This window comes from Cyrtonyx montezumae, unplaced genomic scaffold, assembly GCF_038088225.1.
Source record: "Cyrtonyx montezumae isolate F1298 unplaced genomic scaffold, pur_monq_1.0 scaffold_11, whole genome shotgun sequence".
NCBI classification, from domain to species: domain Eukaryota; kingdom Metazoa; phylum Chordata; class Aves; order Galliformes; family Odontophoridae; genus Cyrtonyx; species Cyrtonyx montezumae.
In genome coordinates this window covers 10716129-10854537 of record NW_027071837.1, presented here as the reverse complement: position 1 = coordinate 10854537, position 138409 = coordinate 10716129, and the positions used below count along the sequence as shown (strand labels likewise).

Below are 138409 nucleotides of genomic sequence, written 5' to 3'. Positions count from 1 at the left end.
GGCTCTTGGAGCAGCTTGTTTTCCTAGGAAGGACAGGAGTGACTGCTCCCTCTCCATCATTTGCTCCCAAAGTATAACAGTAACCCTCCTGATCCCAGTAATAGGTACAGCTGAGCCTGAGAGTCACTGCAATCACCAACAAAGGTTTTTCCTAACAAAGCAACTCGGGTATTTTCATTTGCTACCTATAGCCTTTAACATGTTTAGGATACATGCCTGAAGGATAACAAACCTTTTCTTCCCTTTTCAGGCAGAGGTTTATGCTCCTGATGTTGACCAGATGCATGTGGTAGACCATGTGAAAGGACAGCCAACTCAGGAGAAGCGCAATGTACTCGTTGAAAGTGCCAGAATAGCCAGAGGCAACATCAAGGATCTAACTAAGCTGGATGTCAAGGGGCTGGATGCCTTAATCATACCAGGTAGGTTGGTATGTGGGGTCTGCATGCCATGGTATTGGAGCAGTGTGGGTATATGTATGCCTTGAAAAACAAGCTGAGAGAAATTGGGCAAAGCCACTGGGGAAGAAGATAATTTGGGAGATGGGACTGGAACGATGCACATCCTCCATCAGATGGAGAGATGGAACAGAGGGCAGATAACCACCATAATTGATTTACTCTCTGTACCATCTGCTTAGCTTCTTTCTACTGGATGTAAGACTGTCCCCTCTCTCACCATGCCTACTCTCTTATCAAGAGAAGCAAAAGCTGGGACACAGGGAGGGTGACTTAGAAGTGAAAAGTTCAATCTCTTCTGAAATCAGTCTTCAGTGTAAGTATTTCACTGGGGATGGATTAGACCTGGAGCAAGGATTAAAAGACAAGTGAAAGCTTGTCAGCATGCTCCACCAGCTCATGAGTGAAATGGTAACCAACAGGGCACAACACATCTCCAGTTCTGTTTTCTCTAGAAACAGATGGTGCTTTAGAATCTTATCTCATGGCGTCAGGAGCTGAGAATATTCAGTGGCTTGCAAAGGTTCTGCTTTCTTCTGTCAATGTTGTCTAAATGCTTCTATCCACCAAATCCATGTGAACAGTTCTAACAAGCCATACCTGACAAAAGTCCTGCCCTGGAGCAGTCATCTTCCTGTCTAACCTGTTTCCCTTTTCTCAGGTGGCTTTGGAGTGGCTAAAAACCTGAGTACTTGGGCCACCCAAGGAAAGAACTGCACAGTCTCCAAAGAGGTGGAGGATGTCCTGAAGGCATTCCATGCAGCCAAAAAGCCCATTGGTCTGTGCTGCATTTCCCCAGTGCTGGCAGCCAAAATCTTCCCAGGCTGTGAGCTGACTGTTGGTCATGACACAGAGTGTGAGAAGTAAGTAACCTTAAGATGCTGATACATAATCACACCATAAAAGTCACGGAACCAGCAATCTGTCCCCAGTGTATGTAGTGCCCTGCCTCATGCTGCTTTCAGTTCCAGGGCAGGAAAGGTACCAGACCACTGACTAAAAGTTAATCAGGTCGTAGGTAGGAACAGGATAACTGCATAACACTTTGGTGTTACGAAAGGCAGGGATTAACACTGACGTTATCCATACATGAAAGCTGTGACCAAATTCTCCCAGTGACAGGGATGAAACTGATGAATCTTGTTATTAGTCTAGAAAGCTGGTGAAGAAACCAAAGCAAAAGTCTAGAGTGCATAGGATTAAGTAGCAGAACAACTATGCTGGGACATCAAGGTTTTATGTCAGCTTTACTTCAGCGCTGTAATCTGGAGATTTTCCTGATGCAACAGTTTTAGAAAAATTCTTTTGACAGGAAAAGATTTAGAACCTATTAAACAGGCTTTTTGTGGGGACCATCCATTGCTCCCTACAGCCTGGAAGCTGTTGTTGTGAGGGTGCAAACAAGCTTTTCATTGTAGGCTTTTATCACATGGTCCACATGGGTCCTTCTCTCTTCTTTTAGATGGCCTTATGCAAAGACTGCTGAGACCATGAAGGAACTTGGCTGCAAGCACATAAACAAACACGTCACTGAAGTTCACGTGGACGTGAAGAACAAGTTGGTGACCACCAGTGCCTTCATGTGCAATGCCCCCATTCATGAGATCTACGATGGTATTGGAAAAATGGTCAAAGAAGTGATCAGACTTGCCTAAGAGACACATGACAACAGGCAAGCTGCTACTCAGAGTTCTTCCCCACTTGGTGCTGCTGGGGAGAGAGAACTGGAGGAATATAAGATTGGCCTACACCAGCAATTCCGTGATTCTGTAGTGCCAGTGCACCGTAAGCTGACACACAGATGCCAGATTTCCACAGGGCTCAAATGCCACCACTCTCTCTGGTTCTGAGTAGCTGGGCAGTTGCCTGGGTCTCTTCAATTATGACTTGGCTGACCTGACACATATCACGTGTGAACAGGAATTGTTCTGAGATTTGTTGTAAATCTGTCTTTGCCTGCATTTCACCATCTTACAGAATAGATGAATTAGTGGCAAAAAGGAGTGCAATTTTGATACTGAATAAAATAGAAATACTTTACAACAGCTGAATTCAGCTTTTATTTTTGCCTTTGTCTTGGGATATGCTCTTAATGCTAGTGGTTGGATAGTAAATGAGGAAAACAGCACAGAAAGAAGTCACTAGTAACAAACTCCACTAGTTTTCCTAGGATTTATGAGAACTAAGACTTGGTAAAAGCATAAGCAAACCAACTTTAGCAGGAAGATGTAACAAGAAGTTAAATTCTTCTCTTGTATTAACACAAGACCAGTTATGATAGCATGGAGTATTTTGAAAGCATTTAGGCAGAAAGGGTCAAGGGTGAGATCTAGGCAATCCAGAGAAAGCGCTGCAATTTCCAATCTCTTTCAATCTCTAGAAAAATTCTTAGAAACGTGGAAGCAACAATTCTGCATTGCAACAGGGACAGACGAGATACCCATCTAGCTAAAACCAGAATGTCAGGCTGTGAACCTGCTGGGTGACAGTGAAGTTTAGCAAAGAGAAGACACTAAACATAACTGAGTAGCATACATAGTTGTTCAGATAACAGGCCAGGCACTGATTTTTAAGGCCAGAAGGAACTATTCATCTGCATAATCTGACTGCTCTACAGGAGCTGTGAGGAGCACAGTAACTCCATTTTACTGAAGCAAACCTGCTGAGAGGATTTGTTCTTGGCTTAGAGACACTGCTATATCATTTGATTGCTCATTTTCCACAGTTTAGCAGCTATTTAAGATAAGCCATGCCTTATTTCTCTCTTACAGTTAAACAGCTTACTTTCAGCTCCAGGATTTTGACAGGTTTGTCTCCATTAGATTGAAAAGCATTTTAGATGGTAGCTTGTACATTCTTATATAGGCTCTTATTCTATGTGCAGCATTATATAATCATTACAGACTGAATTGTTAACCTTTTTACGGTATTAAGATGTTTTTTTCTAAGCCAGTGTAGCAGAAATACTGTCAGGGCTTGAAGCAGTGACTAAGCACCTGGTGGGAAGGCAGAGCCAACCCAGGGAAGCTCAGGTGCATGCAATGTACTGAGTGACTGGAAGGAGTGGAGCCAGGATCCACCCTTCCCAGACCTCATTTAAGGGTTGGCAGGGAAGGCAAGGCTATCCTGCTGGAGATCCCTGTCTGCTTGAGGTCTTCTGAAGGTAAGTGGCATTCTTCCTTCTTTTCTGTGGTTGCTGCATTTGGGCTTGTTCTCCTTTGCTGTAGCTAATGACTTTACCACCCTGCTATTATTGTGGTACATGCCATCCTGTTATATCATTACAGCTAATAATTATTTTCTGAGACTCTTCTAAGCAAACTCTTCAGGCTCTTTATGTCCTTTCCAAAACAAGTGAACATTTTTGCATTCTCAGCAACATGGCAAGATCCCTCAAGACTATGACAGCGATCAAAGTAGGAAGGAATGTACCCCCATGCTGCAGTGGAGTTGCAAAGAGGAACTTGAACACTTCTGGCAGGGACAGAACAGCCCAGGGTGACAGCTGTACCCTGTTGTTTGTTTTTGGATTATTTTTAAACAAAAATGGGCTGATCACTCATTTCTGCATTTTTTTCCACACTGCTTCTCCTACCAATCATTTTTAAGCAACTGCCCACCTACCACACTCAACTCAAAATTTAAAAGCCTGCAAGACATAAGGGATAGTCAGTTTGGGGACAGCAGCTGCCAGGACGAGGAGTGATGTATGCTTAGTGTGAGAAGTTCCCCTGGTCCTTCAAAATACCCAAAGGAAATTGTGCTGTGTGTTCCTGAAGAAAATTCAGTCTGAATTTGCATTTTGTTATTATGAAATCATAAATCCATGGGAGACCTGACCTCATTACATCTTCTTATCTCATAGCTGCATAGTTTTTCACCTGTACCCTTAATTTTGAAGGGAAAGCCGAAGTCTAAGATATTCACTACTTAATAGAAAATAACTGCTCCCAATATCTTAAACTTTTGTCTTTCCTAATGCTGGAGAACTAGGAAAGGTACAGAAGTTTTTGCCATAAATACCAATGTTTGAGGTTAATATTCTGAGATTGAGTGTTTTGATAACTTAATTAGGCTGAAAAAAAACATGGGATGCAGTTACAATAGAGATAACTCTGGGGAAGGCTGATGAATCTGAATTAATCTCGACCTTTAGAATTAACCCACACAGATCTAGTAACGAGACTGTTTACTGGGATATAGAATACTGCTTGCAGAGATGGGGCAGAATCGACACCAAAACATGAAGTATATCAGTGTGCTTTCACACCCAAGAAAGGCAGGAAACAAAAAATTTAAAAGCTGGGAAGAAGTGATACTGCAAACAGCTGTTCACAATGGAGTGGGAATAAAGAAGGAAATCACATGGTTACTGGTCAAGGTCAGGATCTGCAAAAACTCTTCTGGATACACTTCTCCATCTCCATCAACATCTGCTTCATCAATCATCTCCTGTCAGAAAATGGAGATTTGGGAGGGATTAGGTGGGATCTGAGAGGATGGAGGCTAGTAGAGTCTAAACACAAATTAAGACTTCAGGCAAGGCTTCATCTTAATGACAAGAGAAATATTGTGTCTGTTGCAAAGAAACAAAGCAAGGATCCCCTTTATGCCCCCTCCATGAGCAAGAGAAATATGCTCGTGCTTTGCAAACCTGCAGCTCCTCATCTGTGATGTCTTCTTCAACCTCTTTAGCCACCAGCTTGAGTTTCTCAAAAGAGATCTTGCCACTGCCATCATAATCAAACAGCTTGAAGCCTTTCAGGATCTCCTGTCTTGAAAATGGCTCTGCCTTTTCAAGGAAATGAAAAACATATTCATGTAAGCACGATGTCATATCATTTTACAGTCCCTACTCAGACATTTCACCCAGCAAACATTTGGAATAAAATCCAAGATATCATTTTGGGTCACAGAAGAGGGTTGCTTGCCACTGCTGTTCCTCCTCCTCCTTTACTTTTCTTTTACTTTTTTCCCCTTCTTTTCCCATTGTTACCAGGTGTTAAAGGAAAAGCTCTGACAGAAGTTGTTTGAGTAGTATGGGACTTGGCCTGAAATATACTGGCCAAGCTTTCTCAGGAAGAGAGAGATTAGCAACACTACTGAAGGAGGAAGCAGCTGCCAAGAATGATCCAATGGCTACAGATATTTTATTTCAAAAGTGAGCCAGACTTGTCCTGGCTGTTGCTGCCTCTATTCACCTCACGCACAGGCAGTGTGTACACAAGTCTGCAATTAGGTGTGGGCTTTGACTGAATTCCAAAGTATTACTAGGGGAAAATGTGGATCTTCACTTTGCTCTCAGTGTAGGTTCAAGGATACACACCCTAGCAACTCTGATGGCATGGACACAGGAATGGCAATGCCGGCTATGACCCAGTCATCTCAAGGGTGCTCTTTGAGAACAGCCTATGTCTATATGCAGCCAGGTACTAGAGGATACAGAGGTGTATGAACTGAAGGGATCCCAGATGTGCATTGCAGGTATCAAACAGCAGATCTGTGGATGCTCCACAAACTTGAGGAATCCATAGGAGGTATTTTCATTTCATGTGTAACACTTACTCCTTGCTGTTTCGGCCTTAAGAAAATCTAGACCTCCATGACTATAAATATGGAACTGAAATTCCACGTGGAAAGGTTTAAAGAAGGAGAGGGGAGACTGCACTCATTGCTGTTATGTCTATCTCTGCTATGATTTGAGGGCTGATGGTTGAGCTCTGTCTTGGAGGTTTCCAAGTCCTTAGGTCTCCAAGGAAAGATCCCAGGCACTTTGCTCAGTGCACTCTGTGACAGGGAGGAATTGTCTGCTGAAATGCAGAACTACCTGAACTAGCCATCCTAAATCTTCATGGAAAAAGGTAGGAGTGGAAAAAGACATCCCACCCAAGAGCAGATACCTAAAATACCTCAGATGAAAGTCCTATTTCTGTCCTGCAGGGAACCTGTAACCCAATCTACTGCAAGTACCTGCATTGTAAAGTTAGGCAAGAGCAATTTCAGTCTTTGTGACCAGCTGGGCACACACACCAGTTCTTGGGTCATGACCTGCAGAAATGACTCGAAGTTTATCTTCCCTGACCCACTCTCATCAACTTCAGAGATAATTCTCTTCATCTCTGCTTTCCTCAGTTCACAGCCCAGAGCTCTCACGGCTATCTGCCAAATGAGAAAACAGGCCAATATCATTGTACAAATCAAACAGAAACAAAGCAGAAAAGACGTTTGAAGCACGTAGATGTATGTAAGTGGGGGGGTGTGATGGAGGAGAATCAACTTTCTGCTGCTGTGGAAAGATAACAGGACAAACAGGCTGTCCACTATGCAGACAAGAGAATGACCTTTTGACTTTGCAGTGAAACTGGGCCTGAGCCAAAAGGCTACACACGTTCATGAAGCCAACTTGGTGCCTGACCTGACTAAGAAATTTCAAATCCCACAGCCCCATTCCAGATGCTCATTTTTGCCCTTACACTGCCAGTTATCAACACAAACATTTATCAGGCTGAACAGAAAAAGGAGTTGCTGAAATCAGAGTACTGAAAATAACCATCCTTGGAGTGTGAAGGTCTTTCAGAGAAGATCTTTTAGAGATCCAGGGTATGATTTTTTTTGAGGCACAGTCTCTGATATACTACCTGCTTGCTGCAAGAACACTACCCACCATTCCTATCAGCTCCTTATTTCTCCCCTGACAGTAAGCACTGTGTTCTTCCACCTCAAGTGCCAGGAAATGACTAATTATTTACATGTGTGTCTATATATATGTAGTATTAAATTTATTTTTTAATCCAGATCACTTTTCCCATGCAATTTTCTGTGATTGTGCAACTAACTAGGATGATTGTGTGTACAGTGGACACAGCATCAAATGGAAGGGCAGGAACTGTGCTAACATGTCTCCCAGCATCTCCACGCAGACAAGCTGAGTCAAATCTCCTCTACGTGTGAGTGGGAAGGAATTATGTGCAAAATATCTGAGCAGCAGGAGAGGAAAGGAGTGTCAAAAGACACAGCAAGCTATTCATCCTCCATTTTGTCCCTAGAGGACAGTGTTCTGTAGATGTCTGATGTCAGCAGTAACAAGGTCATGGAAAACTAGCAGGGAAGATCTGCAGGTAAGTGCCAAGGAGAAGGAAGGCTTCAGTCCCTCCTCAGAAAACCTGGCTGTAACAGTGGCACTACTCTTGCATGACCGCTGGAGTCATAAGCCAGAGCTCTAGCTGCGACGCCTGAGAGCACAGCAAGCGATCCAAAAGCAATAGGTAGCAGACACTAATTGCTCTCTAACAGCTCCACAACAGGCGGAGCTTGTAAATGATTAACCCTACTTGCAACATTTGTTTACTAACTGTCGCCTTTATTTGACTACACGTAATCCTGGCTCTGAGAGCAGCTCCGGTCACAAATCATCGCTGCCGTTTCTCCGGGTCGGGGCGATCCAAGCAAACACGGCCCGGAGCTGCAGCCTGAGTGCCCTTCGGCTGCACGCGGCTCATGCCGTCCCTTGTAAAAGCCGTTATCGACGAGGGGCTGCTGGAGAGCTTTGCTTGCGTCCTGCCCCAACTTGCTGTGCAAGGGAAGAAAGGCAGCGGAGGGGCACGGTCCCCGCAGGGAGAGGCAGCAGCGAGGGACTCTGTGGGGCAGAGAGACACACGGAGGGGCTGCTGCACCTCGCAGCCTTCGCTGCGCTCTCTGTGCCCCCTTTTCACCAGTGATCGCACTGCGGTTTCAGGGCTTCCTGCCTTCAGGTCCTTGACATCCATCAGTCAGGAGCCGTCGGGGTCGAACACGTCAAAGGCTTCTCGCAGCTGCCGCCGCTGCTCAGCGCTGACCGGGAACGTGGGGGCCGCCTGGTTCTCCGGGCCGCCTGCAGCACGGAGCCCCGCGGTTATGGGGGGGGGGCCCCCATCCCTCCCGGGCACCCAGCTCACCATCCTGCCACCGGCCGCGCTCCGCCTCCCGGCGCTATGGCAACCGCGCTGCCGTTGGCCACTGCACCTGCCTGTCAGGGAAAGCGTGAGAGCTGATTGGAGGAAGCGGAGAGTGGGCTGGGGCTGCGGCTCCGTCTCGCCGCCCTGTCCTCGCGTGCCGGTGGCCGCCGCGTGGGGTCACCGAGCTTCGGTCCCGAGGGAGGGAGCGAGACGCTGCTGGGAAGGATGCAGCCGTGCGCTGGAGGAAAGGAGCGTTGCGAGGGTTTGTGTGGTTTGTTCTGAACCGCGGCTCTATCCCAGAGAAAAACACGCAGGGTCCTTTTGCTCTTGGCTGCAGATAACTGGGGTAAGCACACGCTGTCCTGTAATTGAAATGTGGACAGGTGGCTCTCCTGCCTGCACTGCGTAGGTGTGGTGAGCATCATTACTGGCAAAGAATGACCCACGCTGTGTGTTTCTGGAGGAGAACCATCAGGGCGCGACCTCAGCAGGAAACTGCATCGCACTGTGGTTGTTAGGTAATAAAAAATGAGGTTTAATATTAAAAGTCAGGCAGATTTCTGCACGGTGGGATTAAGCAAACCATGGCTCACTGCAGCAGCAATGCGGGTCACTCCGGGACTGAAGTAGACTGGATAAAGGGTTGGAAACTGTACAGAAAGCAACAAACCTGCTCATAAATTGACCTCGTTTGATAAATAATCAGAGCTTTTAATGTACCGTTTATCGCTGCCGCTTTCCTGTGTGTCTTGTCTTTGGCCACACGGGGGCACCAAGAGACTGCAACCATCTGCTCCATCTGTACGCAATGCTGCTATAAATCTTTATTTTTCAAGACAGAAAAAGGTCAAAAAGGAAGTCTACATAACACAGGCCAAGTTGAATTATTGTTTTCTTTCACGTCTAGTTTAGTTTTTGTCTTTTTTCATCTGAGAGTGAGGAGAGAGGATATGAGAGGAATTGCTGGAACAAAGAGAAGTAGCAGAAGGACGTGGGAGCTTGTTTCCTTGCAACACAAAGCAGAAGCCATCCTTCAGTTCTGCTCTCACCTCAGTCAGATGCCACCTCAAAGACAGAATAGCTTTGCCTCTACAGTTGAGTGTTCAGGAACTACAGCCCTCCTGAAGACTTGAAGTTTCAACTTTTAAGTACCCATAAGAATCCCTTCATTATTTGCCCAAAGGTCAGGCAGTGTTGTACCAGTGGAACTGTATTTTTGCACACTTCTTTTCACAACTCTAATGGCTTAAAATAAGACACTTTATTTTAAGTACAATCTTATATTTGAAACCACTGAATATTCCTGCAAACGTATCGCCAGCACTGCTAAATTTCTCCTTCTGCAGAGATTTCTTTAAATATATGAATAGCAGGAAGTTAAGTTGCAGCACACTGCTTACTTTCTCAGTTGTAAGAGCATACAAAAAAATAAAGGGGTAGGAATAATCACCATAAGACAGAGTAAAAAAAGCTGATCCTCACAAATATGTCACAGAAAGAATTCACTGTAACTAGTCTCAAATCAAAGCATTAAATGAGAAAATTCAACTGCTGTGAAATACAACGTTACCATTTCAGATTTTGAGTTCTTTTTTTACCTCACCATAATGGTTTGACATGTGCCTTACAGTCTGGTAAGGATCTGAGTTCTGAATGTAATTTCTGTCTTGAAAACGAACAGCGCAAACGAAGGACCACATTGTGACAAGTAAACAGGTTAGCAGCTGGTAATTGTTCACAAATACAAGTTCAAGATCAACTTTTCTTGTCTCTTCAAAGAAATAAAAAGCTTGAAGTGAGGCACCTACCAGACATACACACGTGTGTGCAAAAAAAACCCAACACATTCAGTTTCAGTAAAGGCTGGTCTTCTTCATGATCCGCAAGAATTCTTGCTCATTCACTTCCCCATCCCCATCTCTATCTGCTTCATCAATCATTTCCTGAAAGATATTCATATTCAGAAATCAGATGCAGGTTAGAGTTGAATCAGAATGATTAGATTAATTCAGAATTAGAACCACTCTTCAGTAAATTGCACTGGACAGGACCATGTTGGCTCAGTGTCACACCTAACATGCTTCAAGGTATTTTTTAAACTAGAAAATATGCTTATATATGTCTAATATAAAAATAAGCATAGAATATGTCCTGAGGAGCTGTCCTGGAAGAAATAAAGGAACAGCTCTGCTCCAAGCACTCTATCACTGTAACTCCACAAAGAGTGAGTTACTGTGACACAATTTAACCATGCATGCTTAACTCATCTTTGGCCTTAGAACCTATTTCCAAATTGACAGCAGCTTTTGCATTTCTTTAGGGAAAGAGCTAAACTAAACATGAAACCAACTACTAAACGTTCTGTGACTGTCTTCAATTCAGTGAACACAGGAAGCACTGGAATAGGCCCCCAGGGAGGTGGCTGAGTCACCATCCATGAACGTGTTTAAAAACCATCTGGATGTGGTGCTCAGGGACATAATTCAGTGGTGGGTTGTTAGGGCAGCAGGTTGAGGTTGGACTCGATGCTCTTTTCCAGCCTGAGCAATTCTATGATTCTATGAACAAAGCATAATCTGGAACTTTAAACATCCATGACCCATAAAGGCTGATAATGAGTGTTTGTGCATTATATGGTGTAGGGGAACTGTTAGTTCACAGCTTGAACTGGTAAATGAGCACCTGCTGAAGGGGTGTGTCTGGCCCAGGGACCACAGGCAAATCGTTTGCACCTGTACTCCCCATGTGACCAGAAGGGATGGACCCGGGGTGGAGCCCCCCTGGGCTCATATAAAAGTCAGCCACAGAAAGGAAGACATCTCTTAGACCTCTATTGCTTTTTGAGGAGGAGTACTGCATAGCTACAGAGCCTCTCCATCACCTGGGTAAGTTCAGCTCTTTTTTCCTGTATGTAACAACTGGCCTACTTACAAATACTTTACCTGTTATCACCGGGAGCCTGTTAGAACCAGTTTTGTTTCTTTGTGAGCAGATTGTATGGTTGTGTTATCAGGTACAAACCTGCAGCTCTTCATCTGTAAGATTTTCACCCAGTTCTTTGGCTACACGTTTGAGGTTTTTGAAGGAGATTTTGCCAGTTTCATCATCATCAAAGAGCTTGAAAGCTTTGAGAATCTCCTCTTTAGAGTCCTTTTCAGCCTTAAAGTGTAAGTTAGGAGAAAAGCATTGATTATACTAAATGTAATACTCAAAATAAGAATTGTAATTATAATGTGCAAGCATTAGAAATACAGAGAAACTCTCTTAACTTAAAATATACCTATGCTGCCATAAGTATGCATACAAACCCTGAAGGTAGGGACACACAGTAAAGCTGCTTGAAAATCAGGAATTTGAGTTCTTTTCTTTCCTATCTTCTTAGATGTCTTTGGAATTTCAGTGTCAGGATCCTCTGTTGTTAATTATTTGTTTTTACTCAATATTTCCTGAACCTTTAAAAGCAGAGATCTCGTGTAAGTATTTTTAATCTGTGTAATACATCAAATACTCCTGACAGAGTTCTGTGGGCCACAGCTGTCATTCATCTATGATAAAAGTCCTGGTTTCAGTTTATCCCCTTCTTACACATGCATAAAACTGACTATTAAAGAACCTTATTAATACTGCTTCAACCTTACTGTTAAATTTGTGTCCAGGTAAGTTTTAACTTATTTGCTTTTTATTAAAAGTGAACTGTAGACAAACACTTAACATCCTGCCATAATTTGACAGAACTTAGCATTAGCATCAATTTGATGAAGCTTTGGGATGGGGGAAAGGGAAGGTGTGTGGTCTGTGCTGTTTTCCCTCTTTTACTAAAACCAAGAGGAAGTGAAAGTGACTCATCCATTTTCAGAATTTCTTCTTATTTAACTCTTAAAATCTACATACCAAAAACTTACATACCATTTTCTGGGTCATCACCACCAAGAAGTCATTGAAACTTATTTTTCCTGTTCCTTCCTTATCAATATCTGATATCATTTTCTTTATCTCTTCTTTCTTTGGTTCAAACCCTAGTGCTCTCATGGCTACCTGTAAAGCCAGAAGAAATTAAGTCATACAAAACTATAAGCAGAAAAATATCTCCTAGTGAAAAATAAAGTTAAACTTCATGCTGTGCTATGTTAGAATGTGTTCTCAAGGAGCACTCTTAATGCAGTGCTTTTCAGTGCAAAAGGGCACATCAGGATGCAGATAACAGGCAACCAGTTGTATTCTAGAGTCACTCCTTCAATTAATTCCAGAATTTCCTAAGCACGTTATAACCATTGTGGTTGCATCCCCTTGTCAGAACTGGCAGGAAGATGGAAATAATCTTGGGAGAAAAGATTTCTCAAATAAAAACCTTCGGATTATTTTGCGGAGTCCTAGCAGAGCCATTTTGGTATGCAATGGTTTTATACTCTGAATCTCCATCATAGTAATTAGTGTCCCATTTTTATTTTAAAGGTAAAAAACAAACAATATGATGGTGTAATCCTGTAGTAACTTCAAATGCTGCTGAAAAGAGTACTGCTGGTTACCTGCCCAGAGGATTTCCACTGATATCTCTTTGTAATGAGAAATATGATACTGCGTAATAATTCAAGAAAACTAATTTCAGACCCCTTTGTAAGCAAGCTCAAACAGTAAGATTTAGAAATGTCTTTGGGGGGGAGGGTTTAAAAAAGAAAAACTAAGTATGCTTTAATACAAATGACTCCAGTGCAAGAAGTTTCTATTGCACTTGCTATTCTATTTAATTCCTGCAGATCTGACAGCACAATGAAGCTCTTAAGCTTGTAGACCACAGGGAACTTCAGGGTTTTTTTTCATTTTTTTGGAAGACTTAGTGTACAGAAACACTGCATAATTCAAGCACCGGTAAGTAGTAAAAGTCATAGCAGAAGGGCAGTGTGCTTATTGACAGCAGCAGCTTTACCTGCAAGTCCCTTCCTGTGTAAGAGCACTTACAACCTGTGCAGGGCTGTGCTTCCAGCCATAGGAAGCCTTACCTTTAGCTCCTTAACATCTATGTTCCCGGTGCCGTCTGTGTCGAACAGGTCAAAGGCCTCCCGGATCTCCTGTTTCTGCTCTTCAGTCAGCTCCGGTTTGGGACTCGATTTCTTCCTCTGGGACGCTGCTCCCAGTGAGGGTTTCTTGAAGCTGGAGGCCTTGGCACAGCAACACAAGAGCAAACGGGCATCAGACCGCCCCGGGAAGAATGGGAAAGGCCCGCAAAACGGCGGCCCCGTAACCCCGTTGTCGGACCAAGCCCGAAGCTGGGCCGGACCGCACTCACCATGCCGGCGGCCGGTGCTCCGCGACGGCTCCGGTCCTGTCAGGGCGGTGCTCAGTATTATCTTTCCCCATTGGCTAACGCCACCACGCCGCTGCTATGGTAACCGTCCCTCTCACTGGTGGAGAGACGAGCGCGGGAGGAGCTCGAAAGGCGCCTATTGGCCGACACCTGGTTGGGGGCTGATCCAAGAGGCGGTGGGACCGCTCTATCTTTCGTCGACACGATTGGCCAAAATGAGAAGGGGCAGCACCCAATCAGAGAGCGGTAACTGTCTGGCGCGATTCTCAGCCCAGGGCAGGCTTTTCCGGTGTGGGCGGGGATTTGCGAAATGATCCGTGCTGATTGGTGGAAGGGAGAGAAGGGGCGGAGTCGGACGATTGCTGTGCACGGAGCTGAGGAGCGGGCGAGGGCATCTCGGTGAGATGAGAGGGAATTGGGGTCCGAGGTGCGGAAAAAGCCGTGGAAGGGGTGGCCGAGGGGAGCGAGGGAGGCTGGGGTCACGGGAAGGTGGGGTAGAGGGGAACCCGTGGGATGGGGATGGAAGAACTGGAGGGAAATCGGAGGCGAAGCAGCACCTCAGTGGCAGTGAGCAGTGGGGCCTGTGTTTGGGGAGGGACGGACAGCTGGAGGTCAGATCACCTCACGCCTGTTTTTCCTATCTCGTTTGAAGTTCCCGGCTGAGCAGGCACCAGCCCTGCTGCCTTGAGCGTTTTCCTTGTCACCTCGAAGGGCTTTTCTGGGAGCAGAAAAGAGCGGTGAGCTTTGTGGCTTCTTAAGTGAGCTAGTTCAACAGAGCTATTCTTGTAGTACTAAAGAAAAGCTTGGGTTGGAAGGAACCCTTTCCATTGACGTGATTCATCTCAGGCTGCCCATGGTCCCATCCAACTCAGCCTTGAGCCCCTCCAGGGATGGGGAACCCACAGCTTTTTTTTCTCTGCTTATACCACACTCACAGATGTGGTACTGTTATAGCAGCATTGATGTAGCTCTTCCTCAGTCCCATTCAATGATGTACACGTGTGTTGGTCAGGTGAGGTGGGTCAAGGAATGCTGAGCATGAGACCATCCCGGGTGGGAAATGATTAACTTGTAGCTGTGTACCCATCACCCACCTGAGAGTGCAGACAGTAGGAGGCAGTGTGAGCCACTGGCTGAGAATCAGGAGGATGGAGTCAGCCTCTGAAGCAGCAGTTACCATGCTGAGTGACTGTAAAAAGCATCAGAAAATTGTGTAGTTCACTTCTATGATGGAAGCAGATCTAGATAAGTATGTTATATTCTACTTTTTTATTACACCCCACGTGGTATGGCCCCAGCCAAGACTAGAGTTTTGTTTGCTATCATGGGGAAGAGAATGTGTTTTAATGAAACTAGTGCCATTAGCAGCCTCTAGGGTAAAAGCTTGGAGAATCTCAGCGCTGTCTCTGCTCTCTTTGCTGGCATTTGTTCCTTAATTTTGTGTGAGCATGGTGCTTCACTTCTGTTTTGTTAATCGTAACATCCTTGAGCAACTCTATATTTGAAGGGGGAACTGCCAGAAAAACAGTTGTTTGTGGTTTTGGAGTATAAATGTTTGGGTTTAAAGGAAGTACTTGAAGCAACATTAGCCAAAATAAAAGGATGCCTTTGATATCAGGTGTATTTTGTTTTTATTGGAGTTTTGCCTTTGAGAAAGCTGTTTGATGTCAGTGTTAGTCTTATTGCTTATCTAGTTCATCAGGGCCAGGAAAACTAACTTTTTAGTGTTTTTGCTTTAGTTTAGTTAATGCCTGATCCTCAATTTTAGTAACTATATATATTTTTAATTGTGCTTGTGTCATGCTTAAGATGACATATTGTGATATAAAATATTATTCTCCCTTTTTCACAAAGGAATTAGGCTGATACTAAAGCATCTGAGAAATGGCCACACGCCTCAGATCGGTGAGTTGATGGCTTCCACCTTGCTGTATGAACATTTGTCTGGTGGGAATGTATTTTCATAGATAAGTCTTCTGTAGCCATGCTCAGGTGAAATGAGGCTGCTTCCACATTAAGGCCTGCTCCAAAACTACTGCTGGTGGAAAAGTGATTTACTGAGGGATGTATTTGCTGCCATTGTAGTTCCAGAGACAGAAGTGATATTCCAAACCCCTAAAAGCCCCAGGGACTTTGTCAGTGCTGCCAAATCAATTGGTGTGGAGATCCTGTTTCACCAGGATCATTCAGATGTACCTTAATGCTGTTCCAAGTTCTCATGCAGATAAAGGCCTGGATGAGGTCTCTGAGATCAACCAAACTGTTGTAACCTCATTATAGTGTTATTGCACTGACTGCAGGAGGTCTTAATATGACAGGAATAATGTTCTGTATAATGTTCTGAGGGCTGTTTGGGCACTGCATCAGAAGACAGTTTGACAAGCTGTTCTGTTATGTTACTTGTGTTTCTTGCTTATAGGAAAATTTCTGCTTTCTGGACTTCTCATTTTTTCTTATGATTCATAAGACCAATGAATCTGAAATATTTGAAAACAAACGAACACACCAAACAACGCAGCACTGTGTTACAGAGCATGAACAACCTGCTGTATCTTTGTAATGCTGCATTAATTAGTTCATTTCCTAAGGTCACTGTAATCATGTAGCCTGACTTTCTGCCAACCTTTTCTGAAGGGGCCAAAGATCAGGAGCAGCACTGTGAACTGCAGGTACACTGATCCTGGACGCTGAGTTTGTTCTCTTACCATTTCCCAAGGGGTGCATGTGTTGCAGGTTATAAATATGCTCTAAAGATTACTGAAATCTCATTGTCAATTAGAATACTGTTCTCCTTGGGCAAATGGGAAAACTATCACATAGGTAAGCCTGGAATGCATCATCTGTGGCAGAAGAAAATTATGCTGTTGCTGCTTAGTCAGACAGAGGGCGTCATTCTGCCACTGTTTAAAAACTTTGGTTTGGTGCTGTGTGCAGTTTTGATGTTTTCATTTTACGAAGAACGTGTTGGAATGAGAAGTGATAGAAGTGAGAAGCGAAGGCAAGTTAAAGATATTGATGAAAAGAAGCGACTGCCTTTTGAGGAGAGACTGAACAAGCTCTGATCCTCAGCAGAGACAAGGGACTGCAGAGGGGAAGGGTATAACTTAGCTCATGAAATCAAGAAGTGGATGAGCAAAGCAAATGCAGACATGTTGTAGTGGGGTGATGCAAGGATCTGGAACTCCTTCAGCATCCTTAGACTCAGTCTTTCTATATCATCTCTTCTCCTGCAGCCATCAAAACCAGAATCCGGGACCAGATATACAGTTGGCTGAACCCAATAGAAACTTGTAATTTGTTTATTTTTTAATGCTGTGTTCTAAGTAATTGGTTACATCTTACTTTAGTTGTTCAGTTTCACTGAACTTCTCTGGTGTCATTTGTGGATAACTGACACTTTTGCAGCTGAACAATGTAGCACTTGAAAACTTCCAAACAATGATTGTCTGTGTTTTTTCACTGGGTTAAAATTTCCTCCAGAAAAACTGCAGAGGTGGGTCTATGCATAGCAACAATTAGGAGCAAATCTATTTGCAGCAAAGACAGAGCAGTCTGTACAAAAACTTCCTCAATCACTGCCTGTGTGTTCTCTGGTGGTAGTGAGTTCTCCAGAGTCATTCTAGTTAGACCAGTGACCAGACAGAATCTGTTAATTAGTGACCTTAGCCATTGAATTAAAAAGCACTTAAAAGAAATGAAGAACTAATGGCTAATTAAGGAGGATAGGCTTTACCTTTACTTGATTGCTTTCTTGGCTTGGAGGAGTCTAAGTTCCTCATGCTCTGAAAATGGCTTTGTCCTTGCTAGCCTGTGGTGATGTTACTGTTTTGTGTCACCTGTGTTGTGTGGCTGAAGTGAGTTCTGCTTGCTTTATGTTAGGGTGCTGCTGATGTACATCTGCCTTCTGTAATGCTTATTTTCTCTGTCTTTGCAGAGTGGTAAGAAATGTACAGTGATTGGTGGCTGCGGATTCTTAGGCCAGCACTTGGTGGAGAAGCTACTGGACAAGGGTTACTTGGTCAATGTGTTTGATATTCAGAAGAGATTTGACAATGACAGAGTGCAGTTTTTCATGGGAGACCTTTGCAACAAAGAGGTACAGACAACTGAAAATTGTGTAGGTGGGAAGGATGCTATTTATACTAATGTCCTTACAAACAGACAAACAAGCCTTATTTGAAACATTGTGAGGCCTGAAGGCATTGCACAGTCTGTGAAAGAGAACATGTGTGTCTCTCAGTGTTTCCTGGTGAAGACAGTAGCCTAAACAGTGATCTGGGGTAGTCTCATCTAGAACACTTCAAGAAATATACTCAGTGTCTGCTTGAAGTGGAAAGGAACTGAACTTGTTTCTGGATTACAGTTTACTATTGTTTCAGATAGACAGCCTAATTACTGTCACTATTGGTAATTGCACATAGGTACTCTCCTTGATAACCTTCACTGCAAGAGGATGGCAGAATGCATTATTCCACACAGTAAAGACACAGTATGATGTTTTGCCTTAAGTCAGTCATGCAAGTGAGCCCTGGAAAAGCATTTGTATGCTATGTGAAGAGAGGTCTCTGCACCAGTATAAAGTATCATGTCTCAGAGCTTTATGACTGTCATCTCAAAGACAGACAGTGCCATGGGGTACTGTTGGCTGTTAAATGTATTGCATGCAGATTTTCCTAACTCCTCTTCCCCAGTAATTTGGAGTCTCCTGCCTGCACTTGAGATTGCTGTATGTGGTTAAGCTTAGATAGCCTCCAGGTCTCAGAAAGTTCCCAGGTTCTTCTCTGGAAAGAAATGATGGTGTTGTGCTTTGTTGTTTTTTTTTTTTCTAATGAGAAAGATAACTGTGGAGACCTGTAAGGATAATTCTATTCAGCTGTTCTCCATTATGGAAAGGATATGACTTGAAATTTAGCAGTTTTGTTTTTATGAGAAAAAGAACTGCTTTTTTTTTCCCTGAGTAATTACTGTTGCTGTTGTTTCATTGTTTTCTTGAGCAATATATCTTCTTCTAGGCCTTAATGCCAGCTTTACAAGATGTTTCAATAGCATTTCATTGTGCATCGCCAGCACCTTCGAGTGACAACAGGGAACTATTTTATAAGGTGAATTTTACAGGAACCAAAGCAGTCATTGAAGCTTGCAAAGAAGCTGGAGTGCAGGTAAGGGTAGAAAAGTTTGTAGAGTATATAAGTTGCTAATGTGAATTTGTGACTTCTGAACCATAGAGCAGTTTCAGTTTGGTTTGTTAGAAAGGCAGAGGACTCTGAGATATTCCATTCCCACTTGTTTTGTCAAAGTTAATTGAAGGAGAGCAAGAGTCTCTCATTAGCATCTAATAAAAACTCAATCTGTATTTGTCCCAGAAAACTTATACGTTGCAATTTCCCTTACTGTGGGAAAAGTATCCATTAAAATATGTTTTACCAGACATTTGGGAATCCCACAAGGGAGAACTGGCAAGTGGATTAATTCATGCCTTAATGAGGGGGACAGCTCTAAAGGTAGGTTTTCCTGCAGTGGAATTATTCACGGCATCTGTTACTTATGTGAATTAATTGACATCTAATGAAAAGGAGCATGCTTGTGGTACGATCTTAGGATAAATTGGTTTAGAATGTCATCTACCCATAGATGAAAGACAGGAGAAACCAGGCTGCTCTTAAGGCAGATTTTTCTCTTGTTGTGTTGTGATATCACATGAGTTTTTAGTCAAATTCTTACCGTGTTGTCAAGCACAATGTCTAAGATCCCTTGCTTACTCTAGGCAGAGATATTGCATCCAAAACAATTTTGTATGTTGTCCATCTACAGATACAGGCCTGATAACATTTAGAATTGAATTTATGCATAGAACTCCTAGCCCACAGAGGTTTGGTGGTGTTTTTAATTTTTGCTCTCCATCTTCAAGTTGAAAGCTATTGTAGGAAAAGGGCTACGCAGTGTTTACCTTCTGGCTTAGTCTAGATTCTGTCAGGGCAAGAAGTCCTGTTGGAACTTGTTGGATCTAGTTATCTTTCTATTAAAATGTAGCTCTTGTTTAAAACCACGTTTCTGATTATCCAAATGTGTCACTGGGTTTCTGTTTTGAAACTGAGGGCCTATTTTTATCCAAGAAAAACATCCTGGAGAAGAATTCTTTTTTATTGTAATTTGCCATGAGATTACTATCATAAAGATGAGCAAATATATCTTAAACACTCACTGCGTGTTAAACGATGAACTCATTGCTTGTTAAATGCCAAGTCAAGTGGGTGCTGTGATTATTTATTTTAGAGATACTTTCCTATTGACTAGTTCCCATTGGAAGCATGAAATATTTTCATTTTCTTTAGAAAGCAGTAAATGTTCGAGTTCAGTAAAGGAGTGAAGAGTTTTCCCACCTGTGGTTTTGGATTTTGTTAGCCCATGTTCTTCTGGACAGTTTGTTATTATTGTCCTTACTCAACTTTCATAAGTTAATTACCTTTTTGTCTTAAGTTTTAAACTGTGGTTTTCTTTCACATGTATTGCAGAAACTGGTGTTAACTAGCAGTGCCAGTGTTGTTTTTGAGGGGACAGACATAAAAAATGGAACAGAAGACCTCCCTTATGCAAAAAAACCTATTGATTATTACACTGAGACGAAGATCCTACAGGAGAAGGTATCCATCAACATTTGGTTATCACTATTATTTTCCATGCTAAAAAGTGCCCTTCTAAAAGTAGGTCATGCCCTGGGGGATGCAGCAGACTCTTCAATCTTGAAGGGATCTTTCTTTCTCCCCAGAATCTTCCTTTTTGTTAAAAAGAAATGTCTCATTCTGAAGAAGATCTATGCACTTGTAGCAATGTCTGCCTGAGGTTTTCAAGAGTGTAACTGGAACAGAGACTTGTTTTCTTTTGGACAAAGTTGCCTGATTTTGGTTGTCTTATTCTCAGCATGGAGACTAGGGAGCTGTGGAAATCATTTCACTCATTCCAGGAAAGTTGAATGAAATAGGACGTTATACTGGGGTGGAGGGAAGGTTCTGGGAAAAGAATAAAAGAACTGACAAGGACATGGCTTTTCAATGAGAAGTAATGTGACAATCCCCCCTTTTTTTTTAACTGATCCAGCTTTGTTTTGAAGGGGGAAGGGTTATGTCCTCTCCTCATTTGGAGGGCTTCCTCAGAGCCACTGTTTACCTGATTTGCCTCTGAAAGTAGTAGTTGTAGTGAATGTACAGCTGAAACTGAATGAGTTACTGGAGAAGGAGGAGATGGGACTGAGTTAAGAAGCATGACAGCCTAGGAACGCTTTAGGCTAATACTATTGATCATGTATTGTTTTTGTTGCTTAAAAATTTCACCTTACATCTTGATATTCACTGCTCTGGAATTCTGCACATCACTAGTATCTGTTCTGTTCCATGTTTTTAATGCTGCAGTATTTATGTCCTAATTGTGGTATGACAGTGTTTTAAATCAAAGCAAACAAGTGATTTACATTTCATTTTTGGAAGGAACTTAGGCCTTTTGTGCAAGAAGAATTTAGAATTGCTTCTAGATTGAAGCTGATAATATTATCTTATGCAGAGTATTAGCCTTCACAATTTTTTCTTCTTTTCCTTGAAAAGAGCTTAGTTAAAAACAGTGCAAAAACATCTGTTCATTCACAAGTGTAACCACTTTGCATTGAAGTGGACTAACAAAGTGGAAGCTTCTGAGTAACAGAGCTAGCCCAGTATTCTTTTAATTACATCTTTGAGTGAATCAGTGAAAGCATTCAGTATTTATCTGCATGTGGTGTTGAATTTTTACTAGAAAGAACAGCTGTTGAAAATTATAACACTTTGTTTGGAAACTCCAACTAGAATTAAATCTATGTAGCACTTGGTGCTGCCAGGAAAAAGGGATCACACTCCTAACTGCAGTCAACAAGGTCCATGATAAATCTTCTATTAATTGACAAGAAAAAAATAGTTTGTTCAGTGCCTTTCTTTTGTAACATGGGAAATTCCTCTGGACTTCATGGGGTTGAATGCGAGTTCCTTCCCTATTCCTGTCAATTCATTAAGTGCTCAGTGATGAAAAAGGATTTGCCTGTTTTTCTTGTTAAAGGAGATGAAAAAGGAGGATCTTTTCTAAAGGTATTGATGGATAGTAATTCTTCCCAGGTTGATGAGGGAATGCTTATCTATCTGCTTTAGTGTTGCTGTTGGGTTATATTAGTATGCTGTATTTTTTCCTAACCTTTTTTTTCCCCTCTTACAGGAAGTGCTGAGTGCAAATGACCCAGACAACAACTTCTTCACTACTGCTATTCGCCCACATGGAATATTTGGTCCTAGAGACCCTCAGCTGGTTCCCATCCTCATCCAAGCAGCTAAGAGTGGCAAAATGAAGTTTATAATTGGGTGAGCAAGGCTTAATCATTTTATAGCTTCTGTTACCCCTTTTTGGGAGGGGGTAGTTCAAAGTCAGGAGTGGTGTTATTACGTGTAGTGATCTTCTGATAAAAGAATAAAATAACTCACGATAATATGCAAGTCAGGACTCTTATCCTGAGGTGTTCAATGTCAGGAGAAGGCAGGGTTTAACCTTCTGCACTGGCAGTCTCTTTTTGGGATCTGCAACATAATTTTTGGGGGGAGAGGGAGGGGAATGTAAGTTTATGTAACTTTTCACTTGTGATCCACGATTCTTCTTTTATCATCCTTTTGTTAGGGACTCATGCACTCAGGTGAGGAAGAATTCTTTGTGCAAGAAGTGTGACAGTGAGGAAAGCAGACAGCTTGCACTTTCTTTGCATGATCTAAAGGCTTTTTTCCTTAATCAGAGTTTTAAGATTTTATTCAGATTGCTTTCTGTTAACTAATATACACTGATAGTGTTTGAAGATCTTGTGTGTACAACAGTGTTCTTTGATGTTAATGTCATGAATATTCGATGTTTGCCTTGTTGTTAAGCCTTGCACAGTTTCCAGTGGACCACTGAAGTGTTAGAGCAAGAAATAGTTCATGCTGCTCCTAAGGAGCTTTTTTTAAGTTGTATTATAATCTTGAAAAAGAAATGTGCTTTTCATTTTATAACAGATTTTTACTACATGCAGGTAGCTGTTCTGTGTACATACCCATGTGAATGAATATGAGCTCAGGATAAGGAAGAATAGAAATGGGGCTGGGTTTTTTGTTCTTCCTGATAGCTCACTTCTAGTCTAATCTTCCAAATTATAAATGGCAAATCTAAATAAACTTGACCTTTCTACTTTGTTTCCACTTTCTTCTAGCTCAAACATGCTTTCCTCATTTGAATTTCTTGCATATCCCTTCCAAGAAAGCAAATAAATAGCCATTCATCCATGAAAGTGGAAAGTATTAATTCTCTGAGTACTGGATTGCAGCAATGTTGTCTTTATTTCCAAATGTGTGGTGATGGTTTTGTAACAAACTATTTGTTTGATTTAGCTGGATTCTTGAAAGTGGTATGCAGATCTATTTTCTGTAGCTATGCAGAAGTGGATTTAATGCAGTGGGTTAAATCTGTTTCAACAGGGACTGAGTTTGGCTTACTGAGTAAGTTAAAATTTCATGAGCCAAGGAATTCATAATTGAAAGCTTGTCCTTGAGTGACTTTCTGTGTGCTACTTACCACTGTGTTCCTATCTGTTCTGCTCACAGTGCTGATTCTGGGATCTGTAGGATCAGTAACAGGCTTAGATAGGGTACTATTGTGGGAATATAAACTTGTGTCTTAACGAGAACTGATATGATATCATTTCCTCTGTGTCAAAGTGAGATGCATTTTGAATCAGAGGGCCTGAAGTTGTGACACAACAGAGGGAAAAGAGGAATCAAATTGGCCTTCCAGTATTCAAAGGGAGATTATTAACAGGAGAGAAATCAACTTTATACACAGGTAGATAGCAATAGGACAAGGGGGAATGGTTTTAAGCAAAAGGAGGGGGAAGATTTCATTTATATGTCAGGGAGAAGTTTTTTTTGCTGAGAGAGTTGTGAGATGCTGGAACAGACTGCTTAGAGAGGTCGTAGAAGCCCTGTCCCTGGAGATGATCAAGGCCAGGTTGGATGAGAGTATCAGGCAGCCTGATCTAGTACTGTATCTAGCAGCTGGCAGCCCTGCTTGCAGCAGCTGTGTTGGTACGTGGTAGTCCTTGACATCCCTGCCAAGCCATTCAATGAAATATATGTCGTGTGAAAGTCCTTCCTTTTTCTACAAGCAAATTTTTCAGCCTAGATCACCTTTGGGCCAACCTCTTTTCATTTAATGTCTGCAGGGATGGAAAGAACTTAGTAGATTTCACCTATGTGGAAAATGTGGTCCATGGACATATCCTAGCTGCAGAACACCTTCAGAAAGGCTCTCCTGTATGTGGGAAGGTAAGGAGGGAACTGGGAAGGGGCAGTGTGTATCCCCTAGCTGAACTTCATCTGCCTGCCTTACTTTGTTGCATGTGTCTGCTCTGGTTCATGTTACCTGTGCTGAACATTGATCTAAGGTGAGTGGAATCAGCTCACACAAATCAGTATTTTTTGTCAGTCTGTGAATATAATGGTTGTTCATCTTGTGACCATTTTATGCAACACTGTGGGACAAGATGCATGACAGTACTCCAACTTTATTTTATAGCACATCTTCTGAAAGAAGTCCAGGTAGAATTGCAGGTATCCAAAATGCATGCATAAGAAACATGGTTACTTAGATTAAAATTTCTGCTACTTTGTACTTCACTAAATATAATAGATTTTTATAGCACCCCTGTGTTCTGGGCTTGCTTTAAAGTGTTTGCATTGTGTTGTCATTCAGTTTGACCATTTGTGAGTAACCCAACCTGTGCAATGTCAGAAGTAGCTGGCTTTCATATCAAAGAAAGGGGTTCATTGTTTTTCAGCTGGTTGGTGAAAAGTTATTTCTTGTGAAAACATGCTTGCAGTCAAGTGAGAAATGTCCGTGTCCTGGGTATGAACATGAGCTGGGCTGTTTGTGCCAACCATGGTTTTTTTGTTCTTGTCTTTCAGGCATTTCATATCACAAATGATGAACCAATTCCTTTCTGGGCTTTCATGTCCCGTATCTTGACTGGCTTGAACTACGATGCACCCAAGTACTACATTCCCTACTGGCTGGCATATTACCTGGCCCTGTTCTTGTCTGTAGTGCTGTGGCTGCTAAGTCCACTGATCACTATCAAGCCCACTTTTACCCCCATGCGGGTGGCATTAGCTGGAACGTTTCACTACTACAGCTGCCAACAGGCCAAAAGAGACATGGGCTACAAGCCAGTGGTGAGCTTGGATGAAGCAATAGACAGGACTCTCCAGAGCTACCCCCACCTACGCCGGGCTAAGGCATGAGAAGTCCTGGATGGATTTTGTTTCTACTCAATTTTCCTAATCATTTTGACATCTTAATGTGAACACTGAAGCAAATTCCACTAATTCTGTGAAACAGTTTTCCCAATGTCATTCCTCCTCATCGTCACTATCAAAACAGATTTCTCTGGGTTGGAAAAACCTTAATGTAGTAGCTGTGCTAACAGTTCTTTCCTTTTATGTGATTTGTTCTGAAGCAGCTGCCTAACCCTAAGGACTATGAATTAACACCCTGCTGTGCCCTCTTCAGTCCCAGCCTTGCACATCAGCACTCCTTCATCTTTCCTCTCCACCCTTGTCCTCTGTTTTGTTGCTCTGGTGATTACAGCCACCTCTTCTCATAGCTGCAGATTAGTTGATGGAAATACTGATTCCTCTCTGTGGTTTGGCTTTTTCAATACAAGAGTGGTGAAATAGAGGCTCACACCAAAAAAGGATTTCTGCCACCTTTCTTTCTTTTCTTTTTACACCTTTGAAATTGACTTTATTCTGGGACTGCTTTTTGATCTTGCTGTGATTGATGGGTTGATTTGGTCTCTTACTGAGGAATCAGGTGGAAACCTGAGTAAAGGCATATTAGGCTTCTTGTAAGGAAGTGTGTGCCTTTACTTGTACAGGAGCCTAGTTCTATTCAAAAAGAATACAAATAAAAGAAGAGAAATTCCTAACTTGGTGTTCCATCTCTGAAAGGGTAGATCCTATTCTGGGCATCTCAGCATAAACAGGGATTTAAATCATTCCCTTTGTGGGGGGCAAGAAGTCTTTGCTGTGGCTGTTGTCAGTCAGCAAATATTTTACCATAGCTTGCTTGCTTCCAGCAGGAACTATATTGCTTAGAAGATATTTTGCACAAGGCTCTCATCTTGTCTGCCATGTTATTGTTGGTAATGGGTATTGTATTGCATCAACCCTTCAGAAAATGGGAAACTCTTCCACAAGAAAATGATTATAATACTAGGTTCACCAAAGTGTTTAGTTTGCCACTTACATTAAGTTTACTTTACTCCATAATCTTGTTAATTGCTGCAGTTGTTTCATTTTGGTTTTGATTGAAGAGGTTAGGTTAGGGTTGGAACTTACCAAATCTCAGAACTGCAGGAAGTGTCTCACTGTATTCCTAACTGTTCTTAGTTCAGTGAGCCTTGACCTCATCTGAGAGCTCAGTGTGCTGCCCAAGTTCTGTAGAAATTAGGTTTTTTTAAGCTTCTGGTTATCTTATGGCTTGTTTATCAACACTTTCCTTGCTTAATCTTGAAGTAAAAGCCCAGTTGCTTTGGTCACTTCACACAGTTCATGTTTGTACAGGTCAAACACCCTGGCTGGTTTTTTTTTCCAGTATGTAGGGTTAAATATTTAAAGCTCTAATGCAATTCTTAAGCAGGTTTTCTCCCACCAACCCACTCCCACCCCAGCAACACCAATAAAAAAGAGAACAATGGAATCTGCTTATCATCCCACATCCACGTTCACTGGGAGACATGCTGCTTTCAAGTATCTGGTTTGAGTTACCCCCTGCGTGATACATCAGTGTGCTGCCACAAATTCAGTGCTAATGTGATGACCCTTTCTTTCCTCACTGTTTTAGTGATTTAACAGTCTATGGGTGCTCCATCTGTATCTTTGCAGTTTATACCCTGTAAGAAGACATAATGGTGAAACTACACCTAGCTGAGAATCGTGACTTTACTACCAAGCTTTGTAAAGGGCCTGGCATCTCTCCTTGAAGGACTGAAGTTTGTTTTTTCATGTTCCTCTGTCTGAAGCTGGGCTTGTTTCCAGGTTTAGTGATGCAGTCAGCTGATTTTAAGCTTTAAATTTCTGCTAGAAGAGTAGCTTTGTGAAAATGGGCAGTTCAGTTGCATCTCTGCTGCATGCAGTAGAAGTAGCTGATGGTTCCAAACCGGTAAGTACAGAAAGCCTTGAGGGCAAAGCACTGTAGTTCAGATGCAGAGCTGGCACGGAAGAGATGGGTGTGTTGTTTTTTGGACTCAAGGTGCAGCACAGCACGGAACTGAAGTTCTCCACTGTGGGGTGGGGATTACCATGCCCAGCCAGAAGTGGGGGGAAAACGGGGGAAAAGAGCCTGCATTGTCTACTTCTCAGAAATAGACTGGTAAGCACAGTTTGGCCTCTAGATGGCAGTTCCCGGCAGCCTTGCTGCTTCAAACAGTGTGAAAAGTGCTGTAACTCAGTCCTTGGATGAAGCACCAGTGCAGTTACTCATCTCCCTGCGCACTGTGAGTGTAAATCCAGAAGGTGCTTTAGAAACAAGAGGCACTGGAAGTTCAGGTCTGCTGGACAAGAAGCAGCATATGGTATTTTCCCTCATGTCTCATTAATCCAGCAAGAGTAAGCTGGATTTTTGCTTGAATGGGGTTGAACAGTTTCCCAGAGCTGGGCATGGAAAGAAGCATTGCATCATGTCGAAGTTGGTTTGTCTTGGTATTCCCTATGTAATTAGGTCAGTTCCCAGCATTTCTTCTGAGAGGCTGACTAGCTTCTGTTCTGCAAAACACAAGTAAACACAAATTATTGCTGTGGTGGAACTTGACATCGCTATGCCTATAGTCCTGGCCACAACAGAGCAGGAAGCTTGCTTTATCCATAGCCTCTTTCTGCCCTGGATCATGCCTCCTCATTTCAACTCTGCTTCTTAACCCAGTAAGCACCCATGCAAGTCCCATCTTTTATTTTCTATGCAAACAAATGAAATCTTTACAGATCTGTATTCTCCTGCCTGTAATTTTTTTTTTGCATGGTTTCTCTTTGCAGCTAGTATCTTACATGAGTCTTGTGTAAGCAAGCAGGAAGCTGCAAAGCAAAAATTGCTGTTGACAAAATTCCAAGTATCTAAGGTCACATCTGCCCCTCTTGATAGTAACGTTCAACAGGAGCTGCTGGAAACTTCAAAGGCTTCCTTAGGGCACCCTTGTCAGACTTGGAATCTCTTTCACTTTGCTTTCCTGGCTTTTGCTGCAGCTCCTAATTTTGCTGACCTGAGCTGGTTTTTGGTTGGACAAGCAATGGAAGAGATAAATGAGATCTTCAGTTTCTTTCCCTATAGAAATATTAGAGGGAGAGGAAGGCAAGTGCTTCTCTAAATGGAGTTGAAGTAACTAAAAACCCCACTTTCCTTATAGAGGGACTGGAAGAAGTGTATGCACTGCAAGAGTGCTTCAGTCTAAGAAATACCTTTCAGTCTTGCCCTTGGAGTGCAGAAGAGGTCTTGTCCAGACACACCTTGGTGCCAGAAAGGAATAGTAATGGCTTGGCTGTAATTTGTCAGAAAGAAGAACAGTTAGTGAAAAGGGGCAGAAATCATTTTGTATGCCCAGAGAGGACTGAAGCAAATTTGTGTCAAGCCTGAGATGGATATGTAGGTGGTTTTAGAGGAGGATAGTGCTTACGTTACGCAGGCATACAGTTACCAGCATGAAAGCTCACTACCTTCAGTGTCTTATGCATACAGGGACTTAGCATCCATCATAGTGCTCAAGTTAACCCTTCTGTGGAAGTGGCACCTTCTGGCTCCTTGCCCATATTATTTGGATCTGCTGGTGGTAGTTATCTCAGAGTATCAGTATGAGTTTCCACAGCTTTTAGCCCTACAAAACCAAACATGATGTGGATGGGCTGTAGTCTGCTCCTGGAGAGAATTGTTTACCAAGTTTCATTAATGCTTGTGCAAACCCTTTGCAAGTGCCAGGTCCACAGATGGATGTGATGGTGCAACTTGGCCCTTATTATTGGAGAAGGAAAGCTACTTGTTTGCCTTAGAGCCGGGGGGAGGCTTGCTGAGCTGGCGATGGGAAATAAATAGGCATCTCCCTGCTTGCAACAGAGCATGTTAGAGGGTGTTTCTGCTAGTAGATCACATGTATTGTTCTACTGTATTAGCAGTACCATCAGGCTGGCTCTTAGCCACGGCTTCTCTTTTGCCCAGTGTTTACTGACAAGACAGTATTATCACAGTTCTGAGAGCTCCTCATCTCCTGTGTAGATATGTTTTCATGACCATGGGTGGTTTCCTGGTAAGATTATTTTATTCTGGCCCTAAAGAGTCAAGTATATGTGATTCTGTTCTGCTACCTTCTATTAGGAAGGTGAGGTCTGGCATTTCAAAAGCACTTTGCAGTGACGCCTCGCGAAAAACCAGTTTGTTTCCCTTGCAACAAATGGGTGTAGCGATTTTACACCCTTCTACTCATCGCAGCTCTGCTCAGTCTCTACTGAGGCTTTGTTTTTCTGTGACTGTGGCAAAGGCCCAAAATATTGATTGTGTTGGGTGCCTTCCTTGTACATTCAGTACAAGATGGTTGCACAGGGGAAATTGTTACCCAAAAGACAGGAGATATTTACTTGGAGTTCAGTGCTCTGGAGTAGCTGTAACTCGTTTCTCATTACAAGACTCAAATTCCAAATATACTGTAACTGCTCACGTACAAGCTGGGATGGTCAGGGAGGCCGTGTGCCTCTAGGCAGGAGTCCACTGCTGTCAGCAGAATGACAAGAATCGCTTTGCTGCTCCATACAACCCCTTTCCTATAAAGCTGACTGCCTAGATTTCAAAAGCTGTGCAAGTCCCTGCCTTGTAGACACTGCTGTTTCTAAAGGTATGCGAGATGAACCTCTGCGAAGGAATGCATTGCACAGTTACACCAACTAGTTTTAGACTGGCTGTCTCTCGAAGTGGTAGGAGTGTGCCTTGGGCAGCAGGGAGCTTGGAACAGGCTGATTTACAAAAGAGAACAGATATAGCCTACATATTAGAGCCTAACCTGCCAGCCAGAGCTTCCTTGTCACTGGTTGTGGCTCTCGTATCTCCTTTGGGACAGCTTCTGGATTTCTTAGAGAAAAACAGGGAGCTCATCTGCTGGAGTTTCAGAGAACTGGCAGTATTCCTCTAAAAGCAAACTCACCTGCAAACTCAAAAAGCTTGAAGTGTCTAGTTGAAGCTAAATCCTCAGTTTTTCTGCTTCCTGGATGAATCACAGTTGCTACGTTCTATCCTTGAAAAGTTCTCCCTATGGTCAAATCACTCCTGGTTTTTGTTTGGTTTTTTTTTTTTTTGGTTGTTTCTTTTTTCCATTTTACCTACTCTGAGTTCTTTAAATCCCTTGCTGTGGCTTTCTCTCCAGTCTATGAATGGTTTCTGTGTCTGCAGCTTCCTTGTGTGATGTAATTCTCATGCCTTGCTGATCCCAAATGATCTGCTCTGCAGTGTACTAAGGAATATAAAGAAGTCAGATAATCAGTGGTGAAATAAGCCTTAAGCAGTCTTAACTGAAACATCTTTGGGAGGTGCTTGTGCTTTTCTTGTAAAGGAGTTGCAGGGAGAATCCCTTTCCTCATAAAAATTAGATAATCTAGGCCAAAATTTACCTGTAGCTGTTACAGAAAATCTATTATTTATCTGGAGATGGAAAAAAGTTCTTCTAACCTGTTGCTTCCTCCCTTCCTTACTGGAGGAACACATGTGCATCTAGAGAAGGTTGTTGAAACGGCAGCACAAGTCTCTCCTGTGTCTTGGCCACACCTTTGGCTCATGGCCTGAAGAGAGAGTCCAAATCTGCAACAAGTGTGGTGTTTCCAAGCTGCACGCTATGGATTTTAACCTTATACAGAGGAAAAAAGCCCTTCTTGGATTCTACGCCTGTGCTGATGAAGATAAGGTACTTCCGTTGACCACAGCACGTTCAGGATTTGCTCTGGAGGTATGCAGGTTAACACTGCTATTTCCAGATGAAGCTGGCCCTGATGGCGACCCTGAGCTTGGTATCTTTGTCCTGAAGTTTCACAAATGTGTCAGTATTTAACCTATAACTGCCAGCCTGGAAAAGCTGCTACTTCTTGCATGGTTAACAGTTATGTTTTTCTTGGCGTCTCAGCATCAGGCTTGTAGTTATTGCTGTATATGTTAGTGAATGAGAGGGGCAAAAAAGGCCTAATTTCACTCCACCTACACACAGGCGTGTGCATACACACTGCATGTTTATATTAGAAACCACACATCAGAACCTCTTCAGTTTGGAGTCTTAATGCTAAAGCTTCTTCTAAAAGCTAGAAAAAAAAAGAGGTTCCTGATCTGCTTGTCTCAGTTAAATACCTGAAGTTAAACACATTGACTTTTTTTCCAGATTTACTGTGTGATCTTTCAGCTTCTGTTCTGGAGCAACCTGCTAGTGCTGCATCTGAGTGGCCCTATAGTGTGCTGCACTTCCAGTGTCGCACAGGCCTGCCCCTAACTGGCAAAAAAAACCTTCTGCCTCTGGCCACTGCTGTAATTTTGAAATGCCATGTCATTAAAAACTGAATTTGCTTCTGTAATTATGAAGAGCACCCATCAGGGATTCTGTGCCTGCTGGTGTGAGTGACATTCACTTATACTTTGGAAAGAGATTTATCTAAGAGATTTATTGGGATAAAACCACAATGATTTGTTTGAGTGACTGTCCTTAAGTGTTCAAGATGCTGCACACCACAGATGTGCTTGTTGAGCTTTGTTTGCAGTATGGGATTAGTATGAACTAGGGTGACATGACAGCCCTGGAAATCTCTAGTCTGAAGTTATCTGTCTGCATGGCTGGTCATGGTTCTTTTGATCTGAACAGAGTATGAACCTGCTCTTCTGTCCCTACTGGGAAATAAAAGACAAAGCAGCAGTTTACGCTAAGGTATCTGTATACTAATATGTATATACCTGTATGCTACATTTCCAGCCATGTCTGTTGCCCTCTGGTGTTATTCTAGTTCAGGTAAGAAAGATAGAAAGACCATCTACGTGGTCTCCTAGTCCTGGAAGGTGACAGTTCATGAGATTTCCCTCTTTTCTGATTTTTAAAAACATAGCATCTCTTTCTTTCTCTGAGCTATTAAATAGAAAGCCTGCTCCCTGAGAGCTCTGTCACATCCATCCTGTGCCTGGAGCATCCACTTTCCTGCTCCTCTAGTAACAGCCATGGCTAGAATTATCCTTGCTTTACTCTTTCTATAGGAAGTGATGTGTGACAGACGTGCTAAATGGTTTCAGGGCCACTGTTTGTGTGGTGGGGTCATGATGTTGCCCCATGTGGAACTCGTATCTTTGAAATGCACAAAACTTGATTCTTCCTGCAGTTGCATTACTGCAGCTGAAAGCAACTGTGCTAGAGGATCATGCTGCACCAAAACTCATGAGGAGAGAGAACTGGAACTGCTGGATGAGTTGCAGATTTAATTGCAACAGTAAGCCAGGACCTTCTGTGCAAGCACTGGGTGAAGAACAGGTACTGCTGGAGTCGGGTTCCTGCTACACTGATGGGGGGGATGCAGTCCCTGGGTTCCCAGTTGCTGTGTTTAATTAGGACTTAACTGCTGATTCTCAGCATGACTGTGAGGCTTGGGCAAATCCTGTCATCAGTGTTGCTATGTCTCTCTATGTAAGTCTCAGATGTGTTCAAAGGACTTGAAGAGATGTATCTCACAACTGAGCACCACATACACTGGGGAGAAGTCATGTGTTACTTTCTCTCCCTACAGCTGCAGTTCATGAGTGAATCACAGATTCCTCCTACTGAAATGGGAAAAAAATGGAAGGGGAAGTAGACAATAGCAGAATAAAGACCCTTTGATTCCAACATAGATTGTCCACGATAGCATTTTTTAGCTTTATCATAGTTCTTCCTTGTCTTTCAAAAACAAGCCTTAAATCTCCTTGCCTTACTCCTCAGCCAGTATGATGAGTAGCAGTGAGTGGGCAAATGCTGTCCCTCATTCATGTGTTGTTCTACAGCAGCCTTATATCTCACAGTTTTGTAAGTGCAGCTGAAATGACATAGCTAGTGTTTGCACTGGAAAACTGTGGCTAAATTAAGTGTATGTCTTCCTTTGTTCCTTCTATGAGGAGCATTGCCACAGGATCAGCCCAGCTTGGAGAGCCCAGAGTAGGGTTGAGTTGCCAGCAATAGTGCTTCTGTGTACTCCTGAAAGAGGAAGGCTATGTGAGGTCAGTACTGAGTCACTGGGGCTTCTAGGTGACATCAGGAGGTGAAACATGGGAGAATGAAACCTAAGGAGCACTCAGAAAATTGACACTGACAGGCTAGAGTGGGAGTAGTTCATGTTGGGTGGAAAGAAGTGTCTTTCTTGTCATTTCTGCATGTCTCACTTGGCTGTATACTGTGCAGGAAGTCTTTTACCAGCAGCTTGAGCACCCAAGTTGTGATAGAGTTGCCAGCTCAGAAATGCATTCTTTTCTACCTTTCCACCACATCTCGAGTATAAGACCTGTCTTTATATCACAGAAGCTTTGTGTGTATGCTTGGACCAGTATTTTCAAGCTAGTAACAAAATATTACTTATCACTATGCCTATCTCCATTAATTAAAAAAGCAATTCTTTGCTGTATTTCTTTCTTCTGAGGAAGAGAGCAGTATTAACAGATGTCATCACAACTGATGTTTTGGCCTGTGTTTGTGCCAGTTCAACAAAGTTTGTCTGCAGGTTGTAAAACTTAGATGTATTGAGACTTTTTTTTTTTTTGTTTGCTGTTTAGGTGCTCATAATAGAAGCTTCTTTTTTTTTCATCATTCATTGCAGAACAGTGTGTTCCTACTAGAAAAAGAACTGTAGTCCTTAGACCCTGGGGTGTCCCTTCTGCTCGTTTGGCACGGGACCTAGTGCACCTAATAAGTTGGCCATGCTGTTAGTCGCTGTTATTTCAGGAAATAACCTGAATGAGCCTTCAGCAAAGGTTGGGATGACTCAGGCTCAAAATAAAGCTGCACTGTCAGCTAGTGCCCTGAATCAGAGGATGCTTTATGGAGGTAAAGACTGGGCTGTATTTTAAACAGGCTGTTTCCTGCATTGGACACCACTCTGTGCATGCTCAAGGTGTGGCCTTGTGAACATGGCCTTCATTCCTGTGCCTATCTTAGCTGAGATCAGCAGCAGCCTTTGGGGAAGAAAGCTCTGCTGAGCCTGCGCAAGTAGATCAGAGGGAAAGATCTGTGGTTGGAATAACAACGTTGGCATCAGGGCTTCTCAGACATTCTCTCTGTTGTGCTGGTGGGAGCCAGGGATGTATTAGTTCTGTTGTAGCACATCCCGGCCCAGCACACTGGTGGTTTGCCCACTGTCCTGCAGCAGATCTGTCACAAAACTGCAAAGATGAGGCAAGAGCTCTTCTCTGTGGCTCGTTTACTAGAGGATTCTTGCTACCTCTGATCATTTTGCAGGTGTTGGTGAGTGCAGAGATGGAGAGAGGTGCATGGTTGGGGCTTTACCACCTTCTGGTCATCTTGTGGCAGTCCTGGGCTGAAGCCCTGGCTTCTCAGAAGTGCTTTAAATTCATGTCTCTAACCACAGGCCTTTAGAACTCACAAAAAGTGTGTCCAAGGGTGCTATGTCCAAGAGACCAGTGGAGCTGGGCCTCAGGGAACTTGTGGCAACTACAGCAATTAATTAGAAGGGAAAATAAATTGAGGAAGGTGATAGTACCCAATAACTTCCTCTATGCTGAATGTTGATAAACACGCTTACGTCCCTCATTTAATTAGTTAAAATGAGCAGATCACTGCTTAGTGCTAATTACACTGCCAGCTCCTTATGCTGCAAAGGTACCATCACTGTAGTCAACTTTCCCAAGTTCAGGGGCTTGCCACTATGTGGGCAGCAAAGGTGTGCCCACTTCCCATTCCTATGGAGTGAGCCTGTCCCTGGAAATCTTTGCTTGGCCTGGGGAGAACTTCAGTGGGCCTAATTTCTTCAGGAGGGGCTGCTCTCTGCTGTCCCATTGCTGCACAGGGCTGGGGAAGGTGACGTTTTCTGGAGAATGCAAAGAATGTAGAAGAGAGCTGGCAGGAGGGGAGACCACGCAGTCTGAATAGAGAAACCTGTTTGATTCCCCTGAAGGGGAAAACACACCCAAGTCTCCTCCTCAAAACAAGGCTTGGCTTCCAGGAGCCAACCCTCTCTGTCCGCCTGGCAGGTAAGCACTCTGCCTCGCCCACAGTTGCCAAGCTGCCAGGGAGGATCGGAGGCACCCGCTGCAAACCCTTGGGGGGCAAAGGCGCTTGGAGACTGATTGCAGACTGCTCCACATCTGTCTTTTGAGGGAAAGCTGCAGCTGAGAAGCCTCTGCAGGTAGGGATGGGCAGGGAGGCTGGTCCTCTGAGCTCTGCAGAGAGTAGCTGGGGTGCTCCTGCAATCCATCCTCCTCCTGTATGAAGAGGAGGACTGTCCTCTGCTAACCTGCTGATACAGGAATCTGTCCAGAGAGGGAAGCTTCAATTGAAGCCTCCTGTCAGAGAAGGAAAGGAAGCTATTGTGTTGGACCCAAGTGCGGATATAAAATGATAGATACTAAAAGAATGGTGTTAGTATAGATCAAAATAAGGCAGAATGGAGGGGTTTGGATTGGAGGTTTTGCTGCTTGCATTTGTCAGGTCACTGAGTTCCTTCCCTGCCCATCTAGTTTTCTAAAATCTGTCCCCTTCTTCATTTGCAATTTATAGTGGGGCTGGCAGCAGGGACAAGTCCGTGCACAGGCAGAAGGGATCAGCTCTGTAGGGCAGGTGTAAAATCTGACTTCTGACAAGTTCAAGAAGCTTGGGGTCAGCTGCTCTGCATGCACCACACCTAACCCCTATTCCCCAGGACCCGTATGCGTCAGAGGGAGATGCAGGTGGAGCTCTTTCTGCTCTTCTGCCTTGTTTTGTTTCTCTCTCAGAATTAGTTTGATATCAGCACCCTGGAAAGGAAAGGATGGGAGTGGTGAAGCTGGCGCAGGGGAGGTGAATACTTCCCTCAGTCCTTGATTCTTCCTACCTGGAAGCCTGGTGAACATCATCTCTGTTTCTCTATCTCCACCCCTCTGCTTGCCCTGTGCTGCTCCAGGACAAACCTCAGCCAGGAGAATGAGCTGGCTGCAGCTGGGCAGGTTGCTCAGAGCAGTGATGTCCTCCTGCATCAGGTTTATCAGGAGCTTGTACTCATGCCGATTTGTTCCAGCCCAGACAAAATACTAGATTTTATTAAATCCCAACATTATTTAATTGGAAATTCTGATCACCAAAAAATGAACTTAATTTGTCTTTTCTAAAACCATTTTTTTCTTCTTTCCTGGTGAAACTTTGTAGCGTCTCTGAGATGTCATGAAGCTTCAAGTGGAGTGTTTTTGTTCTGCTCTGTTTGTGGATCTGTGATGCAAATGCCAAGCTCTGCCTTTGAAAGAAAGAGACTTTTCCTTCCTTTTTGCTTTCATCTTTAGACATTAAGGCATAAGGTCAATGCCATGTGGGTGCAGTAAACGTCCTTTACATCCTTCTTCCTTTTCAAATACAGAAATTAGTTGAGCAATTAAGAATTAATACCTTGTAATTAGAGTAATGAAACTTCATACCAAGTACAGTGAAAAATTATTCAGTCATTTTGGGCAACAAGAGAAGTGAGCTGCTGTGATGGGGGTGGTCATGCTGTGCTCTGAGCACAGAAGGCACCAAAATGATTTCTCAAGAAGGGCAGGGTTGTTACTGCTCCAGTTAAGTTTACACCACGCTTTCCCAACTTCAATAGCTCCTATCTTTGCCAGCTCCATCTGATCAGACTGAAATTTTTCGATGTGGGTATGTGGTTGCAAATGCATTAAAATCAATGATAATTATGCATTTGTGGCTTTACAGCAGTTGTCTCAGACACAGCTGAAACACGTCTGTCCTTCATGTTGGAGTTCTGTGCACGCTTCCCCGTGATGATTGCTGATCTTTGTCTCTCCCCATGACTAGGGGAGAAGAAATCTTTGCTATCCCCAAGTACAGGTGACCAGGATCTGAAGGAATTGAAGTGGTGGTTTGAGGCTCTTCACAGAAATCCTGCACAGCCAGTGGGCTCAGCTCCTGTGATTCATATTCAGGGTCATGGCAGCCACTCTGAGAAAGGTGGGGACACAGTTAATGACTGTGGTGCATTTTAAATTGTTTGACTCACATCGCAGAGGAATTGCAACACAGGCATAAAATGTCACCTGCAGTGGAGTAACTATCCTGGAGCACCCTCTTCTGTGAAGAGCAGCTGAGAGAGTAAGGGTTGTTTAGCCTGGAGAAGAGAAGGCTCTGGGGGAACCTTATTTTAAATATCACCTAGGGTTTAGCATTATGGACCTTTCTTCTCCTAGGCAGTTTTGCATGATTCTTATCTACGTTTGAAAGCCTTCAGCCATCCTGTTCCTTCTAATGCAGGGCCACTGTCATGACATGACAGAAACGCCCTGGACTCCAAGTCCCAGAGTGTGCTTCAGGCTGGTGGCCTGGTCCTTCAGACACAACTGGCAGCCACCATCACAAGCACTCAAGTACCTGTGTGGGTGAGGTGGGATGGGGTCCTAAACTGCAGATTGCATGTTTACAATGTGAAGCCTGAAGTGTCACTTATTTTCAAGGGCAGACAAAAGGATGGAAGCTGTCCATCCTTTCCAGGCATGGCACGTTATTCAAATGAGTTCAGAGGTAAAATAAATGTAGTTTTAGCAATGCTGACTCAAAAAATATCACAGCTACTGGTCACAATTTGCTAACCCAGCGTAAACTTCCTTTGCTGGAACCGACTTGCTGAAAGGATTTCAAAGGGTTAACTTTACTCTGGCAGTATGCTAGATCAGGCACAGTCTGTCCATGCTGCCCTAACTTCATAGCAGATCAGGTAACAGCTGACATAAAAGCATAACACTGGCACAAGGTTTGCATTGTGTGCTCTCGCTAATGCAAGAGAAATGCAAGGATGTGCCCACACCTAATCCAGATCACTGGAGGGTAGTCTGACAGTGCACAGACCTGGATTAGTAATCCTGAAAACTGGATACTGCCTTTCTGGGGCAGGGAGCCTCATGGCTGAGTGTAGGCTATGTGGAAAAGCTTTTTTTTCGCTGCCATTCCTTCCTGCAGTTTTAGAAAAGTTTGCCTTGGTCTGCTGAGTGCTGAGGTGCCGTCTTTCATCAAGTGGGTTGGAGAACAGGGACTGAGGCTGTGATTTAGATCTAGATAACAAAATCCTCAGCAAAGTTTAGGAGGTTTAAATGAAGTTCCAATTCAAGCCTTTTGCAAGCTTTAAATACCTTTTAGTTTGAGGATGGTGATTGTCAGAAGGCCAGAATGTGCATCAATTATCATTAAAACCATGACAACTCTTCCTCATAGCTGCCCTCACTCCAGTTTGCAGCTGAGTCTGCCATGAGTATACAAATTTCTGTCTGGTGAAAAGACTTTTGTGCATTTCTAGCTAGGCATGGGAGGATGTGAGAGATTGCTTTGAAAGAAACAGGACAGCATGGATTGTCTCCTTTTGCGGGCAACACAGGCCGGAGCTCCTGGATGCAGGTTCTGGCAGGCAGGGAAGGATTGTTTTGCAGTTGGACTCACAGGAGATACTTTGTGCTGAGGGAGAACAACACTAGGTTATACAGTTTGTTGTATGTTCATTGCTTTTATTTTGAAACCCCAAGAGTTTGCCTCCCTGTTGCATGAATTTGGGAAACACCACAAGACAGCTGCGGGGTCCCTGCCCAGAAGGTACAGCTGGACTTCTTAGCTTGCAGCATCTAATCACTCTGCTCCTGTGGGGACCAGAGCAGCAAAGTGACATTGTTCTCAGGACAGGATGTCCCTTCAGGGAATCAGAGTGCTGTGACATGAACTCAGTGGTTGGCCTGGGCTGTGTGGACAGGTCAGGATTCTAGAGGCACCCTGTGGTGCTTTCCAGGAAAGCTGTATTTACAGGATCAAAGCAGCTCTGCTTCCTTTCCCAGGGCATTAATTTAGTCCTCAGAACTAGATCCAAAGTCGGATCCAACTCATCACTAAGACAGAGGGCAAGGTGGTTATTAGGTGCAAAGGGGCTATTATTGCAAGTGCCCTACAAACTCCTAACAAAAGCAGGCTGAATATTTGTTATTAACATTTTAAAGTTGAAGTTGAGCCAAAAGAAAGGGGGATGGCTGGTGAGTTTTTCTTCTGTGCGTGTACAGGTAATAGGAGCTGCAATCAGCTGCTGAAGAATAGCAAGTGTTTCATCTCCTGGGGTATAATTATATCTTTTAAAGTGGCTTATGTAGAAAGCAGAATCATTCCCAATTAAGTGATGGGCTGCCAATTTCTGGCACTTGGAGAATTTATTGGCAAGAAGTGCTGTTCTGACTGTACATCAGTTCCTTTGCAGAGGACTACATTAGCAGGTGAAGATCTATCACTGCCTCCTTCCTGCTGCTGCTGAGGGCCAGCTGCAGCCTGGGGACACCAGTAGACATGGGGATAGACAAGAGCACAGGCTGTGACCTGTGGGGAGCACTCCTTGCTGGGGTGAGATTGAAGATTGCGGTGTGATGTGGGAGCAATTTATTAGATCCTCTGCTGGTACCACTGATGGTGCTTGCTGTCATGGTGTGTTACCCAGCCCTGGCAGCCAAACTGAGCTCTGGAGCTTGTTTCACCTGCCAGGCCAAGGATTTTCAACAGGAGCTGCCCTCTGAAACACTGCTGAGAGGAAGAGACCGCTAGTTCCTGTGGCATCCCTTGCAACTGCCTTAAAACTCAAAACACCTCAAATAGCTGAGGCAGGGACCACTCCAGCACCTGGGTGCATGCAGAGAGTGAGCTGAGCTGGCTGGCTGCCTGCAGACAGGCACACCCTGAAGATTAAAATCTAAACAAGGTTTCAGGTCCCCTTTCCTTATTAAGCAGCTTGTAATTACTTTCATTCATGTGATGAGGAGCTGCAGAGGCAGTCTTCGTGCCCTTCTTGCCTATAGTGGCTGCATGGTATCTGTCCATTCAGCTCCATAGCAAAACTACTTTTTGTACCCTGGAGTTTTTGTATCTTCCTTGTGATTTTCAAGACTGTGTTTTTCCAGGGTCTTGGTGGTACTCTCTGTCTTTGAACTCTGTCTCTGTCTTTGTCTTTGTAAAAGCAGTTAGTGTGGATTTATCTAGAAGTTCCATTAGAAACATGCAGTCTCAGGACATGGTGTACTAATAGGGTTTTTATGGAATATTTATTTCTTGTGTTGGAGTGCTCATATTAGATAAATTATCAGCAGGAATTTGAGCATCTTAACACCTGTTTTTATAGGTCAGCTGTTGTCTGGGACATCCCAGTTGCAATCCCCCAGCACAAAGGCTGGGGGACTTTAGCTGACCATATTCTACTAGAAGCTTGAGGCAAAGATGTATTCTAAGTCACAGATTTCATTTAACGGGAACGGTCTCTAGCCTATAGCTGTCATGAATTTGTATTGCCCAGGGATGTCCAGGCAGTTTCCTTTAACTCTACTCTGTTCATAGGGGAGGGCTGGAGAGAAAAACAAGAGGAGATCAATCCGGCATGTGAAGTAATCTGCTACCCCTGGAATCAGCCCTGTGCAGTTGATGGAGAGGGAAACACATCTCATCAGCAAGGTTCCCCAGTTCTCCCAGTGATATCGCTCAGATGATCAACCTTGACTTCTTCAGTATACCTAGCATGCAGCTCCACCTGTGCTGCATACCAGTGACCTGCTATCACACAGAGGGGAGAGGCAATTTGGATTTAATTGCCTGGCAGGTGATCAGGTTCTGACTCATAAAGGGCCCGTGAGAACCTAGGAGAGGAGATTCGTTTAAAATTAGCTCTAACCAGGAATTGGTGTGTCACCTCTAACTGTGTAGGACCATGGCGTTAATTTTCTCTGTCGCTGTGTTCTGTGCTAGAAACATACCTCTTCATCCCATAAAGATGCTAGTCTGTTTGAATCTTGGACATAGGCAAGAGGGAAGGACAGGTCTGAGGACATAGGCAAGAGGGAAGGACAGGTCTGAGGACAAAGGCAAGAGGGAAGGACAGGTCTGAGGACAAAGGCAAGAGGGAAGGACAGGTCTGAGGACATAGGCAAGAGGGAAGGACAGGTCTGAGGGCATAGGCAAGAGGGAAGGACAGGTCTGAGGACATAGGCAAGAGGGAAGGACAGGTCTGAGGACATAGGCAAGAGGGAAGGACAGGTCTGAGGACATAGGCAAGAGGGAAGGACAGGTCTGAGGACATAGGCAAGAGGGAAGGACAGGTCTGAGGACATAGGCAAGAGGGAAGGACAGGTCTGAGGAGAAAGGAGATAGCAGATGAGAGCAGTGGCATCACAGCTAAGCAGCATATTGTGGATGAACAGTCACCTTGCCAAGTAGGCAAGGTGTAAAGTTTTGAAGAGCAGAGTTAAATGGTTCATTGCCTCTCTGCTCACCTGGCATTCAGTCCCCTAGGTGTGAAGCTTGGGAAGGCAGATTGGAAGATCCAGATTTCCACGCTGTCCCAGCCCTGCTCTTGGTGAATTTCACTACAGGGAATAATGAGGGCAGAAGCAAGACAAAGTATTTCTGCAAACCCCTGCCCTGATGCACTGCTCCAGCCAGCTTGTGGGAGGGGAATAAAACTCTTATGACAAGGATGAAGCTTCATCTCTTGCTTAAGAACAGAAGGCAGCAGGGAGGTGCCTTGGAGGATTAGAGCAGAGGCCAGCTGCATTGAATTAGATATGTCCTTAGGTTCACATGGAAAGACAAACCCTGAATTCAAAGCTTGGGCTGTGGGTAGTGCACTTAGGGTATTTTAACAGGAGAAAGTTGCTTCTCGTGGGCTATCAGGTTGTGTTTCTGGCTGAGATCAGGAGAAAGGAGATGTTTGGAGTACTTTCAGGAGGCTGTAGCTGGCAGCTGCTTTGCCTGGAGAACTTGGGCTGGCAGAGGAAAACCTGATACAGCTCTGTAGTTAGACTGTTTCTTTTCTTTTTTTTTTTTTTCACCTCAAAATTAGCAGTGCTGAATCCTTCCAATTATGCATGCAAACTTTGCTAAGTTTTTGTTCTTAAGAAAAAAAGTTTAAATGTAAAACAAAAGGCAATCTTAAGTCCTCTGTAATGAAACTTTTGCTCCTTGTTCTGAAACGCTGAAGCCTTTCCCTCAAAAAAGTAGAGATTACTTTTGTTTAAAATACCTTTAGCAATGTGGCATGAAACTAAACCCTCTGGCTGATTTGCCATGATCTAGTCTGAATTATTCTGCTTGCTGGAAGCTATATTCTCATATCCAACCAGAGCAACCTTTTCCTGTGCTGGAAATGACCAGTGAATAAAAAACCTCCATCTTTTGCATGTTTCTAGTGATGCCTGAAAAGTGAGTAAACCTAAAACCTGCTAATTTTCTGTTCCCCAAACATTACACTGTTGCATTTTAATGGAGAGGAGAAGGAGATGGATTCCCCCTCTCCCTTCACACCAGCAGCAGGGCATGATTCAAGCCCCCTCAAAGGCAGCTTTGTGCAGGACGTGGAGCTGCTCCAGGAGCAGATTTCAGGGTAGGCGTTTCCTTCCCTGGCAGAGCCACTGACTCTCCTTGCTGACGCTGGCCACGTAAGCATCTCTCAACAAAGAGGCAGGTGTTTTCTCTGGGCTGTGTGCATTGCTGAGCACCGTGCTAGGCCTATTCTTTTATCCTGCTTATTAAATAGGCTCAGATGACACCTGGGGACTTGATTTTTCCTCATGGCAAGGCAGCTAGGAGTTAACTCCTATAACAACCATTCACTCACTGAATGGCTCAGGGCTTTTCCATTCTTTAGAGAATGGACTTGTGATTATTTTTCATCATTTTATACTTTGCAGATTGCAATTGCTGTGGATACAGTGTCATCACCTGAGGACTAGACATTCTGGCTGTGGCCTTTGTAGGCTTATTTTCAGTGAAGTCTTGTTCTTGAGACCTCTTCACAGAACCCTGACATTTTGGGGGATCAGAATGTGAAAACAACTATAGGCATCTACCCTAGGAAACTGAATCACTTTGATTTAGTTACTAACCATCAAGCCAGCTGACCATTTTGAAGCTATTTCTTCAGTAGTTCTCTAACTGGTTTGCATCAGACCATGAGTGGTCTTTTACAGGTGCATCCCACATTTAGGCATTATTCCTGGAGGCAGTAATAGTGGAAGGTGTTGTAAAGCAGAGTGATGTTGGCAGGTGTTTACCAATCCTTTTTTTTTCCTCCAATATATTTATTTTTGGATGAAAAACAAACAAACCAGAAGACACTACAAATATTATTCTTAACATTGGCTGAGTGAACACAAGTCCCAGTGTTTTGTACCACTGGAAACACCTGGTTAGGACTGAGTGTGCAGAAATATCAGCATGCAGTGACTGCTGAATCCAAAGAGAAAAGTAGATATATAAATAGACAAAGTGTAATGTATTTATAACTACAGATTAAGCCACAGAAAGGATTCAGCATATATAATCTTGGTCTAAATGTCCGTGCATGCACATACTGCAGTGTTTGTATCCCACAGACATTGCTATGAGCTGTTTTGAAGGTAGGTATTTGAATTTGCACCCAGCTGTGCTCTGCATGGGTCGTATACACTGCTCTGTGAGTCACAAGCCTTGTAAGATAGGTCAGATCTAAATTATTTTAGCTAGAAGCACATAAGATGTGGAAGAATTGAATTCTGGCCCTTGTGCTACCTTTCCTAGGCTGTATTTGACAGGTAGGTCATGGAATGCATGTGTCTGTGCTTAGTCACTGCCTATAGCAATGCCCAGTTGTCCCTGCTGAGGAAGGAGATGTTCCCGTGGACAGGTCTAGGCACAGTATCTAGTCCATTGTGTTTTCTTATTGCTTGTTTGATGCCTCTCTAGTAGGTGAAGCTCTCACTGCTTTTCTTAGATCTCAGGCCAAAGAGATCTAAGACTGAGAACTGCTGTAGGAACACTGTCACAGTGCTGAGCAGTCAGGCTGTGGAGCTCCTGGATGTGCTGCATGGCTGGGACTCACCTCTAAAGATTGTGGTTTCCACGGCTGTGATGTAAGCAGACCTTGATACCAGGCAGGTGATACACCCTGGCTGAAGATTTTCTCACAGAATTCTGCAAGTAGAAGCATTTATATCCCCTTTTTATTTTAAGGTAAAAAGTCTGGTGAAATTGGCGTGTATTTACCAATATGTTTTTTCTCTACTAACATTTACTCTTCTACAACTACTTTTAGAGAAGGGACACCTCTCAGAGCTTTATAATTCACTCATTTATTTTGAGGATCCCAGGGCATTTTGCAAACTTTGAGCTTGAGGCAGCTCTGTGAGGTTGTCTGGGAGAGGCACATTTAAGAAATTCATCTCTCAAAGTGCAGTCATCTTGGAGTAAACCAGGGAGTGCCTAATGGAGCCTGCAATAACTATTTAGATCAGGAATTTAAGAATTGCAGTTCATTTACATAGCAATCTCACCCAAGGGTGCCAGTTAGGGTTGAGGGCCTTTTGCACTGATGTCATGTAGATGTTTAATAGGAAGCTGTGAAGTGCTCCCACTAGGCTTCTACAGGAAAAGCTTCCAGATAAATAGTTTCTTTTTTTTCTTTTTTAGTATATTTTTTTATCTTAATTTTTTTATTTGTAGGGAATGTACAATTGGAAAAGTCTATTCCTGAACAGCTCTGGTGGCTAAAGCAGAGTGACTCAGTGACTTGTTGACTGTCCATTCAGAACAGTCCCGCACAGAAGATTTTTTATGAGGTAATAAATAAACAGAGAAGAAAAAGGTGTGTCCAGCCCTGAGGAATTACTTTTTAATTAGAAGGCATGGGGGAAGTGAAGGATCTAGTCTGAGTCAGAGAGGGAGAATTCTAGGACAGTGAAAGGTTGGTGACTGTGTGGGGACAGGAATTGGAAAGGTTAAGACTCTTTAGCTGTACCTGTGTACCTGTTTGTCTTTAATCCAATGCCTCATAATCTGTGATATGTTTATAGCCAAATGGAGGTTTTCAGAAAATGCCTTCACATGTCAGGAAAAGAAGCTGTGAGTTGCTTGCTGTCATGCTTCTCTGCAGTGCTACATGTGTTTATGTGGGGGTTATGAGTCTGGAAGCTCCTGTGCCTGCAGTGTGGTTTCTGTTAGCAGTAGGGTGCTCTAGACTGTAGGGACTTGACTGCCCAAAATTTAGAGTTCTTGCACTGAGGAAAGGAGAAGTTGTCCTGAAAAGATAGGTGCAGTGATGTATAGCTGGAAATTAATTTCACAGCCAGTCCACAGTTATTCCTCAGTGCTGCCAGGAGGCAGATTTTTGTTTGCTTCCAGATTCATGCTTCTAGCTCCCAGATGACCCTCACAAAGTGGAACAGTGCTTTTGGATCTTAAAACCTCCAGAAATATTACGCACTCTCACACAGCCTGGGACTTAACCCACTGGGAGAACAAGGATCTGTCTTGCCTAACATCCAGAGATGCACAGAGCATTGTCACCTCCTTTCCTCTCACCTGCTGAGTTCAGATCTCTAAGCTTCATTCAGGTGGCAGGTAATGTTCCCATTCTCCACATGGGAAGCAGGGCTGTTGGGATCAGTTGCAATCTATTGTAGAACCAGTCAAATGGATTTGTTTCCATAGCAATAGAAGAAATTGTTGTAGCATGTGGCTGTAGTTGGTGATTGATTCCCAAATAAGATATGCCAACAAAAATATATTTTTTTTCCTTATAACTTAACTATTCTCTGTGGTGGAGTTTCCAATAGCTTAAAAGCATATTTTTGAGAAACTGCATCCCCTAGTGCATTTTGATGAGGAAGATCTTGGAATTGCTTGATGTTGGCTTGTCATTACCTTTCAAGAATATAATGGTAGGCAAATGTGAATATTTGAAGAAACTCCCTCTGAATCCTGATCCAAGGTCTTTGAGATTTACTGCACTACAGACTTGAAAAAAAATGTTCTGAAACATGCTTTGAGGTCTTCCAGTGCATGTGTTAAAGCTTAAATTCAAATTTTGCTAAGAAGGGGAAACCGTTTCAATTTCTAAGCAGTCCCTGGAGCAGTGAGAAGCACTTTTTTCCCAGGAGAGTTGTGTCAGCCCTCTGGAGTCAGACACCCACTTGTTAATCCTCTCTGGCCCCATGAATCCCATACTCCTTTCCACCCAGCTGTGTGGTTTGAGCAGATGCACTGGGCTGTGGTCCCACTGCAGCCCTGTGCAGCTGCTGAAGCTGCATCTCCTGTTTCTTGTTCTAACCATCAGCCACTGAAATAATAAAGCATGGAGAAATAATACTAGCTTGCTTTGGGAAATAATATTCCTGATTCCAGTCTGCTGATCTGCCTTTTTTTATTTTTTGGTTTGGGCTGTTGGACCCTATGTATCTCTCTTGTTCCCATTTCTTCAACACAGCTTCTGTCTGAGCTCCTGTAGACATTAGTTTGTGTGCCAGGTGCCAGTGAGCATTAAAACAAGAAAATGAGTTTTCGTTTCTCATGTAGGAAATGTTGTGTTATTCTAACTGCAGGAGTCATGATATAACCTTTGTTGATTTGTTCTTTTAACATTCTCATTGCTGAGTACACGTCTAAGATCTGCACTGATCATCACAAAGGTTTACAGAGCTCACTGTCACAGCTCCAGCAGGAGCTGACTGCAGGTGGTTAAGACATAGTGTACTTGGGCTGCTCTGTTCTTGCTGCATTCTTTCAGCTACTAGTGATGTTATTTAGTCTGTATTGCCTTGATCCTTGGGTGAAAGGTAAAAAATAGCCACTTAGCTTTGCAGCCTTTGTGGGTGAAAGAGAGAAAACTATTAAAGGATGCAGAAAACTGCCTCCTCCAGCACTCACAGAAGGACCTTTGCACCACCCTGTGCCTGTCACAGAAGCTTTGCTGGAAAACTGACTCTGGTCTCTTTTGATACGGTGTTTGTGAAGAAACTGTGGGGCAGGCAGATAGCCAGGCTCTGAGTCCAAACCTTTCTGTCCATTAACCTGTACAGAGCCTCCTATGGATCACAGTGCTGGGATGGCTGGGCTGCTGCTGCCATCACATGAATCATAGGTAGAAAAAGCAGGCTGGCAGAAAACACTGCCAGTCCCCCAAAGCCAAGCCAGGTGAGCATCACCGACGTGTTCCAACATCTGTTTGTCAAGCTAGAAATATCAGTGGAGTTATGTCAGCATTTGCTGTGATCCCTCCCAAGGTGATGTGAGCCAGGAAGAGGGAACGCAGCGCCAGAGGAAAAGGCTTGGCCAACATGTAGTTTCTGGCACGTGTATTTGTATGCATGCTGAGTGCTTCTCTTTGTGGCTTCCCTTCATTTTGGGGTGTATTTGTTAAGCTATGGGATTTGTGTGAGTAAGAAGTGAAGCTGCTGTTTAAGCAATAAACTGAGATGATGTTTCTTGTAGTGTGGAGTGGAGCTATGCTGTGTGACCAGGAACGCGGTTCAACACCACCACGAGCTCCATCCCTCACTCTGCATCTTCCTGAGAATCTTCCTTGCGTGTTCCTAAGCCTCTGCTTATTCCTCTAAAAGATCTGTACTAGGTGTCTGATTCCCTCTGAGTTATGCTGCTAGACAGGTACCAGCTTCCAAATGCCTCGTTATATTACAACATGTAGCCCGTGCCTACTTCTGCCACTGATTTGCCCTGGATTAGAGCTGTTTCAGGTTCTTGGGGCTGTTCTTTTCCACTGTTTCTCATCTCTTATTTCCTTCAACTATGTCTTGTCCTGAAATAAGGAAGGATTTAATAAGTAGAAGAGAGCACCAAATGCATAGGGACACCTCTGAATTGCAGTTAGCAAGGTAGCTGTGATTGGAATCCATAGTTCTTGGGTTTGGTAGGTAATGAAGTCATGTGGCTTCTCCACTTGCAGGACCAAGATGCTGTGATATTTTTTTTAACCCTGGGTTGCTAGATTACAGGTCCTTTGGCTGTGCTCTTACAGACTGCAGTCAGGCTTTCCTGCCTTTGGTGGAAAGATACCTGAGTATTTAGAGACTTTTCATGAAAACAACAGTGTTGTCCTAGATAATGTTTTTCTTTAAGTAGCAAGGACAATTAAATTTTGCGTGGGAATGGGGATACGGGAAGGATAAGAAAAGAGGTGGGACACCAGCTCATAGTGGAAGCTGAATTAATGTTTGGGAGCGTTTGCAAAAGGGAGAGAGAGCCTAGGGGTAATAGCAGAGGGCTTGTTTTCCATCTGAGCACAAATTGGATGAAGGGTGGGTACGCAGGGAGCCGAGGCAGATCCTCAGCTGAGACAAGAGGACGGAGGAGGCTTTGCCAAGAAGCAACGCTATGAGATCAGCGCTTGGCATTCCTGATGGGTGTGTGGCTTTGCAGTAGTATTGCACAGACAAGCCCACCAGCAGATAATAACAACCTAATTTTAGATTCACAGCCTCCCAAATAGGGTTGGGTATTTCTCTTAATGAGTAGCATAGTCACTTAAAAATCCAGGTTCAGCAGATCGTTTTGGCAAGGAACAAATGGGGGAAAGGAAAGGCTAAAAAGGGTAAAAAAAAAAAAAAAAAAAAAGGAAAGAGATATTTCTGATTTTATTTGTGTATTTATTTGAACATAGTCAGATGCCGAAATAACACGGGTTCTGCTGAAACCCTGTGGGTCCCTTTGTTTGCTTGCTTGTTTGGTTTGCTTTCTTTCATTTGCTTGTTTGTTTGCAAATGTTAAAAAGCATCTCTGAGGTTGTAGGTTGTACATCCAGGAGTTTCTCCTTGCTGTTTTGCTGTGGGCACTTCAAGGAGGCACTCAGCTGCCAATGGAAGCAGGAACTAACTTTATCTTCTGAGGCAGAAAGTAAGACATTCCCCCTGCTATATTTTATGGGAAATACTGGAATGTGTCTGCCAACTGAAAGAGCCCTTTTATCGTACTCCTGCTTGGTGAAAATGCTATGGTTCGCCCAAACATCCTCAGCTTCTCTTGATTATACTGATTCCAGAAGGTCTGTTCCACCTTAATCTCTCTAGGCACCTTTGCTAAAGTTTCTTCTGCTTTCCTTCCAGACCAGAAAGGATGTATCCTATCATTAGCAATATTTCCCTTTACTGGCATGGAGAAAACATCCACTGGATTTTTTTCTTCATCCTTGATGCTGAAGAAGGATAGCATGGGGAGAAACTGCAACTGTAATATATGTACCATGGTTTCTCCACCCTCTAGGCTCTGTGGCTGTGATGCTGCTGTGATGTTCCCCCTTCTGCATGACTCCAAAACTGTTTATATTGGAACTTCTAATCTGCTTTTCCCCTTTTTCATTTCTTCCAGAGGCCTGTTGTCTTCAAACAGTAACTAAAGGGGGAAGGCACTTCTGAGAACCATGATGTCCCTGGGTATCAGCAAAGGTAATTCCTTTTCCAGTCTCAAGCTGTTGGGAATCTGTCCTCTGCTGTATTAGTAATACACTCCTAATAATATCTTATCAAAGAAGCATGAAAAATACTACAAGCTACAAGTTGCTCTGTTTAGTCCCAGGAACACGCCCAGGCCACAGAAATCTGCAGCAGATCTTAAGATTTACTTTTTAAGTGACAGGTACTTACTGGACTTCTAGATGTGAATAGAGAGGGTGACACTTCCAAATCCATAGAGAATCTGAAATAGAATAGAAGAGTAGAAGTGACTTGTTTATTTCCACAGTACTTAGAAATAAAGTAGACCTTGAAATTTCAGTACTAAGAAAAACAGTCCTCCCTTTTCCAGATGTTCTGCAAGAAGTGTGTTACTGCTGATCCCCAGCAGCCTGGATATAGCTCTGTGTATCTGTCTTTGCTTCTGCTAATTCTACATGAGAAAGGATATTGCCTTAATTGGTGTAACTGTTTTCCTTAATAGAACTCTGATGTGACTGCTTCTCCAGGAAAAAAAGAGAAACACTACTACACCCCTGTAACATAACAGTTTTGAAGCACATGTATCAAAGATTAAACAATTTTCTACATGTCGGCTGACCAGTGATAACCATTTCTGTGCAGCCTTTTAGTCTACCATGAGCAGAAGATCCTGAGTTGTAGCTGACCCTCCTTTGGCAAAGATGAAATAATTTAATTTAGCTACCAGGAAAGTATATAGTATATAGGCAAGTAGTGTCCTTGTCTTGGCTGGTACAAATTTAGTTGTAATTCTGCAACAGCTTGCTAGTGTCTCTAAACGCCTGAGCTCTATTGGACCAAGTCCTGTGAGGAAAGCAGGCCTGATGTTTTCAACACTTAGTGACACTTCCAAAATGGCAAAAGATGCAAGATAACCAGAAATACACAAAAAAGGAATTTTCTCATCTGCTCTTCTCCTATAATTTCCCCATGGAAAATCTGCTTTACCTCAGAAGAAAGTACCAGATGGGGAAATTCCCAGTGAAAATGTTTTCCTTGTTGTCATTACTGTTGTGGTATCATTTTTTCTATTTATTTTTTTTTTAATTTAATGAGATATGTCCCTGGCATTCTCTGACAGGACACCAGAGAAAGCTGAGTTTGTGCATTTTATGGCTTGTCCCCCAGCCATTGTCTCAGTTTCATACTCCAGACTTATTATCCTCTCCCACAAACCAAAAAAAGATCTTTGCACTCTGATGGGAAATGCCAGAGGAAATGCACTGCCTTGTAAATATGTGATTAGACCACCCACTGAATGTCTTTGGTTTCCCTGAAAGAAAATAACTCATTAATGTTAAATAGTCTCTAGAAAGAAGGAGAAAAAAAACAAAAAACTGTACGAGTCTATGTAGAAGAGGTGATGCATCAGTGGAGATGGGGTAAATTGATCCTGAATTTTGGATGACAGCTTGCTTTCATCTATCATAAAAAGTAGCAGAAGATGCATAATGTGTTTGCATCTCTGATTGGGACCCATGCTCTCTGCTGTCTTAAGATCTGCCAATTGTTCACCTGCTGACGCTGAGGTTTTGCTCCTTCTCAACAGCCCTTCTCCTCTCTTCTTCCTTTCCCTCTGCCTCTCCTAGATCGTGTGATTACACCTACAGATGAAGACCGCAGAAGGATCATTAAGCAGATGAAGGTTCGCACCACCCTGAAGGGAGATAAGAGCTGGATTCACCACCAGAATTCGGACTCTGAGGATGAAAAGAAGAGCAGCTCACTGTAAGTGCTGCCACTAAGGAATGCTTTCCTTCATCAGCATCCCTTGAGAACTCTAGCTTGTAGGAGAAGCACATGTTGAGCTAGCTTGTTGTGGAGTCCCTGTGATGCCAGGAAGTGGCACTGCCCGAGGAAGCAGTGCTCCTGTTTCATTTTGATACAGACTGGAGAGGAGCACTGAGAAACAGAATTTGCTGGGAGCTGTAAATCCAACAGCACGTGGAGATTCGAAGTCTCAGGGAAGTTTTTGAGGCCAGATTTTGTTTCACCATCTCTGGAGTGACAAGCAAATAGGCAGACCTTGATGGGTGAGGTTTTTAGGGGATGTAAAACAGCCAGGTCTGCATCTCCCCCTGCAGACCGTGGTACATGCAGCCACCCCTGTAACAAAGATGGCAACAATCTGCACCAGTGTCTCTTTAGTTAGAAACAAAACCAAGCTCTGAACAGCTTTCTCTTAGCAGCTCTCTTAGAAAGTGTCGTTACCACATTTGACAAAGTAGTTCAGCAAGAGCAGGAGTTAATTATGTGATTGTTTCTTCTGTACTCAGGGCTGGGCGAACTGGTGGGGGATCTACAGCCTCAGCACCTACTGACAGGTAATTTGAGGGACCTGTCCCATTGCTTCCTTTTTATCTCATTGCATCAGTGCATGTTTTCACTGGTTCTTCTTACTCTTACCAACTCACTTCAATGATTGTGTTGAAAAAATATAGTTCCTGAGGAGTGCCTGCATTGTTCACTATGATATCTCACCAAGCATCACCTTGTATGGAGCATAGCTCAGGTCCTGCAAAGTCTAGATGGAGAGATGTGAGACTTGATGGATCAGTATCTTCACTGCAGGGGAACAGATGTTTTCAGGGCCATGATTCAAGGCTAAACGGTGTACATCTACTTCTGTACTGGTACAACATCTGTATGTTCTAAGCCTGAAGGTTCCTCATAGAAAGAGAAGCTCTGTAATTGAATTCAGTTTGCTTTAGGTCCAGATCTTTTAAGGAACATGGGAGCTTGTAGCAGAAGCTGTGCCAGAAGCTTTCAAAAAAAGCTTAGTGCACCTGAAACCACTAGGCAATGGGGCTGAGATGGGCTGCACACTGCTGGTGCATGCTCTGAGGATAATGCAGAAAGAAGAGCTTGGGGCTATGTTTAGCATTCATCATCCTTTAGCTTCCCCATCCAGAGAGCTCCAGAGCTCACACACAAGCCTGCAGTGAGTTTGCATTTCTGTGTCTGAAGGCAACGGGATAAATTTGAGCTTGGCAGAAACCTTAAGCATGTGGTGATGTGCAGTGTAAACTCGCCTTCCTGCTAAGCTCTGACCTGATGGCTGAACCTGCTTGGATCAGGTTAGACCAGAGACCTACTGAGCTACCTGGCAACTGTACTATCCCAAGGGCACATGGACAGGCGGAGGAGGGGTTGCATTCAGGCAGGGATGGAAGGAGCCTTTCTGTGCCCTGTTTGATGGAACTAGGTCCTTGAAGGTCATCTTGGTTCCCACCTTGATCTCAGGTAGACTTCTGCAAGTCAGCTTGCATCATTTCCTCCTGTCCAGCTGCAAGGGGCCAGATCCCCACCAGTTGGAAGCCCTTTTCTTTTGCTCCCCTGGAAGTCTGCTGCACTTAGCTTCTGAGGGCAAGTAGACAGAAGTTAGTATGAAGCTGATGTTTTTATTGTGATAAAGTGGCCAGAATCTGTACTTTTTCTATTTCTGTGACATAAATTTGAGGACTTCATTTTGAGCCAGAAAGCTGTCAGCATGACTAACTGTTGGCTAATTCTAAAATTCCCTCTTTTACCTCTCCTTCTTAGATCTTGATCTGAAGGTTATTCCTTTAAAAAAAAAAAAATCCTTCCAAGGTCAGTTTGGTGCAGTAGCTAAGCTATCACCCAAAGTCCATTTGGCTAGATTTTGGCTTGACAGCCATGAGGACATTTCTCTTTTAGACTTGTACTGTTTGTCCAGATGTTTCTTAATTCACTGATGTCTGTTCTTTGCACAGGTCTCCTGCCTCCAAGCCTCAATCCGGTTACCTCATCAGGTTGGTATACAGAATTGCAAGAAGCACTTGGGGTGGAGGGGAAGGAGAACTATATCAGGAGCAGCAAACATGAAAAATATTATGATCTCTTGGTCTCTTCTGCCAGTTGGGAACATTGTAATGCTCACAGATGAACATACTGTGATGAAAAGATAGTCCTGAATGTTTTGTTAATTTGATGGTGACGTTAACAAAAAAAAATCAGATCTCTTCTGTATGATATAATGATCACACATGGGAGGATGAACATGCTGCAAAAATTTTCAATAATCCTTATCAGGATCAGAACATCATTATTGATGTGTCTTGTGTGCTTCAGCTTCCTCTGACTGGTAGCTTGTTGCATGCAGAGACCCTGATGTCCCACTTATCCTAAACAGGTTGGCAAGCCCTGTGATGCCATACTCAAGCATGTGTGAAAGCTGATTTTACTGTGTAGTGTAAGACCATAGAGCAGGAAGATGGCACTTTTCTCAGGATGACTCTCCCAGGAAAATATCTTATAATTTTTGGTATCCTGAGCCAACAGGACACATAGATGCTATTAAGCCTAAGACGGGCTGCGTGTCTCCTAATCTTAGCTCCAAACTCTTCCCTGAAAAACAATTGCAGCATGTCTCTTTTCTCATCAGGGGAGTGTTCACAAAGACCATCGATAAGACTCCTTCCGTTTCAAACTCTCCATCTTCTAAGGAGGCACAGAAAAAGTATGTATATTTTCCAGTTCTTCATGAAAATGAACTTTTAAATGCTGTATGTATTTCGAGTGACCCTTTTACTTTGGCTGGTGCTTGTGGGCTTCCATTGAGCTACTTTAAATCACTATATAGTGCTGGAAGACAGGGCTTTTGATTTAGCTGCTCTACTCAGAACATGGAAAAAAAAAGGCAAGATATAAATTCTGTGTTTCTGCCACCAAAGCGAGGAATACCAGTTTACTGTGAATCTACTCATGGATTTGGGTTTAATTTGGCAAATAAGTTTGGGGAGGGGGTATAAATCACAACATGACATTCATTTTGATATTTTTAAGGTTTTTTTTTTTTTAAACCTGTCTCATGAGAGGCACTTACATTTTAGTGTAGAAAGATCTAAGCATGGCTCTAATCTGGACAAATGTTTGTTGTATGTCAGACTAAACTTTTTGAGTTTCCCTTTTTCTTCTGTTTTGTTTCAACTGGGGAGAAGAATGATGCTGCAAGGTGTCTTTCTTCCTTCTCCCTGACTAATCCTAGGATAGAGTAGCATCATCTCACAGAAGAGTATACCCAGTACTGGCTTTGACAACTCAGTGGCCCTGGGAAATCAATAGACTTCAAATCCTAATCCAAGACCATGGAAAGAATTCTCCCCCGAATTCAAAGGGTTGACACTTAAGATCACTCTGTTTTTCTTCATCTTGTGGAGCATGGGGAGAGAGTGAAAGAGGTTGAGAGCTCAGGAAGGTCGTGTTAACCACTGTGACTTGTGCTATCTGCAGCACTGCTGTGAAGGGACCCAGTTCATGGCATTCTTCTGGCTACAGGATGACAACTGAGGATTACAAGAAATTGTGAGTGTGCAAAGAAGAGCAGGGCCTTCTGCTCACGTGCAGGCTCAAAAGCACCTGAGCCTCAGCAACAAAGCCACCTGCACGTGGGTGCTCAGTCAGGCATGCCTTCGTGATGTGAGAGCTGCATAGGGAGCCATCACTGGAAACTTAAGCATTTTCCAGTGTTACCTCCAGGCTTGTGTGGGCTGTAAGGTGTTCCTTGATCTGGTAATAGCCTCTGTATGGAGCAAATTTTTCCACTTGGTAGTAATTAAGGCAGAAACTGGAGCCTGGGGACTAGGTTTGCAGTATTGCTGGCCTTTATGAAACCAGAGGAAAGGAAGAGCCTCATAGAAGAACAGAACTCATGGCATTTCATTCCCAGCATTTCACATCAGAGACTGTGGCTGTACCCTGAAATGCAGCTGAGCATTTATCAAGCCCTATTCTTAAAACCCTCTAGTCTTAAAAACCCTCCACTAGTAAAACAAAATCCTATGAGGACATGTGTACCCTAATACAGCTGAAAAATACAAGTGTCCTCCCACTCATATGCAACATTTCCAGGGCCTGAACCTGTTTCCATATCCCCTGCCCTTGGATTTACCTTGAGGTTTGTTTGGTTTTTTTTCCTCATGCTGCCTATGCAGCATTCTGTGCAGGCAATTTCCTTACTCTGGCTCTCCTCTTCCTTTCCTATTTCAGAGCTCCCTATAATGTCAAACAAAAATCAGTGGACGTGGATGAGAAGGATGTACCTTTTAGTCCAGATGAACATAAAAAGAGGTATGCCTTCCAGGTAACCACCTTTTTCTTGCAAGGGGCAGTGACAAGTGGACTTACTTCAGATTAACTGCCCTTTAATGAGAGGGTCAGTTCAATGATGATTATAGCTAAGTCATTAGGGCTGATTGCAATAAAATAATAAGCAGATATTTCTACAGAGAGCACATCAATGCCCACAGGCAACTGCACTCCCAACAAAATATAATTAAAAGCCTGACATGATTCAACCTGACAGCATACCCCAATTAATTTGGTAGCTGGAAATGGGTTGTGGAATCCATCAGCTCCATGGTGTCTATGTGAAACGATAGAGATGCACAAATAGCCTGGAAGTAAAGGGAGGAGCCCTCCTCCTGCTGCCTACATGTGTAGAGTTGAGACTGGGCCACCTGGGGACTTGTGTCTGAGCCCAGATCTAGATGAATGTCTTGTTCTCACACCAGGAGCAGGATATGTTTTGTTCCTGTGGCAGATCTGTATTTGTTTGTTTTGTCTTGTTTCTTAAGTTGCTTTTTCTCAGATACAAGACTTTTACAGAGAAACTTGGTAATCTGACCAGTGGACATAAACCAGTAGAAATCCTTTCATTTTGAACTTTCCCCATTGATGCATTTGCTGGTGTTTGCATTAACATATGCAGTCTGTGTAGCGTATCAACCACAAAGGCAGTTTCCCATTCTCTCAGTATGCAACATCAAAACTGTCCAGGTCTTAAGAAGGGGAGTGCTCTCATCCTCCTAGAAGAGAAGGAAGCTTTTCAGAGCCGTGGGAACTCTGTCAGGCTAGGACAAGTCTCCACTGGGTTGTTCATCTGTTGCCTCTTCAAAGCTGTACCAACAGCCCATAACAGCACGAGCAGAATGTGACCTTTTCCTTCCCTTCCAGGACAGAGGCAGCCAACAGTGTCCTGAGGCGCACTGCCAGCAGGGAACGTGCTTATGTCCTCTCAGCAGCAAAGAAAAGCAGTGGGTGAGTTTTCCTTGTGCAAGTATGGTGCAAGAGGCAGGGAAATGGCTACAGGCAGTGGTCTGATGAGGGTGGTAGTCTGATCTAAAGACTCACTGAAGATGCTGGGTACTTCTCAAGTAAGTGAAGACAACTTTGCTGCTCTCTTTCTGGAAGTGCCAAGTTTTTTTATGCAAGTTTCTGCAGAACTGGAAAAGTCTTCCAGGAGACTTGAGAAGACTCCCCTACTGACAGGAATAAAATTTCAGCAGGAAAAAAAACTGTGATAATTTCTAATTCTTTGGGACCCACATTTAAGACCCAGATTGTCAGTCACTTTCTAATACTGGTCCCTCTAGTTTTGTTGCAGGAAGTACTTGAAAGGTAGGGGGAGATTAGAGCAAATAGAGCCCAATGGTAGAAACTACATCCAAATTGGATTACCTTTTTGGTACGGTTTGCCTTTATGTTTTGTTTGAGTAATACTTAGATTTACGAGATCCTGATCTTAATTTCAGCTTCAAAACAATTTTTTTTTTGTCAGAAAAAACCCAAAACCTAACTAATATGTGGGCATGTAACAACAGCATGAAGGATGTCTGAGAGATGCTGATGTTTGAAGCTGTATTGCCCACCTCATTTCTGGGAGGAAATGAACAGATTTCTAAGGCCTCTGATAGCTGAGGAACCGTGCTAGTGACTTTTTTTTGCAGCTTGCTTTCACTGTAAATCTTCTTCCTTTGACCTAACTCAGTGTGATGGAATGAGGCACCAGCAGGTCGGTAGTGTGGGAGGAAGCAGGGAGGGGATGTGCCAGGAGCATTTGACTATGCTGAGAATGGGAGGAGCACCTGGGTAGGATTTATAAGGACACTGAGGGAATTTGTACTGGCTGCTGATTTTTCTGATGCATTGAGTATTGTGTGGTGGGGAGAGAGGCAGGCTTGCATGCAGGAAGAAAAGCAGCAAACAAAGGTGTAAAATCATGAAGGTACTTTGGGAAAACTTATTCCCTTTGCCTGTTACAAGTTGCTGCTCTTCTTATTTTTGTTTCCTCTGTTCTGTAATTTGTGCACCCGCTCACTGTCAGCTCTGCCCAATTGGTGCTTAATGCTTTGCACCATATGGATCAGTGACCACCTGGGAGCTGCTCCTGCCTAAGGTGTGTCTTTCCCTCCAAACTTTTGACCATTACCTATATTCTTCCTTTTAGAAGCCCAACACAAGAGTTCCCACCCTTGTTTGCCAAGAGGTAGGTCACTAACCCCCACTCTAATAATACTGCTGGGGCTGTGTGTCTGTTCTGTGCCAGGGCTGCTGTTAATGCTGGGATGGGAGATGCCAATGTGATTCACAGCAGAGGTGGAATAGTTCCTGTAAAAAAGGTGCTTAGGATTGAAACACTCTGGATTTTGAGAGTTCACAATGTCATGAACAATGAGAATATGCGATGATACTTTGGATTATGGGCAACCTGAAATGAGGAGGATGGTATTGACTCATTCACTGCCTTTCTTCTTCCAGAGAAGGCTGGTTCCAGCCAGCAGTGCAATTGGTACCACAAGGAAATGATTTCTTAGCCATTTTCTGGAACTTAAACATTCAGCTGATGCTATTTGTAAAGTGACTGTGACAGAAAAAGATAGCACTGATTTTGGCTTCAGGTCTTACTTCAATCAGCCAGTTGAGATGCTCACCAATAACAGCATGGAGCATAAAGGACAGGAAGAATGTACCTCTGAGAGAAACATGGAAAACATAGCTTAAGGGAAAGTTAAAGTAAACTGCCTGGATTAGCTAGCAGCGGGGAATGGAAAATTATGTGACATATGTAATATTTTTCACTTTCATCTCCCCTCTCTGTCTGGAAGAATTGAGATAGAAGAAGAAGGACAGCAGAGGAGGAATCCAACCGTGTCTGATTCATGCAAGTTTACAGCAGATGACAACAGGTATTGACCTCATTCTGGAGAAGTGTGGTGATTGTCTTTGATTTTAGGGTACATCTTTCTATTTAGATGGAAGTTAGCAGGCTGAACACAACTAGGGATGGAGGTTTTCAGAGAACATTTTTCCAAAAGGAAAAATGAGATTAACTAACTTTGTGAGGTAAATAGGCAAGAACAGCTACAGGATAGTAGAAAGTGTGCAGCTGGCAGCCCTGGAGAGTGACAGACTGCATTTACCTACAAGTCAGCTCTAGTGTGTTGCACAAAATAAACTTGCTGATGAGATCCTCTCCTGATCACACACCACAGCATAATCAGCTCTGTCTTCATGAGGTGTTCATATGCCACAGGAATAATCCTGGCAGCAGTTCTGGAGAGACAAGGCACAGAGAGAGTCAGGGCAAGTTTAGATGGGCTCACCTACCCATCAAAGAGCCATCAGATAGTAATGATTCTCTTGTACTAGCAGACTTGGCTGTGTGGACTGACCCTATCAACTAGACATGAAGTACTCAATATCTCATTATTTCCAGTCCCCTGAGCCAGCTCTCTGCTTTTGTTAGATTTTAAATTTAATTATTCTACGTTGATCGCAACAGATAGGTGCAACCTGGGAGGTTTGAAAAGTTCATTATCTTTAAATTGATCTTTGCTTTCATAGTAAAAGTTAGCCTCATTTTAAGCTTCCAGCCCCTACCACAGGCCACTGTGGAGCTCTGGCAGACAGACTGAAACATTCCTGCAGTGGCATGAAAAACCTGGGAATAAGCTCTCTTTGATGCAAAGAAGCAACAGTGATGTTCTCTCCTAGTCTTTACTAGGAAAACCACTGATGTATGGGGCTGAGACCCATATGTAGGTGGAAACGTTTGTCTAGGAAAAAAAAAATCTGTTTTCGAGCAGGTTCATTTCATTTGGGATTAAGCTTTCTTCTTAATTCATGCTGTGAAGGGTGGCTTGAAGCAAAGCGGCACCATTATTAGCTTCTCTGCCACTCTGGTCCTTAGTGGGTCCAGCAGGAAGTCCAGTAGATGAGGCCTTTCAGCCAGTAGTGTTTTGTTTTCTGGGTGAAGGAGCTGCCTCATAAGTTCATAAGGTTGGAAAGGACCTATAAGATCATCTAGTCCAACCATCCTCCTATCACTATCTCTACCCAACTACTAAATTAAGTCCTTTAGCACCTCATCTAAACGCTTCTTGAACAGCGCTAGGGATGGTGCCTCAACCACCTCCCTAGGCAGGCCATTCCAGTGCCTGACCACTCTTTCAGAAAAGAAATTAATTTTGGTGGCAATTTTGTGCCACTGTGGTTTGAGGCAGGGATACCATGCACTTACCCCACCTTCCTCACATTTATACACATACGGAGAGTAAAAGCAGTTTTGTAAATGCACTGAGCTTTAACCTATACTTTTGTGAAAATTGTTTTTTGGTTCAGGCTCAAATACTGGGGACAGAAATAGCCCCAACTGTGCTTGACAGGAGAAGTCAGATAGATTGAACGTTTCAGCAAAATGGCAAATACGTTTCATGTCAGTGCTCAGGGACAGCTGTGTGTGAGTCCTGGCACAGCAGGGTTTGGCCTTTACCTGGGAGTCAGACACCAGCAAGCAGGATGGCAACTGAAAGATATTCTCTTTTTAATGCTTTGTTACTTGTGGGGTTTATTTGTTTGTTTTTGTTCTGTCAGTACCAATGGGCTAAAAAAACCCACGTCTGGGCCTTCCTGGAATGCACCAAAACCAGCAGCAGTGTCACCCACCAGGTGAGTGTTACAGCACAGCCAGGTGCCTCGGACATCTTTTGGTGCTGTATCAGCACACACGTGGCTTGCAGTCAGTGACGTCTGTTGTCACACCTTTAGAGGTGAAATGAAGCTAATTTGTCCTCCTTGTTCATGGAAGACTTTTAAAACAGCTGTGTGAATATACAAAGGTTTTCTGTCTGAAATCCGTGCTGTGTCTCAAAAGAATCTGACATTTTGATGTAAGTGCTCAAAACCTGAGGAAAAGAACTACCAAACTCTTTCTTGCTCTCATGTGTGGTGGAATAATTTTCAGTTGCCTTCAACTTTGTTTGATTGAATTCATGACTATAGAATAAAACAGATGTTGAAATATTTTTTTAAAGTACTACAAACTGCACTGGTCACTGACCTTGTTGTTTTATCTTTTTTTCCTTGTGTATCATTGGCAGACTGTGGATATTCATGATTGGTGCTTTTAATTTCAACATTGCTTCTGATAAGACTACTTCTGAAGTGAATGTACTGAAAGCAGCGATGTTTGTTTTAAATTTTACTTATTTGTTGAAGGGAACATTTTGGCACAGGATAATTTTGTCCAGCTGCAAGGGGGAGCTGATTTATTTGGGAAAGATACCATTTTCCTTGTTTTCTCTTGCAGCACTGAAATAGGCAGTAAGAGCCAAACAACCACAAACTCAAGGGAAACTTCAGAGAAAATTTCCACATATACTGAAATCAGGTAGGTCTGCTGGTTCTGAATCTTCCTGAAGCTCCACTAATGATAGCAAGGGGCTTGCTGCCCTGGAGAGATTGTTTCTGCTTGGTTTATTTTCCCAGGTGTGTGTGATCTGGACATAGCGCATTCTGAAATCCTGTATCATGGGAACTCTAAGACAGCATGTTACAAAAGCATCAACAACCTGGGAGGAAACATACCCATACAAAAGCTGTCCTTATCACACTTCCAACAAACACTGTGCTGTGAAGTTCCTACGCCTCACTTCCTGTTCCCACATCTCCCTACCTTTTTGTTTTTGCTGTTTTGCTTGCAGAAATGGTGAAAACAGACAAGCTCCTAATGGGAACTCCTCACTGGAAACTGTGCCACAGCATGGGGATGGGTAAGAAGTTGAGAAAGGCTGATCTATGCTACCAAACATAATGCATAACCCTGATTTTTTTGCTTAGAAATGCAATGTACCTGCTAGTGGTCTTAAACAGATGGGATCTCTCCAGTCATGGTCCTGGGCTGCTCTCCAAGAGCATCATCTACTGGCTAGGCTGCAACTTGACAGTTTTTTTTTCTGTTCCTCCTCCACCTCCCCCAAGGGTTTTCCTCTATGGCTCAGTCCCTGAAAAATCTACTTCACACATTTGTTACTGTTCCAGTTGTCCTTGCACTGCCATCCTCTTTGGAGTTTCTTCTACCTGCAAGGGTTGGGTCGTTGTGTCACTGGTGACTTCTAACACTGGTTCTGGTCCTCTGCACCTTGTTGAAAGTATGCAGGGGTGACTGAAGAATGGGAAGATGCAAAAAGCTCTGTAATATTGAGGAGAGTAAAAAAAAAAAAACAACAAACCTGGAAGGCATGGATACAAGTGATGGACATGTTAAGGGGCAGAGCTCTGATACTATGCACATAAATGCACATATTAGGACATTTACTCTGATTATCATAATGGCAACATGGCAGAGAAGTCTGAGAGGACCTCCAAAGGAAAGCAGTGACAGATGAACACAGCCTAGCTCTAGGTGGAAAGTATCACATACAGCAGACACACTACAAACTGGCTGCTGGCTTGGCCTACATTCAGATGTACTTTGAGAAGAAGACAGCATCCTATGTGGTGTCATTTGTTTGCCCCATTTCCTTTGAAAATGAGGTAGTTCCCTTCTGAGGAAGAGCAAGAGGGGTGTTTCTGAGATATATCCCATATTAGCATGGTTCTTCTTGTTCTCAGTGTTGTCACACTAAATTTTTGTCTGTGTTGATTGGCCTGGCCCTTCCCTGTTCTGCTTAAACTGCTGTAGAAAGCTTGGATCTACCAAATGAATTTGCGCAGCATACACAGTTAATTGCTGTTCACTTTCTATTCCTATCAGTGAAGATAAAGCTAGTAATCTTCCCAACTTTATATCTAGGTGAAAAAGAGTGTAGCATGCTCAATAAAAGGTAGAGTCTGGACTTCTGTCTTGATCATTCAGCTGAGACCCATAAATATATCCTGTATGTCATTGCAGGGACAGCCTGATTACAATGCACTCATTGTGCTTAGGGTCATTTGGGTCACATAGCTGCTCCTAATTGTGTGCCAGTCTCCCAGAGAAATTAGAGGATTCCTCATTACTTAAGCCACCTAAAACTGGAGAGAAAATAATTGGCAGAGGGGGAAACATGCACAGCTTGACAGGTCTGGGGAGTGAATGATGGGTGTAGCTGGGGACAAAGAGGTGCAGCTGGTGGACCCTGCAGGAAGACCTCACTGGCCCAAGAACAGAGAGCATCTGTTGTAGGGTACTTTTATCTGAGCAAAGGATTTATCAGTTCCTCACTCCAGAGAGCAGCACCTCTCTCTAAGTAACCCATCAGCTCCAGTCAGGTCCACAGCACATAAAAGGTAGGTTCTCAGTGTCCTGCTGTATTGGGCTAGCCCCATTTTGTGCTTGTCCTAACTAAATGTTAGTAGGCTTTCCTATGGCCGTATAACATGAGGTGCATGTCATACCTCACTGGCATTTTTCTTTTTCTAGTGACAAACATCTTAAGGAAAAGTCTGAGCCATTCTCATGGGATAAACCTAGAGCAACTGAGGTTCCCACCAATGGAAGGTAAAGTTAGTGTGAAATTCCTTTATTGACTTCAGCATTGTGTAGATAATAAACCACTCCACTTCAGCTGTCTGGAAACTCTGAATGGATATTTACTGATGGAAAAGCACAGTTCGGTCTGTGCTTTGCAGAACTGCAGTAGTTTATCTAAAATTTTATTTGAGAAGTGAGTTAAAAATGAGAACGTAATCATTTTACAGACAATTGTTTGGTATTTTTTCAGTTTTTAGTTTAGCTTCTGTTATGCAAGGGAAATATAATTTCTGGGTCATTTCTGCATTTTTCTGGATTTATTCCCAAATGTGAACTAATTCAATATTTTTTTTTACAGTATAGAGAGCTTCACTCTAGGCCTCTACCTATCTACTTACTTTTACAACAAGAGACTCCTTCTAAAAAAGAAAAAGGAAAGAAACTGTCATTTCCTCTAAAGTCATTTCCTCCTAAAACCTGGCAAAAGGTTCAGTGACTAGGAACAATTGTGTCCTGACTCTAAGGTGTTATGAAAACTAGTTGTAAGATCCCATAATTACAGGTACAGTTGTTGTCTCTGAGTGTAGTCCACTGTCACTGCCCTGCTTGCCTTTTGCAAGCATGAAAATAACTTGTTCCTATCCTACTGGGACCCATCCTTGGCAGAATCCTGGCCCCTCCTGTGGGCATCAGGATTTCTGGCATCAAAAGTAGCTGTTATCCAGTGGAGCCCCTTTGCTGAGGTTCTGTGCTGCTGCTGTACACCACAATGTCTTGGACCTGGAAGGTCGTCTTCATCTCTAGGAAACACTGCTTTAATTTGATCCAGAAATCAGTGCAAGTATAAAGGTACTTCTCAGGCATCCACTGTATGTGACTGAAACAACCCAATTCCTTCCTGTTCTATGGCAGAATGAAACAGCTTATTTTACAGCTTTCCTAGAGAGCCTGCACTTCCAGTGGAGGGAGGAAAAATACAAATTTGATTCTCAAATTAAAAAGGTTGCAAATGCAAAGAGCTGTGTTTCTGTCCAGCCTGAGAAAGTGGAATGGAAGGAGGAAAGTGGCTATCACCATGGCTTTCAGAGGAGGAGCTGACTAAGAGCTGTTCACCCATCTGCTTCACCACTGCCCACAAAACAAGAAAACAGAGAGACTCTCTTTAGGATCAGGCACCTTTAGTTCTCTATTTTGTCAGCTCCCTTGAGGGAAGCCAGAGGACATAAGGGCTGTTCCTTCCCTTCTGTGTGTGAAAATAGAAATGCCTGTGTTGCAGCTGTGGCCTGCAGGATATCCCACTGATTTTGGAAGAGTCCTGGCTTGAAATTCTAGATGACTCCATACCACTAGCATCTGTCACGTTGATGATTTTTTATGCTCCTTACACAATTAATTTCCCCTAAGTTTTTGGCCATTTTACCTGCAGAAATACACTTAGCACTATCTCTGGGAAGTCTTAGGGATTTTATTCTCTTTCCTTTTTCAAATGCATAAGAAAATAATTGCAGATTGTTACCCAAATCAAAACAAGGATGCTTTCTAAAGTTGCTTTCTCTCCTTTTCAGTTATTCTGAACATACAGAAGCCAGCAATGGATTTTACCTACCAAAGTAAGTGTAAAGCTGATTAGCAGTGTAAAATGCATGTTTTACTTGGTTTTAAGTGGAAATGGTCTTTTCCTGATGTAATACTTCCCTAAAAAATGTGTTCTAGGTGCTTGTATACACTTTAAAATGGAAGTGAACCTGATCCACCAGCTTAATCTGTGATCTTTCAGATTCTTTCCTTGAACTACACTGAGATGGTTGGATTTCTGTCTCTGCCCTTCAGATCTGCAGCAAGGAAGTTATGGAGCTCAGAAGGAAGTAGAAAGGGAATTATTTGATACTAGCAAACTTCGTGTTTGCTTTCACTTCTTGCTCCATTTTCCAGCCTGCTAAGCTTTAGTCTGTGACCCATGAATCCCCCTTTCTTACCAGGTCCAAATCTGGTTACAGGGACAGATCTGCAGATGCTGTAGACAAGCCGCACCAGCAGTATGAGTCCTCTCCCCACTTGGATGATGCAAAGTCTGAACCTGCAAGGTCAGAGCCTGATTCTGGTACTCACAGTGCTGCTGCTAGTAGCAGGTAGGTTCTGGAGGAAGAAGAAATTGTGTGTCTGCAAGTAGAGTTGGAAGTAGAGTCCAAAATGTGCAACAAAACTAAGAGAGCCAGAAAATCCTTCATAGATAAACAGTGGGAACTGCATTCTGTCTGTTCACTGTTTCACATCAAATTTTTTCCTACCAGGTAAGCTAAGGAGCAGATACGGCAGCATTGTCATTGCTTTTAACATCCATCTCAAAAACACCTCTATTCCACATGCATTTTTAGAGCATGCTTGCTTTTCTGACAGTGTCAGAGGTGCAGAGGCAGACAGAATTACTGCTGTTGACACCAAGTACACTAATCTGCCTGAAGCTGCTTTCCTCTCTTATTCTTACGAAGGCTGGAGCAACACCCTTTTGATGAAAGATCGAGGGACCTGGGAATGTTTAGCTTGGAGAAGAGAAGGATCTTGGGAGCTTAGAAGCAGGAAGATGACTGACTTTTTATGCAGGCAGATAGTGATAGGACAAAGGGAAATGGATTTAAACTGACAGAGAGGGGGTTTAGATTAGATGTTAGGAAGAAATTCTTTATTCAGAGGGTAGTGAGGCACTGGTACAGGCTTCCCAGAATAGTCATGGATGCTTCATTTCTGGAGGAATTCAAGACCAGGTTGGATGGGTTCCTGTGCAGTCTGATCTAGTGGTTGGCAACTCTGCCACAGCAGAGAGGTTGGAATTAGATGTTGTTTGAGGTTCTTTCCAATCCAAGCCATTCTGTGATTCTAATAGGTTGTTCTGGAACTTAACTCCATATACTGGCTTACAAAAGAAACTGAGGCGAGCAAGTGTTGTCCTCCAGCTTCCATGCTTCATGTGAAGAGGATCACAAGGCTCCCAGTAGGATGGTGAAAAATGCAAGACCTAGAGCTGCTGCTAGTAACATAGGAACATCTTTCCCAAAGACATCTGCGTTGTGCTTTGTCCCAGCTGCATGATCCTGTGACAGGACAGAAAACTGATGTATACGGCTAGGGTGTGTGTGAACTGAGGCTGAGTAACTGTATTAGTTCCATTTATAGCTTCTATTCTTCTTTATTAGAGATAGTATTTCTACCTGGAGGAAAAGCAGTTCTTGGAGAAAATTGCTTTCTGTTTTCTGGTGTCACATGAAGTGTGGTGTTACTTCATACAGAGTGCCCCTCCATACAGTATGCCCGAGAGTGCCCCTTGAAGCACTTTAACAGCCTTTGTCAGGCCATCAAGCTGTTGATTTTTTTCTGTTTTTTCTTTTTTATTTCACAGGTCTGTTTTGCAGTCTGGTGTCCCTTCTCCTCCCACTGAGGGAGCCCCTGCACACCTTGAGGACACAGAATATTCATTTAAAAGGTTAGAATGGGATAAATTTAGTGAGTGTATGAATAATAGTGAAGATTAAAGAAATAGAAGCATAGAAAGAGGCTTCTTTTTACAGCTTGTCCCAAGAATAAAGGGGTCTGTGCTGAGGTCTACAGTGCATCATGCAACATTAAAAAAAAAAAGTGTTGCTATCTTCTTAGATACAAAAAAAAGCACTCCACCTTTTTTCTCCTTTTGATGCACCTGTTCTTGGGGGGGTTTAGTCACAGCCTTCTCATTTGCTAATAATGGTGGACTGCTAAGTGATGCTGAAGCAGCAGCAAGGGAGCTGAAAGGCACTGAAATAGGAGAAGTACACTGAAATGCAACTAATTATGGTCCCTAGAGAGAGACCCTGGTGCAAGGCAGTGAATGGTACAGCTTGGCAGGAGCATTGCATTGTGAGTAGATTACACTCACTAGTGTGATTATTTATATGCCAGTTGCTAAAGAAATAATGAACCTTTCTTTGCTTGCCAGATCTTTCCTGAGCTATGAGGAGAGAAGTAGCACTCAGGAGAGCAGATTCATGAACCCCACAGTCCCAGCATACAGCAAGCCTGACTGGAAAGATGCGACGTAAGGACCTGGAGTGCTAAGCCTCTGTTTGCTAATGTTCTTTCTCACTGTTGGAAACCTTGGAAACCCCAGCATAATAAGGGCTATTTGTCCAAGAATTTATAAACTTTTCCTCAGTCTAATATCCATCATAATAACAAATGTCATATCTCAAGTCACAGAGCAAATGCATTTAACGTTTCCCAAGTTCTTCCTGGCAGGATATCTGCCACATCCTAACCCAGACTTGGGATGTGAGTGTACATCACCCACTTCTCCCTTGTTTTCTGCACTGGGAAGCCCTGGGTGCAAAGCCTTATGTGAGCTGAGGTGGCTGGACAGCTGGGGATGAGGTACTTAGAGCAGGTCACAGTGCACACCGTTATCATCATCACTGTGACAGCATTGTATGCCATAAAACCCTAGGGTATCAGCCACAGCTCTCCTCTAGAGGGGTTACTATCCCACTGGACGAGGAAACAGAAATTCAGTGAATTGAAAAGTGTAGTGCCAAAAGACTGACAGTGAGGGAGGAATGGGAAAAGAGAAGTTTTTATTGGAAGCAGTTCTTCAGACTACCTCTGTTGCCACTGGATAGAAAGAAGTTCTGGAAATGTTTAATAATTCTATTTCACCCCTTTCAGACATTTCTGTTGAATGCCTGTTTCAAATGCCAACTGTGTGGAATGGCTGAATTGCATCCTAAATTAGCAGCAGAACTAGGAATGCACCACAGTTCTCCTCAATGTAGTACTCTCTTGGTGGCATGACTGAGGTCAGGCTTCTCCAGTAGGTCCAACTCTTTTCTGAGAGACAGCAGCAGCTATATTCCAAAGATTCCAAAGAAAGTTCTCCATGGATCTTGAGAAAAGGAAGGTTGAACTAGAAAGGCAAGTGGAGATGAAACTATGTTGAGTGATATCGTTAAGGACTCCAAATGAGTGTATCTGGCTACAAGGAAACTTTCGGAATACTGGACAGGGAGGAACATCTCAAACTGATCCTCAGGTATTGTCAGGTATTCCATCAGACGTGATGCCTGCCCTGACATACACAGCCTTGACATGATAGAGTCACCATAAATAATCTGATACCTTGTAGATCTACTTTCATGCTGAAGAGCAGCATGTTTGTCTAGATATAACACAAATAGGACTGGTATCTTAGAGAGCTAATTTCAGGCCATGAAAACGTTGCTGCTTGACCCATCTGTTGAATTTCAAACAGTTAAGCTTGCTGAAGGCAGTGCTTCATTGTACTTGTCACAGCTTAGCTTCCACCAAAGCCTTGTGACTTCTTTTTTTTACTGTCCATTGTGCACTGGACTAAGTAGATGTCTCTGCTTGACAGCCATGAAATTTCCTTTTCTTTGATCAGGTCCTTCCAAGATTTCAAAGAGGGGAACACCCAAACAAACAGGGAACATGAGAGCACGTTGGCCTCGCATGACCATAAACTAGAGATGGTCCAAGGAGGGTAAGTGATTTCTAGAGCTAACCTAAAGTATGTTCACTTCACAGTTCTTTATCTTACTCTGTTCTCAGTGTAGCTTAAGACCACAGAACTCTTCTGCCTTGAAACCAGGAGTAGGGACTTTCTAATGTCACATTACAGCAGGCAGTCTCACCCATGTTTTTGGGAAACACCAACTGAATACTGTGTGTGTGTAAAGCCCAAGAGCTAATTCCTGCACTGACAGTATGTGTCATCTGTCCATTGACATGACACCTTTGGTACTACAGGGGCAGACAGTAGCTTTTGCTGCCCATAAATCTCAGCAAGTACAGTCCAACAATTACGAATGCTACAAAATCATGCATGAGGGTATCAAGGTGTTAGAATGATTTGTCAGTCTGTCAGGAATTCTGATCTGAGTGCTTTCTCCTGGACCAAATGTTTTTCTTTTGTGACAGCCTCAGCTGAAAGGCCTCTAGCTGTGCTTCTGTTAGTTAGAATGGGGTTTGCATACATGATTTCCACCAGATTTGACCTCAGGGCAGTTTGGGATCATGTTGGCCAAGTAAACAGTATCTCCTGTTCCATGCCTTATGTCTCCTGTCTAGAGAATGGATGTCTATCCACCTGAAGCCTGCTTTTTCTCTACTGTGTTAAGCATATCTTTTTATTTTAGGTTTTCTGACTCAAGCCACCGTGCTGAGAAGGGGCAAGAACCTCCTGATGTCCACCCAGAGCCTCCCAGGTCAAACAAACATGCTGACCATGACCTGAATATGGCAGTGTGAGGAATTATTCACCATCCATCTCTCCTTTTCCTGTAGGGCTAGAGTTAGCTCCTTGTGTGTCTTTTCCCACTTACACATAATGATAAAAATCTTATTTCAAGCTCCTATACTGTTCCTGATGCAGTTCTACTGTGGTTTTATATGAAATCCTGGGAGAAATCATCCTGATTAGCAGGAGGTATCACATTGTCCAGCTGGACTCCTAGGACCTGCTACCTAGACCTTAAATTTAGAAGCAGAGACACAGGCCAATAAATTGTCTCTGTGGTAGTGCTGGGATACATTTCCAACCTTATCCAGGCAGTGTCAGAGATCTCAGGCTGTACTCTGGCCACCCTGGAACCATTTTTTTTTTCCACTGATCTGTGGCTTTCCTTGTGCAAAATAGTGTGTAGATAAAAGGCCAAATGGAAGGACTTTGTGGACTGATTACTTCTGTCTGTATTTTGTAAATAAGAAGTGTTGAGGCTCTTGGTAGAATTGTGCTTCTTTGTGTATGTCTCTCAGTGAGCAATCTATCTCCAAATGAACTTGTAAACTAGAGTGCTTTTCTCCCCCAGGTCCACGCCATACTCCAAGGACAGCACCAGAGGTGGCATAGACAATAATACAGGAGTATCATCCTATGTGCAGAATGAAGAATTTGCTTCAAGAAGGCAAGAGAAATGATAGAATTCTTTTTCTGATGAAGAATGTGGGGCATTTCTTTAGTGCAGGTAGTTTTGGAGGAGGGACTGAGGATGCTGCATTTGAGATCAGGAGTCTTCAATCTTGGATTTTCTTCATGAGTGCATGGAGATGCACAGTGAGTGGTGGGACAGCGGAGTGTGGAGGGGGGAGCTTAGGAAGAGCCAGTGGAGGAAAAACAGGCAAGGAGAGAGCAATGATACTGGTGTCTTTCCATCCTGCTGGGTCATTCCAGCAAATGGAGCTATTGTGGATGTTCCACAGATACTCCAAATGGTAGTTCTTCATCATGCAGAGAGAGAAGCAGAAGGAGCAGTCCCCAGTGATGTGAGCAGAAGTTAGACTGCTGAAGAAATGAGATAGGAAAACTTTCTCTCAAGTGCCTCCCAACAAATCAGCCTGAGTGGAAAAAGCTCAGACAATCCCTTACTTGCTGCATGCCTTCCCCAGTCTATGGACTTCCTATGGGCAAGCCCTCAAGCTTACCAAATCCTGGTGCTTCCAGGCACAGTGTGTTTGCATTGGACTCACCAAGGCAGCAGTCATGACTGTCACTGAAAGACTTGGGAGTTGTCTCCTGCTCTTTTCTGTTGCCAGCTGTTGTTTTTGTTAAACATTTAGTCTCAAGCAAGTACAGGACATTTTACCAAGGGGCTGTACACATTCCTGTACATCCCCCTGTATCACCATACCTTTCCCTGTACTTCCTTAGCCTGCAGCAAAGACAAGGTAGTGTGAGTTGGATGAACCCTCTCACTTGTGGGCTAAGTGAAAGCAAACTGCTTTGCATTTGCCACAAGCTGGGACCACGCATGCTGACAGACTTTATGGCTCAGTAAATTGATTTTTATTCTGAGATTCTGGACAAAGTCTTCTCAAAGTACTTACTCAGAACATCCCAGCCTGAAAGGGAATCTAAAGTTCAGTGAGCATGTTTAGCTGGAAGTAAGAATTAAGATATATACTTTTGTTATAAAATGATCAAATGAAATTGATCTTGCTTTCACTTGGGTGACTGATCCTTTTTTTTTTTTTTTTTTTGATCTTTTTATTTTTTGCTTATTGATTTGGTGAAATTGCAGGGATTGAACTGATGCTGGTGAAGGGAAGCCCTCAACCAATAGCAAATACAAGACAAAGTCCGTCTTTTCTTTCATTAGTTGTAATGTTTCAAGATAGGATCTTTTGAAAGCATGTTAAGAATTAATTTTAGTCTAATTAACTGCAGTTTTGATGCAGGAATATGTGCTAGTTTGAGAACTTTCTGCAGTGTATCAATATTCCTAGGGGGGTTAGCATGCCTAAATACACAAAAACAGTCACAAAATGTGAACAAACTTCTCCTGAGATCAGTGTAGATGTGCAAATTCAGGGTTGTTCTGCAATGGATGCGGAAAGGATACTGCATATGATTCTGAAATGGTACCCCAATGCCACAGCTCATGCTTTTAGCAGTATGAAATCCAGCACAGAAGTACTGGATAAGCCATAATGCTCATAGTTATGTGAATTAACTGTCACTTTTGGAAAGACTAAACAAATAACTGATGTTCATCACAAGCTGCATTTTTCTGTCCTTTTTGCCTTACTTCTGAAGAAATGTGTATTTTCCTCCTTTTTTCTTTCCATCATAACTTTATTTGGCATTGAATTATGTGACATCTTTCCATGCAGTGACAGTATACTTTTCTAGAGGCAGGAGATTCACCAGAGATTACAACTACATCCTACAGTAATTATGTGCTCAGTGGCACTTCTGCAAACTGTAATGGTCTTCTGTCTTGGCAGGTCCAGCTCCCTACCTAGAGAAAGCAGCACCATTGCTCCAGAGACCCAAAGTGGAAATGAATCCAACCCATGCTGGGAAAGGTATGCAGCTAGGAAATCAAGCCTGTCTTCACTGCTGCCTTGCACATCTTGTGTTCTCCTAACTCCTTGTTTGAAGGTGTAACAAATGTTTCATTTTTGGCCAGTGAAAATGGGGGGAGCAGAATTTGGAAATCAAAATAATCATGCTAATAGTGTGTTTATTCATAGTGGACAGGTATAGGCTCAAGTGCTTAAACTGCTGACAGGCTTTGTTCCTCTCTAAGCAGATCCACTCCTGATTATGAAGAACAGCCCCTTCCCAGCACAGATAGCCAACATGAGAGCCCAGGAGCCTGGAGACATGACGAGCCCAGCCCAATGGCAGCCAGGTACATTGAGACAATCCCCTTGGGAGCCCATAACTTGCTTTCAAATCCTCATCATCTTCCATTTTGCTTTGTGATGTAGCCTGGCTGAAGTCCCAAACCTATGTAAATTGCTCCTCCAGTGTACACTAATCCAATGATACTGGCAAAGGGAATATTAAGTCTAGGATTTCACCCAAATACGCTTGTTAAATTTTAATTTGGGGTATCAATTTAGCTTAGAGCACTGCTGAATCTTGCAGCTGGAATTCAGCTCATTTAGAGAGGGAAAATAGTACAGACCTCTGCCATTCTCCTAGTCTTAAGAGCTTATCAGCAGTGTATTGTCCCAGGTTTTCCTTATTGCCAGCAGGGAAGCATTTGAGTACTTGTGAGCTGGTCATAGCAAATAATCATTGGCTTTATGGTCAAATTAGCCTTAATTCTTTAGCAGGTCTAACTTCAGCCCAAAAGAGAGTACTCTTGGTGCATATGAGACTCAGCATCCCATGCCACTGCACGTGGACCACCAGCTTTTTCACACCAGTGTGTCAGCAGCCAGCCATAGGATACCATCCTATGTAGACAGCCAAGGATTCAGCACCAGAAGGTAAGGGTTTGGGGCAGGGATGTGGAGACAGTGAAAGCTGCTGACACAATTGTTCGACAGGAGCTCTGACTTAGACTGTATGATTACTGCAATTGCAGAAGTGAGAACAGGATATTGTTCTCAGAGGGACCAACAGTACGGCCATGTCCCACAGCATGTGCAACAAAGCTCATTCTTGGATCTGAAGGGCTGGAGATAAGAGCTGGGCTAATGAGCATTCTGTAACACTGGAGAATTCTTAGCAGATTGTGTTCGGACCACGTTTGTAGTGCCCAGACACCTGATAGATGTTTAGTGATCACATCTGTTTTTCCTCTGTAACTGCAAAGACACAAGAACGATCTGGTTTTGATTTCTCATGGCACTCAATGACACAAGCACATGACAAGCTGTACACTTCAGAACTATCATATAAACGTGTGTGATCTTAAAGTGATCTTTCAGCATTTTTCAGAGAGCTGGTGTAAGAAGGCTTGTTTGCATTTGGAGGCATTTGTGGACTAGGACTAGAACAACTGGGGTAGACTTCTGTTGTACTTTATAGCCAGTCATCACCCTGTGGCACTTCATGATGCTAACATGTCTTTCTGCAGTGTAGTACACACTCACTTTCTTCCTGCCTTGGGGTTTATATCACAGACTGAGTGTGTGTCTTGCCCAGAGCAGGATTTTTCTCATTATAAGCTTAGCTTGTGTCTCTTTTTCTCTTTTATACTGCATTGATTTTTCAGTGGTTTTCAGTATTGTTTAAATTACATGGTTGCCTGAAGCATTAATCAGGATCAGAGTGCTAATACACAATATAAACATAATCTGTACCCTAAAGCACTTGTAAGATAAGAATGACCATAAGCGATAAGCTCACTTTTTGCCATTGAAAGAGTGTAGCTGTTCTGATAATAAGTTCTGTCTTGGAGAAATGAAAATGTGCAGGTCTGATAGCCAGATGGGCCAGCTGGTCAGCAGTTCACATTTGCAGATGGTAGTTTTGGAGAGCATTAGGAGAGGAAAGAATATTCACAGCACATCCATTTATGAACTGCTTCAGCTTTATTCACTATCATTAGATTCTGAATCAGTTTTCCTAGCCTCAGAGCTTTGTATGCACACTGCAGCTACAAAACCAGCATGGCTGAAGCACACAGAGCAAAAGGAGAAACTGCTGAGACAAAATACTAGATAGCCAGCGTCGGGATTCCAGTGGTTCCTGGTATAATGTAATTAGAGCCTTGTGCTTCCTTGCCAGACCTATCTTGGATTTTGAAGGGAGAGTTTATGATGGGAGAAGCAGCCCTAGAAGCAGCAGATATGACAGTGGTAGTGCCAGGGGGCACTGTGAATATAACCTTATAACTACAAGGTAAGGAGTCAAAAGGTGGGATCTAGACTAAAAAACATTCCACTGCTAGATTTATTCCATATCTGGAGCATCCTGACCCATTTCTTCTTAATTCTCTGGGTCTAAGCACTCTCAGCAAGTTGCTGTTTGTGTGGATGGCTGTGCTGTGTGAGTAATTTCACTGCCAAGAGGAGAGACATTCAGCCAAGATTCTTGCCACTTGTAAGAATCGCTCACGTGCTCAAGTTCATTGCTTGAGATTGTATCACTTCCTTTCGTAGCCACCACTCCCTTCCCAGAGATACCACCATGTCCATTTCCCCGAGAAGCCACAGGGTGCCGTTCTACATGGACAGCTTAAACTGTAACAGCACCAGGTAAATGGCTAGTTTTGATGGTTGTGATGGAATCTCCATGAAACTGCTGTGGAACAGGAGCTAGGAAGCAAAGCCAAAGCAAAGAGAGAAGAATCACTTCCAGGGAGTAAATGTGTTGCAGACCTTCCCTTAAACAGCTCCTAGTCAAAAGCTACCCAGCACAGGGTCTGTGTTACGTACGTATCTGGTCTCTTGAGATTTTTCTATGAGAGTTCTAGAACAGAGTGAAAGGAGATTGAATGGCTGGTTCCTGGCTACGCTCCCTTGGCCAGAAATCAGCCTTGGCAGAGATGATTAAAAAAAACCCAAAACACTAAAATCAAAGAGAAATATCAAGAAAGAAGGTAACTATCTCCAGAAAGCCAGTGATTGAATGACTGAACTGGTCAGAGAACAAGGCTGTTGGAATACTGGTATACCATAGTGGAATATTGTACTCAGCTTTCTGCAGTCCTGCATGGCAGCAGCAGTCCATCTGTGTGCAGCCTGACACTATGTGGAGGCACTGGCATGGGTCTCAGTGTTGGATCTGTAAAGGGGAAGTGTGTTCTGCGTGCAAGAGATCCTTTGATAGCTTAGGTCTGGCTCTAGGCAAGACCAGCTTTATCCTTTGAGGCAGAGTTAACAACTCTCATTGCTGAGTGGATAGGCATGGCTTTTTTCTGAACATGTTTTAGTAGCCATTGATCTGCCACCTTCCCTCTGCTATAGCTTTGGACGTGATTAAGCTGGGGACTGTTATATTGGACCTTGGTCAATATGCCCCCTTCTCCTCCTCTCCTGCACTACGCCAAATGCAGTTTCCTTCTACAGTTGCTTCCATTCAAGGTGCCTTGGCCGATATGCCCCCTTCTCCTCCTCTCCTGCAACAAGCCATATGCAGTTTCATTCTATAATCACTTCCTTTCAGGCTGCATTCTGGTCTGTGCTCATTTGAAGATCTTTTGATCTCTTCTCCCATGGCCCTATAAATGAGGCTTCTCCAGATCACTTCTGCCAATATATTGCTGCCGTATATTGCTGATATGTGGCAGGTATATATAAAGGAAGGATCCTCTTTGATTCGCAGTAAAGATAAATGAATCTGGGTGGTCAAGAGATTTTGCCTTTCCAAATTACCTTTCTAACAGCAGTGGTAGGTCTTTTCTTGGCTGCCAGTTTGGATTGTGCTATGACTTGTGTTTCCAGTGCCCACAGACTATTCTCTCTCTTGCCAGGCTTCTTTCGAGCTCAAGTGAGAGGATCTGCACTCCAGTTGCCACCTTACCATACAACAGCCCAGCAGCCTCTGGGTACCAGCCCGATTCCAGCACTGCCGGGTAAAGAGCAAAGAGTGGTCATGATCTTTCAGTAACGCAGGTTTTACATGTAGCCATCCTGTTTGGTGAATGTAAGCCATGCTTTGCTGCTTGTTCTTTGGGCCATGGGATATTTCCCAGCTTCTTCTAGTTAGGAATACAGACACTGGTGGCCAGAGTCACCCAAAAGAAAAAGAGGTGCTGATTGCTTTTCTCCAGGCACTTTTTTATAAACACTAGAATGTAGCCTATAGCTTAAGTTGTACGTCTGGCAAAATCACGAGTCCTCTTACACACAGTGTAAGCTGGAGGGACATGATGGAGCTCCTCATGCCATGTGCTCGTGAAGAAGCAGAGGAAGGCTCTTTACCTTGTCCATAATGAGCCAAGTGCATCAGATCCTGTCGAGCCTTGAACAGCAGGATCTGTCTTTTTTTAAAGAAGATAGCTCAGGATTTTGGGATTTGTAGTTTCCACATGCTCCATCTCAAAGATGGAAACTGCTGCAGTTTAACTCAATTTAGAGAGGGGCTTAAATTGTGACAGGTCAGCATAGGCTTTGATAGGCAACATTTGGGTCCTCCTAGCCTTGCTACAGCATGCTTATCACCGTGCCTGTCTAAATAGTGGAAACGCATATACACATGGAAAATGTCTATGCTGAGTACAAAAAAAAGAAACGCTTTAAAGCTTGTCTTTCTGTAGCTGTGACACGGTTTAGTTTTCTCATATAAGAAGAGAGGATTAATCATAGCTTAAAGGCAGCGATGAAAATGAACCATGGAGAAATAGCGTGATTAGTTCATTTCATGGCTCTGGGAAGAGAGCCGGTGGGCACAGTGTCTCCCCTCAAACTGTGACAGAGCTCTAGACAGACAGACAGATGGGGGCATGCCATTTTGAAATCAGAATTTTAAAGAGGGAGGAATATGCAAGAAAGGTTAGCTTTGTACGAAAAAAACCACCATCCCACAGACAGACCTGTATCAATTTATAATGCATGAGAGCGCCAGAGATATTCCAGGGACAAAACAGTCAGTGTAGGTATTGCTGTGCCAGTAGGGTTTTAATGTTAAAGGACAGAACCATGAACTCTCTAAATACTTATTGTGTGCGTAATCCTGACATGATTTGAAAAGGACTTATCCCTGCAAAACAGAGGATAACTGGATGAAAGTGTTATATTATCCATCCCATTCTTTCTAATTAACTTGATTTGTTTTGGTGGGTTAATTAGAGGGCATATTAGGTGTTATTTAGCAAGAATGCTTGAGATTCAGTATTTATTTGAGAACAACAGCATCTCACTCCTTTTTCATGCACACAGTACGTGTCCAAGTGCACACATGTGGTCCCTTGTGCTGTCTCTCATTAGTTTCAGCCTTTTCTAATGCAAATGCATCTCATTCTGCTTCCATCTATTCCTAGAAAAGGGGTCCTCTTTGTGAAGGAGTACGTGAACAGCAGTGAGTTATCAGCTTCCCCACGCTATGGCAGGTATGAGGAGAGTACACAGTCAGTCATGTGTCTATATGAAAGTGCAAAACAATCAGCATATGACTTTGCCAGCTAACATGCACCAAGCAAGCTCCCAAGCTGGAACCATTAGCACTGTGTCAGCATGGCACTGTGCCTGAGCTAATTAGCTCTGGAGGGATTATTACATTGGGTGGGCAAAGAGTTTTACTAAGACAGCAGTACTGCTCTGGGGACCTGGAGAGATCTCGCTACAGCGCTGCACTGTGCTGCCTTGTCCCATTGCAGTGACGGGGGACCCGTGTCCTGTAAGTCCTTGTGGAGGGGTTAAACTCCTGTGCTTTGTGAGGTCAGCCTGTGTGAGAGATGACAGTAAAAACACTTCGCTGCAGTTCCTCAGGCTGCACATTTGCCACTGTCAGGCCTCATTGCACATTTACACACAGAAACAAAAAGTCTGGAATTGGTGAGGAAATGTGGGGTTTGTGGGAGCTCACTCAGAGTCTTCTATGAGAAGATGCCACTCTGAGGTGAAAATCTTCATTCTTTTATTCTGCTCACAGGTAAAAACATTCCAGATAGACACCAATATGACTGAGAGCAGAATGTGGCTCTGGGTATGCCCTGCTTACACTGACGTGGCAGCCAGTTAATGCCACGTTTGCTGCCTCCCTGCTGGCATTTATCCTCCCCCAGTGCTGTGCTGACATTGCTGTGGGAGCTGATTACAGACTCCATAAATCTCCAGCCTTTTCCCGTAGGTCTGCAAAAGCAGATCTCAGCAGCCAAAGATAAGCATGTTGCTGCACCATCTAAAAACCTCAAGCAAATGGGGGATGGAGAGGGAACACAACTAGGTGAGAGGAAGGATGTGTTTCTTGCCTTTTCCTGGCTGATAAGGAGTAAGTGGGAGGCAGCATGTGGCTGAAAGCAGTCTGGAGGAGGGAGCTTTCCCTCTCCTCTATGCTTCTGCCATCTCCCTCAGGCTCGTGAAGGCCCCATTTCTGAGTACTTCCCCAGTTTCCCAGCCATGCTGCCCACATCCTGCCTCTCTCTGCGTTGTCAGTGGCAGCCAGACACATTTCTCACAGCTCTGACATGGGTGCTGTGGCCCCTAGATCTTTGCTGCCCCTTTGGCCTGCCCTTGAAGGGACCCTTTCTATGCAGATCTGCTTGGACCTCTGGGAGCAGCACTATGGGTCTGGCCCACACATGGCAGTGGTATGGGGCTGGGAGCAAGATATAGCCAACCCTTCACAGAGCGTGCAGTGTGAGTGCAAAGATGGAGATAGCAATGCTGACAGTTTTACCTTGGAAGGACCATCCTTTCCTCCAAGGAGAAAGCAGCTGGAACTGCAGTTAGAACTTAAAGTTTAATCATTAATGACTCCATCTGTGGTGTTCTACCCATGTATAATTGCCAAGTGCTGACATTTTCTTCTGTCTCCTGTGGTAGCCTTGCAGATTTGACCAATTTGGAGAGGGGAACCTTCAGCCACCATAGCTACGTGTCCAGTGCTCCCCTGCAGAGGTAGGAGAGTTTGGGGCTGTGTGTGAGTTTTGGTGGTACACTGTTGAATAGAAATGACTAACACTTTTAGAGTATTGGTATGCGTTTGGTGAAATCACAGCATGAAATTTAAATGATCTTCAGAAAACACAGTGACATTGACTTAAAGCTCTGTACTGCCCTGCTGTTCTTGTCTCTGCATCCCTGGGTTATCACATGTTCCTCCATAGTGTCACCTGGTGCCATCAGATACATGTAGAAGGAGGAATCTGGTGTGGAGCAGTGCTGGTGTCAAGAAACATCATTACCAGTGATGAGAAAAGAAACTGCTTGTGTTACAGAGGCACCATGGTGCAGGAATTCACTTTTCTGTTCCTTCAAAGGTCCAGTGAACCTGCTTGCACTTACTGCAGCCGTGAGATCCGAGACTGCCCTAAGATCATAATAGAGCACCTTAACATCTACTGCCACGAATACTGCTTCAGGGTAAACAAACAAACCAACTTTACTGCTGACTGCCTTCCCTGTGCCACTGTGAAATAGGGTGGTGAGGGGGTGGTGCAAATTCTGAAACACTGTTTAACTTACATAGGCTAACTGCTCGCATCCACGCTGTGACTGCATCATTTTTTGCTCCAGATGTTTGTTGTGTCCCCAGAAGATTTTCATCTCCCAGAAATGCATATAAATTGTCATCTAGTAGATAGCAGCACTCTCTTCCCTCATGTCCCATTGTTAGACTTACTGCTTTGTGGCCTTTTTTTCCCCAGTGTGGGGCTTTCTGAATCTCTCAAACTGTACAGTTTACACGTGGAGCCTGTGGAAATTGTGGGTGTGAGTGAAGGAAGCCTGCAGTGCCAATTGTCTGTTCTAAGGATGTTTAGTCTCAAAGGTCACTGCTTTGGCACCTTCACACTGTAAAAAACAGAACAGAGACCATTTATATGACTTCATTTATCTGCCCCCATCACACTAACAGCAGCACGTGACACACTGCCTACTGTTCAACCACCCTGTTGTCTCCTTGGCAGTGTGGAATTTGCCACAAAGCAATGGGAGATCTTCTGGACAAAATATTCATCCACCGGGATATTGTCCACTGTGACAAGTGCTACGAGAAACTCTTCTAGGTGAGTCCTCCGTTATGGTGTCAGCATACAGAACTGCATGAGAGAGCTCATGTAGTGTTTACTCTCAGTAAAGACAAAGAGCATTTAACCCACACAATCGCTGGATTTTTCAGTGGGTTTTAGTGGGAAGTTGTGAAACTTGTTGCAAAAGTAGCTAGAAATATGTTCCAGCTGGCCCCAGGGGTCTCAGTCAGAACCTGGGGTCATAACATGACACAGACTTCTAGTCTCACTCCCAGAAGCAAGCAGGAGTGTAGTGTGAGAGACAGATGTCCCTCAGAAAGCTGAGAGTCCTCTCTGAGGGTGAAGTTCTCTCTCCTGTCCTGGTCTAACCTGCTTTATGTAAAGCACTGGGAGAACTAAAGAGTTGTACATTCTGTTGACAAAGAAAGAAGGAATCAGACTGGATAGCATTTTGTTTTATTGGATCATCTGGATGGAGTACATATCGACACAATGGCAACTGGAAACCCTGCCAGGGATTGAAATTGTGATAAGGTGCCTCCATTTCTTCCTCTGCCTTTCGATGGAGAGGAGGAGGGAAAGAGGCACCTGTCTCACCATGTACGTGGCTGCTTTGTTCATCTCTTAATGCAATGTGACTAGCTAGTACTCTTCATCCCCTTCCTGCTCATCTGCTCCACTGACCTCTGTAGTGCCATGTTTTGTGTGCTACTCAACTCCTGTGTTCAACTTCCCTTTATTTCCTTGCAGGGTTTTGCAGAGCTGGAGAAGGCAGCCAGTGGAACGTCCTCAGCACCACATATCTGAATACATCCTACCAGCTCCTCACTGGCTAAGAAAGCAGAGTTCCTGCTCCCCTCTTCTGCAAATTACTTTCCCTCTCACTGCCTCATCACAATGAATGAGTTTAACATCTGCTAGCTTATGCTGTCAGCTGCATGCAAGACAAGTGCCAATGTTAACAAGATAAAGCAGTGTCACCTATAAAAGATAGGTGGGCTGATTTTCCAAAGGTGCTGAGCCCCTCCACCTGCCTTTAACTTCATTAGGATTCCAGATAGTGCCTGTGCTGGGAACCATGCACAGCTCCTTACGTCTATTTAATTTAACTGCGAGAAACCTTTCCTGCTTATTTTTTTTCTTTCATTTCTGCAATCAGGTTGCAGCTTAGTGCGTGTCAGCTGGCACAAAGCAACCAGCTGTAAGAGGTGTAAAACACCAGATTTGGATTCTTGGGAGGGTTTGAATTTAGCTCCTAGCAAAGCCTGTTCCTGCTTCTTTCACCCCCCCGATTCTGCCTAGGAAATAGCTCCTGCCTGGTTTCTGCTGGCTTTCCGTGGGCTTCCAAGAGCACTTGCAGACTCACTTCAATCACTTTTTTGGTGTGTCAGCATGAATTTCCCTTTCCTTCCCACTCCCTAGTGGATTCCTTCAGCAGTCTGTGTGTCTGCTGTCTGTCTGGGAAGATAAACTACCAAGTGAAAGAGCGTTAGCTCGGCCTCTGATGGTAGGGGTCCAGTGGCCATCTAACGTGTGCCAGAGCAGCAGTACCTCCCTTGGCTCTCCTGACCAGAGAGGAAATGTGAATTCTGCCCACCTCACCACGGCTTGCTGCACTGCTTCTTTTATTGCTGCAAGTTATTTACATCACAAACGCTCACTCCCTGCACTGACCTTCCAGCAGGTGCTGTGCATACTGAAAGTCAGAGTTGCCTAATTTTAACCCTTAGTTCGGATGCTGAGAGATCGAGAACCTGAACACAGGAGGCTTTGTTGGTCTGTGCCCTCAGTGTCCTGCTCTGAGTGTGCCCACAGTCACCGTTTTCTCTTTCACAGCATTAGGAACGTTTGCAAAGCACCAGTTCTGTAGCAGCTCTTACGTGCCAGCACGGGATGGCAGAAGCTCTAAGCAGACTATTGTTAGATAAATCTTTATGTCCTTAGTGATGGAAGCTGGCATGCGTGCAAAAGCTTAGCAAGTTAAGTGTTTTTACAGCACCAGCACTACATGGCTTTATTGTAGGCCACGGGCATTTACTGAAGCAAACTGTAAGCGTGACCTTAAAAGCACTCCAGCTGAAATCCTGAGAGCTGTGCTAGCAGCAGGCTTCGCAGAGAGACCTGAAAGCCGCGTGTGCACGGTACCCCGGGAGGCCCGAGTTGTTAAGCCGTTAAGAGACGACGCTTTCTGAACAGAAGAGGCCTACGCTTACAGATGTTGATTTGGGATTTAGCAACGCGTGGTGCGGGTGCGCGGCGTTCCGGGGAACAGGTTTACCCGCTGTATGTTACGCACGGTCCCTTCGGCGCTACGCTGCAATTGTGCCCCAGCAGTACACACCTCTAATAAACCCGCGGCTCGAGCGCATCCCAAGTGCCCTTCGTGTCCCCGTGCGGAAGCGCCGGCGAAGGCCGGGAGCGGCACCGCTGGTCGCCACGGAAACAGCGGCTCCTCCGCCAGGGCGAGGGAACCCCGCTGGGGTCGGGAGGGATCCCCGTGGGGACCGCGGCCGCGCGCCCCGCTCGGCTCCGCGCACGCGCAACGGCGCGAGGGAAGGGGGCGTGGCCGAGGCCCGAATGCGCGCGCGGCGGCGGCGGCGGCGCTCCGTCCGTCGCCGGGGGAAAGGAGCGGCGGCGGCGGCCCGCAGGTACGTGCGCGGGGAGGGGCGGCGGGCGGCGCCGGAGCCCCGGGCTCGGTTCAGTTCGGTTCGGCGGCGCCGGCCGTCGCCCCGGCCCGTTTCGGCGGCTCGTCCCCGCGGCGCCGGTTCCCCGCACCCTCTCCGTTACCCCGCGCGGCCCCGCCGCCGGATGCCGTCCGGAGCGGCTCCCGGTGCTCGGGGCCGGGCCGTCGGTCGCGCCGCTCGGCGCGGAGCGGTTTGTCTCCCGCCGCTCCCTTTGTCAGCGGGGCCGCGTGCTGCGGTCCGAGCCTCGGGTCACTGCGGGCGGCCCCGCGTTCGGGGCTCCGTCGGACTCGCCGTGTGCGGGGTCATCCGCGGGAGGGGGCGGCTCTGGGAGGAGCCGCTTCGGAAACGCCTCGAGACCGAGAGCTCGCGTGGATCGCCGGGGGAAGGGGGAGCCGGTGTTCGCTCACTCGCTCGGTAGGTGAAGCTGAACGCGGCGCCTCACGGCTCCCGGAGAGCGGCAGCGCATCTGCGGCTGGTGTCGCCCGTTGTACCGCGCAGCAGAGCGATGGCTTCCCCGCGTGAAGCGCACCGGGATCCCCGAGCCGAGCTGCGGTCCGCTTCCCCGTCGTTCTGTGGCTGTGCCGCCGCCACTTGCCGCTGTCCCTTCGGTTGCGCGCGGTGGAGCGGCGGCCGCGCTCAGCACCGCGCCGGTTCCTCCCGCGCTCATTGCTGAGGGCACTTCGTATCGGCGCGCATCGATGTCTGCGTGCACTGCGTGTGTGTGTGTGTGAGAGAGAGAGCCCTTCTGCGGGGGAAACCTGGCAGCGAACAAAGGCTGTTTTCGCCGCTTTCTTCGCGCTGTCATTGTCTGACGTCAGTACTTTGCTAATTGTGTTCCATTTCTTCGCTCAGGCATTGTCTCACGTCAGTACTTGGCTGACTGTGTTCCCTGACTGAGCTCTCGCCGCTTTCCTCGTGTGAGGTCGTTGCCCTCTTACCCGGCCCCGTGCGCTGCGCAGCGCTTACACATCGCGGCTGTACCGCCTACAGCAATCAGCGCACGTGCTCAGAGGCGTTGCGCTCATTTGTTCTTTTTTACTACGTTTTTCAAGTCAGTCTCCTTTGCGCCTTCAGCGTATCCTGATGAACGTTGGCATTTTTGGTTGCTGAAGTCAGATTTCTTGTCGGTACCGCGCACGTTTCCTCAGGCTTGACGTGTCTTTCCTGTCTCGCAGTGAAGCGGCGCGCTCCGGATGATGGTGGTTCCTGGCAGCGCCCCGCTCATCCAGCAGGACCGAGCTCTGGAGCTGGACGTGGGGCGAGGGCCGACGCAGAGCTCCGCCATGGGCCCCGGCACCGAACCTACGCCCGGAGAGGTGGGCCCGGAGCTGGAGGAGGTGCGGAAGCTGCAGGAGCTGGTGAGGAGGCTGGAGATCCAGAACCAGCACCTGAGGACGAGGAGTCGCAGGAGCATGCTTGGCACGGCTCTGCCCAGCGAGATGCATGCCGGCGTGGATAACCACACCAGCGGGATGGAAATTAACAACAGCATCAACGCCATCGCCGAGAAGCAAGAGCTGCACATCATGGCGGATCTGCACAGCAAACTGAGCAAAATCAGAAAAGAGGAGGGGGAGAACAACTGCTTCAAGAAGGACGTGGATGCCCAGGTGCAGTACGGTTGCCTTGCTGCTGAGGAGTTGTCTTCCGACACGTGTAAGGCGGAGATGGAGACGGATGATAACGTTAGGTGTCCATCGCGCGTGGATAGGAGTCACAGCACAGAGCTGATGGGAAACTTGGTCATGGCAGGCATTGATTCCTCAGTTAAAATAAGCCAACAAAATCCCAACGACAGATGCGGAGTTATAGAAAGCCTTCTGAATAACACAGCCCTGGATGAAGTGAAAGTGCTAGAACTTGAGAACTGCAATGAAGAAGAGGACAGCTGGTATGTACTTTGAAACTTTGGTAATACATAGAGTTTACAGTGGTGAGTTCCTCTGCTTAAACATGCCATTTTTATTTTAAGATACCAAGTGGTTCTTATGCACCACTTTCCTTTCAGCAGCAAGAATGCAACATCCATTATTGATTGCCCTTTTTAAGACCACTGTTCCAGAATGCTTTTTTCCCCTCTATCAGCTGAGCAGCAAGGCTGAACTTTTCCCCCTTAAGCTGCTGCAGCACATGCATCAAGCATCCTTTCCCTGTTGGTTTGTGGATGATACAGTGAGTTTTTACACTTTTTGTACGGAAATGTCAAATGCTGTATTTAAATCAGGATTTGGTAATGCAAACAGAGCTCAGAGCCCCGGGAAGTTGTGGTGTTTGTGGGTATCTAAGGCAGCAACACTTCCATTCCCTGAATCTGGTCTCTGCAGTTAGCTGGTTTCTTTTGTTCCGAGATGTCATCTGAAACAGATCAATGATGTAATCCTGAACTGCCCTTACTCCGTGGGGCTCCACCAGCTGCCTCCCTTAGAGCCTGTTTGATAAACCAGCAGGTGAATTTCCAGCGCCCTGCCAAAACTGGTTAAAGTTTGAGGCTGACTCCTGCTTGTGCAGTAGCGGTGACTTAAGGATTTATCTGGTGTTCTTAAAACTTGGTAGGATAGCCTCAGGGGGCTGCAAACGGTGTCCCAAACTTATTCAGCTGGAGATGAGTCTGGCAGTGAAGATGGCATTCCGGATTGGTTACTAAATACAAAGCGAGTCTGAAAACTCATTAGTTCTTCCGAGAATAAACTTTTGTTTGTAGGGGGAGTAGAGCTCAGTAGTTTAATGATGTCAGCTCAAATCTAAATTGCAAATTTTATTCAAAAGCCAGGGAAAGCGTTTTTCTGATGTCAAGATGAGGGAAGTCTGATTTTCAACATGAGTTTTGGAAAGGAATGTGTAAAGTTAGAAGTGCTCTTCTCAATCGATGTATGTGTCTTTTCTCCTGGGCAGTCAGAACCAGGTTGTCCTGACAAAGAAAGCAGAACAGCCAGGGATCTGCCCGGGCAGTAAGTGCTGAGCAGTGGAGCCGTTGAGTTTGTTGATCTTTGCTTGAGTTGGTGACTTATGATCTTCTTTACCAAGAATGGAGGTGGGAGGTGATAATGTGTGCAGAGTCCGTAGTGAATGCCTGTGCTTCCTGCTGAATATCCAGAACTCTCTTTGTATGAGCAGCTCGTGCACTGTGCAGATCCGTGTGGGGTCCTATCAGCAGCAGGCAGATAGCACAGGGTCTGTGGGTTGTTTTTTTCATTTTAAGAGAACACCCTTAATGCTGTAGGGATTTAGGATCAACTTTAATAAGGTGGCTTTGCTGATTGGAGGGATTTAGCACAGCCTGGACAGCAGTAATAACGAGATATGTCAAGCAGTTAGTCAGAGTGAGCAGCTTACTGTGTTGTTATTTTGGCAGCCAGTTACAATATTTTACACAAGGGAAAATGAGCTGCTATTGAAGCACATCGTGTATACTCAGGGGCAGCATCTGGGAAGCTGATGGTGGCTTTGTGTTCTCCCATCCCTGTACCAGCACACTCCTTCAGGCTGGCCCACCTTCCCATAACCATGGCACACCAGCAGGGCTCACCTTGCATCCTGTACAGACACAGATGGGATGGGTGCGTGTGGTGAAACATGAGGTACAGCGCTGCACGCGGTGACTGTAACTCAGCACTGCTGGCTCTGTGTCCCTTGACTTGTGCCCTCAGGTCACTTTCTCAAATAGCTCTTCAAAATTGTAAATCTCCCCGAAGCTGATCCTGAGCTGTAGGAAGGCGGAGGGGAGCTGAGGCAGGGGGATTCTGCCTCCTTTGTCATCCCTACCAGCTCACCCTGCACAACGACTGCGTTGTGTTTCTTCTGGGGATGCAGCTCGTTGTTCTTCACGCTATGGTTTGTGTTGGGTGTTTTGTTTTGTGTCCCTGTGCTGCCTATTCCATGCTCCAAAAACGATCCCTTGCTTTTCCTGCTCAGAGTCAGGAAGGGAGGGTTTGGATTGGAGCTGTGGTGGGGTGCTTCAAATTCCAGCCACCCCTGAAACACTGTTCCTTATGAGTGTGGCCTTGTGTGAAAGGGAGAGACAAATGGGAGAAGTATTGAAGAGGTCGGACTTCACTCTTTCTACTTTCTGGATTAGCTTATTTCTGCCCCTGCCCCTTTGTGTTTCCATTGCTGGAAGGAGTGCCAACTCCTCCATGCATTGCCTCGTTCAGCCATCAGGATCAAGAACAAGTGTAGCACGGGGCTTTGGGCCCTGGGAATCCCTGTGTGCCTGTTACGTCTGCATCTCGCAGGGTTTCCATCCCCCATGTCCCAAATTTCAGCTGAAAATGGGCTGTGCCGCCTTCCCCTTCTTGCTGCCTCCTGTTTGAATTGGGATGTCACTGTTTTTTGCTTGGTACGTCAGAGAGAGGCTTGGAGCTTCAGAAGTTCCCTCAAATGGAGATGTGATTCTCCTGGGGACAGGGCTGGGGCAGAGCTGCAGTCACTCGGTGTGATCCAGAGGCCAGGCAGTGGTTCTGCTGTGATCTTTCCTTGCCAGCAACTGCATGAGTTAGCAGCAGTAACTTCAAGCTTTTCAGAGCTTTGAAAAGCTGCTGGGGTATTTTAATCTCTGTCAATTGCCTCTGTTGCCTTAATGCACTGACTTGCAAACATTTCCCACTGCCTGGTTTGTTTTAACAGTGCATTATGCCTTTGCTTAGCTGCAGGAAGCCGTTCTGATGGCAGTTGTGATGTCTGCTCACCTGCACTGCCACAGTGCAAGGGACAGATCCTCACAAGTGCAGCAGGAGCTGCTCAGTGCCATGGCAGTGCGTGCAGAGCAGTGCTCACACTGTCCCATGCTGCCTTGTGGTCACCTCGCAGGCTCATGCCAGGACCTTAAGCGAATGCAGCATTCAGAGCTGCTTTGCCTTGGTAACTCGATTTTCAGCACTTGATCCAGCAGGGTTCCTCACCAGGCACACAGAGGAACAGTGTCTCATGTTGTGCTGTACTGCCAAGCCCCTTGCCTCTTAGCAGAGGTCTCTTCACTGCATGCTTCCTATGGGACAGCACAACACATGTGGTAATGAGGAGGAGCCAAGCGTGCCCTGCCCGAGGTTTTCTTTACAGGTGCAGTAGAAAATCTCATTGCTATTTGATGACTTACACAGCAAATCCTGATATATCAAACTTCCTTCTAGCTCGGCGTGTGAGTTTTGTATCAGGCCTTGGAATCTGTGGCCTTTCCCCAAAGCTGCTCAAAAGGAAAAGAGCAAAACTGATGTGAAATCAAGCCAGGATTCCTCTGAAGACATCTCCTATAAATTACCTGGCAGTGCTCTGAAAAATGGAGTTGTCCTTACTTAATTGAGTTTAGTTAATTTATAAGCAACGCCATCTGTGGCTAATAGAGCTGTCAGCTGAGGGATGAGCCCTTGGCTGCCTGCAGGACAGGCTGCTCTGCTCGGCTCTGCTCTGCTCTGCTGCAGGTGCCATCATTTCCAGCTGCGGTGGTCCTGAGGAGCAGCACTGTGAGAAGTAACCTCAGGAGGAGCAGAGCAGCACGAGGACTTCCTGAAGTGCAGCGAGGTTTTCTCCTGTTGTCTAAAATAAGCAGTGACCTGCCCTAAGGAGGCTGCTGGCCTCTTTTTCCTTTGGTGGTTTTATGCTGCTTTGGGTCTGAACTGTGAAATAAACCTGGAGAGAGATCTTCTTTCTCTTTTATTCAGTCAGAGCAGTTGTAGTGCTTGCTTGCCCGGGCAGAAGCAGCAAGGTCTGCTTTTGATGTCTGTCATAAAACTCAGTGTTGTACATACAGGAATCTTTGTGTCAGTGTTTCCCAGCATTTCTTGCATGTGGTTTTATATAAAGTTTGGTATGAACAAACTCCTGGGCGGGAACCATGGCTGCACAGACTGAATTAAGGCTGTTTGGTGAGGTAGGGTGTATGTGAAGGCATGCAGGGAGCTTATCTTGTGGCCTTTCTTGTTCCAGTCATGTTCTTCTGAAATGGTTAAGGTGCTGCTTTGCACGTGATCAGTTGCAGTTCGTCCAAGACTAAGCTGATTAAATGTGGTTATACATGAGGCTTATCCTGTTTGCGTGTGCAAAGTGATGCTGGGTACATTACAACTACCTAAAACTCGGCCTTTGGAAGAAGCTGCATAACATAACAGTGTCAAAGAGCACCGTATGCAGTTGTACTTTCTAATTGTTTGAGGGTTTCTAAAGCTTTTAATTAAATGGTTTTTACCCATACAGAGCCATGCTTTATTTGTGTGTTTAACCAAAGGAAGCATAAAAAGCAGTTAGACTTCTAGAAGAGGAAGATGAAGATGAAATCAGCTCCTCACCCTCAACAGCTTTTGTCATTTTGATCCGTGAGATATTTTATGGGTGGGAGAACTGGAGGAAGAGATGAGAGGTGATGGCCAGTAAGCCACATGGCAATGGGTGTCAGCAGTAAGTTTAGCATGCCAGGCTTGAACCTTGCCTTCATGTATGTATTTCTCTGGGAAGCTGTCTCTAGATGAGTTTAACTGCCGTGCTGATCATTTGAGTTTCGGGGTCGTGGTTTGCAATTTAATCTTCTCCCTCTTCTTAGCTGGGATGACTTTTCCATTGCTTCTGTAAGTGCTGCTCCTGAGGTTGTGTGCGTGAGTTAACGAGCTATGTTTCTGTCCCTTCCCCATCCTCCCCAAGGCTGTACGTGTCCCCCAGGAGAACTGTGAACCAGAAGACGGGCTCTCCCCTGCAGTGGTGCCGGCAGGTGCTGGACAATCCCAGCCCGGAGACAGAAGCTGCCTGCCGAACCCTCATCAGCAGGCTGGACCAAGGTATGTGTGTTTCAGGGTTTTCAAGCTCCCAACTGAGGTCTTCTGATGCTTTAAAGAGCTTGAATATAAGAATACATAGGAAAAAATGTAAAAAATGAGGTTTGGTGGTGAGTGATCGTATTAAATCTATTATTAAAGCTTTTTTTTCCTACGTAAAAATTTCTGGTATGGCTGAGCGTTTCTAATACTGATCATTTTTGCTATCTCTTACTGTAATTCACTGGGTAAAATAATTGTCTGACTTTAAGAACTTACGATAAAGAAATACTAAATTCTGTAACTTGCAGAAACGGTGCGAGTTGGACAAAGTTGGTTCTTTCTTCCAGTTTTGTCATCCCCTAAAATGGGGTGCAGCAGTGTTTCTCAGAGCACAGGAGGATTGGTCCCATATTAACTGGTGGAAAAGCTCTTAGGGTGGATGCATAGTTCACTCCATTACACAAATGAGGAGGTGGTTTTGTTTCTACGTATCCGTAGTACATCACGTGGAAACCATTTTGTGGATAATCCCACCTTTGTCTTTTCAAATATGCTCCTGGTTTGAGTTTAAGGCATGCACCGAGCTGAACTGCAGACAGCCGAGGCACTGATGGGTCTGAAGAGAAGGAAGAATGCCTTTCTGTGTTGTGCATCTTCTGTACTGTACAGCTTTCCTGTGCAGGCAGCTGTTTAGCCTTGAAATTCCTGGTTTAAGATAACTGACTGTGGTTTGTTCTCAGACTTGGTTTCTTTCTGTAAAACATCCACGCTTAACAATTTAAACAAAGACTCATTTGGTGAACTCTTCCCTTCCTCACCAAAATGGGTTGGGTTTTATTGGTACTCCCACACCAAAAGCTGAAGCAGTCAGTATTCATTAGCTCCAGCTTTTTATACAGCGAATCCTCATTAATTTTCCTTGCTACCATTCTCCTCATTGCCAGCATTTGGAGGACAGTTTGGATGCACACAGATCACACAGAGAGTCATTACCTGAACATTGTAGCTGCCTATTTCTGAATTCAGTGAGCATGGATGTGCCAAGCTTTGCTGCCTGCCTTCTTTTGGAGTGTTTCTCTAACTCGCGTGCACATCTGTGTGTTGAGTGGCTGTTTTTCACGCTCATTTGCTCTCCTTTTAACCTGAAGTCACAGTTTTTATGGTCTGATGTCTTTGATTCCATCGTTAGGAATTCAGAACGAAACGTAAAGCTCAGTGATGCTCTCTAAAATGAAGGTGGGGTGTAATGGTGATGGGTATTTATGAAAGCAGCCGTCTTTGAAGACCAGCACTGACACTCACAGCAACGTGGAGCTGCTTCAAAGCACAGTTTGTCAGAAGTTACTCCTGGACTTCTTCGGAAGTGACAAAAGAAGGCCAAGGGGACAGGGGCCCAAGGGGACGGGCACTGCTTTGCTGCCTGCACCTTGTCCCTGCCGCCAGCGGGATGCCTCGCTGCAAGTTCACCTGCTACAACATTTAACTTGTTTGACATTATGCCTTTCTTTATCTTATACTATTTGTTTTGAAACACAGTTTGATAACCTTTGTGGCTTTTCTGTATTTTTCCTTCTAGCCACTAGATGGAAAAACCTGTATTGCAGTCCCCTGGCCTCTCCAAGTGCACATAATTTGAATACAGAGACAGGCTCCTGTAGCAATGCACTAAACTCTCCTGGGCATCTCAAATCGACTAACAAAGCACTACTAACCTGTGGCAGCTCAGGTATGGCATGACAGTAGAGCAGTGCAACCTGTGGTGTTTAAAATGCAAGGAGTGTTACTAATGGACACAGGGAAAAACTGTCAAGAGCTGTAAGTCCACCCGTGGGGTTTTCTCACTTCAATTTGCTCTCTTAGCCAGGTTTCATCTATTATGTGGGAGAAAACCTCCTTGCATGCTAAATGTCTTGTACCTGTTTGATGGTTTTGTTTTTAGAGCATTTTGTGTATTTGTAATCTGATTCACTTTGGTCTCAGATAACATTACTGTGTGTAGGCATTAGTTATATGAAGTAACTTGGATTCTGGGTTTTTTTTTGGTGGTTTCTTTTTTTTTTTTTTTTTTTACCCTAAAATTTGTGAAGCTTCTTTTGAAGACATTGGTTAATGTGGGCAACAGAAAGAAAAGCAGCTTTGTGCTTTGATAGAGAAGGCACAGCTTCCAGGATGTGTCTTTAAATTGGGTGAGTGAACAAAACAACTGAACAGAAACAGCAAAGGCTCTCCATCAGACTTAGTTCTGTTTGGGGGAGGATTTCCTAACTTGGAGGAAACTCCAAGAAAATTCCTCTTGGAAGGCTGTGTTAGGTATAAATAACAAAGCTTCTCCTCAGTGCCTTGGCCTCCAGACAGCATTTATTATTTGTAAGCTGCTGCCTGAAGAGTCCTTGTAGGCTCTGTCAAGGAGCATTTGTCCTGATGCAGTTCACGGTCTGTTTTAAGTCAAAAAGCTCTGCCTCTTGGCTCCTTATCAAAAGAATCTTCCTTGGTCTTTTTTCTTTTTCTTTTTTTTTTCTCTTTCCTTTTGTGGAGATCACTATATCCTAATTTGCATGTCTAAAAACAAAGCATGTTAACAGTTTCTGGCTTGAAACTTGATGTTGAATGAGCCTTTTTGGGAGCAGCCCAGCACCTTGCAGATGTGTGTTTTCCCAGCTGCAGGAGATCTGCTGTAAATAGGAATGAACATCCAGTAAGCAAAAGGATGCACGTGCATTGTATTTGCAAGTTGAATTCTCTGGGGAAAAGAGCCCTAAATCAATTTCTTTTATCTGCAATAAAAGAAAGGTTCCTTGCCTTTCATATGAGGCTGGTTGGTATCAGGGTTTAAAGCCAGATGTGTGACCTCAATGTTCTCATATAAAACAGTTACTGATGTTCCAGGCTGAAGTGTCTGTGCAACTTCTGAGCTTCTTCATCAGCTGTGTAAAGCTGAAGTTGCTGGGAGCACTGTGTAAATGGGAGAACAGAGAACAGGAGAACAGGCTGCTTCCCTGCAGCATTGTGCCTGAGTTCTCCTTCCCACCCCTTTCCTTTCAGCTGAGAACGTGCAACATGCAGACGTGCTAATAGAGTTCATAGTTGGCTTCCAAGCTCATTGACTTGGATCTGATTTTTTTCCTATGGAAATGTTTGCTTTTCTGCCATGTCCACAAATAGCAATCAGGTGTCACCAGCAAATTTGGACAGTGACCAAGGTAGGGAAATTTGCAGGTTATTTTCCGAGCAGCTTATCTGCATACAGAGTGTGTACTCCACTTTCAAGCAGCTCAGTGTTGTGGTATTTCTCCTGCCTTAGTGAGCTGTTCTGATGGACGAGGATGTGACAGGAGGAACTTTTGCTTTATTTCACATCTCTCATGTTGTTACTGAAGTTGTTTTGCCAACCAAATGGAACACTTGAGAGGCAGCTGATGAATGATTCTTAGTCTAAAATATTGTTCCTAATTTCTTTTTTCCCATCTTTTTTACTGAGGTGATTTTCTGTGCTTCTGTTGCCACTGAGCATTTCCAAATAATATCAGGGCCTAAATTTGAACTCTGCCCACTGTTCCAGGCTGTTCCATGCAGAGGAGGGGTATGGAACTGATATAAGTTAAGTCTGTTGTCCTTCTCCTGGCTTGGAAGTGATGTGCAGCACTCGGAGCTCTGTCAATAGCTGTTGCATGCATCAGGGCACTTCAGCCTTCCTCTTTATTTGTTCCTCTTTTTCATGACTTACGGAAACCTTCACTGGGAGAAGAATGCTTCCAGTTTGGTTTTTGTAAAGGTTTCATCACCTGTAATGTCTTACACTGTAAGAAAGAGAACATAGTTAATGATAAGAGGAAAGAAACAGGTAATCCTCTTCAAGAATGAGGAGGAGGGAACCCCCCATAAACTGTGCTTTCCATAAGCAATTTGTGTGACTGATTCTTGAGGTTCCTCAGTGTGAAAGCTGCTTGGATCCTTTTGCTCCTCCAGTTGCCCACTGATACCATGGCAGACACTTCCTGCAACTTGTGCTTCGTTTCTACATAGGTAGCTGCCCCATTTTCAAATTGGGGAGAAAAAATGAATACTGACCTTAGAATATTTCTAAGCTCAGACTCAGCAATAACATCTGTATTGCCTTCTGTCCAGAAGGTGGCAAATTTCTCCCTCCACAATCATCTGCCTCCCTAGGACTGGAGGTTCAGAAGCTGAGCACTGTACCCTCAAGGCACTGCTAACTTCTTCATTATTTCCAGCAGACCATAACTGCACTGGTTATTAGTACAGAGATAAATGCTCTTCTGCTCACTCCTGTTTTGTGTGTGCGTGTCTGAATGATTGTTCTGTTCTTCCTCTTCCCTCTTAAAGGTTACTTAAGCATGCATTCTGCTCTGAGCTCACAGTCATCCGTGGACAGCGAGCTGAGCACATCTGATGACTCCATCTCCATGGGATATAAGCTGCAGGACTTGACTGATGTCCAGGTTATGGCACGCCTTCAGGAAGAAAGTACGTGACAGAGGTTTCCTATGTCGTACAGCTTTAGAACTGTAGAGAAAAGTGGGTACATTTCAACCGTTCTTCTCTTCCCCCAACAACTGAAGGGTTTAATAGATCATTTGAAATGTTTCTGTTTTGCAAGGGCTTCCTATTGAAAATCCACAGCCACAAACTACCACTTGAGAATGTCACAACACTGCTAAGTTGGAGAGTATGCCTCTTAAAGCAGAGAACAGTCCTTGAGGTATTATCCAAAACCCCAACTGTGTTAAACACAACAGCAGCCTTCAGCTTTCAAAGTGTTCTATCCCAGACTGTCTCTCAAATGTAGGTGGTGTTTTGTGAGTGTTTCAGGGCAGGGGTGGCAGCTGCCAGGCTGGGTGCTTCCTTAGCCAACACGAGGCCCTGCAGCTGCAGCATGCATAGGTCTGGGGGAGTAAGCCAGCTGAAAAAAATAACCCATCTAAGTGTTATCCTTGTAAATTTATTTCTTTTTGGAGCAAAGTCGCCTGCCTGCAGTCTGAAATCGCATTAGAAGCTGTCCAGAGCACTCAGTGTTACAAGCTGTGTTTTTCACAGAAGATGTGAGCTGTGTTCTGCTGCTGTGCTGAGTAAAACCCAGAGTTCGAGAGTACTAAATGTGAAAGAGCTGAAATTACAGTTTTAAGCTCTTTGGTAAAATGCTTGGAGATGGCTGTGCAAGATTAACCGAGCGTAAAGCATGGCTGTCACAGTGTGGGGGGGATTTCAGGGCCCTGCTCCAGCTCCTGTTACAGTGGTGAATTTCTGTTGACTTCAGTGTGATTTGAACGAGGTCCTAATCAAGGATCGAGGTGGAACAAAGTAGTTGGATCTGTTGGTCTCTGCAAACTCATCATTAATCTGATTGAAAGAAACAAGAATGAAGTTCTGTTTGTTTTCTGATGAATGCTTCCTGTTAGAACCGTGCCTCCTTGAACATAAAATGTTAAGGAACAGTCATTGGAATTTGGGGTAAAAAAGCAGAAGACATGAGATGGTGTTACCATTTCATTATGCCTGGGTGCAGCCCAGGACAAATCCTGTTAAAGTGAACAAAGTGAGTGGTGGCCCTTTTAAAACCGTGAGGTAAATACATATATATGTCAGAGAAATCCTGTCACATCACAGAGTTCCCCTCCCATGAGGTATGAAAAGATTGCTTCCTCTTCAGAATGATTCTGCTTTTCATACTGCGGAGAGAAAGAAGTTTTTCAGAATGTGAACCAGCTCATTTTTTAAAAGCCCTTCCAACCAGTTTGCTTGGTGAGTTACTGGTGAGAAGTGGTTCTGAAGGCAAGAAAGCTTCGTAAGGGCACCAGTTGGGTGAGGAGCTAGAAGGAAGCCAGGCAGGTACACACAGTGGGAGGCAGGTGTTTATTCACCTGCAAGGCAAAAGTTCAGGTCTTTGCTTCAACCTGTTGAAATGCTGGTGGTTGCATGATTAATGGCACTCAAATATGCTGTAAATTAGACTCATGTACGTATTGTACCTCACAGCTTGCATAGTAATGCGTAGTCTGCTTGTGTATGTGACAGAGAGTAATTGGGGCTGCTTTATTAATGATTAATCAAATATTAACCCTGTGCTCTAATGAAACAGTGCTGCTATAGGTGACACTGTCCCAGCTTAGAGATCCAGCGCGCTGAGAACATCTTACTAAGATGGGTGTATTAGCTCAGGTCTCCTTCCAGGTGAAATGAATGTCCGTCGAAGCACTGATGCGGTGTTTCACGTGGGTTGGGATGCTGTGTAAGGTGGGGTGACGTGGGGCTGTGTTCCTGCCCGCCTGCAGGTCTCCGCCAGGACTGTGCCTCCAGCTCGGCGTCTGTGTCGCGTCGCAGCTCCAGTGCCTCCCTGCACTCCCTGCGGAGGGGCACCTACAGCGACCAGGAGTTGGATTCCTACAGCCTGGAGGACGAGGACGATTACGACTGCTCCCTGTCGCACCGCAGCGCTCACAGATACTCGCCATCTCCGCTCAGCTCCCCCAGGTGCCAGTCCCCTTCTTCCAGCGTGGATTACAGCAGGGCGTCCGCTTCCCGTATCCGTCCCCCGCGGAGGTCCGTGCAGAGCCCCATGCAGGACCGGCTGAAGTATGGCAGCAGTGAAGGTGAGCCAGCCCTGAGCCTTTGATGTCACGTAATTAAAACCTGGGTGTGTTCTGAAGCGTTCATTTCAGCAGTGCTGCTATGTACTGGGAACAGTTGACTGGGATTAATTACGCACCTGTCTACCTTAAGTACATGGATTTTTCGAGGAATAGGCCAAACCATTGTGTACCTTGCTTGCTATTGGAAGCAGCAAATGGTGAACTTGCTCTTTCAGAGGAGATGCGCCACAGCATGCCCAACCTGGCCAGGACCAGCCTTCGAGCTTTGGAGTCAGTGAGAAGCAGCCGGAGCTTGGAGTCGGATCTGCAGGTGCCCAGCAGTCGGCTTTCAAGAATTCAGCAACCATCAGCAAGTCAGTGCAATGTTTTCTGCACGCTGCTCTAGCAGTTATCTTTTTTTTTTCCTTCTTCTTTTGTCCTTCTCTGTTTAAACCTCCCTGACTGCAGTGGAAACACTACATCACGGCTTGAAGCAGTGATGGAGCACCTGGTGGGGAGGCAGGGCTAACACAGGAGCTCAGGTGCATGCAATGTACTGAGTGACTGGAAGGGCTGGGGCCAGGATCCACCCCTTCCCTGAGCTCATTTAAGGGTTGGCAGTGGAGGTGAGGGTATGTTTCTGGAGATCCCTGCCTACCTGAGGCCTTCCAGAGGTAAGCAAGTTTTCTCCCTTAGTTTCTGTGTCCATGGTTGCTTCGTTTGAGCTTGTTCTCGTTTGCTACAGCCACAGACATTGCCACCCCACTGTTATTGCTGTGCTTTCCATCACATCGTAGCCTTAAGAGACCTGACATCCTGATCTGTTTTTAAAATACTGAGTTATTCTTTATCATTCTGTTTCTAGGTCTGGCTCCCAGTAAGCTCAGGTATCCCTCCAGTGCTGGGCAGTCTCCCCTAACTGTGAGACAACCAATGAAAGCTGCGTCGTGCACAAACTCTCTGCTGACACCCAGGCAGCCAGTGAAAGCTTGCACTTACACAGCTCCTGTTAGCGGAGTTCGAAAGCCACAGGCTCCTTCACTGAGCACAGGCTCTTCCAGTGGCAGTTCCACTACTAGAAGCATGGTCACTGTGGCAAAAAGCTCACCCATGAAAGCACGCACATCTGTTGGAGGAACTTCAGTGCCCAAGAGCAAGCTGATACCGCCATCCAAGAGGTGAGACTCGAAGCCTTGCAGGCTTGAATCTCTGCTTTATTTCACAGATTAGGAATTTTTTTTTTTTTAACAGAGCGATATTCATTTGGGGTTTCTTTTAAAGAGAGCCATGAATATAGAGGTGAGGCAGAGCTACTGATTATGTCTCACAAGCCAATGTTCTGGGGAAGTGTTGAATCACAGGCACAACTCTGTGTAAGAAATGTTGTGGCATATTTTTATTCGGTGCATACCCCTGCTTTAAGAAGGGGGACATCTTTCCAGATGCCTATTTAGTAAACTCTCTTTACTGGGAATATGACTTCCCAGATAACTGACTTTGATGCCTCCACCTTTAGCTAGGACGTTTTCCAAAGCCCAGTGAGTCTTTATGAGAACCTGAAACGTAGGCATAATAGATGTATACTTAGGACAAACCTTGATTATTGGTCCTATAGCATTAAAGTAACTTAATATCCTTTTCAAAAGGGTGAAACCAAAACCCAAAGCATCCCTAACCCATAACTTGTGTTCTTGTTGCACAAAGAACTGATTTAGAGGCTGTATTTGAACTCAGCATGGTGCAGTGGGAATAGTTGTTAAGAACAGTCCAAACTCTTTTAGCGTTTATGATTGGGTACTTGGATATCCACTGTTCCAATATTCGAAGCCTGTAGATAGTCAAAAGCAACAGCTCCTTTGGTAGAGCATCAGCTCTTTAAAGTGGTTGTACCAACTATTTGCATGAAGTGCTTTGTGCCGTTAGAGCTGAGTGTTGAGCTGTATGCTGGCATGTGGAAATCCATTACCAAATCCCCAAAAGCTGTATTTTTTACGTTTGCAGTGCAATTTTAACTTAAACTTTTACTGGGAAATTGATTTGACATCAGATTGATAAGCGGTATTGTAGTCTGACTCTCTGATGTGTGGATGTCCCTTTGTAGCCTTAAGTTGAGCTGTATCACATCTGCTTCAAAACAAAACACAGTGCTGTGAAGGTAATTCAAGTGCTTGACTTGTAGCAGTACATATATGCAGCCTGATTGTATTTCATGTATTTAGTCACACTTGACAGAAAAATGTATCTCTTCTGACCCCGGGCATGAGGAAAAACTCCCAGCAGTGCTCATGCTGTAGCACAGCAGGTTGATATCTCACTGCTGGAGTATCTGCAGAGTGGGAGGATGGCTGCTGCAGTTTACCTAAGGCAGGCAGGCACTGATGTTGTCCTAAGGCAGCAGCCGCAAGAGCTCAGCAGAAGCTGAAGCCTCAAGCACACTCCCGTGCACATCAGCAGGTTACTGGGAACGCTGCTTCTTGTAGCTGTGAGCGATTCTTTGTCTCCCAAACCAGATTTCTTCAATCAGCAAAAACCACGCCGAGCACTGTGGATGACTCCTGGAAGGACGGGTGTTACTGACGCAGCCCGAAGCGCCGACGCACTGCCAAACACCTCTGAAGCAGAACCCCAGCTGGCTGGGCTTGAGAACGTTATTTTAAAACAATATTCTATTTGAGAGACCCATTGCCTTGGGACTGATGTGTACATAGTTCCTCTCCTCTTGAATGCCAACTGTCCTTGCCTTCCACCACGCTGGCACGAGCGGTACAACCCATGACTGCTTTACTGTGCTCCCGCTGTTCAACACGTTACTGAAATGAGTCTTCATATGAAGACTGAGAAGAGCCTTATTTCACAGTAACCTCTATTTGCAGCCCTTTGCAAGGCCTGTAAAACTTCTCAGGACCTGCTCCTGAGCATGCTTGCTTAACAAGGCTGTCCTGCTTGGGCCGCAGAGCAGCTGCTAGGGCCTGTTTCACAGCAGTGGCAGGGGGAGACTAGGAATAGCTGTATAGGTGTTAGAAGTAAGACTTTTTAACTCCAACCTGGTGTACTCTAATTTTGTTTGAAACAATTTTTTTTTTACTTCTGTATAGGATGTATTTCTGCTAATTTTTATTGTGTGTTCTAGGAGACAAAGCAGGTTTTTATAACTGTAGTACACTTCAAGCTGTTGTATTCAAGCGCGTGCATCACAGTTCACAAGTGAAGGAGCAGTACACAATATTTGTGTGGGTTTGTGAACAGCCAGCTGCAGGGACAGGGGATGCTCTTTGGAAACTGCTGCTTGCCACCATCTTCCTATCTCAGAAGGGGAAGCTGACAAACACCAGTTACAGGTAAACTTTAAAAAAATAGCTCCCCTGACTGATCTGACTTGAAGTGTTTCCCTTAGGTTATTCAGTTAGCCCCTGACTGCCCTCATTTTTGTAGAAGAGTTTTTCTACCATCTCTTTGCCTACGAAGGATTTTGTTTCAAGCATCCTTCTCCTCAGCAAGTGCTGGAGGCTCTGAATTCCATCTTAGTACACAGAATGTGCACTGATAGCAACGTTCTCCCTGCCATCAATGTGACTTTGATAGCGTAGTTTAATAAAATGTTATGGTGCTGAAATAGATCTGCCTTACTCAAACAGTGAGCCTCTCTGAGTGTTTTTGTGTGAGGAACGAGGCTCAGAAGTCTGCTTCCATCCTTCACCTCTTTCAGGAGACTTGGAGACCTGTTTATGTAGGCAGAGCTTTGTGATGTGAGTGTTGATGTTACCTTTCAGCCCCTTGGATTTCATAAGGTAGTTCTAGCAAAAGAAGACAATTCACAGCATTCAGTCTGTGTCCTCATGGGACATCCACAAGGGGCTGCAGCACGGCAAAGTATGGGAAGCAATACTTACAACTCAGAAGCCACTCAGGCTTTGCAGTGACCTCTTTGCACTGTTTGCTTTAGAAAAGACAGTTGTGTTAAACTAATGAGCTTCAGACTAGCTCTCGTGTATGTGGTCCACTACTGAACACTTAGCACACCCAGAAAGATAATGCTGGCACAGAACTCACTAAGTTGTGAGCTGACTTTTCTGTGCAAGAGGATGAGAGGACAGTCCCACAAGAGCAGCTTTTTGCAGGTGTGCAAACTTTGAGACCACAGTTATTACCTCTTGAGAGAGAGATCTGGAAGCTAATGGGAACTGAAGTAACAACAGTTCCTTTTCTGTTCTGCTATTAGTTGAATACCATAGTTTTCCTGAAGCTGAAATAACCCCCTTCCACTTCAGAGCAGCTGCTAAACCCTGGAGGAGGAAAAAAGGAGATCCCTTTGGTATGTCTTGAAACCAATTCCAGCCATGAAAGGACAAAAAGGAAGGCTCACCTGACTGCTGGTAGCAAGAGAAGACAGACAGGGGTGACTGAGTTCTCCTCCTCTGAACACCTCCCTGCCACCTGCTGAAATGCCTGAGGTGGCTGTATTAGACAGACAGGTTTCTCACTGCTCCATGCTGAAGCCCTGAAGGTTGCTAGCACTGTCTTGCTGAAGCTTTTCCTTCATGCAGAAGGTTTGTTCTTAACACTTCTGCCTGGTAGGAGAGTCGGAAGCTCACTGAGCTCACCTTTCTGTGCACTGGGATGGTAAATAAGAGAGTAGCACTGTTTCAGTTGGTGACTTTTCTGTTTGAGAGCTTTATTGAGGTCTATACTCTAAAGGTAAGAACACATCCTGAAGTTGAGCCTCTCACACTGAGACAGCTGCTGCTATTCCATCAGATTCTTACAGAAAAGCAAAGAACAAAAGCTATCTGAAGAAGGAGAAGTGTTCAAATATTTCAAGATTATACTCCAGTTAAAGCTTATGAGCCGTGTGATACTGTTTCTGTGAGAACCACAAGGTGGATGGCTACACCTGCACGTGTATGTACATTTCCAGACAGAGCTGAGGCTAACACAGAAGCAAGCAGAAAAGGTGAGCAGGGCCTCATTGTGAGATTGGCTCCTGCTCAGAGTCACGGGTGTTATCAGCCTGATAGTGACAAGGACTACTGAGGAAGGACAGCCCTCTGCTTTTGGTCCATAAACTGCGGGCACTACACAGGAAGCTCGGCTCTGGAAGTGCTACCAAACTAATGAGATGTTAATTCAGGATAAACCCCTTCATTCCCTAAGCCAATCTCATACCAGGTGGTCTTCCTCCAGATCTTGATATTCTGTGCTGTCTCCAAGCCCCAGCACACATCGTTGGGACGCAGCGTTCCCTTACCTCGAACCACGGTAACGGTCAACTGAACTTGAACAGTTTGTGCAAGTTGAAATGCAGCCCCCTCATACTGCTGTGTGAGCCCTCCTCCAGCACCTCTTGCCACTCCTGAGGTAGATGAGAGGCTACCAAGCTCTATTTAAGTTTTACTTTTGAACACAGAGGCTGAAGGGCGAGACAGCGAGCTTAGCAACTGCTGCAGTGACTCAGTGCAGCAGCACGGGGAACTCTTCCAGGAAGGTGAGTTCTACCCCACTAAGACTGTGCTCAAGACAGTGGGCTTTTGTCTCAAGGCACTGAAAATTGCCTGGAAAGTTTTCACCCAGATTTTAATTTAGCCTCCAAATAATAGCACCGCTGCCTTATCATCACTTCCCTTTATGTTCCCTCCACCCCTGCAAGCAGGCATCTCATCCCATGCATCTTCCAGCGTCCCTCTGTCCCAGGTACTTGGACACTGAGCTAAAACCAAGGGAAAACAGATTCTTTCCCTCACCATTAATAAAGCTGCTGCCAAGATGTGACAGGCTCTACCCAAAGAGAAGTCAAAATCCTCTCAAAGCTGAGAGATCATACGCAGCCCTCACAGGAGCTGTGTCACAGCAGGATTCCCCCGCGTGCTTTCTCAGGCAGAGTGACACCAAGCTGGCATTGCACAGGGAGACCCAGGCCCCGGGTGCATGCTGGTTTCCAAGCAGCTCCTACATCCAGTGCCAGGCAGCCTTTCACACAACTAAGCACATCTCCTTCCTGTACAGTAACTTTATTTCAACCAGGTTAACCTTGTTTTCCACACTAACACCTCAGTGCATCCTTTAAAAGGAGAGGAAGTCTTCGTTAAAAAGCGTTTGTACATAAGACAACAGATCAAAGGAATTAACACAGTAACATCAACAGTCCCTAAAACATGCACAACTGTACACTGAGCTGTAGGTGGCTGTATGGATTAGGAGAAGAAGGGCTCTTCTTCACATCCACTTCCAGGTAAGACAAAGTCTCTCTGCTTTCCTGAGGATTAACACAGAGGCCTCAGTACTGATCAGAACCGCTGGGCCCTTTCTGGGTATCAGGTGCTGATTACCACTAGTTAAGTTTTAGCCTCCAGGTCCCATCCAAATCACCATGCAAGATATCATAGGAAAACTTCATCTGGCAGCTGCTGGAAAGCATCACGCATCAAGTCACGTGAAGGAGCAGCCACTGACTGTCACTGCCTGTGCAGCAGGGCTCAGGGAACCCACGGCACCAAGTGCTAGAGTTTAGTCACCAAACTGAGCCTCACTTCCCTGTACCTGCACCACGAGAAGTCACTTCCCCAGGGCAAAGCAGTGCAGCTTCCTTGTTCGGCTGATATCTGTACAAGATCTCAGTTGTTCCCACGTGGCAGGCACTGTGCTGCCCTACTTGCTTGCCCCTCCCCAGGGTTGCCTGATAGGACAAACACAGCAATCACAGCTCCCAGCTCCAGGCAAAGCAGTCCCTATATACACAGCCTTGATAGCAGCACGTTACTGTGGTACCTGATCCTACATTTGGTAATAAGCCCTGGAGATCTGGGGGTTTTTGTGTTGCTTCTTCATTCCCCCAGAATATGAGTAGCTGTTACTTCATCCTCTGAAAGATGTTTTCTGCTTCAGACTATAGAGAAAGTAACAATCCATTTAACTCCAACCTTCTGTCCTTTTCTGTCCTCACTTTAGCACAAACCTTCAGAGTAAAAGCACAAGCAGCCAATATATGACACCTTATAAAGCCTGATTAATACATCAGCCTCAACTGGCTCCCATTTGCACTTTAGCAAGTAGTAACATTAGTATTCATTTTAGTATGCCCTCAGAAGAACAGGAGAAATAACGTGACAAAGGATATGCATTATAGCAACCTTAACCACACAGAATCACCTCCTTTACTGTTTCGGCCACAAATTAAAGGGGAGGAAAAGGAGAAAGAGATGATGGTGAAGAGGAGACCATTTCAAAATGCTGAGGCGACCTATCACCCTCCTACCAACTTCTCAAAGACCACCAGGAAAAGGGAGATTTCATACAGAAGCAGCACCTACATCTTACAGTGCATAAAGCCCCAGCCCCAAAGCCACTCTTTGTTACTACCAATATTGCACTCACAACCCCTGCATGCTGAGCCACTACGAGGGGCCAGACGTGCAGGGAGCAGCACCTGGATCACCAGGGTCTGTGGGAAATGCAAATACACACACCCATCTTGTGTCTCTCCCATTGGCTTGGCTCAGCCCACCCCAGACTACTCTCCAGTGTCGTCCTCGTGCATAGGACAGTTGCTAGCAGAGCTGTTCTCCACTTGTATGCTTGCTTGAAAGTGCAAAGCTGCATGGACACATGGACAAGCATGCGTGTGCCCCCCAGAGCTGGGGGTACCAGCTAGCTGAGAAGGTTGTAGGTGGGACAGAAAACGAACAAAAAAAATCCCTTCAAGTCATTTAGAACAGCCCATTCTTGAGGTTACAGCTGCGGAGAAGCAGCGACCAGCTGGGCCTGTTTGGGGTGATAAGGCAAAAAGTCTGAAGTCCTGGAGGGATGAAGAATGAGAAGGTGTCAGTAGTGAAAGATTAAGAGTTATTCTGTAGGTTGCTTCTTCACACTGCCGTGATTCTCATCTCCAACTGCCCAGCACCAGCTGCCTCCTGTTACTTCTGCACGCAGCTCGGCCACGCAAGCCCACCACAGGCAGCTGATACGATGATATAGATGATAACCTGGGGAAAGAAAACAGTTGTGACCTTCAGAATTCAACTGGTGACGTGGCCTGGCATCAAAACACAAGTTTGGAAACCCCAGGTTATAAACACCCTAAAATAACCTGCCAAATGTCCTATAGAGCTTTGCACCAAGAGTTCTTCCTCCACTTCCATCCAGCAACACAGAAGAACTTTCCTCCAGCAAAGGCTTCTGTGCTCACAAAGTACTTCACACACCCAACCTGTAATTACGTTCACCATCCTCACCTTAGTGCTGTTCACATTCATTAGAGGCTGGAGGTACACCATGATAGCAAAAGGAATAAGGCCTGGAAAGCCAATACAGGTAGAAGAGCCATGAGCTCAGTGCCTTCACTTCTCAGGAGTTAGTGAGGCAGTTGTCTACAGCAGGCAGCTGTAAGCTAGACAAAATTATCAAGAAAACTCTATCACCTTGACAAGATAAACTGCCCGGCACAATGCTGCTCGCTCCATATCTCACAAAAGACCTTAAAAACACTTGTTTTAGAGCTAAGACCATACCAGGCATGAATTAATGCAGGTCTGATATCAGCAATACAATCTTACCATTTTCCAGTGGTTAAGCCTGATTTAAGAGCTAAAGGTTATTATGCTCCATACTTACAATTGATACAATGATGATGATGATGGTAAGCTTGAGGTTCTTCATACACATGGCTCTAGCGAGGTTCCTGCTGGTAGTTTTGAAAGTGACTGACTACAATAGAAAGTAAAACAGCTGTTGTATTCCATAATCTGATGCAAAGAAAGCTGCAACCCAAGAAGTTAAATGAAAAGGCACATACCCATATGTATGGGAACTGCTGAATCATGGCCTGAACCACTGATGGATCACCTGAGGTGAGCACTGAGTCAGCCACAGGAGCACAGGTGAAGGCAATGCACTGTGTGAGCAGAAGGGATGGAGTCTGGCTGCACCTCTCCCAGACCCCATTTAAGGGCTGACCACGACCAGGAAGGATCTCTTGTTGGAGATCTCTCTTGTATGGAGTTCCAGGTGAGCCTCAACCTTAATGATAGGTGAGTCCTTCCTAATTTATTGGGTGTCTTTATACCGTCTGGATAATCCATCCAAAAATATACTGTCCATCTTCAATATATTCTGTGGGTACTATTCTTTGAGGGCATTCACCCTACACCATACCACTCTACCTCCCTGATACACCAGATCACTGCAGTTATCTCCTTGATGTCCATTTAACTCTGGCAGTTACATTAATGCAAAGCCAAACAGGCATCAAGGGAAAATTATTTCCTATGATACTTGAAGAGCAAGATTAAAAAAAACCCAAGCAAGAGAAGTAACACTGAATCCAGAAGCAGCTTGGGTCTGTGCCTTCATAAAGTCAGTCTGAGAAGAATTGGGCATAGCACATCATCAGGCCTGTTGGCTGCTCGCCTCTGGTTGTGTTCTTTGACATGTGAGCTTTGGGTAACTGAAGTTCTCCAAAAATACTTTAAGTAATTACTGATCTTTATTTCTACACTTGATATCAGTTCTACTCTAGCCTTTAATACTAGAACCTCCAGAAATTGTCCTCTGCATTTTGATTTGTCACGTTCTATGGAAAGCTTGTGTTTAATCCTGTTCTGTGTCTTCTCTCTGTAGCCTACAAATGCATCCATTCAGAAGTGGCTTTGGCCAGCAGAAGACCTCAAGCACCCACCAGGTCACATTAGCACAACTCTTTCCACCCCCCAGCACTTTCCCTGAGCAGCTCTGGCAAAGAGAACTCCTGAACAGGGCACAGCTGCGGCATCCACACTGAGCCAACTCAGCAGCACACTCTGCTGGTTATTTTCAGGTTTTCCCCATAAAACACCTCGACTTTTCAAGTGAGGCTACATTAAGCAGAACTACATCCCTACTGATGTAATGTTCACTCAGCACAGGTTTCCATGCTAAGTAACCGTCTGAACTTTGGAAACACTTCTGTCACTCAACTGTGCAGTTTCTAGGTATGGAAACAGATTAACTGGACACTGACAACTGTCCTGGTGCAGACACTGCAGCAACACACCTCATCTCAGCCCAGACCAGTTCTCCACAGAACAGGACTGCTTTGAGTACTGGTTTCTTCAGACTTCCCTGCCAAAAGGAAGACCTCACTGCTCAGGAGGATCTGATGCGCTTGGTTTAGGTATGCCACTCTGGTAGTAAAGGCTCATGTGGGAGTGATAAGCTGCTTCACAGCTCTTGGAAACTTCAATCCTGGATTTCCAAGGACTCTTTCACCACTGAGCTGTAAGACACTCAGACTAGCACCACGTTCCATTCATTCTCTGTTGTGGCTTCCAACAACAAACATTCTCAGTGAGCACATGTGACTTCAGACTGAAGAAGGAATTCCAGTCCTTTTGTGTAAGGCATGACCTGAGCTTAAACTGCTTACTGCCACCACCTCAGGAAGTAGTAGGGTTCAAACACTCAGAGCAGGAGGACAGTATTCCCAGCTGGGTACCTGCAAGCATCCCTAGCTTGTCTCTCTAAAGCATGACAATGTTTTTGCCACCTCTGAAATGTCTACGCATCCATAAGTCCCATTCAGAATGCACTGACACTCTATAGGGTTGAGGACTGCATCTGAGGGTCAGATGCCAAATGAATCAGGCCCCAAGCCAGGACCCTGCAGAGGAAAATACTGAATCAGGTCTCAGGATTTCCAGGGAGAAGTCAGAAAAACTTCCAAGCTACTTGTAGGCTGTTTGACCAGATAATACATGCTTTGTAATTACATTCAAGTTCACTTTTCAGTCATTTCTCACTCCTTGATGCTGTTAAGGAGCTGCAAGGTTGGTACGCAGCTGGTTAAACAGCCAGGAGGGGGAAATAAGACAGGATTTGTTTCTAACACAAGGAAGTGTTACGTTAAGATGCTTCAATGTCTGATTAGAAGTGGCTTTAGATGCTGCTGTTTGCCTCCACTGCTCTTGGATGAGCACAACAGCTGCAGGACCACTCTTACCCCATTTTTAAGTTCTTCCCCAGACTTACTGAATCCACGAGATTCTCTGTTTTATCGATCAGCAACTCCAGCTTCTCTCCTCTCTGTGCCACGAGGTCTGGAGAAAGAGAAAAGTCCCAATCTGTAAGTTGAATCCCAGTGTGAAAAGCTGCTTCTAACCCAAAGCCCAGCTGGAAGCCAGGAGGAGCTCCTGGCAGTGGTTTCTGACATAACAAGTAGCCCTCAACCTTTCTGAGATTACCAAGCAGTGGCACTTAAGGAGCAATCTCACATTTTGGGACTAAATCCACTCAATTTCTGCCAGTTTCAGATCTAGGTCTCTATTTTAGGTGGTCAGATTTGTCCCAAGCCGAAGTCAAACTGGACAGAATGCTGAAAAGCATTTTCCTCACAGCAGCTGCAGGAAGGCAGGAGTGACAGGGACAAAGCCCAGAGCACACTGCACCTCAGTGCAAGCTGTGCAAGTTCCCACCACGTCCAACACAAGCAATGGACTGCAAACTCAGAGCTCCCCCAGCCCCTTTAACCACTGCTGGTTCTGTCAGCAGAGCAGTGCCCACCACCAGCTCCAATCTCAGTTAACTCTCCCTGCAGGATTGCCATTCTGGCCTGGTGGAACCTGCATGCACGGCACAAGAACAAGCCAGATACCTATGTTTCGAACCATGATTCCTTTAAGTTCATCAACTTGGGCTTGTGTCTCTGCTACCTGGTCAGTGCCCTTGCTCTCCGAGTGGTATTTCTGTAACAAATGAACAGTCAGTGAAAACAAGGATCCTCAACATAGCACTTCACACAAAAAGGGAATCTCCTGGTCCCTACTGAGCAGGGCAGAGGGCCTACTTTTGAAGTTTCAATTTACTTGAGACATCTACAAGTGTGTGGAAGACCCGAATCCAACTTGCCAGCCCCTTACAGATCACACATGCCCATCTACTCCTGCACTGCAGCAGCTGCACAGCAGATTAGTGCCTGCAACTTCCAGAAAGCCCAGGAGTAACAGCTCCTTTAGGAAGTTTAATCACATTTGTAGCAATGAGAGTTAACATGCTGTTCCCACTCCCAGATATCTTCCTGTTGCCTTTGTAATAGGACAGAACTTTTCATGATCTTCTCTACTCTACAAAACATTAAGAGCCCTGCAATTACACAAGCAAGACAGAACGCATCTGTATCTGTAGGTGAGCATCAATCAGGAGCTCCAGCAAAGACAAAGAGGGACTGTGAACTGGAAGAGCCACGTGAGGTATTTAAGGCATTATGTCTAGCTTACAATTTTGGGATCACAAGTGAACCTGTGGTGACTATCTGACTCTGGCTGGTAAGTGGGAGAAGCACTAACCAACATCCCCAGGTTAAAAGGAGTCTCACAATGGTTGCAGAATCAAAGGAGAGGAACTGAGGTGAAGTCAGTATCATATAAGTAAGATCTAGTGTTCTGGGGCTAAGTCTGCTGTCCTCAGAGGTCCTGTGCAGCCACAGCTCCTACAGTCCTGCTCCCTAGGTCACCTCCCCCAGGGAACTGGTCTCTCCCACAAAACTCACAGATGAACCTTTTTCTTGCTCTAAACTTGTGGCCATAGCACTCAAGTCTGAAGGCTTCACAAAGTAACCCCCAATAAGGAGCCATCTAAACAGACCTGCAGACAGCAGTGGCCAGGGCTAGATCGTCTCTGCTGTACTTTGTGATAACCCATGTGGCCTCTTAAGTGTTCACTTTGCATCCATTTCTGATCACATGGGAAGCAATAGCCTAGTGCTCTAACAGCATTTACACACTTATTTCACAACTGAGGATACAGCACTGAAAGTACCAGCTCCTTTGAACAAAGGAGTTAAGTTTTAGGAGAAGTTGCAGAACTGGCACGCTACCTGAACTGGTGACTGGTTTTACTGGAAGCATGGCCTCCCTTTTCAGTGTGATCTTAAGTAACAGCACAACCTCTGAACTGCCATCTCTACACTCTACACTCAGCATCACACCAGTTAAACAACTTTGGTTACTTCGGTAACCACTCTGATAGCAGTCCTGTTTTCCCACTACAAGAAGCATTAGATCGGCAGGGCTCTAATCTTCAGGAGCTGGGGAAGAAGCTTTCTGCCATCATTTAATTTCTATTAAGAATTATTAGATGCCTGAATTTCATCAATATGCAAAAGCTAAGGTAAGCAGCTCTACTGTATGCTTCACAGAAATGGAAACGCTGGGATTTTTAAGGAATGACACCACCACGGCGCTGAACATCGCCTGGCTCTTCTGATAAGGCAGAGCATTAAGCTGATCCCAGCCAAAAACTGCTTACACTTTGATGAGTCATCACTTTCTGTAGTTGCAGTCTCCACACATCAAGGGCTGGCAGAGGAAAAAGTTAACTTCCTATCTGTGATAGGACTGAATCTAATTTATTATGCACAATCCATTGAACTCCTCTGAAGACACACGGGCTTTATTATTCCCTGCTTTCTGCCTACTGCATAAGTTGAAGAACAGATTTTTTGCAGTGAAGCATGTGCAGCTTCCCAAGCTATGCATCCTCTGTTCATCATCGAGGAGAGCAGCACAATTGATTCCTTTCACAACATCCAGTACAACCTTCACAAAGCAATAGCACAAGTGTGCATCCTCCCTCCGCCTTCCCCAGCTACACCCTGCACTCCAGAAGACAACTGTCACTGCTGGTGACTGTTAGAAGCTTGCTTAGTTTCTGCCCTTACACCAGTTGTGCTCACAGGCGGCCAAGGGACCTCCCTTCCTGCATCCACAATATCACCAAACCTGGCATTTGCAGGTGAACAGGAAAAAGGAAAGTGTTGAGGGCAGCAGCTGCACTGCTTACACGCCCACCACCACAGCAATGCAGACTGAGAGCCTCCTACGTCTTGTGTACAGTGCCAGCTGCAGCTGTCCCAGATCCAGCCTGCAAACAAGCTCTCAAAACCAAGGCTTCAAGGACAGATTCCTTTAACTTAAGGCAGGTCTTGAAAAATAGCACTGCTCAAGTTATGAAACTGTTGTCAATTAAGAACTCTAAAAAAATGTGATGAATTTTAAACAGAAGATTCAAAACGCTCTATCCTCTCTAAGTTGATGTCTTGGGAATGGAAGTCCTTGCTGCATCTGTGCAAGTGATTCCGTACAAAGAACCTGCCTGCAACCCAAGCCCAGTGTTCTTGCCTCCTGAAAATGAAACAGGAACATAAACAAACCCTACCACACCCCAGCAGCATGCCACAAATTACCATGAAGTGAAACAAGGGGCAGTTTAGAATTACTAGATACTCAAACTTTGAAGTTTAGTCCTAATGAAAGAGTAGCATGCATTTGTCTTTCCCATAACAACTGTGAGGTTATCTTGGAATGGAGAATGTAGCAGAAATGCCAAGTCACAGCCAGAAGCAGTGATGGAGCACCTGATGGGAAGGCAGGACCAACCCAGGGTTGCTCAGGTGCATGCAGTGAACTGAGTGACCAGAAGGGGTGGAGCCAGGATCCACCTCTTCCCAGACCTTATTTAAGGGTTGGCAGTGGAGGTGAGGGTATCTCTTGCTGAAGATCCTTATGTACCTGAGACCACAAGAAGGTAAGCAGCTCCTTTCTTTCATTTCTATGTCTGTGATTGCTGCATTTGGGCTTGCTCTCATTTGCTGTAGTCAAAGACTTTGCCACCCTGCTATTACTGTGGTACTTTCCATCCCATTACAGCACTATAGAGAGACAACTGGAGCTGGCTTTGAGATTTCAAATGCTGCCTTTAAGCTCTAATCTCAAGTGCAGCTATGCAGTGCAAATGATGATACATCACTATTAACCCCAGCCCCTTTTTATCACAGAAGCAGTAAAGCAACTCAGCTGTAGAGAATGCACTGGCAAAGCAGCAGATTCCTCTGCCTTCATATACAGACTCAGCATGGTACTTCAAGTGCAAATGGAAAAAATACAGGAAGACCCTGTGGGGAGGAACTTAACTTGACAAAGTAATGCCATTTAGCAGAACGGAACTCACCAGCTGTGCAGCTAAAACACTTGAGAACTCGCTGTTCATTGCATAGGGAAGGGCTGTCTGTGCTCTTGAGCCATACGTGGTCTGAAACCTTTTCTTGATTTCATTCAGGAAGTTGAAGGCTCTGGAACGTTCAAAGTCCTGGGAAGGAGCGAGCAGACCACATCCAGAGGCAGTCAGATCATTCAGTGTTATGCAGCACATAGCCAGCCCAAAAGCCACAAATACCAGTTCTTAGTCAGGCATGCTGTGCATAACTCTACAGGATTGGACTGGTTATTGTGGGCTTTTAGCAGCAGCCAGACTCCAGTCACCTCCCTGGACATCAGCTGGAAGCAGCTGTTACTGAAGTGTATGTAGATCTAACTCTGTACCTAGCATCTTTTCCTGTGATGGAGATGACTTCCTTTTGAATAAGAATTTAACCTCAAAGATACTCATTCACATGCATTTGAGTTTCAGGCTTAGGCTTCAGAGCTGTGTTCAAGTTACCATCAGTGATAAGCTCCAATGGAATAACAAGCATCTGCAATTAGCATCCATCATTGATTTCTCATTGACATACATAACTGCTAAAGCTCATAAAAAGCCTGTGTGCAATAGCTGTAAGCAAAATACTTACGTCATCCGTGATGCAGAGGTATATAATCCTGTCTTGGCAGATGTAATGAAACAGATAACTGCAAAGAGGGGGAAAAAAAGTCATTTGAAGCTGCCACAGGACTGATCTGCCAGAAAATGCTCGTGTCTGTGGTGAACATAGGGGCTGGAGAAAGTTGAAAGAGCAAATTGGAACTGCAGTTGATAGAAGCAATAAGAAAGTTAATACCTCAATGAACCTCACTGGTACAATGACTTGCTTCCTTAGCCATGTTTGTATGACCACTAAGTTGCACTGCTTTGGGTTTTTATTGCAAAGACTATAAAACAAAAGCAGCCACATAAGAAAATGAATTTAAGTGAACATCAGGCTAAACAGGCTTGAAGATGTGGCTGCATTCACTTAATCACATAAAGATGCTTTGAGAGGTGCTGAGCAAACAGATGTTAGTTAAATGCAGCTCTCAGTAACCTGAAAGACAGTGCAAACCAGTTTGAAGCAGAATTTTCCTCTCAAAGTGAAACCAAGCTGTTATTTCCAGGCCTATCAGGGAAAAAAGCATCCCATCAACTTAGTTCATACAGCACTAAATCCAAACCAGAACCAATCAGAGCAGATGGCTCACTGGCTTTAGCTCATAAAAACATCTCTCGTTATCTGCAACTATTCTTCCCTTTTCCTGAAGGGAGAAGTAAGGCTTGTTCCAACACTGCCTTTGAGTCTCCCTGGTGTCTCTGCTATTAACATTTTTCTACAGAAGAGCCCCAAGAACAGCTGATGCTAGAAGGCTGCCTTTTCTTGGAGATCACCTGAGTGGTCCAGAAGTTCTTAAAAATAAGGAAACTGACAGACTTTGCTCAAAGAGGCTGTTCTTCAAATGCACAGGAAAAGCAATGCCAGCAGAAAGCCTGTCAGAAGGCTTCAGCAGAGGACATGCTGACATTAGGCTCAGTGCCCAGAGCTGCACAATGGCACCTACTGACTTTTAACAGCACAATGTAAAGCAAAATAATCACACCACTAATTGCAGTGATCTTCTGCAATGTGTTTGCAGTGGAAATGCTAAACCTGAACCAGTGAAGGAGCACCTGGTGGGAAGGCAGGGCCAATTCAGAGAAGCTCAGGAGCGTACAATGCACTGAGTGACCAGAAGCTACGGAGCCAGGATCCATCCCTTCCCAGAGCTCATTTAAGGGGTGGCAGTGGAGGTGAGGGTGTTTCTGGAGATCTCTGCCTGCCTGAGGCCTTCCAAAGGTAAGCAATTCTTTTGTTTCTGTGTCCATGGCTGCTGCATTTGGCCTCATTCTCATTTGCTACAGCCACAGACTTTGCCACCCCATTATTATTGCTGTACTTTCCATTACATTATAGTATTAGAAAGTCTTCAGAAGTGAGCAAAATATTATCCACAGCATGCTTTGTAAGTGTAGAGGCAGTAATTAATTAGCTCTTGGTGTTCCCACTGAAGAACAGTGAATCTCTATCACAACTCAAGTTTTCAACTGTAAAAACACAGTGTGGTACTCCTACAGCTCAATTTTGTAAATGGTTGAACAGCATTCAAGGCAAAGGTAAAATAAAAGGAAATGACTTTGCCCTTAAAATTACAGTAGAAAATGTTTCAGCATGCAAAGTACTTTCTAAACTAAAGAATAGACAGCTTCCTCTGAAAGCTCTTCCCCAGGGTCTCTTAGTGTTCCCAAGGCAGGGAAGGATGCAAAAAGACTAACTCAATTCTTTTCTTTTGAATCCTCAGGCAGCCAAAACAGCTGTAGCACAATGTCATGGACAATACTGAGAATCCAGCCACAATGCTAACTCTAAAGTGAGCTGCAGTAACACTGCTAAATCAGTGTTCTCTGCAGTTCCATTGCTCGTCTGCAGCACGTGAACCTCTGTATTCCACATATGCAAAAAAGCAGCAGCACAGTGCCAGGAGATGTTACATGCAATTGCTCTTTTCTGTCAACCATGGCCCAAGGACTGGTCAGAGATCTGCACGAACCTGCGATAAATGCTTCTCTCCCAACAACTGCATTTGTGGTACCTCAGGATGACTGTAAAAGATACTGCCTGTAAAACTTACCTTCAAGCGATCAGGATGCACAGCTGATCTGATAACAACCGAGTTTTGCTACCTCCATTTACTCCTACCCTTGTGTACATTAGCTAGTCTCTGTTCTGACACCCAGCAGAGAAATGGTACTCACTTCCCATGTGAATAGGTCAGTTTGTTGTTTTCAGAAGGTATCTTTGCCAGGATCTGCTCTGTCACCTCCAGGAAGTTTCCTCCACACCAGGCATGCTTAGCAAGGATGGTTGTGCCCCTCGCCACGACAGCAAAAAGAATAGCCATGACTTCACACTATCTGGAAATAAAAGCACCATAAGAACTAGGCTTGTATTACTTGGCAGAGAAAACATTGTAGTCTCAGTAATATCTTCTCAGCCTTCAGCATAATGGGAAGGAAGTGTAAATGTACTCAATACTTGGATAATACAAGGGTATTAGAAAGCTTCTCTATTTTCTCCCCCCTAAGTTCTGTTCGATACATCAGAAGATCACAGTAACCTCTCAAAGATGTGGAGTTTTTCTTTTTATTTTACTGTATACTGCTCTACAGTCAGTGACCCCATAATGAATTTTACTTATGTTGTTTTTACCTGGATTATTTTTTGCTTTTCAATTGACCCATCAGGCTCTTCCTGCTTCTCTAAGAGGCTGCCAGCAGCCAGTAATCTACACTTCAGTAAGGAAGCAACTGTCTTGCAGCCATGTAAACAGCAGTTCCTCACAAAGATCAAGCCCACTGTCCCTATCAGATGACTTCAGTTCAAGTGCCTTAGACTTGACTGCTATCAAACTGGAGCAGAAGAGTTGCTGCTTGTTTAGTCACACCACACACGTATACTTTTTATAGTCTGGAGACATTCACTGATGCACAGAGACTTCTACATGAGCACATAATCTGCAGATCTCAAAGCAAGGGAACAGCATTTGCAGAGTATCCAAATTATAAACAGTAACACACTCTACAAGCCAACATTCTTGTACATATATCAAACCATATAGACCACAGGATGCAAGTGTTTGAGAGCCAGACTTCTGTGAAGTCAGAGTCAAAAGACAATCACGTAAAAGGGCACACTTAATCAGCTCAAGTATCATCACATTAATCCAATGACAGACCTAAGATTGAACATACAAAACCACATGTCCCACCACAGCTGTGACATCTGCTTGGTTGACTCAGTACATCCATAAGCCTCTTTTCTGCTTAGAGAAGACTTAGACATTTGACCCCACCAAGAAAAAGAAAAAAACACCTCATTTTCCCCTTTGCATCTGATTACCCTGATGTTGTTTGACTTGTACTGTGCAAAGAAACCTCTGCATTCTGCCTGGAAAGATCACACGCCAACTTCACTGCAAGCAAATGGCTCTGAGGCTTCTCTAGAAATTAGGTACAACAGATACAGCCTCAGGATCCAAAGATCTCAGGCAGAGACACTATCACCAGTCAAACTTTCTACTCCTCTGGCACTGAGGGAAGTGGCTGTGCTGAAAGATCTGTCTGCTTTCATCTGGACTGAAGCACAAGAGATTACAGCAATGAGTGAAAACATGGGCCAAGAAACGTTAGGCTGTTAACAAGACCGTGAAGTTAAGATACAAGCACTGCTGCACCAGGGCTCACAGTTCTGCTGCTTGACAGCCAGAGCTTGACAGACTCAGGCTTGGGCAGCAACAGGTGATCTCCTGCAGGTGTAAGAGTTCAAGACTGGAGAGGAAAAAAATAAATCTGCCAATTGGTTCAGACAGACACTCCATGATTTTGTCACACTCTTTAACTTAATCACCTGGGAGCACCAGTGAGTTCAGAGCCAGCACCACCTATGGGAACAGAAGGCAAAGGATTAGTTTGACAAGAGAGCACAGCAAATAAAGCAGGAAGCAGAGCAGTAAACTTCCTCAAATAACACTGCTCCAGAGCATGGCACCCAGCAAAGCGCATTCTAGAAAAACTGACAGTTCATAGTGTCAGTGAAGGTGAAGGGAGAACACACAGAAAAGCCCGTGCTATGCAGAGGTTAAGTCTATGCCGATGCTGCTCCTGGCTTGTACCACAAAAAGGCACCAACGACTGAAACACCAGAGCACTGCAGGGGGGCAGCAGCCCCTCTCGGGCAGATCTGCTTCTCTCACTTCCCCTTGAAATTTGCACCCTTGCACATACCACATCATTTCTACCTGGGACACGGAAAGCCCCTTGGGCTGTTTTGCATGGCAGACTTGTCACTTATCACCATCTCACAGCAAGCCCTATTTTCAGAACAAAGACAACTTGTTGTATTTACCTACTGTTCTTTCTGAGATCACTTTCTGCATTGTGCCCAAGTGCTTACACACCACTTGTTTCCCCTCCCACCACCTTCACTGAGATCCCAGCCTCACCTGAAGATGGCTTAGGGATTTAAACCAGATTTATATCTGGCTGATGCACAAACATTGTTAGGAAGGAGGGTGAGGGGTGCTGTAGTAGAAATGCCAAGTCACAGCCTGAAGCAGTGATGGAGCACCTGGTGGGAAGGCAGGGCCAACCCAGGGGAGCTCAGGTGCATGAAATGCACCTCAGGGACCAGAAGGGGGTGGAGCCAGGATCCATCCCTTCCCAGACCTCATTTAAGGGCTGGCAGTGGAGGTGAGAGCACCTCTTATTTGAGATCCCTGCCTGTGGCCTTTTGAAGGTAAGCAGCTCTTTTCCTTTTTTTCTGTGTCTGCTGCTTTTGGGCTTGTTCATGTTTGCTGTAGCCAAAGACTTTGCCATGCTGCCATTATTGTGGTACTTTTCATCCTATTATAGCGTTACAGGTATCCACACCAGCAGTCCCCTTTTACTGCTACTGAAGGAACAGGGGTGTGCAAGCAGCTGTTTGCCTACCTCATCAGCCTCCTCTCCAGATGTGTCAGTAGAGAGAGATGTAAAAGAGCTGGGTTTGTGCTTCCTACTACAGCTGAAGCTAAGTTGACTTGGAGGCTCACAAATGTACTCTAATATCAAGCCTGTCAGCATTACAGGGAAAAAAAGTCACCATCTTATTTTATATCTAAGAAGCTCTGGAGAAGATGATCTTTGAAGGCGGAAACAAATGGTGCTTATTATGGTCAGTCAGTGTCAATGTCCACCTGAAGACTGCAGCAGTCAGAGAATACTGAAAAGCAAGCTGATACAGTTCTTCCCTACTTCACCAAGTTCAACTGGAAAGCACATCATATGACAAGAAGAGAGCCACGTCATTTCCAAAGCCGTTTACAAACCTAACCACAGTATTTCCTTCCAGCATCACTGAGCCAGCTTGCCAGATCCCATCTTGCTTGGAGTGCTTTAGAGCTGCCCCGTACAGAAAACCCTGAGCCTCTCTCCAGAAATCTGCACCCAGAAGAGCCGAGGGAGTGCTCAACATGCAAAAACACTAATGCAAAATACCCGAGGGCACATCCAGTGCTGAGCTCTGACATCCTGCCACCAAAGATGCAAGATGCCAATCCAGAACACTTCTTCAATCAAGCCTCACACAACCTCCATGTGGACTACATTAGAGGAGGACAAGTAGCCACAAGTTTTGATGGTATTTTGCTGACCTTGGCCTCCAAAAGCTTCTCAGCTCCTCAAAGCACATTGCTACAGACACACAAATCAGAGGGTCACAAAGTGAGACTAAGTCAGGACTCACTTATTTCCACTGAAGTACAAGCTGGGTGAGTTACTGATCACAAGACCCCCCTCTGCAGATTTGAAGGCATTCCTATTACTTGGGTAAGACAAGAATACTTGGACTGAATAGAAAGGGGGATCATTCCTCTCAGCTATGGCACAAAGGAATAAATAACTTCTGGGAAACTTTCTGTAGGAGCCACCACTTCTACCTGAAGAAACTGAAGCAGAAGGGAGGACAAGCCACAGAACATACCCAACGAGTTTATAGACAGGGATGAAGAAAATTAAGCCTTTGATACCTCCAGTTAAATACTTATCGCATCAGAGATAAGAGCAGCTGCACGGCTGATTCTGATCTTGTAAAAAGAAATGATTAACTGCCATGCAACTGTTCTTAGTTTCTCTCCTAATTAAAGGAACAGCAGCTTATTCCCTTCTGGCAGGCCCACAGAGAAAGAACACAAACATTTTCCCAGGGAAAAAAAAAGTGCCCTCTCCTACACCTTAGCTTTGACTGCTTTAGCCAGAAGATGCAAGCTACACAAAATATACTTTATTCTGTTTTCTATACACGTAACAACTCTTCAGCAGGGATGGCAGATACCAACAAGGAACAGCTGGGCACCACAATCCAAATGATTTGTGAGCAGCACAGTGATCTGCAACAATATTTCTTGAAACAAGAGGAGTTCCTATAATCATGCCAGATGAGACCCACCAGCATACAGACATCTGCAATACTCCGTCCAGTTCAGCAAGAGAACCAGGACTGTGCTGGTATGTGGTAGAGCAGCAGGTCACAGCCAGGGACAAACACAGCTAAGCCTCTTGAGCAATCAGGTGACTGACAAAAAAAAATCTAGAAACAAATCTGTTTACAGCATTGCCAGGGTGAACACAAAGGAGCAGTTGCACAACCCCCTGAATTCAGAGCTCTCTGCCTGACTTCAGAGTCAGTAGCCACCTACTTTGTAAGACATCTCTCCTCAGATTTCTGCAGAATGTTTTAAGTATAACAGTTTAGCAGTGAGCATATATTTTTCTCTCAAAATAATGTCACTTCCAATCCTACAGAAATCATCCACTACTTTTGTTATTAATAGAAATCTATTGTGATGACAGAAAGCAGTTTCTCTTATCAATTAAAGGAGAGTCAGGAATCAAATCCATTAAAACAACAATCCCTTCTGCCCCCTCCTATAGCCTAAAGAAAACAACTGTTTTCTAGCTCAAGATGGCTGGAAATAACCAAGACTAAACCTCCCTAGAAGAATGAATCAAACTCACACAGGGGTACCACGTAGGTGTTGTGTGGAAGGCCTCCAAAATATGAATGAGAGAGGAAGGAGGCTGTATTCCTCAGCCAGAAAACGCAATAGACCCAAGGAGCCCCTTCAGCTGTGCTAAAAGCACTGGACAGCCACTGGAGATGTACAAAGGTGAGCTGAGTGTTGCACTCGTATCCCAGTGAGTGCTGAAGCATTGCAAGTCATGCTGCAAGCTGCTGCCTGCAAGTTCTCTCCTGGCATTTGACAAGAAGGTAAGAAAACCCTGCAACATCTTAAAGAATGATAAATACACAGCTTTCATCTTCAATGTAATGCTTAACACTTCAGCAGTGAAGCTCCCAAGCACAGTAGATGACATATTATTTTCAAGTGAGATAGAAATAACTTGTCTGGCTCTCTGACCTCACAGAAAGTGTGGAGTATGCTATTGGATGCAGTTAGCACAGCTGGGACAAGAAGCCAAGGGAAAGAAGCAGTGCCCATCTACTGTTACTTCACTCAGCAGTGCTGCCCTTACCAGCCAAGGGGAACTGTCAGTCCTTCTTCTTGAACAAAACATTCACAGCCTCAGCGCTCAGAGGGATGGAGGAGGTTACTGCTTGTTTTTCCAGAAATCCTCTGCACAGAAAACAAGGGGCATTGCATTACTACTGCCTTTTAAACGTGAAACAAACGTAGGTGTTGCAATTCTGAAAGCTGCAATAAAAAGATCGTTTAAATACGATGAATTCAGCAGAAAGCAGCTGAAACTTCCCTTTAACCCTTCCTGGCCTTTCCCACGTTACTGCCAACCTTAAGCCCGGCAGCTTATTTGGGCGTTTGGAGCCTGGGGAGCACCGAGCTCGAGCAGTGCTGAGCACAAGCTCAGCTCTCTGAGCACGCAGTTTACCTGTGACACAAACACAGCGCTGGATGAGGTCAACCCGGCTTCCCTGGGAGACAGCAGGACCTCTAACCCCTCTACAGAGACAGCACAGCCAGGCGGGAACCCTAAACGCGCCTACAGCACTACAACCCGCCCCAAAAGAACAACTATTGATCCATCAGCGCTCAATCCGTGAAGCCCCAAAGTTAACCGCTTCCCACCGGCTCCGGGCCGCAGCACCACCGGTTCGCCGCCCCTCAGGGCCGCACGCAGCCGGGCCCCGCGTCCGACCGGCTCCGCACACCGACCGACCCCCCCATCCCCCAACAGCGGCTCCCTAAGGCGGGGGCTGCTCCCCGGGCCTCCCCCTGGCATACCGGCAGCGGCGACAGGAAGTCAACGAGGGAGCGGAGCCCACCGCCCGCCGCTGCTCCGCCCCTCGGCCGGGCCCACCGTGAGGCACTTCCGGCGCGGCGCCGCGGGGCATGCTGGGAGCTGTAGTTCCCCGCGGGGCGTGCTGGGAGCTGTAGTGCGGCGGGCATGGCGGAGAGCGGCGAGAGGAAGGCCTCGCTGGAGATGGTGAGGGCCGCAGGGTTCGGGGGCGGCAGGGAGCGGGCTCGGGGCGCGGCTCGGCCTTCATAGCGACAACGCGGTGCCCGGAGCCGGGCAGGATCCTCAGGGCCCGAGCTTCTGTGGGGCAGGAGGAGGCACGTGGGGCTCGGCGCGTCGAGCAGTCTGCTGTGTGTGATAGCGGCGGGACATGGGGGAACGGCACGGAGCTGCGTCAGGGCGGTGGGCATGGAGGGCGCCAGAGCACAGACATAGGTGATCCTGAGCAGCTCCTTCCAGCCCCGGCTGCTCTCTGCTTGTCCGGCCGCGATGCGGGCAGCCGCCGCTAGGGGGCGCTGCACCTCGCGCTAACGGGCTGCCTGGGCAGAGGGTGGCAGGGGCAGCGGCAGCCAGCGGGCTCTGCCGGTTGCGATGCTGTCTCATAAAGACCGGCACAGGGCTTTGTATTCTGACTTGAAGTATCCGTAAGGTGCGGTGAACGAAGCACAAGTGATCTGTAGGACTGTTCCAACCCACATCTTATCTGTCTGCTCCCATCCATCTCTATGCTCCTGCATCCTCTGCGGCACCAAATGCAATGTTAAATAGCCATTCACCATAAATTCCAGCCCCTCCAAGCAAGGGAGCTTCTGGATGATGCAAGATTGCAGATGGTAAGAGACTGTGGGCTGCAGAGGTGGCCAGGTCACCAGGACAGTGTCCAACCTTGCGTGGGGCAGAAGGAATCACAGAATCACCTGGAGAGAAAGGTGAAGGTTTTTCCATCTCTCTTTTCCCTTTGGAAGTTCCTAAATGTCTCAGCTGTTTTCCCACTGGCTCTACCGTGATACAAGAATAATGACAGCTCAGTAAAAATACCAGCAGTATACCACTGAGGAAGAAGATAGAGAAGAGCATACCACTGAGGAAGAAGATAGAGAAGACCACCCAAAGAGCAGGATTCTCTGCTCCTGGGCATCAGGACTTATTTTTAAAATATGTTTATTTGTTTCAAGTTGGCCCAGTCTTTGTGCAGTGGATCATGTGATGCCAGGAAACCTCTGTCAAGAGATTTGTGAGAAATCTCAGCCTCAAGGCACAGACCCAGTTCTGCAGGGACCAGGGAGGAATTGTCTTCACTGTGTTCTGTCAGGGCAAGCGTTGGTTTTCCTCCAAAGCCTCAGATTGTGCCAGAGGTGAGATTTCTGACTAGGTAGGACAGTGACAGGGTGTGAAGTGAAGCTTACGGACCTGCTGGAGTCCTGGATTGTGTCAAGGGACTCTCCACAGAACAGGAGAGAGAGCAATCAAGTTTGTGAAGTAAACAGGTTCAGCACAGTGTGTTCCTTATGGCTGTGTGAAACCCCCATGCTCAGGCTTTTATCTGCCAGATCGATGCACAGGGTACTTAACTTTGTGCTAAGGAGGCACAGACAGCTGAACTCATTGTGTTGCTGCTCTCTCCTTCACGCAGACCTAGACACCACGCAGGAGATGCATCCTGTCCTCTTCTGCTTCCTGCACATAAAAGCCCCTTCATCTCTAGAACAGACTATGATGTTGGTACAGCTCCCAAATCTATCCGTTGAAGCTCCAGGCATCCTAATTTTCAAGTCATTTTTATGCCAGTTTTATAACTCACTTGTAAAGATTTGCTCTCAGCCAGGAGAAACTTCTTTTTGTTCTTATGTGCGCACTTACACCTGAGCTAAGGTGCCTCCTAAATTAGCCTGTTCTTGTTCAAGCCTTTACTCTTAACAGAAAAGAAAAAGAAAATCCCTTTTGAGGACAATTTTAATAAATAGTAGGAGGAGCTGAGGCTAGCAGATGTTTCTTGGAAGAAGGAGGGAAGGTGCTGGGTCCAGCAAGCAGGAAAGCAGGCAGGCTGTTTTCCAGACATAACAAGTCACATGTTGCCATGCCATATCAAGAGAAGGCTTTGCTTCTCTTTATTTTAATCACCAATAATACCTACTGCTTTGAGGGTAGATTGCAAATTGCTAGGAGGCAAGAGAGACTGGATCAGGCCAACATCCTCATGTTGCTGCATCACATCTGCTCTTCTGCAACAGGTGGTGTGCAGGAACCTGCCCTGGAGTCATGCTGCACATCTGGGTGATCTCTTTTGCAGGAAGCAGCTTGCATCTCTCTTTCTAAGCTGCTGAGTCAGATCCCTGAGGCAGCTGTACTTGCAGGAGGAGGAAGGGGGACATTGTTCCATGTGGAGGTTATAAAACCACTGGAGCAGCTGAAGATTTGTCAAGAGGCAGGATGCAAAGAGATCAGTACTTATCCAGGCTGGCTCTGTACTTAGCCTTGAAAGTCTCTCTGCTGTTAGGGGTGGAGATGATCAATGCCATCTGGGTACACCAAGCTCTGTGGAACCAGGGGATCAGCAGCCCTCTACTAGCTGAGCAATTAATTAGGTGGCTTATTGGCTTCAGAGGGCATCCCAAACTGGCCTTCTCAGGAAACACTGGCTAGTTTCATACTTTTTGGGTGTCTGAGACTAAAACATCAGAATTAGGGGATTGCTGCTGGTGTTATGGGATTCAGTAACGACCCTTCTCATAGCATCCCCCAGAAGCAGGCCCTGCATAGGCAGGTGCAGGTTATTGAAAGAGAAAAAATGCAGCTTTTTCTGCCTATGGTAACTCAGAATCAACCAGATGCAATAATTTATTCTTCACTAGCATCATGGTGTTTATTACCGCAGAAAACATTATGGCATCTCTTCTTTCCCAATCTGTGGCAGGTCCAGGCAGATGGGACAGATGGAAACTGTGTCACTTTTGTGCTGCATGATGAGGACCACACGCTTGGCAACTCCCTCCGATACATGGTCATGAAAAAGTAAGTAAAGCCCCTGCAGTATCTGGTGCTGCTAAGAGCACTTGTCTTCTATTATAGCCTTCTCTTTATTCACCTGTATCTCAGTGAGTGTTAGAACAAAACACGTAATCAGAAGTCATCTCCTTAGATATATAAGTTAGGGTCTTATATCAGAGGTAACATGAATGACTCCTTACCTATGACATCTGTTCTCAAAATTTTTTCTTTTTTTTTTCCTTATTGTTATCAGGACACAGAGGGCACTTATAAGCCTTAAGGAGTCTTACAGGTCTCACCTGGAGTGCCATACCTGGCCCATTGGTCCAGGAGCCTCATTTAAGCTCATGGCTTCCAGTTGTTTCCTGTATGACAGGAGTACTATTAGTTCCTAGCTTGGCTGTGGTATTGCTTGTACTTGGCTACAGACTTTACAGACCTGGTCACGGTCCTTTCTTATCATTATAGGCCTATCTAGTGATCACTCAGTTGTGTTTAACCTGGGTTTCTTTCACTTGGCCTGTGGATTGACTTTCTGGACTTGTTTTACCCCCTCATACTTACCTGATGATCTGGACCTTTAGCTGATCTTGGCTACCGTCTCTAGGCCTACCTTGTTCTACCATCTGGGTGCCATAGGATGGGGCTGGCTGATGAGATCACTATCTTGTTGGCTGTCTTAACTTTCTTGGCTTCCAGCTTCCCATCCCTTAGTTAACAGCTAGTCCTTACTGCTCTTTTGTGGTTAATTGTGGGGGAAATTTCATGTCTGAAATGTAGAGGATGTTGTAGTTTCTCTGGCCTGCCACTGGGCAGTTGGTGGTGCTAGGAGCTTGCCAGACATCCTTCCTTTGCAAAGCTGCAGTTCAAAGGTGGAAAACATGAATGAAGTTATTCAGGCTGTTTCCCTTCAGTATATCCCTCCTGGGAACCCCTCGGTCGTTGCTGAAGCATCCTGAGCCCCAGCAGGTCTGAGATGGCCTGAAATTCTGACTTTCCTGAGATGTGCTGTGAGCAGTCTGGGATTCCACTGCTCTTTTTCTCTCTCTCCCCACCGCAGCCCCGACGTAGAGTTTTGTGGCTACTGCATCACACACCCATCTGAAAGCAAGATCAACTTCCGCATTCAGACCAGAGGTATGGATGTGCACGTTCCCTCTGTGTTGGGGGTATTTCTGTGGGATTCTCCTTTTGCTCGTGTCAAGTTTCAGCCATAGGTTGTTTAAACAAAGAAAAGCACTTTTCTCTCTCTTCTCTGCTAACCATCTGCAACTTCTGTGCCCTGTTGCTTCACTGGGGAGGGCTGCTCTGAGCTTTGTGCTGCAGCTCTTCTGTTTCCCAGCTGTAGGGCTGAGCAGCATCTGCCGGCCGAGGCCTGAGGATCCCATGGCCTTGCCTGGTCCCAGGTGTCTGAGTTGGCTGGCAGCAGGCCCTGAACTGTAGTGCTTTAGGTAGAATAGATCTGCTGTTCACTAATCTGCCCTTAAGTCAGTGTGGTGTTTGGGAACTGTGCTGATGCCCCTAACTGCAGCTAGATAATTTGTTTTTCTTTCAACTACTCAGCTGGTTTGCAGCTTTGGACTTGAGGCTATCTTGAAAAGCCTCATCCCACTGACTCAGTGTGCTGACCCAATGACTTGCCTCCTGAAGAGGACTTTGTCCCCCGATAATGGATAGCACTGACAGCTCTGAGCCTCTTGCAGTCACCCATTCCTCCCAGCACATCTGGCCCTGTGTGCTCTGCAGCTTTGTCTGCTGCCTAGAGAGATGCTGTTATTTCATTCCTATCCCATGGGGCTGATCCCTTGAGCATCAAATATGTAGAAGTCAGTTCCTGGATGCAAGTTGCTAGCTTGTGTTTGCTAACTCTTTAACTTTGTACAAATAATTGCTGCTCAGTCTGTTGGCTTTGCCACCATGGGATTAACTGCAGGGTAAGTATCTGCTGCTCCTGGGCCATAGCCTAGAGTACCACACTGAGCTCTGGGCTCGGGCTGTTGGTGATAGGCTGGCAGGAGCCTGCATGTTGCTGTGTGCCACGTAAGAGCTTCTCCTCGCTGCAGGGACAGCCATGCTGGCTTGCAGAGGTGAGGGAACGGTCCCCAGCTGCCTCCCATTTCATTAATGCATCTCTTTTCTGAAGGGTCTCTTCCTGCTGTTGAGCCATTCCGCAAAGGGCTGAACGACCTGATGGGTGTTTGCCAACACGTACTCGATACCTTTGAGGTGAGACTGTTGCCTGAAGAGCTCAGGGGCCTTTTTGTCAAGAGGGGCTGAGAACTTTTGACACGGAAAGCCTGACAGCTTTCAGATATTCTTTGTTTGACATTGTTTTGACTGTGGTATTCCAAGTCCTAAAGCACCGATTCAGCCATTGGGGTTGGGAAGAGGAGAGGATAGGTCAGTCTTTGCAAAACTCTGTGGGTCCTCCAGTGTAAGGTACCTCTTGGGATTCAACAGAACTTCTTGTTGTCCCATGAGTGTTTCTGCCTGTATTTTTGCTATTGATGGAGCATTGTGGAGCAGAAATTCCTGCAGGTAGTAGAGGAAGGAGTTCTCAAATTTCCGTTTTTTAACTGAAATGGGAACACTTCTGAACTTCTTGCTTCCATGTGAGAAGAGCCAGAACACTCACTAAAGGTTTTGCCTGAGCTGTAGGTTTCTTGCTGTGTCCTGTAGCCAGTCTGCAGACTGCCCAGCTCTGAGTGCTGTCTCTAGGGTGTACATTTTAGCAAGAGTGGCTGAAAGCTGGATCTGGGGTTGGAGAGCAGACTCAGGGTACTGGAGACTGAGCTGCTGAGTACGTCCTGCCATAGCATACTTGGTTGGCTTCTCTCAGCATTTTCTTAAAGCATTGTCCAGGATGAGGCCAGAGTTTGCACAAATTCTTTAGGGCTTACCCCTGAAGCTGGACACAGCACCATGGCCTGACTTCCTTTGAGTTGTGGTGACTAAAGGCTCAGTTTCTTCTGGAAGTGCTCTCTGTCAGAGCATCTTGAGGTCCCTCAGGTATTCCAGGAATTGGACAGGGAAGTCACAGCACAAACTGGTGTGGTGATACTGGTGTGTGAATCATTCAGATATATTGCTGTTAACATTTGTCCTTTGCTCTTGCTTGCAGAAAAGCATGAGGAAATACAGGGCCCAGAGGGAGGAAGAGATGCAGTAACATTTGGGAATGGTGGTCCTTGTGGATGTGTATACTGTTCATGTGTTGAATCCCACGTGTCAAGAGTTTTTTATTTGCTTGTTTGTTTTTAGTAACTACTTTAGTGCAGGTGTGTATTTTCTCTAATAATAAAGTATATGAAGTTTGATGCTGCAGAGGTGTTGCTGTGTTCAGCTCATACAGGTACTCTCCACATGTTGCTGTTTTCTGCCCAGGATGTTTAGATCACTTATGGTGGTGAAGGTAGTCTGCTGCAGAGAGCTGGTTTGCTCCAGCTTGCAAGGGGAGCAGAGGGGTTCAGTGCAGTGTAAAATCAGGCTTTAAGAAGGGCAGTACCCTCTCCTGATCTAAATCCTTTTACTGGCCCCAGGGCCAAATGCCTCTTGAACAGTGACAGTCGTGGTGCATCAGCCACCTTGCTAGTAGGTCTGTTTCAGTATTTCTTTACCCTGAGGGTGGTCAAATTTTCCTAGTATCCTGCCTGAAGCTCCCAACACATCTTTCTGCTGTTTCCTTGCATTCTGTCATTGATTACCAGGTAGGAGAGACTTGTGCCTCACTTCTCATTTCTCACATACGGTGAGCAGTGAGGTTCCTCTTGACCTCCTGACTGGACTGCCCAAGTGTCCTCAGTCTCTCCTCTCAGGACATGCCTTCCAGCCCTTTTTCCAGCTTTGATGCTCTCTGGATGCATTCAAGTAATATAATTAGCCTTTATTTATTTTTTTTTTTAACAGATTGCCCTCAAATGAGCAGAGAATCATTTTATGTTGATGGTTAAAAAAAGCCAAACAAACAAAACTTGCCTCATTTCAACCCCCCCTGAAGAATGTGAACAGGCACAAGCACAGACCACTCCTTGTGAGCAGGTCTAGAGAGTACAGTGCTGAAACCCCTTCTTTGTTGGATCTGCTGGCAGCAAGCCAAGGGAAAGCCTTTCATTGAGTGTAATGTGGCATGAAGTAACAGGAGTTCTTTCTGCTCTGTGCTGGGTGCAGGAGTCTGAACCTTCCCAGTTTGCTCTGCCCAGGGGGACCACCTCTGTCTCTTCAGTGGAGGTCTGCAGTTACCAAAAGAACCTGCTGGCACTCAATTAAGTATTTAGCAGACTTTGCAGACCCCCTGCTGCTTAATAAGAAACACCCAGAGACTTTCCTTTCAAACACCAACATGTTTTATTAACATGCAGAGGAATAAGAGGATGTAAAATGTCAGGTTTTCTCAATAAAATTGTTCTTTCAAATACAAATTGACAGACTTGGTTTCTGGCAGACTAGCAGTGGGTTTGTGTTCACAGGCATTAGGTCCTGAAGCTTTCTGAACCCTGCATTTCATAATACGGCTCAGTTTGCTGCAATGGATTCATCTTGCCCATGCCAATGGGATCCTGCATCTCTACAGGTGGCTGCAGTGGCTTTGATATTGGCTGATAGTGTCTGGCCTGGCTGAAGGGAAAAGGGGCAAATAAACAAGAACCTGACTGGTACATCTGGGCTCTATCCTGTGACTGCTCAGCCCCAGAGGTATGGAGAGTAACTCTTTAAAAAGGTTTTGAAAGGTGGGAAAGCTGTTTTTGCATTTGCAATTCCATGAGCAGCTAAAACCTGGCTTTATGTGTACTCATTTTCTGGTGTTCGTTGCTTTCTCTTTGAGCTGAAAGGTCTTGGTTGTAGCCTGACGGGGACCTTGGAGAGCTGGGAAAGTGCCAAGTGAGTGCCTCCACAAGGCAGGAGTTTTAAAAGGATACTGTTTGCAGCTGATAGCTCTCTCCTCTCCCTCCCCTCTCACACAGTCAAATTTTATGAGGTTGGTTTTAATAGGAGACACCTGGGAGGAAAACACAAGGGGAAAGAAGGCAAAGGAGGCTAAAGTCAGTGTTAAGCAGCTGTGCAGCAAGTGATAGCAACGTCCAGAGCTGGGATGAATTCATGGCAGTCTGTTTGTTGCAATATTAATCATATGCAGATCTGAGACTGGTTTTGAACCATTTAAGGTGAAAATGTTGATCTGAGCGTAGCTGCTAATGCAGGAATGATTAAATCTGCTGTGGAGCATGAAGAGGGATGTTAGCTATTTGGGGTCCAGAAGGTTAATCAAGGTAAAAAGATTCCTGTGTGCCTGTAATTGCTGTCTGTCTCGTGAGTATGAACAGGTCCTGGCTGTCCTTAGGAGAGAACCGTGGACCTTGAACATTTGGGGCACTGCTCCTTATGCTATTACCAAAGGCCACTGCTGAGGAGTCATTCAGATGCTTCAGTCTTCACTGAGTTGAATGGGAACTGTGTGTTTAAATTTGCTAGTCCCCATGCAGTGTGCAGGTAAGAAAGCAATCATTGCTCAGCTGGTGGTAGGCAGCACCTGGCTGTTCTTATTGCTGGTTTGGATAGAGCTAGAGAAAACCAGGCTGCCATAACTGGGGCTGTCCTGAATGGAAAAGAACCTTTGAATGCTTGTTTCAACGTGGTAAAGGTTGACTCTTTACAGAAATAAGTAGAATTCAGATTATTGTTTTTCTCGTGAGCACAATTCTTTAAAAAATCCTTCTTTTAACATGGAGCATTTCACTGCTACAGATTTTCTCCACTGACTTTGCCAACAAAACACAGCCAGCTCAGAGGCAAAGCACAGCATCGGCACTGTGAAACGGATACAGACAAATCCACTCTAGTGGGTAGGTAAGATGATGGAAAACTTGCTGGTCTAGATATCTCTCAGTCCTTCTGTTTAGATTTGTCTTTCAAAAATATGATTTGTTTGTAAACTATTTGTCTTTAGCTTAGCTTTCACTGAAGTCCAGTGTCACCTGGAAGGTGTTTAGCTTTATTTACAAGACTTTTCTCCCTTTTTCTTTCCTCCATTTTTTTTTTTCCATGACAAGGTGAAAAGTGGGAAAGAGGAGAAGTAAAAGAGGGAAGTAAAACACAACAATAGGAAAATTATCAAAAACCTGGTAAATAAAACATCCTCATATAGATTTTCTTGAGGTTTTGGCAAGGGGTGCAAGCATGATTTTTAGGAAGTCATGCTGGAGAAGACATCCGGGGACTAATCACTTTAAAAAGTAAATTTGTGAAGGCTCTTTGCTGTATTCTGGTTAGCTTCAGCAGCAACTTCAGTTGAGGTCAGGCCTTCCCCTTTTTATTTTCCACCTTAGCTTGACCCTGAGGATCAGAATCTGCATTCCCCCTTACAAGTAGCCTGAACCTTGGTGTCACGGAGCTGTGGCCAAGAAGTGCTGGGGTTCCAGGAACCGGGGAGGGGGAATTTGGAGCAGGTGGTTTGGCTGGATGCTGCCTCTGGCTTCTGCTGGGGGTACCTGATCTCCTAAGCTGTGCTGTTTCATGCATTCAGTTACCTTCTTGTGCCATACATGGGCAGGGTGAATACCATCCCTGAGTGGAGAGCCTGGAGCAAATTTCCTGGGAACAGGTAAAGAGGAGAGATCTTTTATGGCTCCCCGGGTCAGGTTGATTGCATTGTGAAGCTGGGTTGCTGCCCTTCCCTCCATACCATGGCTGGGGGAGATTGGTCATTGGTGGTCTACAAGACCTACATGGTACCTGGGTATTAAGGTGCTCTGCCCAGGGACAAACTGCTCCAGCAGAGGGAGGTCATAAGGGATGATCTTTGTTTTTTTCAGCTGGAAATTGTTGCTTGGGTTCCTTGCCCTCTCCTCCCTGTCCCACATCCATCTCCAAATGACCACATCTCAGCTTTCCTTTTCTCACCCATCTCCTCACCCCATGTTTCTACCCAAGACAAATGACAATAAGTCACTTGGCTATCCTGAAAAGAACAGAAATATCTGACAAGGAGCTGGATCCCCTTCTTCCTCTTGCAGAGGTGACTTTGACTGGAGGATGGACAAGCAGAACCCTGAGGCTGTGTCCCAGAGGTCAGTGAAATGCTACAGCTCTTACCCAGGTGAATTACAACGTGAAGGCAAAAACAATTCAAGCCCAGCCAGGAAATAGCTGTGCAAGAGAATTTGAGGTGCCCTATGATCTTGTCACAGTGCCTTCTCCTTTCTGCTTTAGGAAGAGCTGTACTTGTTGCTCAAGCGGGAGCTGCTCCGGTCCAGTCCAAGCTCCTGCCCATTGGCTTTCCACTTCCCCACAGAGCACTTCTCATCTGTCGGTGTGATGCTCAGAGCAGGTCTCTGGCACCAGCAGCACAGACAGGACTGTGAGGAGACAAAGAGGATCAAGACGCAGATGTTATGTGTGTGGGATATGAAGGAAACATCGTTGGTAGGTCAACCTACTCAGTGCCAGGTTGTGTGCCCCTACAGATTTGGTGTGGGAATAGGTTTGTCAGGATAGGGCTGGTGTGGCTTGGAAATGAAGCTAGCAAAGCCTCAGCTATTTTTTGCAGTTGTTTTCTTGTCACCGAGGGACAGAAAATAGTGGTAATTCTTAGCTGAGCTCCCTTGCCATAGCAGCTGGGAGGTGATTTTCATCTCATCCCCATCCTTGCAGGGCTTCCCTCCTTCTTAGATTTCTCTCTGAGCAGTTTGGGCTCAAAGTTTGTAGCATCCCCACTTCCTAATTTAAAGGTGTGCAGAGTTGCTTCTGATTCAGAGCCACGGGGACTTCTCTGGTTTTGTCACAGGTCTTGCACTGGCAAAAGCCTCCCTGTAGCAAGGCAGGGAGCTCTATTGTGCTCTATTGTGCTGAATCTGGGAAGACAGGCTCATAGCTTGGGAGGAGGGTTTCAATGAGCAAGTATGGGCATCCTGTGGGTTGCTGGCAGGCCCCGCATGTACCTGATATCTGCTTTCCCCTCATCAGAAGTCTGTGGCAATGGGAGCACCATCCCTACCTGAAAGCAGTTCTTGAATTTTCTGCTGACAAAGTAGAGAGCCACAGGATTGATACAGGAGTTGAGGGAGGCCATGTTGATCCCGAAGTAATCCATGACAAGGAGGAAACTGTGGCAAGAGGGGAGAGAAGGGGCAAGTAGCTTGCTTAGTGAACAGCTGAAGGAGTTTCAAAATTCCCAAATGTTTCTCTGCCCTGGAGACATCTTTAACTCATACTCAGTACAGAGAAAACCAATTTGTCTCTCTCCATGGGCCCCCACTTCCTTTCTCTCTGCCTTTGTACAGAGCAATGCCATATAGAAAAGAGTTGAAAGGTGTTTAGAAGGCAGCTCCCTCAGCCTGCTCTGAGTCCAGTGAGCCTCTGCACGTGCTCACTGGAGCTTGTGGCACACTGCCCTCCTGCTGGTCCTCTTACCTGAGCAGCTCACATCTGTTGGGGTCGGTCTGATCGTAGATGGTCTTTTTGAGGATGCGGCTGAGGTGGAGTGGCAGCCAGCAGAGTGCAAAGATCACCACGAGACAGAAGACGGTCTTGGCGACCTCCCGACGCTGCAAGGAGAGGGTGGGCAGGGGAGAGGGAATACTCTGGTTAAGTATTCGGGGTGAAGCATCCTCTCTGCATGCTGAGCAATGGCCCTTCGTGTCCTTTCTATAACTCGAGGATGGCTGGGCATCTGTTTGAGTCCAAAGCTCAGCCTACCGGTCCCAGTTTCTACATCATGAGGATGACGTGAGATCCAGGCTGCAGAAAGCAGTAAGGTAGCCATAATGCACTGTGGACCAGAGTAGAGTCTCCTCCCCACCTTACTATCATTTCTGATTACTTTTCTGAAGTGGCCTCCTTTGCCCTTCCTGCTAAGTTATTGGAGCAACCAGCAGGTCAACAAGGTATGGGAGAGAGCAAAGACAGATATAAATGACCATAGGACTGGAAAAGCAAGCTGGTCCATGGTCACAGTGCAAGTGGTTTGAGTTATCTCTGAGGTGGGAGATTGTAGAGCTGAGAGCCCTTATCCCTATTTAAACCGGGTATCTGCATCCACTTGTCAAGAAGCCACTGACTGCTGTGAAGCTACATCCTTTATAGGAACTTGTGTAGATTCTCCCACTCTACATCATTACCCTTTGTTTGGGGAAATCTGGGGGTTTCTGCCCTCCTGATTTTCTTACCCGTTTCATGTGGTCATTCAAAGCGATTCGCATGCCATTTCTCTTGCTCAACATTTCACATGACATGAGGGTGTAGAAGATGCCAGTGCATACCAAGGGGAGGCAGAAGTAGAAGCCGAAAAGCCACCAGTCCTTCACATCACGATAGAACTGTATGCAAAACAGAGAGGAACTGAAAATGGGGAAGAAGGAAGGTAGCTGGTGCATTGGTCCCTGACACCAGTGCAGTCACTTATCAGACCACTCTGACAATTCTGATGTGTGAAAGTGTACATGGGATCATCTTCCCCCCAGGCCTTAACCCAAAGAAGGGAAGTCTGGTTTACACTTGGCTGCCAATCTAGCACTTTTGCACAAGAAATTGTTGCAAGGTGCTTATTTAGGCAGACTTGGGGTGAGAGGGCAAGTTGTGATGCTTTTTTTGTCTTCATCCTCTTGTTCACCCTTAGCTGGCCCTGTTCATTCTGATTGTAGAGATGCTTCTTGGCCTATTTTGACAGCATAGCATCTTCTTGAAGCTTCCCAAGATTGGTAATGACTTTCTGATGTGGGCAATGAGGATGGAACGTAGCTAAATGATCTTGTGCCAGTTGTCAGGTCTCACATGCAAAGCAACTTTATGTTGGTATTTCCTGCGTAGTCTGTGCTTTGTCTCATCTCTCCCCGTGTTCTCCCTGTTGGCTGAAAGTCATATATATCTAACCCTCTAAGCAAGGAGAGAGAAAGCCCTGTTTGCCTGTGTCTTCCTCACACTGCAGCTGGGGTGGGACAGGGTACATACCATCATGAAGCTGGATTTCTGTTCGGAGGCAAGCATGCACACCCACAGGTCTCGGTCCCAGTAGTTGATCTCTACCATGTCAAAAGCTATGGCTTCAGGGACTGCAAGCACAATGGCCACTGCCCATATCAGTGTCACCTCCACTGCTTTCCACATGGGGATTCCTATGCCCTGGATCCGACTCCAGGAGGCCACTGCTCGATACCTGCCCAGTTCATGGAAATAGAACAAGAATAGAGAGGAGTGAGAAAAGCTACTCAGAAAGAAGCAAGGAAGGCGAGGTATTAGAATTGCACAAAGTCCCCTTCCCTCCCTCCTTCTCTCACCATTACTTTGCCTTTCTCCTTCAGTGGAATGGAAGTGATCAGCAGGGCCTCAAGGGATAGATAGGAAGGAAGTTGACCTTAGCCATTATGTCTACCCTCTGGTGGCAGAGGTGCCATCCTTCCCCACCAACCTAACAGTTATGCCTGCATGTTATGCTCCTCATGTCAACCTTTTCCATCAGGACTTCTTTGCCACAGAGAACAGTTGGTTCTTGTTGGATTTCAGCTCCTCATAACAGATAACAGCTCTCTCTCCCCTTCTTTGAATTTGACCTGGAAACAAGTCGCTGTACAGTCTTGTAATTGCTGGCAACAGAGGAATATGCCGTGGTTGAATACAGGCCAGGCTGGGCAGGGCACCTGCAGAAGTTGTTTCTCACCTGTCGATGCTGAGGGCACAAAGGCTGAGGACCGTGATGCCCACTGAAGCTTTCTGGATGAAGGGGACCAGCTTGCACACCTGCACACCGAAGGGCCAGTCCTTTGCCAAGAGCTGGGGAAGAACCTCAGGGTTAACAGACTGCTTCGGAAAGGCATGCCTGGCTTCCCGTAATAATGGGTGGTTACCCACAAGGTGCATGAAGCCCACAAAGAACAGCTGAAAGCACTCTGAGGTTACCTCCACTGGGATGGCATGGTGTGTGCTCTCTGGTGGTTTGGGTTGTACTGGGAACCACTCATTTCCCTAAGGGCTTGTTGTGAGATGAGTTTACACATACATGGAGAGAGGGCTCATACCCTAAGTCCTGAATCCTAAATCAGGATCCTGAAAGCCATAATGGGCTTTGGGATGCTTTCAGAGGGGAAGTGGATATCATTCTCTAAGATGTCCTTGCTGGATTTTGGCTGTCTTCTTTTAGATAGTTTTCAAAACCATGCAGACTTATGTGCTCCTGTACTTTGCTCTTCTACCAAATTTAGATTCCTTAGTGCAAATTCTCCTCAAAACTCTTCTCACCTCTGGAATTAGATTTGATCTGGTGTTCCCTTTAAAGCCAGTACCTACTTGTGGCCCTAAGCTCAACTGAGGCAGTCTCAATGGGGCAATATGAGACAGGAGAAAGGGAGCTCTGAGAGATGGCCAAGCGTGTCTTGAAGTTAAGAGCTTGTAATAGCATGGGCTGTCCTGTGGTTGAAGCCTTTGGTATAAGCCTTGAAACTGTGCACAGCCCTCACTGCTGTCAGTACTTAACTGACCCAGACATAGAGCTGGGTATTCAGTATGTGACAGGCTCATCTGCCAGCTTTCTTCAGTGAGTTTGTTCCTACAGTCTCCATCTGGTCCCACGTACCCTTTTTATGATATGTAGGACCTTAGGACACACGGACTTGTGCAATATGACAGAACCAGGCAAACAGATACCAAAGAGGAGGGCTGTCAGAGCTACATACCCACAGCCCTGTTGTATGAGTGCACCTGAGCTCCAAGTCATTCACCCCACTGCAACCCTTTTGGACCCTCTGTATAAAGCTCTGACTCCAGACCACCAAAACCTGTCCCGCATGGTGGGCAAGGAGGAGCTGCACATCTCACACAGCACAACTCCTTCTCTTGAACGGGGTCTTAGGACTCCATCTAACATCTGCTAAACCCTCTCTACCCTGTTTATAATACAGCCCTGTTTGTTGTTCCTGGATGAATCTTCATGTTTAGCTGGATGTTTGCAAGAGGTTGATTTGAAAATATCAGGAGACTGCAAGTGGCTCTTTTCCTTGCAATTTTAGGTAAGATTTAAAAGATCTGGATGTGTAGCTGCAAACACCTCTGCTTTCCCGGGAACCTACTGCAAACTTTGTGCCTGTTTATTTTTCCCCTTTTTCTTTGGAGAACATGATCACCCTCTTCTAATCCTTGCCAAAAATGGAGACTATGATAGAGTGCAGAAGGTAGACAGAAGATAGCAGGTCACAAAGGCAGGTGGTAGCAGATGCCATTCCTGCTCTGATACACGTTACACAGAGCCTACCTTGTAGACATTGATGGGCAGAGCAATGAGGATGTAGAGAAGGTCTCCAAGAGCCAAGCTAGCAATGAGAACATTTGGCCCATTCCTCATGCACTTGTTCTTGTAAATGATCCTCAGGAGTGTGGAGTTCCCGATGATCCCTACTATGAAGATGGTGCAGGACACGATGGTGTTGATGTACTTGAAGATGTGCCTGATGTCTGCGGGCCTCACGCAGACGGGCAGCAGCGGTGGCTCCGACCCGCTGCTCTTGGGAAGACTTTCTGAGTAGTTGGGTGCCTTGGCATCCTGGAACAGGCTAGGCTGCACCAGGCTGTAAGCCTGCTCCTGGCTGAGCACCTCCAAGGGGTTGGAGCTCACCTGGAAAGCCTCTGGGGTCTGGCCATGTACCCCAGAGAACAAGCAAGTCAGGAGGATGGCCAGGGTGGTGGGAGCTGGGATTCTCACCACTGAGGATCGAAGGGCAAAGCTGGCTGCAGAGTGCAGTGCTTTTGGGATGTCTCTGCTTGGATCTAGATCTGATCTGCAGATGGAGAAAGGGACAACGGGGAGAAGTGGGTTAGCAGAGGAGGGGGCCTAATAGAGCTTAAGAAGATGGCAGAGAGGTATTTTGTCTGCAGTCAGTGGAGCAAAACTAGTTTTGGGGCACCTGCTCCACTGACACCTGCCCTGCAGGATGATTCTACAAACCCCGCATCATCCATAGGTACAAAGCATCTTTCTCTTCTGCTTTTGTGCCATGGGAGAAGTGGAGCAGCATGAACATCAGCAGATCCTATATGCCATCTTTCATTGCCGGGAGTCAGAACTCAGCACAGTATCCTGAGAACTGTGCTGGGAAAATACCATGAGGGTTTTTCCAGAAATGCTCTATTGATACCTGACATCTTATTCCAATTTATGTGCAAGCAGAACAACCCCTCCTTCCCCATCCTTAATCGCTGTTAATTGAACCACTTCCTTTCCAAATCCACCGTGCTGCTCCACTCAATACCTGGGGACATAAATCTCCCTGTGCTGTTTGCAGTGTTGGCTGCTGAGTACAGTAAAAGGTCTCTCAAGCTGACCAAGGCTGCAGCACTGCTAATAAATATCTCTGGAGTGGGTTCTGTTTTGCAGATCTCAGCCAGTACTCCCAGACAGGGCTGGCTGAGCAGCAAATCCCATGCAGCTTAAGGGACAGCTGAGGATGCTGCAGCACTGTACTGGTATGAATTTGGGGTAGGGGCTTCAGTGCTCTGTAAACAATGGGTCCATGCTGTTCTTCTCTGGGAAGCCAACTCCAAGCCCCACCAGGTACAGCCACAACTTCTCCACGTACAGCTGCCTTGTATATCAGCTCTGCAGGAACACCTGTGCCTTCCTGCTCGTTTGGAAGTCTCCAAGCATGATCAGTGAGAAGCTGGATGCTTTCCCAACAAACCAGCCTAACCTGACCGACCCTTTTCTCAGTTTCATCCTGCTGATTCTGCCAGGAAATCTAAACCAAGCTCAGTTCTCTTTGACCCTTCAGCCGGGCTCTTAGTGAACTAAACTGCAAACAGGCAGTGTTAGTAGGAAACCTGACATTTATTCTCAGTTACATGTCAAACAGAGGCAATAAAATAACCGCAGACCTTCAGTCACAGTTCAGACCTCATGAACTCAGGAGCCGAGCTTTCAGTTCTGTTAAAACAACTAGTTTTTAAAGATGTTTTCTTTCTAGTTTGACCCTTATGTTGTGATGGCACCTCAGATATAGTTTCAGCACAATCGAGTTAAAGATCCCATCCCTTTTCTTTCCAGCTCACTGTCAGCATGCTTCTATCTGCTGAAATATTCATGCCTGGTGCATAGCAATTCTGCGTGCTCACCATGCCTTTTATCTCTGCAGGCTCAAGCAGCTTTGCAAATATATCTTGCAGATAAGCCACATCAGTATGAGCCAAAATGGCCACCGTGAAGTTATCTGCCCACATCTGGCTGTGAAAAAAACAAAGCCTCTCCATATGGTGGTTGGGAATTGACCCATGTCTGTCCTGAGAGCACCCAACTTGCATGGGTATCCCAGCACTGAGGGATACCTGCAGGTGTATCCTGCTACTCGTAAGCACAAAGTAATATGCACACGAGGGAATCCCTCAGTCCACACAGTCTTGCACGGGCAGAGCTAATTCCCCAGGAAGGCATAGTGGATGCCAGCTTATCACCTAGTGACCACTGTAAAATGCTGTGGGAAGAGCCTTGGTGGTAGCTCTGAGGATCCTGGCACCTCTGCTGGTCCGGGACATCCCTTAAGAACTGACTGTCCTACGTGAGACCTTGTGATGAGAGAAGATTCTCCAGCATCTCCTTCCTTTTGCTATTTACCTAAGTACCTGCTTAGGTACCAGAGCATCCCTGGAAGGCTGTGTGCTGGGCAGCATCAGGCTGCTCCTCTTTGCTCTCCCTGGTGAAGGACTCAGAGCCTGGTGCTATTGTGCCCCCAGGGGTTTGGCAGAGGAGCTCATGTGAGTAAGAATCACAGGACACATCTCACTGGATCCTGCCCATTGCTTCCACACTACTAAAAAGAATTGCTTCTCCCCCATCTTACCTTAATATCCAATAATTTAATAAAAAGGGAGCACTGTTTTCTCCTATTCAACAGCCCATTGACTACTTGCCCTCTGTGTTCCCTCATCTCGGAGTGCTTGCACCATAACTTGTTTTCCCTTGTGGAGGGAACCAAGGCATGGAAGGCTAAGATGCTTTTTGATCACCCAGTGGGTGGAAGCCAAAGCCAGCATCACTTCTCCAAATCCTCTGAGCCTTGTTCACGTCTCCAATCAGCTGGGGAGGTGCCTGATAGCCCCATCCCATCTGCCTAGCCGAAGGTGCAAATAAACATATTTTGCAGCAAAAATGCCATGGGTGGGGGGAAGAGGGGAGAAAGGCAGATATGAGCACACATTCCCAGTTGCTTCCCTCTCCTGAACCCATCCCGGTCCCCAGAATGGTGGACCTTCCCCCAAAAGGTGTGCAACCTGTTAGATCTCATCAGGGATGTGATCCCTCCAACATCTCCATCAGACCGTGGGATCAAAAAACATGTAAAAACTCACCCAGACACAGGAAATCATTTTGTTTGCAAATCAGAGCATGGAACAGCAAAGCTTTTCATCAGAGTTAGGTTACCTTCCTCGAGACCACGAACTCTGGATGCTCCTGGGATCAGTTTCTCTCCCTCTCACAGCCACTTGCCTGTCCCACAGGTCCCAGGAGGATGATGACATTGTAGATTCTGGAGTTTACTTTTGTCTTCCTTCCCTCTCGTGACTTGCTGAAGTCTCTCTGAACAGAGCACTTAGTTATATAGAAAATCACTGGGCTGCCCCCGAAAGCAGCTGCTGCAACCAATAAGTGCAAGGCAGGACAGGGATGGAGGAGGAGGGCAAGGCAGGCAGGGATGAAAATCATAAACAAATCCTGCTGGGGGCGGGGGGAGAGAGCTGGGGGACAGCTGCTGACAACAGCACAGGGCTGTGCTTTGGCAAATGGACCCCAGCCAGCTTTGGAGAGAGAGTTTTGGGAGACATCAGAGCCTTTTTTTGCCCAGTGTGCACATATGGCAGAGGGGATTCCTCTGGCACCAGTAAGTCCTTACTGAAATGCTGGAGGTGGACAGACTCTGCTTTGCCCTCCCTGAACCTCTGTCTACCTGCAGCAGGCTGGGGTGAGAGCAGACCAC

At 45.1% G+C, this 138409-nt stretch overlaps 9 protein-coding genes across 12 annotated transcripts in view; 5 read left to right on the top strand and 4 right to left on the bottom strand.

Annotated features, from left to right (window-relative positions):
• Positions 1 to 2200, top strand: part of LOC136044455 (glutamine amidotransferase-like class 1 domain-containing protein 3, mitochondrial) — a 3311-nt gene extending 1111 nt beyond the window's left edge. Inside the window, exons 2-4 of the mRNA XM_065729782.1 lie at positions 251 to 422; positions 1120 to 1321; positions 1921 to 2200. Of these exons, the coding sequence (XP_065585854.1) occupies positions 251 to 422; positions 1120 to 1321; positions 1921 to 2113 (567 nt within the window). The 3' untranslated portion in view covers positions 2114 to 2200. The remainder of the gene's footprint in view (positions 1 to 250; positions 423 to 1119; positions 1322 to 1920) is intronic.
• A 2590-nt stretch (positions 2201 to 4790) lies between these two features.
• LOC136044495 (centrin-2-like) lies at positions 4791 to 6621 on the bottom strand. Its single transcript, XM_065729820.1, has 3 exons — positions 6429 to 6621; positions 5113 to 5250; positions 4791 to 4910 (listed from the first exon to the last, which is right to left on the bottom strand). Exons 1-3 carry the CDS (start codon positions 6573 to 6575, stop codon positions 4791 to 4793), a joined length of 405 nt encoding a protein of 134 aa, XP_065585892.1. The 5' UTR covers positions 6576 to 6621.
• A 3533-nt stretch (positions 6622 to 10154) lies between these two features.
• Positions 10155 to 13744, bottom strand: LOC136044342 (centrin-2). Its single transcript, XM_065729617.1, has 5 exons — positions 13677 to 13744; positions 13390 to 13548; positions 12299 to 12427; positions 11414 to 11551; positions 10155 to 10335 (listed from the first exon to the last, which is right to left on the bottom strand). Exons 1-5 carry the CDS (start codon positions 13677 to 13679, stop codon positions 10246 to 10248), a joined length of 519 nt encoding a protein of 172 aa, XP_065585689.1. The 5' UTR covers positions 13680 to 13744; the 3' UTR covers positions 10155 to 10245.
• A 421-nt stretch (positions 13745 to 14165) lies between these two features.
• NSDHL (NAD(P) dependent steroid dehydrogenase-like) lies at positions 14166 to 25524 on the top strand. The gene is made up of 8 exons (XM_065729604.1): positions 14166 to 14183; positions 15549 to 15599; positions 17629 to 17790; positions 18707 to 18853; positions 20207 to 20335; positions 21927 to 22069; positions 23950 to 24052; positions 24692 to 25524. The coding sequence occupies exons 2-8, from the start codon at positions 15579 to 15581 to the stop codon at positions 25025 to 25027; spliced, it is 1041 nt and encodes a 346-aa protein (XP_065585676.1). The 5' UTR covers positions 14166 to 14183; positions 15549 to 15578; the 3' UTR covers positions 25028 to 25524.
• Positions 25525 to 35050: 9526 nt separating this feature from the next.
• ZNF185 (zinc finger protein 185 with LIM domain) lies at positions 35051 to 81439 on the top strand. Its single transcript, XM_065729535.1, has 33 exons — positions 35051 to 35167; positions 49144 to 49220; positions 50837 to 50975; positions 51524 to 51571; positions 52982 to 53020; positions 53653 to 53727; positions 54501 to 54572; positions 55257 to 55337; positions 56223 to 56306; positions 57496 to 57534; positions 58154 to 58234; positions 59922 to 59996; positions 60637 to 60717; positions 61031 to 61099; positions 62731 to 62808; positions 64347 to 64391; positions 64761 to 64910; positions 66176 to 66259; positions 66749 to 66847; positions 68204 to 68302; positions 68958 to 69065; positions 69630 to 69725; positions 71545 to 71625; positions 71853 to 71954; positions 72382 to 72540; positions 73787 to 73900; positions 74161 to 74256; positions 75474 to 75575; positions 76983 to 77051; positions 78487 to 78561; positions 78924 to 79026; positions 79572 to 79670; positions 80385 to 81439. Exons 2-32 carry the CDS (start codon positions 49196 to 49198, stop codon positions 79668 to 79670), a joined length of 2667 nt encoding a protein of 888 aa, XP_065585607.1. The 5' UTR covers positions 35051 to 35167; positions 49144 to 49195; the 3' UTR covers positions 80385 to 81439.
• A 787-nt stretch (positions 81440 to 82226) lies between these two features.
• On the top strand, positions 82227 to 99367 carry LOC136044294 (SLAIN motif-containing protein-like). Its single transcript, XM_065729534.1, has 9 exons — positions 82227 to 82282; positions 83494 to 84209; positions 88946 to 89079; positions 90635 to 90784; positions 93403 to 93543; positions 95349 to 95666; positions 95882 to 96019; positions 96511 to 96823; positions 98156 to 99367. Exons 2-9 carry the CDS (start codon positions 83512 to 83514, stop codon positions 98220 to 98222), a joined length of 1959 nt encoding a protein of 652 aa, XP_065585606.1. The 5' UTR covers positions 82227 to 82282; positions 83494 to 83511; the 3' UTR covers positions 98223 to 99367.
• Positions 99368 to 101634: 2267 nt separating this feature from the next.
• VAMP7 (vesicle associated membrane protein 7) lies at positions 101635 to 119536 on the bottom strand. Of its 3 annotated transcripts, XM_065729616.1 has the most exons (10): positions 119465 to 119536; positions 118740 to 118840; positions 115075 to 115108; positions 113424 to 113582; positions 111235 to 111292; positions 110616 to 110753; positions 107263 to 107353; positions 106641 to 106708; positions 104250 to 104342; positions 101635 to 103621 (listed from the first exon to the last, which is right to left on the bottom strand). In XM_065729616.1, exons 4-10 carry the CDS (start codon positions 113567 to 113569, stop codon positions 103553 to 103555), a joined length of 663 nt encoding a protein of 220 aa, XP_065585688.1. In that variant the 5' UTR covers positions 113570 to 113582; positions 115075 to 115108; positions 118740 to 118840; positions 119465 to 119536; the 3' UTR covers positions 101635 to 103552. The 3 variants fall into 3 exon arrangements, with proteins under 3 accessions (XP_065585688.1, XP_065585686.1, XP_065585687.1); XM_065729614.1 differs by lacking the exon at positions 115075 to 115108; XM_065729615.1 differs by lacking the exons at positions 115075 to 115108; positions 119465 to 119536 and having other exon boundaries at positions 118740 to 118869.
• A 63-nt stretch (positions 119537 to 119599) lies between these two features.
• LOC136044454 (DNA-directed RNA polymerases I and III subunit RPAC2-like) lies at positions 119600 to 125787 on the top strand. Its single transcript, XM_065729781.1, has 5 exons — positions 119600 to 119666; positions 122392 to 122489; positions 123526 to 123602; positions 124609 to 124691; positions 125587 to 125787. The coding sequence occupies exons 1-5, from the start codon at positions 119628 to 119630 to the stop codon at positions 125632 to 125634; spliced, it is 345 nt and encodes a 114-aa protein (XP_065585853.1). The 5' UTR covers positions 119600 to 119627; the 3' UTR covers positions 125635 to 125787.
• A 2653-nt stretch (positions 125788 to 128440) lies between these two features.
• LOC136044327 (endothelin receptor type B-like) lies at positions 128441 to 138009 on the bottom strand. Of its 2 annotated transcripts, none has more exons than XM_065729588.1 (8): positions 137857 to 138009; positions 134701 to 135223; positions 133114 to 133226; positions 132408 to 132612; positions 131627 to 131776; positions 130872 to 131005; positions 130456 to 130564; positions 128441 to 129817 (listed from the first exon to the last, which is right to left on the bottom strand). In XM_065729588.1, exons 1-8 carry the CDS (start codon positions 137952 to 137954, stop codon positions 129668 to 129670), a joined length of 1482 nt encoding a protein of 493 aa, XP_065585660.1. In that variant the 5' UTR covers positions 137955 to 138009; the 3' UTR covers positions 128441 to 129667. The 2 variants fall into 2 exon arrangements, with proteins under 2 accessions (XP_065585660.1, XP_065585661.1); XM_065729589.1 differs by lacking the exon at positions 137857 to 138009 and adding an exon at positions 137706 to 137729.
• Between the last annotated feature and the right edge of the window lie 400 nt (positions 138010 to 138409).

Coding starts and splice junctions, on each gene's coding strand:
- ZNF185 (XM_065729535.1), top strand. CDS start 49,196: ATGATGTCCCTGGGTATCAGCAAAG. Junction 49,221..50,836: donor GTCCCTGGGTATCAGCAAAG/GTAATTCCTTTT, acceptor TGCCTCTCCTAG/ATCGTGTGATTACACCTACA. Junction 64,911..66,175: donor AGTGCTGCTGCTAGTAGCAG/GTAGGTTCTGGA, acceptor TTTATTTCACAG/GTCTGTTTTGCAGTCTGGTG.
- LOC136044454 (XM_065729781.1), top strand. CDS start 119,628: ATGGCGGAGAGCGGCGAGAGGAAGGCCTCGCTGGAGATG. Junction 122,490..123,525: donor CGATACATGGTCATGAAAAA/GTAAGTAAAGCC, acceptor TCCCCACCGCAG/CCCCGACGTAGAGTTTTGTG. Junction 124,692..125,586: donor ACGTACTCGATACCTTTGAG/GTGAGACTGTTG, acceptor TCTTGCTTGCAG/AAAAGCATGAGGAAATACAG.
- NSDHL (XM_065729604.1), top strand. CDS start 15,579: ATGGCCACACGCCTCAGATCG. Junction 18,854..20,206: donor GCAAAGAAGCTGGAGTGCAG/GTAAGGGTAGAA, acceptor CATGTATTGCAG/AAACTGGTGTTAACTAGCAG. Junction 20,336..21,926: donor CGAAGATCCTACAGGAGAAG/GTATCCATCAAC, acceptor CCCCTCTTACAG/GAAGTGCTGAGTGCAAATGA.
- VAMP7 (XM_065729616.1), bottom strand. CDS start 113,569: ATGGCTATTCTTTTTGCTGTCGTGGCGAGGGGCACAACCATCCTTGCT. Junction 107,354..110,615: donor GTGTTTTAGCTGCACAGCTG/GTGAGTTCCGTT, acceptor CATTTGTTACAG/AAATACCACTCGGAGAGCAA. Junction 103,622..104,249: donor TCATCATCATTGTATCAATT/GTAAGTATGGAG, acceptor TTCTTTCCCCAG/GTTATCATCTATATCATCGT.
- LOC136044342 (XM_065729617.1), bottom strand. Junction 12,428..13,389: donor TAGATGTTAAGGAGCTAAAG/GTAAGGCTTCCT, acceptor CTGGCTTTACAG/GTAGCCATGAGAGCACTAGG. Junction 10,336..11,413: donor TTACAGATGAAGAGCTGCAG/GTTTGTACCTGA, acceptor AATATCTTTCAG/GAAATGATTGATGAAGCAGA.
- LOC136044327 (XM_065729588.1), bottom strand. CDS start 137,954: ATGTCATCATCCTCCTGGGACCTGTGGGACAGGCAAGTGGCTGTGAGA. Junction 135,224..137,856: donor AGTTCGTGGTCTCGAGGAAG/GTAACCTAACTC, acceptor CTCCATCTGCAG/ATCAGATCTAGATCCAAGCA. Junction 131,777..132,407: donor AGAAATCCAGCTTCATGATG/GTATGTACCCTG, acceptor TTTTGCATACAG/TTCTATCGTGATGTGAAGGA.
- LOC136044294 (XM_065729534.1), top strand. CDS start 83,512: ATGATGGTGGTTCCTGGCAGCGCCCCGCTCATCCAGCAGGACCGAGCT. Junction 84,210..88,945: donor AATGAAGAAGAGGACAGCTG/GTATGTACTTTG, acceptor ATCCTCCCCAAG/GCTGTACGTGTCCCCCAGGA. Junction 95,667..95,881: donor GAAGTATGGCAGCAGTGAAG/GTGAGCCAGCCC, acceptor TTGCTCTTTCAG/AGGAGATGCGCCACAGCATG.
- LOC136044495 (XM_065729820.1), bottom strand. CDS start 6,575: ATGAAGAGAATTATCTCTGAAGTTGATGAGAGTGGGTCAGGGAAGATA. Junction 5,251..6,428: donor TGCCTAACTTTACAATGCAG/GTACTTGCAGTA, acceptor TTCCTTGAAAAG/GCAGAGCCATTTTCAAGACA. Junction 4,911..5,112: donor TCACAGATGAGGAGCTGCAG/GTTTGCAAAGCA, acceptor ATTTTCTGACAG/GAGATGATTGATGAAGCAGA.